At 30.2% G+C, this 133,380-nt stretch overlaps 12 protein-coding genes and 2 non-coding genes across 15 annotated transcripts; 8 read left to right on the top strand and 6 right to left on the bottom strand.

Annotated features, from left to right (window-relative positions):
* Positions 1-607: 607 nt before the first annotated feature.
* Positions 608-3,087, bottom strand: LOC113847536 (photosystem II 22 kDa protein, chloroplastic-like). Its single transcript, XM_027476704.1, has 4 exons — positions 2,786-3,087; positions 2,582-2,701; positions 1,134-1,377; positions 608-942 (listed from the first exon to the last, which is right to left on the bottom strand). Exons 1-4 carry the CDS (start codon positions 3,005-3,007, stop codon positions 695-697), a joined length of 834 nt encoding a protein of 277 aa, XP_027332505.1. The 5' UTR covers positions 3,008-3,087; the 3' UTR covers positions 608-694.
* An 18,549-nt stretch (positions 3,088-21,636) lies between these two features.
* Positions 21,637-26,867, top strand: LOC113874309. The gene is made up of 7 exons (XM_027512544.1): positions 21,637-21,658; positions 22,206-23,248; positions 23,321-24,871; positions 24,983-25,272; positions 25,332-25,628; positions 25,884-26,329; positions 26,380-26,867. Exons 1-7 carry the CDS (start codon positions 21,637-21,639, stop codon positions 26,865-26,867), a joined length of 4,137 nt encoding a protein of 1,378 aa, XP_027368345.1.
* A 13,500-nt stretch (positions 26,868-40,367) lies between these two features.
* Positions 40,368-45,850, top strand: LOC113847186 (filament-like plant protein). The gene is made up of 5 exons (XM_027476114.1): positions 40,368-40,632; positions 41,321-41,480; positions 42,490-42,835; positions 43,270-45,158; positions 45,281-45,850. Exons 2-5 carry the CDS (start codon positions 41,325-41,327, stop codon positions 45,662-45,664), a joined length of 2,775 nt encoding a protein of 924 aa, XP_027331915.1. The 5' UTR covers positions 40,368-40,632; positions 41,321-41,324; the 3' UTR covers positions 45,665-45,850.
* Positions 45,851-47,083: 1,233 nt separating this feature from the next.
* TRNAQ-UUG lies at positions 47,084-47,155 on the top strand. Its single transcript has one exon. It is a non-coding gene; the product is annotated as a tRNA-Gln (tRNA).
* Positions 47,156-52,736: 5,581 nt separating this feature from the next.
* On the top strand, positions 52,737-52,808 carry TRNAQ-UUG. Its single transcript has one exon. It is a non-coding gene; the product is annotated as a tRNA-Gln (tRNA).
* Positions 52,809-55,033: 2,225 nt separating this feature from the next.
* Positions 55,034-55,460, bottom strand: LOC113848296. Its single transcript, XM_027477752.1, has one exon. The coding sequence runs from the start codon at positions 55,451-55,453 to the stop codon at positions 55,112-55,114; it is 342 nt and encodes a 113-aa protein (XP_027333553.1). The 5' UTR covers positions 55,454-55,460; the 3' UTR covers positions 55,034-55,111.
* Positions 55,461-63,848: 8,388 nt separating this feature from the next.
* On the bottom strand, positions 63,849-64,460 carry LOC113874308 (LOB domain-containing protein 22-like). The gene has a single exon (XM_027512543.1). The coding sequence runs from the start codon at positions 64,458-64,460 to the stop codon at positions 63,849-63,851; it is 612 nt and encodes a 203-aa protein (XP_027368344.1).
* A 13,845-nt stretch (positions 64,461-78,305) lies between these two features.
* Positions 78,306-78,938, bottom strand: LOC113874307 (LOB domain-containing protein 22-like). The gene has a single exon (XM_027512542.1). The coding sequence runs from the start codon at positions 78,936-78,938 to the stop codon at positions 78,306-78,308; it is 633 nt and encodes a 210-aa protein (XP_027368343.1).
* A 1,350-nt stretch (positions 78,939-80,288) lies between these two features.
* Positions 80,289-85,255, bottom strand: LOC113847418 (BTB/POZ domain-containing protein At1g21780-like). Its single transcript, XM_027476518.1, has 4 exons — positions 85,049-85,255; positions 84,826-84,971; positions 81,317-81,432; positions 80,289-81,064 (listed from the first exon to the last, which is right to left on the bottom strand). Exons 1-4 carry the CDS (start codon positions 85,159-85,161, stop codon positions 80,465-80,467), a joined length of 975 nt encoding a protein of 324 aa, XP_027332319.1. The 5' UTR covers positions 85,162-85,255; the 3' UTR covers positions 80,289-80,464.
* Positions 85,256-91,173: 5,918 nt separating this feature from the next.
* On the top strand, positions 91,174-94,651 carry LOC113846024 (V-type proton ATPase 16 kDa proteolipid subunit-like). Of its 2 annotated transcripts, XM_027473820.1 has the most exons (4): positions 91,195-91,390; positions 91,500-91,785; positions 92,600-92,655; positions 94,381-94,651. In XM_027473820.1, the coding sequence occupies exons 1-3, from the start codon at positions 91,315-91,317 to the stop codon at positions 92,625-92,627; spliced, it is 390 nt and encodes a 129-aa protein (XP_027329621.1). In that variant the 5' UTR covers positions 91,195-91,314; the 3' UTR covers positions 92,628-92,655; positions 94,381-94,651. The 2 variants fall into 2 exon arrangements, with proteins under 2 accessions (XP_027329620.1, XP_027329621.1); XM_027473819.1 differs by lacking the exon at positions 92,600-92,655 and having other exon boundaries at positions 91,174-91,390.
* Positions 94,652-104,701: 10,050 nt separating this feature from the next.
* On the top strand, positions 104,702-105,805 carry LOC113874306. The gene is made up of 2 exons (XM_027512541.1): positions 104,702-105,021; positions 105,127-105,805. Exons 1-2 carry the CDS (start codon positions 104,702-104,704, stop codon positions 105,803-105,805), a joined length of 999 nt encoding a protein of 332 aa, XP_027368342.1.
* A 28-nt stretch (positions 105,806-105,833) lies between these two features.
* On the top strand, positions 105,834-107,152 carry LOC113874305. Its single transcript, XM_027512540.1, has 4 exons — positions 105,834-106,139; positions 106,451-106,517; positions 106,612-106,732; positions 106,834-107,152. The coding sequence occupies exons 1-4, from the start codon at positions 105,834-105,836 to the stop codon at positions 107,150-107,152; spliced, it is 813 nt and encodes a 270-aa protein (XP_027368341.1).
* A 12,416-nt stretch (positions 107,153-119,568) lies between these two features.
* LOC113846639 (acetyltransferase At1g77540-like) lies at positions 119,569-121,941 on the top strand. The gene is made up of 2 exons (XM_027475129.1): positions 119,569-119,888; positions 120,249-121,941. Exons 1-2 carry the CDS (start codon positions 119,610-119,612, stop codon positions 120,318-120,320), a joined length of 351 nt encoding a protein of 116 aa, XP_027330930.1. The 5' UTR covers positions 119,569-119,609; the 3' UTR covers positions 120,321-121,941.
* Positions 120,643-126,724, bottom strand: LOC113874304 (putative wall-associated receptor kinase-like 16). The gene is made up of 3 exons (XM_027512539.1): positions 125,881-126,724; positions 123,244-123,414; positions 120,643-121,814 (listed from the first exon to the last, which is right to left on the bottom strand). The coding sequence occupies exons 1-3, from the start codon at positions 126,722-126,724 to the stop codon at positions 120,643-120,645; spliced, it is 2,187 nt and encodes a 728-aa protein (XP_027368340.1).
* Between the last annotated feature and the right edge of the window lie 6,656 nt (positions 126,725-133,380).

The raw sequence follows: 133,380 nt of genomic DNA, 5'->3' as shown, positions 1-133,380 counted from the left end.
TAGGCACGGTATTTTATCACATTAAAACGATAATAACTAAAGCTCGACACTTTATAATTAATAAAATTAGGTAGACAAGCCATTTTATGACATTTTAAAAAAATTAATGTTAATATGTACTGAAGATAAAAAAATTATAATAACAATATGTTTTTAAGTACGTTAAAATTTCAAATATCAAATATTTATTTAATAAATTTAAAATAAAAATATTATCAAATTAGTTTATCGAATAACATTAAAATAAATAATGTAACTAATCCATAATATTCAAAATAAATAATAGCAAAAAATTTAAAATAAATATTTTAACTAGTCTCTTAATTTTTAAAAAATTTTGGGATAAAGTTTTGCATCAACTACAACAACCTTCTCTTATCATCATCATTCTCATTATTTGAAAAAAAAAAAAAAAAAGAACTTTTAAGATGATAATTCAAGTTTTACTCTCAAAATTATATGAACATATCACTTTCCAATATAAGTTTTAAAAAGGTATAATTTTAATATGTATTAAAAGATAAAATATTTATCTAACAAATTATTTCATTCAACAAAATCAAATTAAATACTCGAAATAATTCTAAATATTTAAAACAAATATTCTAACTAGTCTCTCAATTATTTAATTTTTCTCTATAAAGCTTTATATCTCGGAATGAAGTATTCTTAATTACAACAAAGATGTTAATGTCTACACTTCCTCGCCCTCGTCTGTAACAAAATGACCAGTTCCAGGATTCAAAGCAGCAAAGAAGAAAAACACAATGCTGAACAACACTAGTGGTTCTATTTCGTTTATGGGCACCCCAGTCTCAATGTTGAGCTGAGCTAGAGCTCCTTTTCCAGTTATAATTTCGCCAATTAAGGAGAAAGCAAAACCCATTTGAGCCAACCTTCCAACAAAGAGCTCGTTCGCTTTGGTAAACCCAAATAAAGGACCTGATACACACAAAATAAACCATACCACAATACTCATCAAATTATAGTAAAATTAAAAATAAGTGGTTAAACCTGTTCTTATTATTATAATCTTTGTCTAATGAAAATTAGTCTATTTATACTAATGGTATGATACATTCATAATATACATCAATTTTATGCGGTATTAGAGCAGTGTGAAAGTTGGCTACCTCCTTCCCTGAGACCCAAAGCAGCTCTGAATCCTTTGCCTGGAGGAATGAATGGCTTATCCAATGGAGTGGGAGGGTCATCAACAAATTGACCACGGTCACCAAGTGCTCCAATGGCTCCTAATAATGTGAAAATGATGAAGAAAAGAAGAAGAGGCTCTGCTTCATAAATTGGAATTCCAGTTTCCAGATTAAGTTGTGCTAATATTCCTTTCCCAGTAATTGCTTCACCCAACAATGATGCCTGCAAGTGCATTGTAATGTTTCGATTTTGGAAATGGAATATAATAAAGTGGGGTGATTTATTATTATTATTATTTGAATTATTTAAAATGAGATGGAATGAAATATAATACGATGGAACCCATTCAATTTCATTTTATTCAATACCTTCGTTTCTATGTACTCTATCTAATTTGGGGGCATGATGTGGTTCAAGTCTTTTTTATTCCATTTCACTTGAAGGATATTCAAACAAAAAAGAGTAACTTTATTTTACAATTTTTATTTTATTCTATTTTTCACGTCATTAAATATTCGAACAAAAGCTTTGTAATTCTGGCACTTAGAAAAACAAACCTTAAATCAATTTAAAAATAGACAAAACTTATGTGTAATTTTTTGATGTATTTTTAGTGTTGTTTTTAATCAAAATTAAAATTTTATTTAATAAACTTTGATGATCTTAAACTTTTACCTAACAATGTGTTTGTATGAGGGGTAAATTAGAGAGGAAAGAAGTAGATGAAAAATAAAATAAAAAAGCTATATTATTTGGATGGATTGAAATAAAAAAAAATTCCACTTAATTTAGATTAATAGGAAAAAATAAAAAATTAGGTTGTATTTAAAATATATTTATAATAATAATAAATTAATTTAACGAAAAGTTAAATTTTTACCTTTTTATAGAATTTTTCTTAATAAAAATTTATTTTTTATTACTTATTTTATTATATAAAATTATTAAAACAAAAAAATAAGATGAAATTTTAAGAAGAGAAACACTTTTCCCCCTCCCCTCAATTTGGGGGAGCGGCGAGTTATTTTATGAGTCCCACCTGATTTTTTTTTTCTCACTTTTTATATCAATCTAAAGCAAAAGAGATTTCTAATATTCACTCTATTTTTCTTCTTATTTTCTTTCTTCTAAATTACACCAATTCAAATAAAGTGTAATTAAAACTTTAATTTTAATTAAAAAATAGTATCTAAAGTACTAAACATATAAACCATATCCTTGTTGAAATGAATGTTAAAAGAGGCTGTGTACTAGGATGTTCATACTCGAACATGAAGACAACTAATCAATCTAAGATGTAATTTTATTTTGTACAAACATAACATGATTGTGTGTGTGTGGATGAAACAATTGAAATGTTGAAAATAAGAAAAGATCACGTGACAGTGACGTTGAGACAGAGCCAAGAAAGGAAATTTCAACTCACAGCAAAACCGAGCATGGCAACACGACCCACAAAGAGCTCGTTCTGCTTAGTAAAGCCAAACCCTCCAGAAGTGCCAAAAATCCCATCTTCAACCTTTGACTTTGGCTTGGACTTCACAACCTGAATAGATCACGTGTCACCAAATTAAGAGTCCTGACAAAAATAAATAAACAGAAATTCTATTTAAAAAACATTGAAAATCACCTTGCTGGTGGGAGAGGCCTTGGTCTTTGTTTTGTAGATGGCTATTGTTGTGAATGTACTTGATGAAGAAGGAAAAGAAAAAGTTGAAGGAAGTGGGTTGAAAAAGTGACGAGAGAACTTAGGCCTTAATCTTTGACTTCGTAGTTGGAGCAAAGAGTTCCCCTTCAGATCCATGGAATTGCTAGCTGGGACACTAGACATGAGTACCATGGTTTGAGCCATTGCTTCAGTATAGTGATAATCTAGCTAATCTGTTAGCTCCTTTATTATGTGCTTAATTATATATCTGTTGTGTGTGACTTAAACCCCAATGTAGAAGGAAGAGTTAGCTAATAATACATGGTAGAGTGGCACTACCATCGTTAATAGGATGTGGATGTGGTGTAAAGATGATGATAGGAAACTAGAGTGCCCACGTCTCCTCCATCATATGTGGTTAATTATTATGGTGAAAATTTATTTTTGATCAATGAACATAATTTCTGGGGCTTTTCTTTGCCAATGGCTAATAGACTCACTCAATTGGTTTTCTTTGTTTTTCTACCCTGTTGGCCTCAATAAAATGTCAAGCTGGAATTGTGTTTTTTGCATGCGTTGGTGCAAAAAGAGTGTGGGTAGCTTATGACAAGGGACACGTGTTGGGTTGTCTGGATCAATTGGTCATGTCTCATTCAGTTCATAATCTAAATTCAGAAGATGCCACCCAGTTGTTGGGGTGATCTGGACAAGGATATCTGAACGTGACAAATCCTGATTTCACACATCCTCCAAGTACAGTGCTAATGGATATTGTTCGTGTTTTAGTTTCATTTTTTGTGTGTGTAATGTCTGTTATTGGAATTTCTTGGTAACAGAATTTTAAAATACAAAATATAGTTAATCCAACCCAATTTGATAGGTTTGATAATAATGGAAGGAAAAGCTTATTGGGTTAGATACTGGTTGGGCCTCAATCCAATTCCAAACCTAGCTAGCTCACACTCACGTATTCTAGCATTAAATGAACTTTTTTTGTGTGTCAACGCATTGTTTGCTACATGATTCAGAATCAAGCAATTTGTAACCAATCAAGCCCACAGGGGTTGTCCAAAAACAGCTCACAGAAGTTGCTTTTCTTACCACTTTTCAGAAATTTTAAAAAATGAATAACACCTTTCAATTTGGTTTTTCAAAAATATAAAAAAATAGAGTGCTTAAAAAAATGGAAACTGTAAAAAGTATTTATCTTAGTCCAAGCACAGTCATGATTTATGACAAATATTTAGAGTGCATTCAGCAAACTAATTTAGTAAGTATTTATTTTAAAAAAATTATTTGATTATTTATAATATAAATTTGCCCACAATTTTTTTTTAAATAAGCTAGAAAAAATTTATTTAATAAACTAAATTAAAAAGGTTGTCAAAAGAAGATGAAACATATAAAATAATCGTAAACATTATTTGTAAATTCTCTGTTAATTCTTCTAAGTTTTTGCTTCATAGTTTATGGACCTGCTCTGCTTTTATATTTGTTTTCTTTGAACCCGTAGTCTTGAAATCAATGTATCTCCCACATATGCGTTGCCGTCACGCTAATAAGAGAACATAGAAACACGTTAGGAATATAAATGCGAATGCAGTTCCTTAAAGTAGAAGACTATGTCTTGAGATTCTAGCATGTGGCCAACCCACATGAAAGCAAGCTTCATTTTTCGTTTTCTTTTTCAGGTTAAAGCAAGCTCAAATCGAAATGAATTTTATAATGGAGGATTTAGAAGAGTTTATAAGCATGCATGAATCTACTAAAGGTAGGCACTGTACAATATCCTAAGTACAAAATAAATGGAAATTTTAATTAAAAAAAAAACTATATATATCCCATGTGTCATGTATCTAATCACACTCCAATAAAACTATTATGGGATGATATATAACGTAATATGATTAGATACTCAAGATATTATTGCTAGGTCAATTTATACGGATTATTTAAAAAAAATTAAAATTTGTGAGGATTTATCAAAAAATAATATATATTTATAATAAAGACTAAAAAATATTTTATTTTATTTATTTATTTAAAGAGACAAGCAATTTAGTTTCATCAAGTATATTATTTTGAAGGCGGAATTTTTCAATAGGTTACAATAACAATATGCAGTACTGATATCCTCGTACTGCTTTACAAGAACCGCTACAAATCTTCAATTTATGTTATTTTATTTTGGATGATAAAGAGAGATATAAGTTTAAGGATCAAGGAACAGTGTATCATATATGACCGACAGGATTATATATGTAAATATCTAATTTATATATATATATAGAGAGAGAGAGATTTTTTTAGTAAGTCTAAAAATAAATTCTTACGTTGAATTTTAATTTTTTATTTAATTTATATTTAACGAATTATAATTTATTATTTCATTGTTAAATATAAATTAAATAAAAAGTTTAAATTAAATTTAAAAATTAGACTTATACGGATAGAAAATCTTCTTTATATATATATATATATATATATATATATATATATATATATGAGATAATTAATATCGGCGAATAATAGAAGGTCCCTCCACTCAAATACAGAGTGGGTCACACACAGGGCATTGATTTGTGGATCTTTTGAGTGTATGATAATGAAAGTTGTGGCTGCGTACAAAGTCATCTTTCACTGTTTTTGTTTGATTCCCCAACTTTGCAGCTTGACATTATTAGATGGTAAAGCTAAAAGGGTAATGCGGGTTATTCTTGTTGAAACCTTACCATCGTCCAAGTTAGGTCACGAACTAACATGATTATCATCATCATCACATTAACTATTTATGTGCAATAATACGGTGCTTGTGGTATGACCTAGATCTGGATTTTATCATGTTGATGCGAAAATATGGATGATTGCTAATCTGAAATAGTGTATTATATGATTTATAAACAAGATAATGAGATGACCTAGTTTTAAAAACTAGGCTTCCATTGGTTTCTTAAATATAAGTATATTTTGCAATAAATTTTTATAATTTTTTTTAAATTTAATTTCTAAAATGTTAATGAATTAAAATTAACATATTTTTCCTGTTAAATATTGAATTGACTGATTGAAAAAAAAAGTGAAAGAAAGAGTAGAGTTAGCAATTAATTTTTAAAATATATTTAAAGATTTATTATAAAGATTAATTTTAAATAATAAAATATTAAAAAATTAAATAATGTAACATGTTACATGAGAATACTAAATTAATTCAGTATTCAACAAAAGAAATTTGACAGTAGATAATTAAATTCTAACTTTTTAACATTTTAGTGATTAAATTTTAACAAAAAATTTAATAAAAATTTATTAAAAATTGTGTTATATTTATAAGAACAAATCACATATTTAAATCTAAAAGTTATAATATTTATGATTTAATACTTAATAATTATTGCAGATTAAGAATTTTTAAATATTATATATTTAAAATAGGTTCTTTAAAATTATTTTTTTTTAAAATAAATAATTTTAAAAAATATTTATAATAATTAAGAAAGTAAGTTTTCCTTTTCATTCATATAAAATTCAACCTAATTCTCTCAAATTCACTTTCTTTTATCTTTGTTTTTGAAGTTAGTGTAAGTATTTTTTTTATATTTCTAGCAACTAGTTCTATATATTCAACAACCGTAGCTGAATTTTAAGCTATAAAAGTTTAAAAGAGGTATTCAAGATTTGAGATCAAATAACCCCCACATGGAATAGTGTATTTGAAACTTTTTTAAATTCTTCCTTATTTTTCCTCCTAAATAGCATACAAACATATTTCCATAATCTAACAACCTAAATAACCATACTCTCTTTGTATTGTTATACTTGGAACTATGATCTTTGTAAATGAAATCACCTAAATTATTAAACATCTTATACTCATTATAATTCTCTTAAAAATAAACAACTTGACTAAATTATGAGTTTTATACGGAGAGTTTGCAGAGAATCTTAAAGATTTAAAATGACATTCAACATTCTATTAATACAAAATTTATTTTTAATTATAAATTGAAACGATATCAATACATGTAAAAGCAAATCTTTCTGAAATCACCACCTAAATGCGAGATATATACAAGATTTGTTTGAAAAATATAAAAAATGGTTATTTATCAATCATTTAAAGATACAAAATAATAGTTTTGAAGGTTCAAATAACAATTTTATAAATTTTTTATAGAAAATTAAATCATAAATACATAAAAATTAATATTATTAAGTTACATAACAAAAATCTGAATGGTTTACTTTTAAAAAAAATAAATCTATCAGTTTAAAAAAACTTACTCACTCATGCATTACTTACATACTAACTCATATCAGTTTGAACTGAAAATTATGACTCTATTTTTTTTATTTAAGCAAATTAAGAGAATTTTATCTTACACCATTATTTATGTTCACCATTTACATTTTCACTTAAGTAATTAAAAATAAACTAAACTGCTATATTCTTACATAAACAGCGAGATTCAAATCTAACTCACTTTTTGCAAAAGAATAATTTCTCAATCTTAAAAAATATATTATGATTTGGTTTGAATCAACTAATGAGACAATTTTTTTAATATAGTATTTTTTAAGAAATTACTTAAATATGATATTTTAATAATATTACCTGAATATGGTTTTTGTGAAAAAAAATGTTAGTAGTGATGTTTTAAGACTGAAAAATTATACATCCAAAAATTGTCATTAACAAGTTTTTTTCAAATACAACTTATACTCAAAATTACTAATAGCGAATTAAAAAAATACTCTTTTTTACAAGCAAAAGTTGCTGGTGACAGTTTTTCACCGATACACATTCATTATTCATGGCAGCAGACGATATTTTTGGAAAAAAGTCGCTAATGACAATTTTTAAAACATCTTATTTGTATAAATATATCATAAATTTCATATTAATGTAATTATATAATTTAAATCTCATGTTTAAATTAATTATCTTCAACTAGTTTCTAGTGTTACGTATAGAAAAGATTATATTTAACTTTAAACTAATCAGAAACATTATAACTTAAAAGATTTCATTATTTTTCATTTACATTAATACGAGACTCTCTTTGTCCGATGTTATGTAAGGATTTCTCTTGAGAAAGCCTTAAATATATGTTTTTGAGAAAAATTTCGACTATTGTGCCTTTTGTCTAGGTTATCATTTTAGAGTTTTCAACTAAAAATTTGCGCTATAAATTTTTAGGTGTTTTATCCTTATAATACTCATTTTTAAAATTAGAAATAAAATATTAAAACAAGGTAGTATTAGCATTGATCACGTTCTAGTCAAAAAATTAGAACAAATGTTGTAATGTATCAAGTCTTGGTATCATCAAGACATAAAATTGGTTATAAATTGCAAAACATAATCAAATGATTTCATTCCATGTTGACCTGCATGATCATCACTGTATACAAATCAGCAAATTCCAACAAGACATGGCAATGATGCTGCTATGGGTTTTTGTTCAATCTCTTTTAAGTCCCACTTGACTTTTGCTTCCTAAATTTTGCTTTTGCATATTCAACTTGTTCTACCTCCCCAATTAAGGTGACTTGAAATATATCTAATTATGCAGGCCCAAATTTTCAAATGTCTAGTTTTATCAAATGATATTGATAAAATTTTTTTTTTTCCTTTCAAATATTATCGGCATAAGAGATAGTAGTGTTTGAGCACTATATGAGAGAGATGCGGATTTGGATGAGTTTAACACATGATTTATTTACACTAAATCAATTTTCTCAAATAGTGATTACAGTGTTTCCTCCTTAAGATGTTTCGTTTGTGTTTATAGAGTATCGAAAAGTTATTTGGAAAGCCACTTGTTGAAACTTTTTAATTAATTGATTTTATATTTATTGACAGGTAAACTCTCAATTTCATTTAATTTAGTATGGTTTCATTAACATTAGAAACCTTAGATTTACATGATATTTGATTTTCGGTTCAAAATCCTTCTTGGCCATCAATTATGAACTTGCGTAAATGGTGATTTACATCAGTTAACACTTGAGTCGAGCATTATAAAGGTTTTAAACTATAAATTAGAAAAAAAAAAATTTCTATCGTGACAATTTAAACCCTTTATTATCATCTATTATGTCACCTTTAGTATCCCTACAAGACCAAGTTGGTGAATTTGTAAATCAATGTATTTCTCGTTGAGGCATCAAATTTTACAAAACCAAAAGTACAAAAGCGAAAACATATAATTAATTATTCAAACTGAAAGCTCAATAAAAATCAAATTCAAGAATAAAATGAAGGGTAAAATGGAGGACTAAATTTGAACTGTACAACTTAGTATTTGTTGAATAATATCATTTCAATAAAGTTGCAAACCCATTAGTCATTGAAGGTAAATAAATAATAATAATTAAAAGAAAAAAAACTCGCCACTTTGACTTTCAAACCTTTTGTCATGGCCTCACGGATAATTTTCAACAAAGGATCATTCAAAGTAACCATGACAAGTGATAAGTAAGATGGGCACAAATTAAAATGAAAAAACATTAAAAAAAAAAAAAAAAAAAGAGAGAGCAGAAGTATAAGAAAAAATTTCACCTCAAAAAAATTAAAATCTAAAAGAAAATGTTTCATTTTGTCAAACTTCTTTTACTAGCGTCCGGATCACCAAAAAATTTTCTTTCAAAGGATAGATCTACCATTTTATTTTATTTTATTTGTAATACAGACTGAAAAATTAGAAAAATTTATTTAATATTGCAAAATTATAACTTTAAAAAATGCCTATGATGAGTAGCTAACTTTGGGCGTCTACTTAAATATTAGAAATGGTAAAAATTTAACCACACAGTATCTCTAATATACCTGTTTAAGGCGATTATTCTAAATTAATTTTATAAATTAAAATAATCTCAAAACATTTTTTAATTCTTTTTTCAAAATAAAAAGAATAAAAACCAAAAGAATGAAAATAAAAATAAAATTATTAAAATTTAATTTCATCTTAACAAGTCTAGACTCATACATTTATATCTTCTAATATAATGAGAAAATTAAAGTTGTGCAGTTATTTCTAGAACATAATTATATAAGTTGGTGAATTTTATGTTATTATGTTATCAGTTTTATCTTTTATTTTGAATTTTTAAAAATTTTTAGTCGCCTAACATTATTTAAAAGAAAAGAGATCAAATTAAAATACATTTTATTCATAGCTTCATGTTTTCTTTACATTTTATACTTTAATCACTAATTCTATTTGTTTTAAACACACTCAAAGATAGATGACAATGGTACAAAGGTTGAGAATAAATAATAGAAAATAAAATGACAGTATATTGCTGCGGAAAAAAAATCGACAAAGGTCACAATGTTTAAAAGAAATTGTAGTAAATCAAAATGACAATGAGTTGCAATGCCCAAAAATGGATGACAAAGGCCATTGTGCTAAAATAAATTGTAGAAAATTCAAATGATAATGATTTGTAGTACCCAAAAATGAAAGACAAAGGTCAAATGCTAAAATTAAATTATAGAAAATTATAATGACAAGGGATTACGATGCTCAAAAATGAATGAGAAAGGTTAGTGCCTAAAATAAAGACAACGGTGGGGCTTAAACACCCAAAAATGAATGGCAAAAGCCACGGCGCTTAAATTTAATTGCAAAAACATTAAAACGATAATGGACTTAGTGTCCAAAAATAAATGGTAAAAGAATTTGTTTCAACCTTATTTTGCCTAAATATTTATTACTATCTTTTATGACAAAAAAATCTTTTATTTTTCTTGTATGCATTTTTTACTCTAGGTTATGAAAAATTCTTTTATTTTATATTTGTTTTCTAATTAGGAGACTGTCGTTAAATATTTTGTTCACTTTAATTGAATATTTATTTAATAGATAAGCATATATTCATAGGTGTTTCAAGATTGAAATTTTTTTTGAAGACTGATATACAATAGACATTTGCAAGATTTAAAAAAGGAAAAAACACACAAGGTAAGTTGGTAAAGGAAATACAAGGGCATTGCCTCATGACTAAATATTTTCACCCCCAATCCATTGGTCTCTGTTCATCACGTGGAAACAAAATTGATTTATGATGTTTTAAAGGAGTATCGTAAAATCATGCATGGTTAAAAACTGCCTCAATATTAATGAACTAAACAAAGAAAAGTTGCGTGTACAGCTAAGTTGAAAACAAAATTATTGGTTTAGACTTAAGATCTTATGTTTCTTTATACCCTAATTTTGACTTATACTTTTTTAATGGATAATGGTTTTTCTCTTTTTATTTGTATTTTCTTTCTTTCTTTTTTTTTCTATTTTAGAAAATGAACTAATGATGTAACAAGTGTGAACACTCTATCTTAAAATAAAAGTGAGTTTATTGATTATTTTGGTAGAGTAGTTAATGTTTGTCAAGAATGAGAAGAAATGAAATTTATATTTACTTCAGACAATCGATTATTTTTTCAAGCATCTAAAATTGTGTTATTCATGTCAATCATTGATTTTTATTTGATATTAAATCAACAAATAAAGAGTTAACACCAAGGACATTTGATGTCCATAAGTTCAAAAAATTCCGATGACAACATAACTTTAATTATATGAAAAAACATTATTGTAGTAAATTGAAACATAGTCGAGCAATAAATTTAGACGTTTGTAATAAAGTGTGATCTTTTGTACAATCTAAAGATTAAACTGCAGTTATATTATTTGAAGATCGTTTGAAGTTAATTTTTATTGACAAGGACACTAAATCAGTTTTAATTAAAAGTAAACATTTTTTATGATAGTATAACATAACGAGCACTTACACTACAAAAATACATTAAATAAGGAATTAAACGTGATTGACTCCTATGTCAAAGAATAAATCAAAAACAAAATATCTTAAACCTAGACTCGTATGCAAATAAAGCATTGTTTAACCCTAATAATTCAAGTAATGACATTATGAATTATAGATACAAAGGAATCATTTATGCTTACGAAGAAAAGATTATTCATATGCATCTTATGCATTGAAAAAACTTATAGGAAAATATTTTTTATGTACACATTGAGTCTCTGCACAATGCTTGAAAACACTTCATGCAATTTGACTATCTCCTTTATATACACTTCTGTTAATTTTCCTAACTTGTACTTCATGTTGATAAGAAGAAAATGTGTAATTTTGGTCAAACGATCCACAATCACCTACACTGCATCATGGTTACTCTTTGTTCTTGGCAGACCGGATACGAAATCCATGAAAATACTATCTCATTTTCATTTGAGAATCTCCAATGACAATTCTTTCAACATATGTTGATGCTCCGCATTCGATTTTCGGCAAGTTAGGCATTTCACAACATATTCTGCTACTTCTCTCTTCATTTCATACCACCAAAAGCTCTTTTGTAAATTTTGATACATCTTTGTTGTTCTTGGGTGAAAACACAATCTACTCTTATGTGCCTCCTCCAATATCACCTGCTTAAACTCTTTATCTTGAGAAACACACACAATCCTTAAATCTTATCAATCCACTTGCGTTATGACAAAACTCTAAGTTCTTTCCCTCATTCTTTTCTCTCATCACTTCTTGCACAAATAAATCTTTTTGTTGTATAGCTTTAACTTGGGTCAAGAAGTCTTTGGTGATCTTCAAAGTTTTGAGATATAAGCTTTTGGATCGTAGCTCCACCACCAAATTCAAATATTTGAACCTTTCAATCAGCTTCCACTCTTCCACTATCATAGCTGAAATATGTAGAGGCTTCCTACTTAGCACATTCGCAACCATATTCACCTTTCTAAGGTGGTAGGATAACATGAAATCATATTTTTTAGAATTTCCATCCACTGTCTTTGTCGCATATTCAACGCCTTTTGATCAAACAAAAACTTCAAATATCGCTCCAAAGAGATAATGCCTCCATATTTTAGTGCGAAAACCATTGCTGCTAGCTCCAAATCATGTGTAGGGTAGTTGACTTCATGAGGACGTAGCTGTCTAGAAGCATAAGCAACTACTTTCTTGGCTTGCATCAGAATACATTTGAGTCCTTATCTTGAAGCATCACAATACACGTTGAACTTTTGCTCTGGATTTGGCAAAATCAACACAGGTGCTGATGTCAACCTTTCTTTCAACTTCTAGAAGCTAACTTCACACTCTTTGACCAGTTGAAGTGTTTTCCTTTCCTTGTCAGCTTTGTTAAAGGTAGCGCTATTTTAGAAAATCCTTCAATGAGCTTTCTATAATAGTCTGCCAATAACTTCAAATCTCTATCAGAGTCATAAGCCTTGACCATTGAGCTACTGCCTCTACCTTCGCTGGATCAATCGTGATCCCTTTTTTTTTACACAACATGTCCTAAGAACTGTATCTATGAAAGCCAAAATTCACACTTTGAGAACTTTGTATACAACTATCTCTCACTCAATATCTGCAAAATGATCCTTCAGTGCTTAACGTGCTCTTCATAACTCTTGAAATAAATCAATATGTCGTCGATAAACACCATTACAAGCTGATCCAAAAATTCATAAAAGATCTAATTCATGTAATCTATGAATATCGCTAGAGCATTAGTCACACAAAATGACATAACTAAATACTTATAATGGTCACAACGAGTCCTAAAAGCTATTTTAGGGGTATCTTCACTTTTCACTCGAATCTAATGATAGTTCCCGACTGTAAATCAATATTCATAAACACATATACTCCTCGCAACTGATCATCAATTTTGGGAAGAAGATATTTGTTCTTAATTGTTACTTTATTCAGCTGGTGATAATCTACTCACATCTTCATACTCTCATCTTTCTTTTTCACCATGAGTATCAACGCTTCCTAAAGTGACACACTTCGTCTCACAAATTGTTGTTGCGGCAAATCTTCCAATTGCTTCTTCACCTCAGCCAATTCCACTGGCGACATCCGATATGGCGCAATCGAAACCATGTAATTCATGAATATCGCTAGAGCATTAATCACGCCAAATGACATAACTAAATACCCATAGTGTCCACAGTGAGTCCTAAAAGCTGTTTTAGAGATATCTTCATTCTTCACCTGAATCTGATGATAGTCTCCGACTATAAGTCAATCTTCGTAAACACATAAGCTCCACGTAACTGATCCATCAGATCATCAATTCTAGGAAGAAGATATTTGTTTTTTATCGTCACTTTATTCAGCTAGCAATAATCTACACACATCTTCATACTCCCATCGTTCTTTTTTATCATGAGTATCGACGCTCCCCAAGGTGACACAGTTGGTCTCACAAATTGTTTCTGCAGAAAATCTTCCAATTGCTCCTTGGTTATAGGTCACATTTCTCATTTCATCCACACTCAAAAGTGTAGAGTTTTTCGTGTATTAGCACCAAAGATCAAAGCTTTCTTTTTATAGTCTAATAGGACATGATTGGATGACAACCAATCCATTCCCAAAATAATATCAAGTTGAGAAAGCAAATCATTACAGAACAATTTAAACATACAAAGGAGGTTACAATAGACTTATCTATAGGAGTAGATACAACAACATCATATGATAAGGAAGATACAGGCAATTCACAGAAATAAAGGAATGTATAACACTAAAATCAAATAGAACATCAAAGAGTCTATCCTTAATGATGTATTTACCTTTGATGAGATTGTCTGACTTTGACGCCTTAGATACACTCATGGCAAACACTTTGCCTTACACATTTGGCTTTGACCTGCTACTTCCTCTAGATGTAGGCCTATTGCTCCCACTTACACTTCCACTTCTCTGAGGGCTCAATACTAGTCATCATCACCATGCCAACCTTCTATCTTAGTCAGCTTCTAAAGATTTAGGTCCTCATCTTCCAAGGAGATCGTGATCAAGAAAAATATAAACATAATTCATAGCTATTGAGGTTGTTATTGTCCCTCTATAAATATGGATACTAAGAGTGTGGTGGATCCTATTATTTACAGAATAATTAAAAGGAACATTATAGTCTAATGTCATTTTTAGGGTAAAAACGTTACCCAATTCATTATCACAGTCTACAACAAATTTAAAATAACACAACCATTGATATTTGATAAATCTACATTTTGTTAATATTTTAATTATCATTTCAATAGATTTTTTTATAGAAAAATGAAGTTAGAAAATGTAAATACCATAAAAAAATGTCATTTCTATTATTAATTTTAATTTTCTTAATTTAGTTCAATTTACATAGTTTTATAATTATCTTTTGTAAATATGCTGATTAGAATAAATGTGCAGAAAATTATGGGAAATGATCCATCGAATTTGAGCTTTCAAGAGAAAACTGTGTGAAAGTAATCACTTCCAGCACCCAAAGTAACTGTTCCAGCAAGCATTCCTCAAACGCTAGTTGAAAGTGAACATTTCCAGCATTCATAGTGAGTGTTATAAAGCCAGTCCAGGAAGCAAAGTTGCGCCTACTCACTTACAGCGTTCAAAGTGATTACGGGCTTATTCTGCTGATGAGGCTGTGTGTAGTTGCTCCTAACGTTCATAGTGATTACGTGCAGTGCACGTAATCACTCCCATCACTCAAAGTAAGCACTCTAGACAGGAGGCAATGCAATGGGACCTGCGTGTAATCACTTCCACCATTCAAAATGGTTACATTAGGAAAGCGTTGATTTTACTATAAATAGATTTCCAATTAGAAGATAAGGACTTTTTTGCCATTTTTATACTTTTTCATTTTACACACTTTTAGAGGATTGGGTTAGGAGCTTTGGGCGGCTGCCAAGAGCGTATTTTAGGTTCTTATTTTATTTTCTTCCCTTATTACTCTTTTTTTTTAATTTGGTTTGCTACACATTATTTTGCTTGTAATGTTGAATCCAATCTTTATGGAAGGCTAATCTTTGGAGGTTAATTCCTAGTAAGTTTATCATGGTTCTTGAAATTTGGTTTGAGTGCTTATACGAATTTCCTTCTTATGAATTTTATTTCCCTAATTTCTTAAGAGCTGAATTAGTAATTGAATAGATATTATTGCTTAATCAATCCAAGTTCTTTTCTTAACAAGAGTTTCATAGTTTAGTTTGTTTAATCCTGAGATAAGTTCTAAGTTTGCTTAATTCTAAGAACTAGAAGTTAGAGTTCATGTAATTTGCTTAATCCTGCATGAGAATTAAGGGTTAATTGAAATTTGTTTCAATTAATTCAATTCTGTGAGAGGATTAGTAACTAATTCTTAATTAATTAATGATTGAACCAATATGAATAAGCTAGGGATTAATCCACTTTATTAATTGATCTTCTCAAATTCGAATTTCCACTTGAATGATTGATGACCTAACAACTGAACAAACCCTATGTTTCCTAAACTTGATTTCATGTTTGATGTTAATCTCTTAACCAATGTTCTAAGAGGACAACCTAGGTTGACTTAACCTAGTATTACATTCATTTTACTCGTATTTTGATAAAGATAGCGACAGTCTTTCATCAATATTCAATAAATATATAATTTAACCTACAATTTACAAGATATTCAACTAGTTTAATTACTCTTCGAGATTCAGTCATCCTTGTTCCCTAAAATATTTAGTAAGGATGAACATCTTCCTTACCATTAAACATGATAAAATAAATTATTACACATCATAACATCAAACATATAAAAAGCATATTAGCAATCACTACTACAAAACATACAAATATAGACGAATTTATAGACAAACTTTTTAATTATTAGAGATGAATTGTCTATAATATTCACGCTGGTAAATAATTACAAACAAATTTTTAATTTGTCTGTAAATTATAGACAAATTTTATTTATAGACAAATTTTTTGGTCTATAACTTACAAACAAAAAAATCTATTTGCAATTGTTTGTAAAATTTCAAAATTTTTCCATTTTTTTTACAAACATAATTATTCCTCGTTGTTCTTAATCATCACAATTTATAAACATAATAAAAATTATTAAATTATATATTTAAAATAAAAAATTATTTATAAAATATAAAATTAAAATGTCATTACAAATGAATAAGTAAACATCTAAATAAATAATGTCAAAATAAAATAACAAGTATATCACGAATAATTGGTGTGATCGTCATCCGAAAGAGCATCAACATCAGTAGAAGAGAAGTCGAAGGAGGAATGACGCATGGAGTTGATGACTGGTGATGTTGGAGCTGGTGGAGGAGGAAGAAGAGGTATGAAGCTGCTTGCTCTCAAGAGCTCAAAGTATGCATGCATCTACTGCATCCGCATATGCTGCTGATACATTTGCTACTGCACCTCCCTTTGCATCCTCGACGCCACCTTCTTTTCTATCTTTTTCTCTATTTTCTTTGCCCACTTCTTCTTCCATGCACTTTTCTTGGTGTTCCACATCTCTTCATTCTGCTTTTGTAGTTCTTCATTGAGGGCATGGACCTGAGTGCAGACTATGTCCTCCACTTTCTCTAGTGTAAGAGAAGGGACATCTTCGGTGACATATGTAGGGGACGTGGAGTCTGCAAAGCAACTCTCCTTGTCATAAATGTGACCTTTATAAAGGTCACCCAACCATATAGTATCCTTATCAACTAACTCTGGATCTTGAGAAGATGCCTACTCAAGCCTTTGAACATAGTCATCGTAAAGTTAAATGGAGATGATTATATATTAGTCTCGAGAACTATTAAATAAATTATTAATAATAACATTAGTATCAATAAGGATGACTTACATATGTGGCATGAGATCGTATGTCAACCCACAAGGTTTTGTATCCTTTGCAAGTATGTGTCTCCTTGAACACCTCTCCATGCGTAGGTGGTTTCTTCAATAACTTTTCCTGCAATTTTAATTAAATCACCATCTCAAATATCAATTATAAATTGAATAAAATAAACTTTAAAATAAAATTAAAAATCACATACCAAGTTCGCCTTAGTGCCAAACAAAGTTGTAGAGCCACCAATATGTAGTAATCCCCCTTTATTGGACGCTCTATTTGTCTTGTTCTTTACGAAGAGATTTTTAAACTCAGTCATACCTCAATACTCCTGTAAAGCATGAAGGAATTTGGGTGTTATCCAATCAGTAGTTGATAAATCCTAACAAACCTTAGTGTACATTTGTCTTTGTGAATACCAATTTTTGCCTCTCCTAGATTACCTCCAAATTTTAAAAAAATAAAAATGAAATAATAAAATCATTTTACAAAAATAGAAATTTTTTGAAAAAAACAAGTTTGGCTCATGGAAATGGAAACCTGCAGTATACAAGCTTATACCCTAACATCAAAAATCAATTTAAGCATGAAAAAGGAAAAACTCAGATTTTTAGCATTTTGTATAAACCCTAAATGACCCACATAAATACACAAACAAAAAATCTGGGAAGAGGAGGCAACGTCCCTTTAAGAGAGGAGCAAATTTTTGCAAACAGCAAAAATAGAGTTTTCAAGAAAAAAAATCTAAAGAAAGGGGAGGCAGAAGAAGAACAAGAGTCTTGGAGGAGATAAAAATATTAAGAAGAAAGGGAGAAAGTTATACCGTTAAAACTGTCATTAACCACCACTGCAACTATTTTTTGGAAGTTAAACTTCATTACAGGTATGTTTTCTTTCTTTCTTCTTTTTGTATCTTCCCTTGCATTTTGAGCGATATGCTCCTTTTCACTGGTATTGTTTGTTTTAAAACTCATGATGAACAATGAAAAATAGTAGCTAATAAAAGTGAACCACCATGTGGAGCAACGAACAAATTCTTGGATGGTTATTTTATATATAATAATATTATTTTAGTATGTTATATATATATATATATATATATATATAATAAAAGGTGATGGGATGTGGGATCAAAGATTTTTCTTCTTCACATTCATTCAATAAAGTACTATGGCTGTTGACTTGATTAGGCTCAAGGCTCGTTGATCACGGTTTTTTATTTTATTTGAATTATGCTATTTAAAACTGCTAAATGGAAGAATAATTTATCCTGACTATATCTGAAATCATCTGATAAAAAAATAATATAAAATTTATTTGTTTTCTTTTTCTTTTTCTTTTCTAATAATATTCATTTTATTATCTTTTAACAAATTTTTTTGTGAAAATCTTGTATTTTTAGTTCTTTCTATCATAATAAGAAGAAGTTTTATATCAATTGAAATATAGTGTTAATTTTAATTTATATAATTATACTATATTTGACTTGTATTCTTATTTGTAAAAATTATTCCTTTTTATCAAGAATAATAAAAGATGAGTAGTGTAAATGTTAAAAAATGTCACATAATAATTCTCATGTCTTTGTTTATATTTAATTTGTTTATTTTATGATTTTTTTATGGTATTATATAATTTTTAATGGTAACGCAATTTTGTTTACATTCATTTATATGTAATCCCGCTACTATAATGAGTTAAGATTGTTAATGTCTATTTTATCCATGTTTTGTGTAATATAAATTTATAATATATTATTATTTTTAATTAGTTGGATAATTATCTTAATAACCGACTAAGAGAATCTTTTTATTATTAATATATTAATTGGTTAATTTAAGTTGAAATTATTTTTATCAATCCAACGATTTATAATGCTAATGTGTAGCGACTCTATCTTTATACATTATAAATTGTCAAAGTCTACGTGTACTTACGTTACCTAAACTTTAGGCAATATTAATTTATCATATGTTATTAAAAATTTAATTATCTTAATAATCAATCAAAATCTTTTCTCTATAATTACTATGTTACTAATCAATCAATTTAAATAGAATTTATTTTACCAACACAATAATTTATAATGCTAATGTGTAGTAACTCTACCTTTATGCATTATAAATTGTTAGGATCAATGTGTACAAACGTTACCTTGGGTTCTATACAACATAAATTTATCATTAAATATATTTACTCTATTCATTAAATAAAATTAATTTCATATTTTAAATTTTCTTAAGTCATACTTTTTTAATTCTAAATTTTTTTTAATAACTAAACATTTTCTCCTTTATTTATACAAACTTCTATAATATCAATGTGTAATTTATATTATCTTTGATTGTACAGTAAATTATAAGAGATTTATGTATAGCTTACGTTATCTTAAATTTTCTTTTAATATTAGTCATAATTAAAACTCAAATTCAAACGCTTTGTTTATGAATAAGATATTTTTAACTATTTGCAACATAGTTGTGTGATCTTCTTTCACCTTCTAGATTGTTTCTCATAGGGTACATATATAATCGCGTTATCTTGTATCCTAAACATTATAATTTTACGAAAATAATTTTAATCTCAAAATAAATCTCCTTTACTAAACTTATTTTAATTAACCAACTTCATAATTTTTTTAGATAGAACTACGTGGCTTTGAGTTCTCCATTGTATCTGGAGATACATAGGAGCGGGAACCATACACGTCAAGTGAAAATAATTTTCAAAATAAATTTTCTCTTTGTTAAGATACCCAAACAATATCTCAATAAATAATTTTTCTTCTTCTAAAGTAAAAGAAAATAAAATTGTTGTTTAGGGGTTAAATAAATATTTTTCAAAATTAAGATGAATTTGCACAATTAATTTAAGGTAACCATTTTTAAACAGACGTTGTAGGGTGCTAGTACCTTCCCTACATGTAAATAACTCCCGAACTCATTTTTGGTTTCAAAAATCGTATTATATTTAAGTTTTTCCAAGGTTTTTCTTAAAATAAACTTTGGTGGCAACTTCTCTGATATTTTTTACAACGTTTTTCGCTGTACCGTTGCGACAGATAGCGACTTCACTGGGGACATCTTTTAGAGAGTCAAGCCTTTGATAATTAATTGCGCAAATTTGTGTAATTTTGTTTCTATTTGCTTAATCCCTTTCTCTTTTCTTATTTATTATCTGAATTAATTGTATTATATTTCTTTTATTCGTGTATTTATTTCGTGCATGTATTTTTGTAACCTTGTTGTATATATTTTTCTTAATATTATTGTTTACCCTAAGATAGATGACTATTGATAATATGTGATATTCTCGTGTTGTTTAATTTTTGCAGCTTTTATTTTTGTTGAGTTGACAAGGTTTGTATGCTCCCTCACACACTACCACTTACACGTTCGTCACACACTTTGAGTGGGGCCCTATACCCAGGTCTAAGTATACCTAGGATTAAAGGGGTTATGTAGTAGTGTTATTTTGTATGCACGTCCTATTTGGCTATCATGAAAACCCTAGCTAGAGTTTGACCTTTTCTTGATGTCTCACATCTAGTAGACTCTCTACTGTTGTGGTCAACATCAAGGATTGGATCTTATCTCTAGTGACCTTTTAGGATTACAAGTCACCTTTGGTGAGTTTATACATGTAAAAGAAAGTCGTAAATCTTTAAGTTAGACCCTTTAAGTGACCCAAAATATGACACAAAGGGAGTATTTTTTTCCTTATCTACTCTTCTAGAAATCATATGAATTATTAGCACCTTAAAGTTTTAAATAAAAAAGAGATTTTATTACATTTTGGAATAATATAAAGGCTAGTGATTCACATTATTCTCTCAATTAATTTTTCTTACATCATCATCATTGCATTGTCACATGAAGCATTACCCTTTTAAGTATCAATTTAGATTTATCGAAAAAAAATAGTTCAAAAAGGACTTAAAAAGGTAATGATTCATATTGTTCTTGCATACATTATCACATATTTATTTCATTGATATAAGTGCCTTGCGAGTTATTGGTTCATTTAGAATCAACATTAATCTTTATTACCACTAGGACCTTGTGTCAATGAAACAGATAAAAGATTTTTCATCTATTTTTTTTTTTTGTATTTGTATGTTGAGGATCACAAAGTTTTTTAATATCTAAGGAAAATGGAAATTAATATGGGATCAAGTAGCAATGAGATGATATCACTTGAATTAAGAAAAATTTTATATTTTGATGTGGTTTATTTGATAATGATCCCACATTAATTATCGTTTAAAAGAAAAACTTAAAGATGTTCAACAACTGTGATGCTTTTTGACTGCATCATTTTTTTTATTGCATCACTCACAGAAAAAAAATTAAACAAATATAACGGGAAAATATTTTCTAAAGCATCCTTATAGAACTCACGCTCAAACAAGGATCATGGATGAGTTAGAGGAGCTTAATGAAGAACTGAGGAACAATGTCAATCAGCTGAAAGAACAGATGACACAGATCCTAGAGGCACTAAAGTCTTTAGAGAGAAGAACCATAGAGGGGACCCCTACTTAAGTACCTCCAGCACAACTCACTTCTACCTATCCACCAGGTTTTACCCTTACACAAGGACCATCTCAAGTTTTTCCTCCTCATGAAACAATGGTGCCTTTGACCTTGCATGTAGAAAGGCCTCCATAACAAGCTTTCAATCAACAAGATGTCCAATTTCCCCCATATGGCCTTCTCCAAGGTTATACGCCCCCGATAGCTGAGAACCCACCAAACATTGGCCAACCATCAAATCAACCCAATCCTGCACAACCTTCAGGTCCACAAATCCAACCAACCCAAACATCTATCCCATCATATGCTTACCCTAAAAATGCCCATCCCCAAGAAACTCATATACCCCACACTATACCTATCCCAAACCAACCGATCCACCACCAACCACAAATCACTAATCCTAGGCTTGATAGAAACCCAGCCATATCACCATTCCATTTCCATAAGACCTTAGAAGAATCTCAACCCAATTACTCAGAGGAGCACTTCCAATTTAGAGAAAAATTGCAAATATTGGAAGAAAGATTGAGAGCTATCGAGGGGAGCAGTTATGGCATTGGGGAAGCTGCGGATCTTTGCTTGGTCCCAGATGTGATAGTTCCTCCAAAATTGAAAGTGTCTGATTTTGATAAGTACAAAGGAATTACATGCCCAAAGAGTCATTTGATCATGTATTATAGGAAGATGGCATCACATGCTCATGATGATAAGCTACTAATTCACTTTTTTCAAGACAGTTTGATTGGAGGAGCTTTGAGTTGGTATATGCATCTTGAGCGTACTCGTATTCGCAGTTGGAAGGACTTGGCTAATGCTTTCCTAAAGCAATATAAGTACAACATTAATATGGCTCTTAATAGATTACAACTACAGAATATGTTAAAAAAGGAGGATGAGACTTTTAAAGAATACGCCCAGAGATGGAGAGAAGTTGTAGCTCAAGTGGAGCCCCCTTTGTCTGAAAAAGAAATGGTGGCTATGTTTATTGATACTCTCCAATCACCTTTCTATGATAAGATGATTGGAAGTGTTTCATCAAACTTCTCTAATATTGTGATTATCGGAGAAAGAGTGGAAGGAAGAATAAGGAGTGGTAAGATATTTCACAATTCTGGCGGACCCTCCAATTTGAAGAAATTTACAAATGGTCCACGAAGAAAAAAGGAGGGAGAGACTAATGTTATAACTTTTCACCCAAGAGAAGTTCCTTTCATCAGACCTAATCCTGTACCTTTTTAGTTCCAACCTACATTTCCTGCCCCTCAAATGTCTTACTCATATATCAATGTTGTTTCATAGAATCCAAGTCCCCAATCTTATCAGCCACGACCCTACCAACCCGCTCCGCCTACTTTTCCCATAGCACCACCCATGAGACCACCCCAACATTGGAACCAAAACCCAAATCTCAACCAAATAAGACCCCAAAACAATCAAGAAAGGAAGCAAGTTCAATGTGACCCAATCCCTATGTCTTACACTGAGTTAATACCTCACTTATTCCAAAGTTCATTAGTTGTACCATGTCCAATGAAACCTGTAGAACTGCCCTATCCAAGAGGGTATAACCCAAATGCTAAGTGCGAGTATCACGTTGGTAGCATTGGTCATTCGACAGAGAATTGTAGGGCATTAAAGTTCAAAGTGCAAGACTTAATTAATGCCAAATGGCTGAATTTCAAGGAGGATAATCCTAACATTAGGAGTAATCCCCTACTCAAGCATGGAAGACCATCAGTAAATGCCATCAGGGAAGAGTCTGCCCATGTTTTAAAGAGGAAAGTTGAAGACGTTACCACTCCTCTTAAGGTTATTTTTGTTGAGTTGTGCAAAGCTGACTTGATCAAGGGTTTTGTACATGAAGAAAATATGTGTCATTTGCACCCTAATGCATACCACTCCATTGAGGATTGTGAAGAATTCAAGCATGTTCTACAAACCCTAATGGAGAAGCATTTGGTCCAAATCGAGCACCCGAAAGAGAAAAATGAAGTTTTGACTGTTGATGAACAATCACTAACCTTCCCGAAACCTTTGGTCATTCATTACACCAAGTGTGTGGATACCCCAACTACCCATGGAACTAGACCCATCACTATACAAGTACCGGCTTCGTTCCCTTACAAGGACAACAAAGCAGTACCATGGAAGTATGATGTAAGGGTTTATGTCGACAATTTTAAGGAAAACCAAACACAAGGTGTCAATTCTAATACTCTCGTTGTCTTAAACATTGCTGGTGTTGGTGGGATGACCCGCAGTGGTCGTATTTATACACCTGAGGAGCTGAGAAAAGAGCGAACAAAAGAGATAGAAAGATCCTTAAAGGGGAAAGCCAAATTGGGCGAGTTTGAAGATGCTAACAAAGAGAAAATACCTGATATAAAAAAGACAGTGTCTGATGAAGAAGCTTGTGAGTTTTTAAAATTTATTCGGCAAAGTGAATATGAAGTTGTGGAACAGTTAAACAGAACTCCAACAGGGATATCTCTTTTATCGCTGTTGTTGAAATCTGAGCCACATAGGAGGACTCTTTTGAAAGTGTTGAATGAGGCTCATGTCAGCCATGATATCACTACCGACAAGTTTGGAGGCATTATTGGTAATATTGTTTCAAACAATTATCTCACTTTCGCTAATGATGAAGTACCTGCCGAAGGAATGGGGCACAATAAAGCACTGCATATTTCTGTGAAATGTCAAGATCACATTATTGCTAGAGTGTTTATTGACAATGGGTCTTCTTTGAACGTGATGCCAAAAGCAACATTGTCAAAATTACCTTGTGATGGGTTGCATATGAAACCCAGTGCCATAATAATAAGAGCTTTTGATGGAACAAGGAGAGAGGTCATTGGAGAAATTGAAATCCCAATCCAAATTAGTTCTTGCACTTTTCAAATTTTGTTTCAAGTAATGGATATTGCACCAGCTTATAGCTGCCTTTTTGGGAGGCCTTAGGTTCATTCTGTTGGAGTTGTACCATCCACATTATATCAGAAACTGAAGTTTATCATTGATAATAAGTTGGTGATTGTTTCTGGTGAAGAAGATGTGTTAGTGAATAAGCCTTCATCCACTCCTTACATTGAAGCTGCTGAAGAAGCTCTAGATACTTCTTTTCAAGCTTTAAAGATTACGAATGCTACATATGTTGGAGAGGGAGCCCTAATTGTAAAGCCTCAATTGTCTAATACATCCATAATGACAACTAAAGTCATGCTCGAGGAGGTTATCAATATGGATTTGGGGCAAGACAAACCACCACAAAAGCAGCAAAATGGTTACAACTCTATGAGAATAAGGATAGGTTTAGGTTAGGGTACATACCCACTAAGGCTGATAAGAAGAGAGTCATAGTGGAGAAGAAAGAAAGAAGATTAGTCAGGTTGGAGGGTAGAGAGCCTAAGACTGAAGGGGTCCCCATTTGTGATCTTCTGAAGAGCTTCTATAGTGCTGGATTTGAGTTTCAAGACTCAGTGGCTGCTGCTGATGTGGATATACCTGAAGAAGAGGTTGTGGACCTAGTTCGCACTTGTCCGCCGAACATAGAAGTTGGCAATTGGGAGATCATCGAGTTACCTGTGATTTTTAATGCTTATTCAAAGTAACCATTGAAACTAATCTTATTGTTTTGTCTGAAAGCTTTAGAATATTATTACTTTTTGAAAAGACTGGTATATGGTTTCTTTTTGTAATTTAAAATATCAGTTTGTTTTGTAAGTTGGGACACATGTTTCCTTTTAATTATATTTTTAAATGAAATGCAATTGAAATTCTCAGCAACCTTTTATGTCTTCTTTCTTTATTGCTTGAATCTTGTCGTTTATTTTCTTTTTGTCTCAACTCTCACACAATGCAGATCCGAAAGTGACATGTCTGAAAGTAATAGTGCTAATACTTCATCCACTAATTTTAATTGTCCCATTAATCAAGCTATCGAGGATGATAGTGATGTTGATTTATCCTCAGAATTTCTAAGATTGGTCGATCAAGAAGTGAAAGAGATCCAACCTCATGATGAACCTACTGAGACAATTAACTTAGGGACTGAAAATGATAAGAGAGAAATCAAAATAGGCATCCTCATGAAAAAACAAGAATGCGACAAGTTGATTAAACTCTTGCATGATTATAGTGATGTCTTTGCATGGTCTTATCAAGATATGTCAGGCCTAGATGTTGATATAGTCGAGCATAAATTGCCGCTGAAGCCAGAGTGTTTCCCAATTAAGCAGAAATTAAGGAGAATGAAACCTGAGATGTCATTAAAGATTAGGGAGGAGGTCAAGAAGCAATTTGATACAGGTTTTCTTGCTGTTGCCAAATACCCTCAATGGGTTGCTAACATTGTTCAGTTCCCAAGAAAGATGGAAAAGTTCAGATGTGTGTTGACTATCGGGATCTAAATAGAGCCAGCCCTAAAGAAGATTTTCCATTGCCTCATATTGATATGCTAGTAGATAATACAGCTCAACATTCATTTTTCTCTTTTATGGATGGTTACTCGAGTTATAATCAGATCAAAATAGCTAAAGAGGATATGGAGAAGACCACATTCATTACACCTTGGGGCACCTTTTGCTACAAGGTTATGCCTTTTGGTTCGAAAAATGCCGAGGCAACATATCAAAAGGCGATGATGACCTTATTTCATGATATGATACATAAGGAGGTTGAAGTCTATATGGATGATATGATTGCCAAATCAATGACTGAAGAAGACCATGTTGTAAATTTACATAAATTGTTTGAGCGATTGAGGAAATTCAAATTGCGGTTAAACCCTGCCAAATTTACCTTTGGGGTGAAATCAGGCAAGCTGTTGGGGTTCATAGTCAGTTAAAAGGGAATAAAGGTTGATCCTGATGAGGCAAAAACAATCATGGAAATGTCGCCTCCTCGCACTGAAAAGGAGGTTCGCGGATTTTTGGGGAGACTAAATTATATTGCTCGATTCATATGCCAACTAACTGCCACTTGTGAACCAATTTTTAAGTTGCAACAGAAAAATCAGTCGATGGAATGGAATAAAGATTGTCAAGAAGTTTTCGAGAAGATAAAGCAGTATTTACGAAATCCTCTGATACTAGTGCTGCCAGTGCCAGGGAGACTGCTTATTATGTATTTGTCAATGTAAGAAGGATCCATGGGATGTGTTTTAGGTCAGCATGATGAATCGGGTTGGAAAGAGTAGGTCATTTATTATTTGAGCAAGAAGTTCACTAATTATGAAGCTAGATACTCTTTGTTGGAATGAACCTGTTGTGCCTTGGCTTAGGCAGCTTGCAGGTTAAGGCAACATATGTTGAGTCACACGACTTGGTTGACATAAAAAATGGACCTAATCAAATACATCTTTGAGAAACCAGTCCTTACTGGAAGGATTGCTCGTTGGCAGGTCCTCTTGTCAGAATATGATATTGTGTATGTTACCTAAAAAGCAATCAAAGGCAGTGCTCTCGCGGATTTCCTAGTTCATCAATTGGTGAATGATTATTAGTCAATACAGTACAAATTTCCTGATGAAACTATAATGGCGTTGTTTAATGAGAAAGAATCTTCAGCAAAAGATGAATGGGTCATAATGTTTGATGGTGCTTCTAATGCACTCGGACACTGGATTGGGGCTATACTGATTTTCCCAGAGAAGCAATATATCCCGATCACAGCTAAATTATCATTCGATTGTACAAATAATATAGCTGAATATGAAGCATGTGTTGTGGGAATTCAAGCAACTATAAAGTCTAAGATCAAAATTCTCGAGGTGTATGGTGACTCAGCTTTGGTCATCCACCAGCTGAAAGGTGAATGGGAGACTTGCGATGCCAAATTGATCCCTTATCAAGCCTATATTAGAGAGTTGGTGGAGTATTTCAATGAAATTACTTTCCAGCATATGTCTCGTGAAGAGAATCAATTGGCTGATGCTTTAGCCACTTTATCTTCAATGTTTGTAGTGAGTCAAAAAGAAGACATATCATTTATAAAGATGCAACAACTTGATCATCCTGCCTATTGTCAAATGGTTAAAGAAGAATCTGATGGTAAACCTTGGTATCATGACATTAAAAATTTCCTAAAACACCAAAAATACCTATTAAATGATGTTGAAAATGACAAAAGGACATTGAGAAGGTTAGCAATGAGTTTCTTTTTGAATGGAGATATGCTCTACAAAAGGAATCATGATATGGTTCTTCTTAGATCTGTGGATGCCTTAGAAGCACGAAAGATCATGGAAGAGATTCATGAAGGTTCATTTGGGAGTCATGCGAATGGACATGCCATGGCAAAGAAGATTCTAAGGGCTGGATATTATTGGTTGACAATGGAGGCTGATTGCTTTCGTTACGTGAAGACATGTCATAAATGTCAGGCATATGCTGACAATATTAATGTTCTCCCAACAAATTTGAATGTCTTATTATCGCCCTGCCTTTTTCAATGTGGGGAATTGATGTTATTGGACCCATTGAATCTAAAGCCTCTAATGATCACCGCTTCATTCTAGTTGCTATTGACTATTTCACAAAATGGGTTGAGGTTGCTTCATATGCTAGTGTGACCCGAAATGTGGTGATGAGATTCATTAAAAAGGATTTGATCTGTCAGTATGGCCTCCCAAGCAAGTTGATAACAGACAATGGCACTAATTTGAACAACAAAATGATGAAAGAATTGTGTGACAATTTCAAGATTTGACATCATAATTCCTCTCCCTATCGCCCAAAGATGAATGGAGCAGTTGAAACAGCCAATAAAAATATTAAGAAGATCATCCAAAAGATGGTAGTGACATATAGAGATTGGCATGAAATGCTGCCATTTGCCTTGCATGGATACTGAACTTCAATTCGTACTTCAACTGGGACAACTCTATACTCTTTGGTATATAGAATGGAAGCAGTACTTCCTATTGAAGTCAAAATTTCCTCTTTAAGAGTAATAATGGAGACCAAATTGGAGGAAGCAGAATGGGTGCAATCTCGTTTTGATCAATTAAATCTCATTGATGGAAAACGGTTGAATGCGTTATGTCACGGTCAACTATACCAGAGAAGGATGAAGAAGGCTTTTGATAAAAAGGTTCGACTAAGAGAATTCAGTGAGGGGGATATGATGCTCAAAAAGATTTTGCCAATGCATAAAGATTATCGTGGCAAGTGGTCCCCGAATTATGAAGGACCATATGTGGTGAAAAAGGCTTTCTCAGGAGGAGCTCTAATCCTCACAAACATGGATGGACAAGATCTTCCAAACCTCATCAATTCTGATGCTGTAAAAAAAATACTATGCCTAAAAAAATAATTAAAAAAAAGAAAAAAAGAGAAAAAAGAAAAAAGAAAAAAGAAAACAACTCGCTAGGTTGAAAACCTAAAAGGGCGACCTAGGCAAAAGTTAGAGCGACCTGGTGAGTTAAAAATTTGAAAGAGCGGCTTAGGCAAAAATTAAGGTCAAATAAATACTACACTGAACTGAAAACCTAAAAGGGCAGTTCAGAAGGGGCACTGACTTCAGTCGCAAGAAAGGACTTCAAATCGAGAAATATGATTGACTAGAATACTAAACTGAGGCAATTTTGAGAGGTAGAAGTTGGATCAAATGGAAGATGAATTCAAAATACCATACTAGGTCAATTTTATTTGGCAGTTTTGTTAATGGATGATCAACTTACATGGGAGATTAGCATTGTTCATCTAGAAGACGTCACTTAATCAGCATAATACTTCGTTATTCTTGTAGTCATTCTGATCTTTTGTTTGATGTATTTGTTTTTCTATTATGTTGTAAGTCCTCTTTGTAAATTCACCATTTCTTTCAAAAATATTTATCCCTGACTTTTTGTCACCTTCCATTCAGCTTATATATACCACTTTATTTACTCAACTTCTTCAACAACATTAACCAACATTTTTATTGTCATTTCAATAATTATATACTAAAAGGAAACATCCAAACTATTAAAAGAGTAATAAGAAAATACGATTACAATAATAAGCTTTAAAAATCCATACAGTAAGTTTGATGAATCTCCTGATAAGTTCAGCGTGACAGAAGAAATTGACTCCTTATGACAATTAAAAAACAAATGGCAGTCCAATTTAATTGATGTCTTGCCCAGCTCATATTTCATGAAAGAATTGATCCTGGCCGAAGAACTTACTCATGCATGAACCTTGAGGTGCACGTTCTCATAAGGCTGAAAGTTAAAATTCCTTCCTAAAAAAAATAGTTTATTTTGATTTAATGTCTCATCACAACATTTGACTTCATCATGCAATAACTTTATTTTAAGTGTTAACAGTCATCTAGTTTGTGCAATCACATCATTACATTAGCATATATTTATTTTTATCCATTGTCACATTTTGAAGTTTAATTTAAATTCATTATTTGCCTCACAACCTTTATGTTCAATCCAAGTCTAGGATTTGACTTGGTACTTTACCTTTGATTGATCTCTTTATTTTTCTGTCTTACTTTTACTGTTAAAGTCCAGAGTCTGACTATCCTTTTATTTTCTTTTGCAATACAAAACTTGATCGACTTTCTTTACCTTTCTTGTCCAAGTCTCTTCACATTTTTGTCAAAGTCTAGAACCTGACTGGCATATTTTACTTTTCTGTCAAAGCTTAGAACCTGTCTAACACATTTCATTTCTCTGCCAAAGCCCAAAACCTGACTGACACATTTCACTTTTCTGTCAAAACCCAAAACCAAACTGGCACATTTTATTTTTCTGTCAAAGTCCAGATCCTAACTGGCACACTTCACTTTTCTGTTAAAGCTCAGAACCCGACTAACACATTTTACTTCTCTTTCATAGTCCAGAACCTGACTGACATTTTCCACCTTTTATCCAATTGTTTAAGCCCAGTATCTGCCTGGCAACCTTTGTTTTTAGTTAAAAGTCAATGTCGTCTCACCATTTCGTTTAACACAAATCGTCATAAATTATGACTTTGTCTAACAGTTGAGTGTTCATTATATTTGTCTTTGTATCCCTTGTACACCATGTTAGTTTCAGACAAAAATTGATTCACTTCTTTACTCAGTTCTCATCAACGCTAACTTCAAAATATCTCTGATTGATAGGAACTGAGTAAAGAGAGGCAACTGGGAATACCAATTTTTGCCTCTCCAGAATTACCTCCAAATTTTTAAAAAAAATAAAAATGAAATAATAAAATCGTTTTACAAATATAGAAATTTTTTGAAAAAAACAAGTTTGGCTCACGAAAACGGAAACCTGCAGTATACAAGCTTATACCCTAATATCAAAAATCGATTTAAGTATGAAAAAGGAAAAACTTAGATCTTTAGCATTTTGTATAAACCCTAAATGACCCACAAAAATACACAAATAAAAAATCTGGGAAGAGGAGGCAACGTCCCTTTGAGAGAGGAGCAATTTTTTGCAAATAGCAAAAATAGAGTTTTCAAGAAAAAAATATCTAAAGAAAAGGAGGAGGCGGAAGAAGAACAAGAGTCTTGGAGGAGATAAAAGTATTAAGAAAAAAGGGAAAAAGTTACATCGTTAAAGCTGTCGTTAACCACCATTGCAACTATTTTTTGGAAGTTAAACTTCATTACAGGTATGTTTTCTTTCTTTTTTCTTTTTGTATCTTCCCTTGCATTTTGAGCGATACGCTCCTTTTCACTGGTATTGTTTTTATTAAAACTGATGTGATTAACAACGAAAAGTAGTAGCCAATAAAAGTGAACCACCATGTGGAGCAACAAACAAATTCTTGGATGGTTATTTTATATATAATAATATTATTTTAGTATGTTATATATGTATATAATAAAAGGTGTTGGGATGTCGGATCAAAGATTTTTCTTCTTCATGTTCATTCAGTAAAGTATTATGGCTATTGACTTGATTAGGCTCAAGGCTCGGTGATCATAGTTTTTGTTTTTATTTGGATTATGCGATTTAAATTTGCTAAATGGAAGAATAATTTATCCTGACTATATCTAAAATCATCTGATAAAAAAAATAATATAAAATTTATTCTTTTTCTTTTTCTTTTTCTTTTTCTTTTCTAACAGTATTCATTTTATTATCTTTTAACAAATTTTTTTGTAAAAATCTTGTATTTTTAGTTCTTTTAATAATAATAAGAAGAAGTTTTATATCAATTGAAATATAGTGTTAATTTTAATTTATATAATTATATTATATTTGACTTGTATTCTTATTTGTAAAAGTTATTCCTTTTTATCAAGAATAATAAAAGATGAGTAGTGTAAATGTTAAAAAATGTCACATAATAATTCTCATGTCTTTATTTATATTTAATTTGTTTATTTTATGATTTTTTTATGGTATTATATAATTTTCAATAGTAATGCAATTTTGTTTACATTCATTTATATGTAATTTCGCTACTATAATGAGTTAAGATTGTTAATGTTTATTTTATCCATGTTTTGTGTAATATAAATTTATAATATATTATTATTTTTAATTAGTTGGATAATTATCTTAATAACCGACTAAGAGAATCTTTTTATTGTTAATATACTAATTGGTTAATTTAAGTTGAAGTTATTTTTATCAATACAACGATTTATAATGCTAATGTGTAGCAACTCTATCTTATGCATTATAAATTGTCAAAGTCTACGTGTACCTACGTTACCTAGACTTTAGGCAATATTAATTTATCATATGTTATTAAAAATTTAATTATCTTAATAATCAATCAAAATCTTTTCTCGATAATTACTATGTTACTAATCAACCAATTTAAATAGAATTTATTTTACCAACACAATAATTGATAATGCTAATATGTAGCGACTCTACCTTTATGCATTATAAATTGTTAAGATCAATGTGTACCAACGTTACCTTGGGTTCTATACAACATAAATTTATCATTAAATATATTTACTCTATTCATTAAATAAAATTAATTTCATATTTTAAATTTTCTTAAGTCATACTTTTTTAATTCTAAATTTTTTTAATAACTAAACATTTTCTCCTTTATTTATACAAATTTCTATAATATTGATGTGTAATTTACATTATCTTCGATTGTATAATAAATTATAAGAGATTTATGTATAGCTTAAGCTATCTTAAATTTTCTTTCAATATTAGTCATAATTAAAACTCAAATTCAAACGCTTTGTTTATGAATAAGATATTTTTAACGATTTGCAACATAGTTGTGTGATCTTCCTTCACCTTCTAAATTGTTTCTCGTAGGGTACATGTATAACCATATTATCTTGTATCCTAAATATTATAATTTTACGAAAATAATTTTAATCTCAAAATAAATCTCCTTTACTAAACTTATTTTAATTAACCAACTTCCTAATTTTTTTTAGATATAACTACGTGGCTTTGAGTTCTCCATTGCACCTGGAGATACGTAGGAGCAGGAACCATACCTGTTAAGTCAAAATAATTTTCAAAATAAATTTTCTCTTTTCTAAGACACTCAAACAATATCTCAATAACTAATTTTTCTTCTTTTAAAGTAAAAAAAAAAATTGTTGTTTAGGGGTTAAATAAATATTTTTTAAAATTAAAATGAATTTGCTCAATTAATTTAAGATAACTGTTTTTAAACGGACGTTGTAGGGTGTTAGTATCTTCCCTACACGTAAATGACTTTCGAACTCATTTTTGGTGATTGTATTATATTTAAGTTTTTCCAAGATTTTTCTTAAAATAAACTTTGGTGGCGACTCCTCTAATATTTTTGACAATGTTTTTCACCGTACCGTTGCGAGCGTCCGGTTGCGACAGTCTTAGTCACTTTAAAGTGAAACTCTTCCAGGCCTTGAAAATCATCTTTTCATCGTGGGGAGAATGAAGAACTTGCTCAATATAAATACAATTTCATTAGAAGAGATACAAGAAACAATATCTAATTACACTTAACTAAAATTAATTAACTGTTATTACCTTCTAATCTTTGACCCATTCCATCTTTGTATTCTTAGGCACATTCGCAAAACTTGTGTAAGGTGCATCAAACATCTTCTTAATGGTATCTGTCACTTGGTGGAGACCTTCCTGCAGTGGTATCCAACTTAACACACAATAAAAATAATATGATTATTATAACATTCATATCAAATAGAGTTATTAGCTATGTAGAAGGAGACTATGTGGCATATGTAGTCGGTAGTAAAGGAGACTGTGTGGTATGTGTAGTCGGTGGTGCAGACTGAGAAACTTGTTGTACTAAAGGGGAGGAGCAACATATTTAGGGTTGGACACCATGATAAACTGCTCTTGCCCCCTAGCCTGGGAGGTCTATACTGTAGTTAGTGTGAAGGTGGAAATCGGAGTGGTGGGTAAAAGAGTGTTGCCACGATTAGGACGCTAAGCAATACCTTTCTTACTTTTACCTGCCATATCTAAATTAAATATAATATATTTTTAGAGACTAAATACACAATGTTGTATCAACATTTTATTTTACATTACACAAATTTTTAATGTAAATTTTGGCAAAATCTTCCCTAATATATGAATATTTCCTTACATTTGTTTACACTTAATATAAAGATCTAAATTTCCTTCACACATAATCTATATATTATATAACAATCTATTAATCAATACATAAAAAACATACACATCATAATCCTAAACCGTCTAGAGCACATCCTCTTGTAACTTCACAAGATGCATATTCTATAATCTCCGCAAGTACAAACAATCCCACAACACACAGTAATCAGGTTCAGGGAATGACCTTTATGCCCATCCTTCAGTCATACAATCTCTAGTCCTATAACTCGATCTTAGAAATTTTAAGTCATTATTATACATCAAAAATTAAAACACTAAACTGATTAAAAATTAAAGTATTGTACTAGGAATAAAATAATGCAAATTATTTTCCAAATAAATGCTCCAACCACTCTCAAAGACCAAAAAACTAGTGATGCTGGAGAGAGAAAGAGAAAGAAGAAATAATGGAAACTAAGGAAGAAGAAAAAGGAGGCACGATTTTGATAAGTTTCGCACATTACAGAAAAAAATCCGTCTGTAAATTGTTTAATGAAACGGTGCATCTTACAAGTTCAATTATAGATGAATTTTTTCATTTGTAAATCCGTCAAAGACCATTACAAACGAAAAAATTTATCTGTAAATAGGCAAATAAAAAGTCAATAAAAATGGCCATATTTACAAACAAAAAAATTCATCTGTAACTCTCACTCCAAACTTCCTACTAATTTTCAAATTACAGACATAAAAATCTGTTTGTAATTCTGTCTATGATTTTTTGTGCCAAGTGGCAGGATGTATTACAGACAAAAAATACATATAGGTTTTATTTGTGTGTAATACAAATGGATTTACAAACAGATTTCTCTAAAAAAAAAATAATAGAATATCCATCTATAAATTTGTCTGTATTACAGACGGATAAAATTTGTCTATATTTTCTGTTTATATTCTAGTAGTGAATTTCCACAAATGCATATATACTCAAACATAATTTCATATAATTTTCTCCCTCAAATACACAATTTTCATGCACTGTTGTTCGGTGGACAAGTGTACCCATCAAAAAGTAATATAGGGTTCATAAATTAAGCTCTCGAAATTATCGTCCCACAAGGATTGTTTTCCAATTACTAAGAATTTTCTAATTCAATTGTTTGAACTTAAAGGATATGAGATTAATTAAAATAAGAATTTAATTATAAAATCAATTGTGAATAAAAACAAGTAACAACATACACGTCTTGGTTAAACTTATAGGAGAGGAACCTAGGGTATATGAGTTTTCTCATTCAATCCTTTATGTTACTTTTCTATTTAATTCTAAGTTCGATTTCCTTGTGATTACCAATAATTTATACAATTATTATAACTACCCAATGGTCATGAAATATTAACATGCTTTTCTCTAAACTAACATCCACAATGGTCATGCAAGACATTAATTCAAAAAAGCATAAAGCACCTATAAACTTGTTACTTTAATAAAAATTAGAAGAGAAAGATTGGTTTGATCTACCTAATCCTTTGTCTCATTTTATCCTATAGATCCACTAACTAATCAAGGTATGGTCGCCTAATGATATAATTAATTAGGATTATACAATTTTGTGCAATAAAATAAACACTAATCACAGACAAAAATCAAAGATAGATTCAAATTTTAAAATCTCATAAATTCATAAACAAGAATTCTCATGGCCCTAGCTATGAACTTAGTTACTCATACTAAAGAAAAGAACTGAAACATTCATGAACAAAACCATAATCCAAAGAAAATAGCAAACTGGAGATGAGATGAGTTTCTGGTCTTCAAGTATGGTCGCTCGAAGCTCGAAGTCCTGCTAAGAGTGTGTCAAAGGGTCGAGGGTAGGTTAGAGAGATCAGAGGTAAATCATAGAGCAAGGACAAAATATAGAATAGGATGCTTGAAGTCCCTTTATAATAGGGTTTGAAAATCCTAAAGGCTTTTCATTAATTGGGTTTACCGCAAATGAACATAGTCGTGCATAGGCTTAAAGTACTCCCATATTCGCTTCTAAGGTCTAGGCATATTAACTGTTGTGAAGCTCTATTTTATAATCAATTTGGGCCCAAAACGCGCTTAAACCCAACTATGGCCTTATACTAAACTACAAAATTAATATATAAATAAGTGCAAAACCCAAATAAAATAAAGGCTAAACATAAAATATATTAGATATAAAAACAGGCTTAAATACAGACTTATCAACTGTGATCACATATATTTAATGTCTCCAGCTCTTCATAAGCTCTTACACAGATAGGTAAATAGTCGTTTCTAATCACATGGACACGGATATAACTTATACAATAACAACCCTTTAGCAAAGGTATAGTCAAGAGTCTAATCAAGAAATAAGTGTGAATCCATGTGACACATTCACTCTCAGAGAAAAAGTTTATACACATACGTGAATGTCGTTCACCACCCTATATTTTTCTAAGATTTCTTAATCGTCTCCAAATTCTATACTTCCAATTTATCTTCGTAACTATTTATACTAATTCTTTTCATCACTTTGTACTATCATACACTTTCTTTCATCTTATTTTCACTATTTAGCTAAAAGAGATTGTGTTTTTAGTAAAACACTTCCAGATTAAGTCCATCTAATACACATATTATGAAATACAATACAATCATCTAAAACCAACCAAACATATATCATTAACCTTTCACAACAATTAAATATTATTCAATCATACATTTATTGGCAAAAAACAAATAATAGTATTCTCATGAGTACAAAATATACACTATGTTATAGTGACAAAATAAAGCTCTTCTTACCTTAAAATGAAGATTTAGGAAGGAGATTTGTGGAGAATATCATTCAAAGAATAAAGCTCTTCCTAAACATCACAAAATAGAGCACTTTTGAGGAAAACAATAGAAAATGAAGAGAAAGAACAGAGATTGAAAAACTAAGCTTTGAAATACTTACTTTGAGTCAATCAGATTAAACGTTCAAGTTCATATTCAAGAAATGATTGGGGTTTAAATGAGGTTTCTCTGAGGAAAGAAAATGAGAGTTCAAAGCGAAATAAGAGAAAAGGGTAACTTGGATTGTAATGCAAATTTTGAGTTGAAATCCCTTAAATACCCCTCAAATATGTGTGCTCTTGCTTGAGCAAGGTACCATCTTGTTTAGGCAAAAACATCAGACAATGATTTTTTAGGTTTCTTTTTTATATTTCGCCTAAGTAAGGGTCATTCTTGCCTGAGCGAGAAGGGGTATAGAGAACTATTCATTTTTTTGTGATTCCTCGTTTAAGTGAGCCCAATCTCGTCTGGACGAGAAGATAGTTGAGGCAACTTTATCATATCTCTCTTAGGTGAGGTTCATCTCACTTGAGCGAGAAAGCTCTAGAATCATTTGATTCAAAATGATTAGTCTCGCTTGAGTAAGACTCCTTGCAGCAAACTTCATTTAAGATTTTCAAATCAAAACACTATTCAATCATAATTAATAACAACAAACAATTAAAAAAAAAGAGAGAGTGTTACAATCTTCACTTTTTTTTTTTTTATCAAGCACTATCATTGCTCCATTATGTTATGTTGCCACCAATAGTCACCACCATAATTTTTATCTATGAATCATTGTCTCTATTGAGCATTTCATTTTGTAAAGATTAAAACTTGTCTTAAATCTTTTCTAAAAGTTTGTAAATCACTATGTTTCTTTTTTTTGAATGTAGAAAATAGAAAAATGAGAAGAAAGAAGAAGATAAAGAAGGAAAAAGAGTTAGAAAAATTAAGAGAAGTAGAGAAATAATAAGAGGAAGAAATTACGATACACGTAAACAAGAACATAAAGAAGATAACTAAATAATAATAATAGAAAATAACAAAAAAGAGTTACAACAACATTAAACTCAAATATTAATTATAACAACAATTCTAATAATGTTAATTACTATGATATTTTTATTTAGAATAAAATTAGTAATTTAATACATAAAATAAAAAATTATTAAACTAACTTTAATTTGGACGAAAAATACTCATAAAATACCTTACTTTTAATAATAGGATTATTATTTTAATATATAAAATCAATTTTAATTTAACTTTTTTTTCTAAATTACTTTACGTTAAATAATAAAATATGTATTATTTATCATATTTTATCAATGATATGGAATATAATTTGGGCTTTTTCATCATGATAAGACAATTTTAAAAAATAGTTATTCAAACAATTATTTAAAAACTAATTATTAAAATACCTAATTTAATTGTGTTTGAATAATATTTAACAAAATGAATAAGGACTATGCATAGAGACACATGACTCTAGTGTGTATCTCGTATTGGAAGGGTGTCAAATACTAGAAACACTACATGTTAAATCTTAGTGTATTGTTCTTTTTTATTTTATTCCACACATTAGAAATTTACTCATAATACATTTTAAATTCTACATTTTTGTATTGAAATTAAATTTATATTTTAAATCTTAATTTTTCTCTCATTTAGACCAAATTTTAAAATTTAAATTTAATTTCCCTCTCATTTTAACTAAAATTTGAAGTTAAAAGTTAAATTTCTCTCTGACTTCAACTAAAGTTTGAGATTAAAAAATTTGAAATTTAAATTTAAACATTAGTAAAATTAAGTTTTAAATTCAAATTTTAATTAATAAAAAAAATAAATTAAATTTGACTTTAAAATTTAAATCAATATAAAAAATTAAAGTAAAATAGAAGAAAAATTAAGATTTAAATTTCAACTATAGGACATATCTCAAGTCAGTTTCTAGTGAATAGAACAAATGAAAAAAGTCACACATGAGAATGTGACATATGTTATACTCTGATTTGTGGTGCATGTTCCTTTTGCTCAATATTATCTAAACATAGTTAAAAATCCACTCAACTTAGTAATTAATTCTTAAATAATACTATGATTTTATAATTATCTTATGATCGAAAATTCATGAGATTTAAGTAATTTAAATATTACTATTTGTTTCCTTCTTAGATTTATTTATTTATAGATAATAGATTTGACACCCACAATATCAAGACGAGACAGCTTTGTTGTATAGTGAAGTGAAGAGAGCAGGTAACATTTTCATTGGCTAGCTAAGTCTCAATTTGTTAAGGAAAATGACATGAACGCAATTAGCTGACCCTACATTTTCCTCTCAAAGTTCACACTCTACCTTTTAAATTTTGGAGTGAAATAGATACATTTCATCTGTTTCAAGGAGAAAAAGTTTTACCAAACTCTGTGATGAAGCAAACAAACAAGCACAAAATGCTACTAATAATTAAAATAATTTTAATAAATATCTTTAAGACATTAATTAAAATTTTTAAAATAATTTTTTAGGAAAACATCATTGACACACTCCATCATATATTTTATTTATAGATTACTTCTGAAAAGGTTTTAGTGGTGTTTTTCGTGAGGTAATTTATATTTTATATAAAATATGTATTATTTTAATATACCAACGAAAATTGAAATAAAAACAAAAAAAGAAAACAGAGTTGGCATTATAGGTTTGGTGGACAGAGAGAGACACAATAATAAGAAGGGAAACGGAATGGACAATGAATGACTACTAGGCTTGTCCTGATCCATGGGCGGGAACAAGAGAAGCTCAATTTCAAATTATTCAATTATAAATATAAATAACGTTTTCGTTATAAAGCTGAAAAAGTGTTTTTGTGGTCACACACCCCACAAACGCACCCTTGAATTTCACAACTCTGACACATTTACAATCACATGGCCCTCTAATTTATTTATATTTAAAAATGAAAATGAAAAAGAGAAGCAATAAAACAAGAAATGGAAGCCACTGTTTTTTCAATAACCCAAACCCAATCCATTCATTGTCTGTTACGGAGCTGTTGCTATGTGAATGCTCACTGTTACTGACATTCTACAGAGTTTTTGCTTCCCCTTTTTTTTGTTGTTTTCCTTTATTGGTCTCATTTAATACCTTTGTTCCTTTTCTTCTACTCTCTTTAATCTCTCTATTCTGTACTCCGAGCCCTTCTTTGGCCTCCATTTATTGTTTCCTTCCAGCTATTTTTCTAGTTGGTTTGTCTCACTTGGCCTATCTGGTTGAAGGTATTTGATCATTTTTTTTCCTTTCTCAGTTGAAGACTTCTCTGATTGTAAAGAAAATGTTTTTTTTTTTTTTAATGCTTTTGGGTTTTTTAGTATTTATTGGAGTGTTTTGGGAATGTTTGAGGTATTTTTAGTTGAATGGCTGAAATGGGTAGGTCATGTTTTAGGATCTTTTTCATTTGGGAATTGGGTGTGCTCCAGTTTTTATTTATTTTTGTAAACCTGTTTTCTGCAGCCAGCTACTGTTTTATTCCCTTGTCTGGGTCAGTGAATGTGCTGCAAAATGTTGTGTAGCGATTGGATTTTGAATTTCAACTTTGTGAAGGAAAAAGGGGTCTCAATGATGTTTCAAGAACTGTGGGACTTTGTCCATGATAATGGAGCGAAAAGGTTTCTTGTTTTAATTTTATAATCTGTGTGTTTATAAGCAAAGCTGGTGGGGAATGCTCAGCAAAGTTATCTTTTCTTTTCTTTATTTTTTAAATTTTTTTGAATCACTAAGTTGTTAAAAGAAGTGTGTTTTCTGGGTTAGGGCATGTAGGTTGGAGTGTCTGTTGTGTAACAAGCTGAAAACTTGGCTTCAACTTGTTCATGTTTTTCTCTTCATTATAGTATTGAACATCTTGAAGAGGATTTTGTTGTGGGTTTTGACTGAGGTTCTGAGCATTTTGGGTACTATTGTCTGCAGATGAATGCCCCTCAATTTTCAAGCTAATGTCAAATTGTTAGACCCAATGATGGATAAGAAGCGGTGGTTATGGAAGAGGAAGTCTTCTGAGAAGAGCCCTGGTGAAACTGAAAGTTCAGGATCTGTTTCTTCTCATTCTGAGAGGTTCTCAGATGAACAGGTATGACAAACAATCTGGAATCAATAGCAAAATGGGGTGCCTAATCTAATACTTGTTTAGCATTTGGCTGCTTAACTTTTTTGAACTTTTCTGATAGCTCATAAACACTGGTCACAAGATTTGGATTTACATTTGACTACTTTTTGTATGCTGAACATGAGATTCCTTACTTGTTAGCAGATAAAGTTAATCATTCACTTACTGTCAAACTAAGACTATTTTGTTTTTTGTTGTTGTATTCTTCCTTCTTTTCTGTTTTTCTGTAATTCAATATCCTAATGGGAGATGAGTATACACATAAGTGTGCTCATAAGTCTTTGCTAAGCTTTGTTTTGAATCTTGTATCATCATCACTCATTGGTATAATTTTTGGGAAAATGAGTGACAACTGACTAAGGACTGGAAGAGTTGTCATTAATTAATATGTTCTTTCAATAAAACCAGGTTCCTCAAATAAATTTTCTCCCTAGAATATTTCAGGTTGAAGTTATTTATTTAATGATGGCAACATGATAATAACTGAGGATGAAGCTTAAAGGGTATTTATCTCAGCTTCTTTTGGTTAGTCTTCCATGTGAAAAAAATATATAAATAGGTTTCTGTTTCTTTTTTGGCATACATTGTTTGAACAAATGATCTGAAGACATAGATAATTGATTATTCAAGTTTTATGTAGCCATTTTGAAATTCACACGTTGTACATCCTGTATTTAGTAGCTGTTCTAAAAGTGGATCCATAGTGGTGGAGTGGCCGAAGTTAAGTGCATGCAATAATACATTTTAACAACTTGTGTTGATCATTACTCATTGGTCTTAAGTCAACCATGAGTATCATATCTTTTATGCCTTCTCCTCCTGGAAATTGACTTGTGATCCTGCTAGATTCAGCATGTAATGATCCTGTTGCTGCACATTCCATGAACAGAACAAAGTTTACCGTCTGTTTTTATTCTTCTTTTTTGTCATATTGATAAGTCTAGAATTTTGGTGTTTTGAAACTTGAAAACAGGAGGCATTAAAGGATTCTCCTAACGGAAGCAATCAGTCACCTGATGTCACCTCAAAAGCTGTGGCCTATGCTGAAGATGGTAATCATAGTTCACTTATCAATGCACAATTGCCTGAAGAAGTCACCTCTACACCTGAACCTACTACAGACATCATAAATGATGGTTCATTAGACTTGGAGAATGATGAAAATGGAAAAAATGAAAATATAAAAAATGTACAAGAAAATGATATAAATGATGGGTTGAAGAATATGTCAGAGAAGCTGTCTGCTGCACTTGTGAATGTCAATGCCAAAGAAGACTTGGTTAAGCAGCATGCCAAAGTCGCTGAAGAAGCCATTGCAGGTACTAATGCTGTAACTAATAAGTACATTCCTCTATTGCTTTCCTTAATTTTCAGAAGAAGCCACTGATTATTCTTTATTGTTTATGATTCCATTCTTTCTTTGATTTACATTGATGTCGTGAGACTTGTTCATATCAAACAATGCATCAGCTGATACTGATTTTTGACCATCCAGTAAGTTCCTCCTCATAGAAGAGGGTTAGAAGTTAGGTAGGGTTTATAGAAATTAAAAGTCAAATTGCATATGAATTCTCTTAAGAGTCTCAGGTATATTCGATCAATGAGGCTTATATGAGATCTATCAGAACACTTACATGCTGACTCTGGCATAATAGTTATCTCCTTCATTGGTTTCTTGGTATATTTATGTTCCTTCTCTTTCTCTGACTCCCTCTTTAGACCGTCTCTTAATTGGGCATTTTCATTAACTTAGGCTGGGAAAAGGCTGAAAATGAAGTGGCAGTTTTAAAGAAGCAACTTGACGCAGTCATTCTCAGGAATTCAGCTCTGGAAGATCGAGTCACCCATCTAGATGGAGCACTTAAGGAGTGTGTTAGGCAGCTAAGACAGACAAGAGAAGAGCAGGAAGAGAATATCTATGATGCTGTTGCAAAAAAGACTCAAGAATTGGAATCAGCCAAAATGAAACTTGAGAGCAAGCTCATCGAGCTCCAGAACAAATTAGATGCTTCAGAAGCCAGATCTTCTGTTGACTTTGATTTGTATCAAAAGGTTGAATGCTTGGAGAAAGAGAACATGGCTCTCAGGCATGAGATCTTAGTGCAATCAGAAGAGCTGGAAATCAGAACAATTGAGAGGGATTTAAGCACACAAGCTGCTGAGACGGCCAGCAAGCAACATTTAGAAAGCATCAAGAAAGTAGCCAAACTTGAAGCTGAGTGTCGGAGACTGAAAACCATGGCTTCTAGAGCTTCAGTAGTTAATGATCACAAATCCATTGCTCCATCCTCATTTAGTGTCGAATCTCTAACAGATAGTCAATCAGACAGTGGAGAGCGGCTTAATGCCACGGAGATTGATACCCAGAAGATGAATGGCTCAGAACCCAACAAGTGTGAGCCAAGTTGTTCTGACTCATGGGCATCTGCACTAATTGCTGAACTTGATCAGTTCAAGAATGAAAAGTGCAGACAAACTCCATCCAGTTCTGTTAAAATTGATCTGATGGATGATTTTCTTGAAATGGAACGACTTGTTGCATTGCCCGAGACTAAAAACAAAAGCTTTGTTCAGGAGTCAGTCGTTGCCAATCAATGCATTGAGAGAGAAAGCTCTCTAAGAGTTGAGTTTGAGATCATGAATCAGCAAATGGATGAGTTAAAAGAAAAGTTAGAAAGGGTAGAAGCGGATAAAGCTGAACTAGAGATAGCTTTGATGAAAAGTGAAGAGTGTATTGAGGAGTCACAACTTCAGTTGAGGGAATCAGAAGAGAAACTGGAGGAGTTGCAAAGAGAGCTAGAAAATGCCTACAAATCAAAGCAAAGGGTAGAAAATCACCTAATGAGCATGGTGGCTGAGGCTCAAACACTATCTGCAAAGGTTGACTTATTAGAAGCTGAGGTCGATAAGGAGAGGGCTGTGTCAACTGAAATTGCAATCAAGTGTAATGACCTGGAGGAAGAGTTAGAAAGAAAATCTGCAAAGGTTAACTTATTAGAAGCAGAGCTTGATGAGAAGAGCCATGTGTCAAATGAAATTGCAATTAAGTATAATGACTTGGAGGAAGAGCTAGAAATCAAATCCACAAAGGTTGAGTTGTTAGAAGCAGAGGTTGCTAAGGAGAGGGCTGTCTTAGATAAAATTACAAAAATGTGTAAGGACCTGGAGGAAAAGCTAGAAAGCAAATCTGCAAAGGTTGAATTATTAGAAGCTGAGGTTGATAAGGAGAGGGCTGTGTCAGATGAAATTTCAATGAAGTGTAAGGGCATGGAGGAAAAGCTAGAAAGCAAATCTGCGAAGGTTGACTTGTTAGAAGAAGAGGTTCATAAGAAGACAGCTACTTCAGAAGAAATTGCAATGAAGTGCAAGGACCTGGAGGAAAAGCTAGAAATTAAATCTGCAAAGATTGACCTGTTAGAAGAAGAGGTTCATAAGGAGAGAGCTACTTCAGAAGAAATTGCAATGAAGTGCAAGGACCTGGAGGAAAATCTAGAAATTAAATCTGCAAAGATTGACCTGTTAGAAGAAGAGGTTCACAAAGAGAGGGCCACTTCAGAAGAAATTGCAATGAAGTGTAGGGAATTGGAGGAAGAATTACTCAGGTCAACAGCTTGTTCATATGGAGAAAAGAAGATCAAGCAGGTTGGTCATCATTGACATCTACATTAAAGATTTTATCATTTATCTGACTTACAAAATAGCAAGGAATTAGTTATATACTTCCTAAACAACTCATGTAATGCATATGATCTTTTGTGTGCCAGGAGGACCTAGAACTCGCAGCTGGAAAGCTTGCTGAGTGCCAGAAAACAATAGCATCTTTGGGAAACCAGTTAAAATCTCTGGCTACACTGGAAGATTTCCTTATTGACACTCCTAGCATTCCTGCAAGTCCATCACTCATTGCTCAAGCTGGGGGAGAGATGTGGAAATTGCATTCAAATGGCACATTTTCACCCAAAAGAGATTCCACTTCTTCAAGGTTGCCTGATGCTAACTTAAACAAAAATGAAGAAACCTCACCACCTTCATCATCTTCATCCACTTCCTCGACAGCCTTGCCAAATCATGTCAGTTCCGAGAGGAGTCGAAATGGCTTTGCAAAATTTTTCTCTAGAACCAAGAGTGGAATCCGGCTAGAAATTTAGCTAGGATATAGTGATTTAACCATTAGCAAAATTCATTCTTTTCTCAAGTTGTAGAACAGACTGGTCTTGTGTCATTCAAGGGGAAGGATTTGATATCACTCAATCGGCATCAGTTAAATCATTTTTTAGCTCTTGTGCAGGGTTTATGTCTTCTGACATTTGAATCAAAGATCAAATTTTGAATGCCTCTCGTTGTGTTTTGGTGTCTCTAATATGACTCACAAGTTGCAAAAAGTATTAGATTCTTCGCCACTACCCTGCCAATCCTAAAATCTAAAACTCAATTGAAAGGTTAATGTTAAGTAATAACAATGCCATTACTTCGCAATCTGCTCGGAACTGTCCCACATGATCTCATGGGTGTTGGATATGAAATGTGACATTTTAACTGCATAGCCTTACTATTTTCTTTTCCTTTTGACCTTTCTACCTGACCAAATACGCTGTAACATGAAAACTGGAATGTTTCTCGTATATTGTATGGTTATTACTAAATTTAAATAAATTTTTAAAATTTTATTTTATAAACATTATTAAATGTTATATATTTAAAACAAATAAATATTTTAACTATTAATAATAAATATGTTATTATGTTAAATAAGATTTAATTAAAGTGACTTAATTTTTCAAATTTTAAAATAAATTATAAAAAAACTAAAATACAAATTTGATTAAAAAAGAACGAGAAGAAAATTTGCAGTGTTTTCTCCTTTCTTTTATATATATTAACACATTTCGGGGGGAAAGAGGCTCGAACTCTCGACATGACTCAGAAGCTACGAGACCTACGCGCTAGCCAACTGCGCCACCACTCCTGTTTGAGTTCCAACATATCGTCCTATAAGTAAACACATAAATAGGCATAATTCGAATTTTAATATTTTTAGTTCACATTAAGTTTTTATAATTTTAAAAAAAAATTCTCAAAATTTTATTCAATAATTAATAAAAATAAATACTTTATTATATTATATTTACATATTAAACATATATAGATATTACACTTTTAATATACTTTTATTAATTATTACATGATATTTTAGGATAAAGTACTTAATTTAAACAATTAAAAATATAGAAAAACTGAAGTTAAGTTATTAAATTAAAAGAAACTAAAATTAGGAGTAGATTAAAATATAGAAACCAAAATTCAATAGAAAAGAAGTTAATACTGTTCTTTTTCACAAAATTGATTGGAGAATGTTGGGACGAAAGTATAAAGTTTGCCATTTTTTAAAGAATAAAGCTATGAATAGTGTTAAATATACAGATAAAGTCTACAAATAAACAGATCTTACAATTATTTATTTATTTATTTTTAATTTATGGATGAAGTTTTCATCACTTCATCCACCCTCCAAAATAATTCTGCTTTTCATTTTCCATTAGAATTTTATAGTCTATGCTCTCGACATTGGTTCCATGGTGTAGTGGTTAGCACTCTGGACTTTGAATCCAGCGACCTGGGTTCGACTCCCGGTGGGACCTTTACCCTAGTTTGAGGTAACATTAATGATACACGGTTGAGTAGTTTATATTTAAGCATTTTTTTATTTTTATTTTTTTTGCTTTTCAAGCACACAAAATGTCTTTAATTATATGTCAATTTATTATATATATAAAAATAAGATTTTCATCTTAAAATTTATAATGATTAATCTCAAATGCTATGAATTTGACATGGCAATGCATATCTATTCTTAACACCCATACTATGGTAAGAGGATTCCAATTTTTTTTTCCTATACATTTTTATGTTATGCATGGAAATGCTATTTCATTTGACCTAGATGGCAGGGGATAATAAGTTTTCGAAACCAATTCAGATCGGTAGATGTAGTCCTAGTCTTGTTTAAAATACTAATGACAAAAAAATAAGTGATTTTTTATTAACAACTTGTTAGAATGATTTCATAATAATATTTTTGTTAGAAAACCCTGACAAATTGGATATAATTGCAGTATGAATTTTGGCTTTGCTTTTGGAGGCTATTTGGAACAAAGAAATGGCTTTGTTTAGTTTGTTTCTAGTCTTTTAAGAATTTTTTGGAAGTTTAGAGAGAAAGAAAAAGAAAATGTTTGAAAGATAAGGAAGGAGAATGGAAGAAAAGAAAAAATTAATACAAAACTTCTACAAATTGAGAGAACTAAAAAAACATATAATTACAAGGGTTTATAAACCCTTCCTCACTTATATAAATTTGCATGACCCTTCTACTTCTCTCTTTTTTCTACTAAAAAATTATCTCCCAAATAAAGTTTAAAGTTTTGTTTAAGAAAGGAGGAAAGAGGAAGACAAAATTTGTATTTTAAAGAAATATATTTAAAAATAATATTTTTTATAATAAAAGGCATAAATTGATATATTGATATAATTTTAATGTATTTATCATAATAAATTATATATATTTTTAATATATCATCATCTCTCCTCTTTTCTAAAATTTTGTCCTCGGTATACTCTTTAAGCTTGGTTTGAGAGTTTGAAAGTAGAGAGAAAGAAATAATCTGAAAGGTAAGAAAGAAGAAGGAAAAAAAAAATTGGATTAATACAAAAATTCTTGTATTGAGGGAATTTAAAAATATGGATAGGAGAGTTTGGAAGGATTTATAAACTCTCTCTCTTATTTTTTTTGTCTCTAAAAACTAACTTTCAGACAAAGCTTTAAGCTCTTTTCAATCTTAGAAAATAAAAATATCTTTAGAATGTATTTTTTTTTTCAATAAATTCATTAATATTTTTTTTATGTGTACATTATTTTTATCAATTTATATAATCTATCTTAAAATTTCATATTTTCTTTTTTTCATTCTATTTTTTTAAAGATAAGTTTTATGTTGTGTTTAAATATCTTTATAACATTAATTCTATTTATTTATTTTCTTAAAAGTATTGTGTATATATATATATATATATATATATATGTATTATTGTTAATTTTATGAGATTAATTTTGATTTATTGTTAATATAACTTTCAATGACTTATGTAATTGATGATTTTTAAAATATTTATTTCAAAATTTAATATTATTATTTTCAAAATTGTTAAATGATAGAATAAATTATTTTTTACATTATTAATGTATTATAATTAAAATTTAACTAATTTAGTAGCATGTGCAATATATTGGGCTTTTTAATGTAAATAAAATCTATAAAATTGAATATTATGTATATGTTCTAAATTAAAAAGTTTCACGAAAATATCTTATTTTAAATTTTATGAAAGTTTATTATAATAAACTTTACTATGACTATTATACACAAAGCATAAGTCAATTATTCTTCAAATTTTAAAATTCATTTGTATGAAGTTGATTATAATCAATTTTTCTTTAATTTTTAAAATATTCTTATATCAAAATTAATTAAAATTAATTTTTTTTCAATTTTTAAAAAACTCTAATATAGAAGTTAATGATAATAAATTTTATTATAAAATAAAATAAATAAAAAGTATTATAAAATTAAAATAAATATAAAGAGTTTAATATATTTTTATCATTATTTTCTTAATTAATATTCTCAAGTTTTAATTAGTAAAGCTCTTTATTTATTTGTAATTTGTTTGGTAGAATAGGAGTAAGAGAAATGGAAATAAATAAATTTATTTTTTATATTTTTTCAATTTTTAATAAAAATTAATATTTTTTAATAAATATTCATTGTAGTCACTTAAATTAATTTGTTGATTTTTAATTTTATAAAAAAATTATTTTGATAATTAATTTAAAAATTATTTATTTTATTTTTATATAAAATAAAATCAAATTATAATAAATAAATATATTTTTAAATTAAATAATAAAATAAAATTTTTGAAAAATTAAAAATTACAAAGGCAACATTTACAATTAAAATAAAAATTAAATAGTTTTTTTTTATTGTGTTTAATTTTTCAATACTTGTAATCAATTTAAATAAATAAAATTAAATGTTCAAAGTATATAACATATACATAATAAAAATTAATTATAAGTCATTTTTAAAATGCATCAAAATATACTGAAATCTATTATAATTAATTTTTATGTAATTTTTTTAAAAATTGAAAGAAATTTGATTATAATAAAGTTATGTGTAAGAATATTTTAAATATTAAAGGAAAGTCTATTATAATTGACTTTTATATAATTCAAAATAGAATATTTCTGTAAAAATTTTAATTTAAGACATATGCATAAGATTCAATTTAAAATTTGTATTTACTTAAAAAAGTTCAATGCATTGATTATTTTATTTTAGAATAAATATACATATAATTAATAATTACAAAATAAAATTTTATATATTATAACTAATTATATATGATAAAATTATCTTAAATAATTTTCTAAAAATTATTTTAACCTAACTTTATAATTATAAATAGTTTGTATTAAAATAATAAAATTAAATAATATTTTATCGTATAATGTAAAAAAATTTAATTAAATGTCAACAATAATATATATATATATATATATACATATATATTAAAAATTTAAATATAAGAAATAAAACTTTTAAAGTAAAATATATATTTTTAAAAAATAAAAATAATTTTTAAAAATATAAAAATAGATATTTATAAAAAATATTAAAAATTATAGAAAATTTGTTACACATCTTGATGGACAGTTGGATATTTTTTAACCTTTCATTTTTCAATTAGCTGGTTTTCAATGTTGAGATTGTTTAAATGGTTGATTTTCAATTTTAATAAGTTGAACTTTCTCCTGTATTTCCTTTGAAACATTTTATTTGGTACAGTTAGTTGGAATATGAAATTTGTAAAAGAATAACAATTCTTCTACTTTTAGAATAATCCTTTAAATAATCAAATTTTGTTAAGTAAAATATTCTACAATATTGATTACTTTTTTTTTTTTGTTGCAAGAAGAATATGAGAAATGCTCCACTTTTTTTTTTTGTTGCAAGAGGAATATGAGAAATGCTCCTAATACTTGGGGGCGTGCAAAGGTAGGTACAATGATAACCTTCTCTAGTTAGGCAATTAAAAATCAATATAGATGATGTTGTATTTTAATCCTTGGGTCTAGCTAACTATGGAGGATTAATTCATGATAATCTTGGAAGATTCATAGCTGATTTCTTCAAATATTTGGATCTTTACTCTCTTTAGCTGTTGAACTATAGTGTATTTATTAGGAGATACAACTAGTTTTTTTTTTAAAATATCCAACTTATTTAGATTGAAAGTGACTTAAAGGAAGTTATTTCTTTAGTTCTTAATGTATAGATTAATAGCCATTTTTTTTCTATACTATCAATGAAATTAGAAAGTTACTTAAATGTATAAAATTTGTCAGATTTAATCATGTTCTTATGAAGGCCAATCAAAATGCTAATTGGTTGGAATAAGATAAGATCCAAACTTGGGCTGTTTTACTGTATTTTTTAGGAAAATTCTACTTCTTTGATTTCTTTTTTGAAGTTAGATTCTTTAGGAACTGCTTAATGTAGGCGGAATACTTAGTCTCATTCAATTACAAAATAAATAAATAAATAAATTTAAACAATAACTTTAATATTTAAAATTAAATTAACGTAAATATGAGTAAAAAGTAAAATTATTATGGTATAATAGAATATAATTCATATGTTATTATTGGTTAATTTTAAATTTTAAAATATTAACGTGACAAACTTTAAAAGATAATAATTCTACTAATGTTTTATTTTTCAAATAATAAACTCTCGTTTAGAATATATAAGTTAATTTTATATTTTAAAATTTTCTATTTTTTCCATATTTTATCTTTTTCTTCTATTATGTTTATTATTTTTTATTAACATTATTTTAATACTTCTAGTCTTTAAAATTATCCAATAATTTTTTTAAAAAAAATATTTCATAGTAAATCTATAATAGGCAAGCATAATCTTTAACTTCCACGATAAAAGTTGTAATAGAATATTTTTTTTAGTCTCATTAAATTAAATATTACCACAATTTTTCTAATTTTTTAATTTTATTAAATTTCATTAAAAAATTATTAAATAGAGATTATACTTTATTAAATATGAAACCAATAGAATCAATAATTAAAAAATTAAACTTTACAGTGACCCATTATCAATATATATTCAAAAATTAATAATTGACCTTTAATCAATTGAAAATTTATAATCTAACACACCTGGTTCTGTACTTCTGTAAATAAAAATTTGATAAGTAAATTTAAAATATAAATTATAAAAAAATATTGAATCAAGAATTTTTTAAAAAATATAAAATAATCATAAAAAAATTCATATAATAATTTCTCTACTATGAAATATATATTCTTATGTAATTTAAAGATCCATATAATTAACATCAATAAAACCTTTTAAATATATTATCATAAATACATATTGACATTCATTTATTGTTAGCATAATATTGTATTGAATTTTTAACTAAATTTGATTCTGACATTTTAAGCATTGAATTATATCAAATATTGAATATACCAACCGCAATAAATGCTACAATTGTCACTTTTTAAGATATAATTTTGCTATAGTTTATAAAATTCAATCCAAAATTACACTCATATTGTCAAATTAAGTCTTACACATAATTTCTCTTTTGAAACAATCCGTTAATAATTAAATTTTTATTTATACTTATTTTATCATGATTTATAATTAGAAAGTATCACACAATTAAGATAAAATTTTATTTTAATGATCTATCATAAAATATAAAAAAATATATATGATATACTCTAGGAAATATTAATGATGGTATTGCATATGATAAAATTAGATATATAACTCACTTAAAAATTCCAAAATAAAAAAATATCTATTTTACGATTTAAGTTTTATATTTTATTCAATTTTTATTTTATTTTATAACTTTTCCCTTTGTCATTTCGACTTTCGTGGTTCTTTTGTTTAGGTAAGTTTTTATCTTTTGTGCATTTTTTATAGATGAATTTCGTTTAAGACAACTTTATAAGTGAATTATAATTCAAATTTTCCTCCAAAAATAAGTTATATAATATTTCTCAATTTTACTACATATAATCCAAATTAGTATCACGAAATTAACTTTGCTGATTATGATCAAACAGGTTCCATGGTGTAGTGGTTAGCACTCTGGACTTTGAATCCAGCGACCTGGGTTCGACTCCCGGTGGGACCTTTTTGTAATTTATTAAGTGTAAATAAATTTTAATTATCAGACTAATTCAATAGATTCTTACTCATTTCTTTTTCACAACTGTATGAATCTTGATTTTTGAAAATTATAATTTTGCCACTAACGATTGAGAAATGCCGTTTAGTACAAATTCAAATTAACATTGATTGTTTTGTTTGAATATCGTTGATTCCCGTATTTTAATTTGAATAATATTAAAATAAACTATTTTTCTGATTGATTATTGATTACTAAATTTATAATTTTTATATCAAAATCATTCATATAAAATAACATTGTTCCTTATAATGGTTGAAAATGTACGATATTTTTAAATAATAGTCGTTTTAGTATTGTATTATGTTAAATATTATTCATGTTAGACATTAAATAGATATTTTCAAAATTTTTAATTATATTTTATAAATATTAAATAAATTGTAACATTTTATGAAATTTATAATAATTTATATTAGTTTTTTCAAAATAAAATGTTTTCATATAATTTAAATTTAAAGTAAATTTATTTATTATTTTAAATAATATAAATATTAATATTTAGGAAAATATAAATATAAAATTAATTGTAATGAGATTAACAACTCATGAAAAAATTTATTTAAGACTCATTATGAGGTAGAAAATGTCACCCCAAAGTAGTAGAAAATCTATAAGATTAAGGATGAGAGTGAGTCAAGTTTTAAGGATATCCATTAATTAAATAAAGCTTATCTCATGAAATTATGTTGGAAATTAATCACCTTTCCTAATAATCTCTGGGTTTAGGATCTTAGAATGAAGTATAGGTTCAGTGTTGGGCAGGATTTAAGTGCTAAAAATACCCAAAAAGATGCTCATCTTTGAAAGAGTCTTTTAATTCTTTTTGGCCTCTGTTTTTCAAAGGCCTGAGTTAGGGTATTGAAAATAGCTTATCCACAAGATTTTGGACAAACATTTGGATCCCTACTATAACAAACTTGACTAATTATTTTGTCTCCCCTATTTCAAATGAGGAATTGGATTTCCTTGTTATCTTTTATTCTGTTGAAGAAAGGTGAGATTGAGAGAATTTTGCAAGAATTAACTAAACTAGATACAAAGTAATTAAGGTATAAATGAATAATATTATGTTACTATCCCGCAGCACTTCTGTGTGACAAGTCAAAAACAAATTTTGAGGAATTAAATTTCAAAATAAGAAGAAATGATCAAATGAAAAAATTACAAATTTTCAAATAAATTAAACCTGATTAAAAAAAAGAGTCAATTATCATTTTTTTAAAAATAGAGAAACATATATTTTAATAATATGACTTAATTATACATAATTATTTAAAATTAATTGAATCAATTTAAAATCAAATAAGTATATATGACTTAGAATTATGTTAATGATGTAAAATCAGCATCACTGAATACGTTAAGAATTTGTTTGTACCAGGGTTAGAGAAACTTTTGTTTAATTTTTTTTTTTTTTTGTGCTTTGATGAAATATTTGCATTAGCAATCATAAAATTTCAATTGTCTATCAAAATAGGCTCTAAAGTATTTGATTTAAGATTTATCATGACTCAACATTAATTTAGCAAGTATTATTTTTCTATTTACTGAATAAAACATAATTATTAAAGTAAAACTAATAGTTAAAAGTCATTATAACCCGAATTACAAAGCATATTAAATTACATAAATATTTTTCAGGTTCAAATTGATTGTGGTACTTTTACAAATGGAGTCTCAGGCAGATTTGATATGGGGAGTAGTTTTCATAATGACTGGTGTTGGAACTTTGAGGACACCCTAATGATACCTTACTGTGCTTTTAATTTTTTTGTTTAAATGTTTGTATTTTTAACTTTAATGTAATTAAGAACTCTGATCAGGACGTTTAATCTAACTTTAGTGCATAAGTTTCATTCTTAACTACTAGATCGTCTTCATGCTTCTTATATGTACTGTAGCCAAAATAATGTGAATGTTGTTTTGTAAATCACTTCTTGATATGTAACTCAATGAATAGCAATAGATCAATACTCTCTATTCTAATTACTTTTAGCCTTTTATGCTGAGTGAACCATAATAACAGGTATAATGTTAATTAGACTATAGTAATTTAATTCTAAGTGAAAGAACGAAAATGTGACACGAAATTCACATATTTCATTCATATATAGGCTCTGAAATTATAATCTAATTTCAGTTGTACATAGCGAAACAAATTACCTTTAACATTATTAATCCCACAAAACCTAACTTTCTGTTTTTGTTATACATATAGATTCTCAAAACCCTTCACATTCTGTTCTTTACAATTCGGAGCCGCAAAAGGGGCAGAATCGGAAATCGGCCTCCACCGCGCGGTCGCAGAAGCGGCAGCGCAAGGCATCGGGAAGCGCCGGTGGCGGCGGAGATCCGTTGGTGGCGGTGGGTGGAAGGGAATAAGAGTGAGGAAAGAAGAACTTGCAATTGGGACAGTATAAGAGAGGGTCTTTACCAGGCCAGCGCCACACGGGAACGAAGAAGAGTTTGAGAACCTTGTCGTAGTCGACGAGATCGGCGCGTGAGCCGCAGATGATGCACCTGCCCGCACCGGATTTCAGCACCTGTCGCACTTGTTGCTCTAATCCTCCAACAAAGAAGAAGAACATGGCTTAAGCCTCTGTTAATCTTCTCCTATGCCTTTCTGGTCTTTTTATTAGAGTTAGACTCTGTTTAGCTGATGTTTGAAGCTTACACAAGATTCCTTTTCTGTTTCGTTTCTCTGGAGCTTTCCTGCGATTTCTTCAGGCCTGGGCTTCTATTATATGGGCTTCTATGATATGGGCCTGATCAATTCTCACAGCAATAGTTCGTAAAAATAAATAAATGATGATTTACTCTTAAGAAGCCACACGTACACGCATATATTTTTTCAATCCTGTAAGTTATAATTTTTGTGTTAAAACAAAATTTTTATTAAGCTTTCAAAGTTCATTGATTTCTTAAATAATGTCCTTGGGATGTCATTAATTAGTAAGACACTTTAAAAATATACGTGATCCCTTAATTTAAAATTTGAAAGTAAAATATTATAATTTAACCCTATAATATGAATATAGCGAGATGTTGCTAAATTTAGAACATAAAAAAGAAAATCATATTTCTAACTAAATTAAAGTTATTTTTATTGTAAATAATTTAATAAATTATTTTTTTTATTTTTCATTTGATTTAATTCAGATTCGATTCATATCATGCACTTGTATGAAGTGAGTGAGTTTATCATAAATTTTTTTTTTTGTTTACACAAAAACTCAAATGAGTTATTATGTTGATGTAGTTGATGAGTCTATCACGAAGAGATTTTTTGCTTCCATAAAAACTTGAACAAGTTATTATGTTTTTAGTTATTCTACGTGACTTTTCTTTCGTTCAGTATTTATTTTTTTAAATTTAATATTAATTTCTATTTTGAATTTTAAATTTTTCATAATTTCATTCTTAAATTTTATTTTTAATTTAGTATTATTTAATATTTAAAATGATTAATAATATTACTATTTACTAATGTTTATTTATAAAGTTGTTAATTTAAAAAAGGTGGTGCATTTACTTTAATTTATTTTAAAAAATAATTTGAATTTATTAATATTTTTGTAACGTATAAAAATTCATTAACGGAGAGTCTTAAATATATATACAATCTTGAGATAAGATCCGTTTATATTAGTATCAAATTTGAATACTTATTTTACTTAATAATTTTTTATAAAATAAAATATTGATTAATTAAACTATTGAATCATATTATGTTGATCATATAAAATCAAGTTTCACATAATTTTAAAATTTGTTAATATATTATTCAGAATTTAATATTTATTTATATTTTAAAATTATATTACATATTATTCAAGCATATTACATAGATCATAACTCTATTATCTTAAATGATCCTGTTTTAATTATTTATTCTAGTTTTTATTATATCATTTGAATTTTTCTATAGTTAATATTTGATTAATAATTTAATATAAATTAAACTATAACTAATTTCTATAATTTCAAATATAAATTTATTAAATTTAATATCAATTAATGTAGTAAAATATTTTTTTAATTTATAAAATGTATTAAATTTAAAATAGTAATATAATATATGATTAAATTTTTATTTTAATTTAAAAATACCTGTTCAGTGCATTAGTAACTAGTTGAAATTAATCATCTAAAACATTTTTGTAAATGATATGCTAATATAGTTAGTTGACATTATGATTTAAATTTGATTATCCAAATCTTTATCGTAACTTTGAAATTTTAATCTTGTTTTGTTAGTTTTGATTAACAAATTTTTTCGGAGAGTGTTTGACTCAATTAAAAAGGGTGAAGTCAAGTTTGTCTCCCTAAAGATTATGCCTCTATATGTTGAGAAAAATCTCTATAAATAACATGAACTTTCTCTCTATAAAAGCAGGTTAGAAACACTTACTCAATCATCATCATTCATCCATGGAGTCCACTTATCAACTCTCTTTGAACCCTCACAATCGAACAACCCTATCCGTGCAAAGTTCATGTAGCGATGTCTTTCGCATTAGTTTTTATTATATCAATCACGTAATCCGTCCCTTTCGCTCTACCGATTCTATAGACAGAAACTATTGCATAATGATGATTCCTCGTGAAGTTTTATGCGATTGTAACGAAGACACGATCTTAGATGGGAACAACACACGTCTTCTGCAAAACACATTCTCCTCCATGCTTATTCCCCATCACATATTGAATGAAATTCTACCCCAAATTGGTGCATGCGCTAGGAACATGGTCGCGGCAAATCAAGGAAGCAAAATGTGGGAAATAGAGGTGGAACTTCGTGTTACAACACGACCTTGTGAAAGTAATATTCACATTGTTAAGGATCGACGTGCGTTATTGGCATCCCATAAAATTGTGGATTCGTTGAAGAAAGTAAGTGTAACCGATCTTCATTCTTATTCTTCGGAACAATGTGCAATTTGTTTGGAGAAGTTTTGCAGTCGATCAAAATCAGAACTTGTTTCTACCGAATGTGTTCATGTTTTCCATAAAGAGTGTGTTGTTCAATGGCTCCAAAGTTGCATGCGCAGTCAATTATCATCTTACCGCTGTCCATTGTGCCGTTGCCAAATACATTAGGGTAGATAGTTTTATAACTAATGTAAAGTGAGTTATATGTATCTATTTGATTCTAGATTGACTTTGTTTCAATTAATTATATTTTAATATTATTTAATTTTAATTACGATTGGATATATAATTTAAATAAATGCTTGTTTAATATTTTAGTGTTTATGTCTTTAATTTGATCATAATACTTATTGAAGTAAGTTTAAGAAAGATATTTTCATCTTTAATTATATGAAGAAAGTTGTTAAAATATATTTGAAAGATCCACTAGTGAAAAAAAGACTTTTCACATCCTTTAAAATAGACTTTTTACATTGGTTCCACATCTAATGTAAAAAGTCGTTCATATAAATATTATTAATATATTTTCTTAGGATTTAAAATAGTCTTTAAGTTGAATTAAAATTTATAACATCAATGTTCATCATGTTCATTATTGTTTATCTTTGTTTGAATATGAAACATAAAAAATATGCAATGTTCATTAAATTATTTAATGAATAAGAAATAACAGAAAGTGAAATAACAAAAAATGAAAGAAACTAAAACTATTGATGTACCTAAAAAATTATTGCATGTTCGTTGTCTATCTAACTAAAAGAAAAGATGGCCAAAATTTTGATTATTTTGCTAGCACGTATATAAAAATTTTATATTTTAATTGACTCTACATCAGTTGTTTATTGAACCAATGTAATAATTCTGTAATTTTAAAATGTTTAAAAGGCTATATCTTTCGATACAAAACTTTGACTTTTACAAATTATATACATACTTTTGGATATGATAAAAAAAAAACAGTAAAAGAAATAAAAAAAAGAAAAAAACATTGAAATTTTAGATAACAGTGGTACAAATGGAAATAAGATTTGAAAATAAAGAATGTGTTTATACTTATGAGTTAGACCTCATTTGGACAACAAGAGTTGAATATATTACCACAAGGACTTCTTAACAAGATTTTACTTCTCACATATATGGATGATGGAGACCCTTTTTAAAAAGACTAATGAAGGCAAAAGTTAGGAAAAAATGATTACCAGATTTGAAAAAATGAAAAAGGAGAAAGAAAAAGAAAAATGTTTCTACTGGGTTAAAAACTCAAAAAAGCAACTTAGGCAAAAGTTAGGAAAAAAATGACTACCAAATTTGAAAAAAAAAAAGGAGAAAGAAAAAAAAAAGTGTCTGCTAAGTTAAAAACTCAAAAGAACAACCTAGGCAAAAGTTAAAGAAAAAAAAAGATTTAATTGCTACATTTGAAAAATAAAAAAAAAGGAAAAGAAAGAAGAGAAAAGTTTAACAAAATGAAAAATATACAACAAAAAAATTGTCAAAAGGAATCATAAAAATTGGTGAAAAGCATAATAAGATCTCAAGTTTGGTCAATTGGTGAGTGAAAATTCTTCAATTCAGGCAAATGGCATGACATAGATTCAGATAGGGGCAATTGATATAGACCCTAAATTAGAGTAAAGGGTGTTCCAAGTGTTCAGAGAGTAAGTGTATCTATCGAGAAGTAATAGAAGATTTTAAAATAAGTTTTTGAAATATCGTCCTATAAAGATTAATTTTCAATTACTAAGAATTTCTTAATTCAATTGTTTGAGACTAAAAGATGTGAAATTAAATAAGAACCGAAATTTAATTATAAAATCAATTATGAATAAAAGCAAATGACACAATATACATCTTGGTTGAACTTATAGGAGAAAAACCTAAGGCATATGAGTTTTCTCATTCAATTCTTTGTTATTTTTTTAACTCTAAATTTACTTTTCTTATGATCACAAATCATTCATACAAATATTATTAATACCCAATGATTATGCGATACTAATATTCTTTTCTCTAAATTAATATTCTCAATGATCATGCAAAACATCAATTAAAGAAAGCATAAAGCACTTATGAACATGTTAATTTAATAACGATTGAAAGAGAGATTGATTTAGTCCACATAATCCTTTATCTCATTTTATCCTATAAATCCATTAACTAATTAAGGTATAGTCACTTGACAATATAATTAATTAAGATTATAATTATGCGTAATAGGATAAAAACTAACACGAATGGAAATCAAATGTAGATTCAAACTTCAAAATTCCATAAATTCATGAACAATAGTTCTCATAACCCTAGCTATAGACTTAATTACTCATGCTAAAGAAAAGAACTAAAGCAATCGTAAACAAAGCCATAAAGAAAAGCAAACTAGAAAGAGATGATTTCCTAGTCTTCAAGTACAGTCGCTCGAAGCTAAATTTCACTAAGAGTATGCCAACGATTCTGTGCAAGAGAGACAAGATGAAAGGTGTATCAAAAAACAAAAGATAAGATGTAAATGGTCTTTCCAACAAGATGCCTGATGTCTCTCTTTTAAAGGATTTAAAAACTCTAAACGCTCTTCATAATTAAGCTTTCCGCATACGAACACGGTTGTGCAAGGCCTTTAGTATGTGCATTGGCTTGAAGCATCCCCATGCTTGCTGAAAGGGTTTGGGTGTGTTGACTGTTATGAAGCTCTGATTTTCCATTAGTTTGGCCCAAAACACACTTAAAATCCATTTGTGACTTCTTTATACTAAGCTGTATAACTAATATATAAATTAGTGAAAAACTCAATTAAAATAAAGGTCAAATATAAGTGTATGGATCGTAAAAGAGAGTCTAATTATAGACTTATCACCAAGCTTTCAAGCTAGGGTAATTGATAAATTTAAGTTGGGAAAAATGAAGTGGCAAGATTGTAAACTGGGGCAAAATGTTTCACGGAATGAATTTTTTTTTTTTTTGCCAAAAATAATCATAAATGTTTATGAAAAGTAAGAAGGGAGCTTAAGTTGGGGCAATTTATGTGTTGAATTTCTTAAACCAAGGCTAATGACATGACAATAATTCAAACAGGGGTTATCGATAAGTTTTACATCCTAAATTAGAGTAAATGATGTTTCAAGGTTTCAAATTGGGGCAATTGATGAATTTAAGTTGGCATGAATGCAAGCTGGGCAAAAGAAAGACAATCAATATGCCTAAGATTACTAAGATAATCAACATGTACAATACTTTAAACTGGGATAACTGATGTATCTAAGATTTCAAACTTGGTCAATTTACTCTCTATGAAGCATGTTAATGAGTGGTCAAGATTATTGACATGTGCTACTAGCATTGTTGAAAAAAAGAAAACATTACTTTAGTATTTTTGTAATCATCCATGTTACATTTTGATTTCATCCATTCCAAACTATATACATTTCATTCTCGTTCACCATACATTAGTCCTTTTTGCAATGTGTTTCATCTCTCTCTTAAATAAATTATTGATTTTATTTGTTTGACCATTAATTCATTTTGCATTTTGATAGACATATATTGAAAGGAAACATATGTTCACAAAAAAAAAAGGAGAACAATGCAATTATTTTGATTTGTCTTAAGAGTCATCGTAAGATCATTGAGTTCTCGATAAATACAACATAGCAAAACAAAGATATCATCATTTCAGCTCACAAAATGTTAGCAGAAGCTAATTTGAGGGAATACTAGCCAAGTGTTTAATCACAAGTCAACCAAAGAAACCACGAGTTCTTGTTCATATTTAATTCATAAGGTGCATGAGTTTGTAAGGATGATAAGCTTAAAACTATTTGAATATAAATTTTTTTTTTCGCATCCTTTTTTCACATCATCTTGATTGGTCATATTTGATTAATAAGGTGCATGACCTTGTAAAGATGATAGGTTTCAAATTATTTCAAAATAAAAATAATTTGTTAATATTTATTTTGCATCATCTTGACTCTTGCACCATTGACATCATCATGCATCAATTAATTCAACTAGGACTAGGATTGCTTTTCATAGTACTTGGATGATCTTGATCTCTCAGCCACCCATTGTTCTAGCTTTATACATCATTGTGCTTGTTGCATATGATAAACATTCATATCAATTTCATTTCATAAACACACTTGTTGCATATCATAAGATTTTATGTCATTCAAGTCCTTGTACTTAATTCCTATCGAGGACACTGATGACTCTAGATTCAAATATCGTCCTACTAGTCGTATCTCATAAGCCTTTGTTCATGTCGTTCAAGTCCTTTTGCCCACTTTCTATCGAGGACACCGTTGACTCCTGGTTTAAAGATCGTCATATTAGTTCCATCTTATAACTCCTTTTTTAACCGTTGAAAGGTCTTTGTGCCTACTTCATTCCATAGCACCTTGTGCTTATTACATCTTAATGGCTTATGCGTTTGCCACACCTCAAGTCTCTCACCTATCATCTCATAGGCCTTTATACATGTTATCTTTTATAGGTTTTCATGCTTTCTTAATCTTATTTGCACAAATCCTAGTCCTGTGCTAAAAGTTATGCCCATTCAAAGTCTACAGCTATAAACATGAAACTTTATAGAATTGCAATACTTTTTACATCGGTTGTTTTTATAACTGATGTAGAAAAGTTTGTATAAATTTAAAAAATGTCACCGTGTTTTTTCTAAAAGTAATTTTTACATAAATTTTTTTAACAACCAACGTAAAAAAACTCACGTAAATTTCAAAAATGTCATTGCGTCTCTTTCTACATTGTTTCACAAAAATTGATATAAAATCCTGTTATAGAAAGTGTATTTTGTACTAGTGATCTTATAAAAATTAATTTTTTAAATTTATTTATAAACTCTTTCAAAGATCTTATGATTTATGTCTATTAATTAATTAGCAATGATTTATTTTTTTAAACATATTTTCTATTATTTAAAAATAAAAAATATAAAACTTTTTTTGTCAATATAAGTTTTAAAAATAAACTTTTTATTTTTATTTTTCAAGTTAAAAATCAGAATTACTTCTAAAGTGTTTTTTTTTTCTTTCTATTTCTCTTCTCAAAACTAATGAAAATTCAATGAAAAACAGTTTTAAAAACTAAACTACTAAATAATATTTATTTTTATTTTCTTCTTAATTTTTTTAGATTTTCACAATTATTATTAATTTTTTAAATAAAATCACAAACGTTTATTATATCAATTTTTAAATTTGAATTTTTTATAAATTAAAACGGTTAATATTTTATCATCAATGATAACTAATTTTTTTTTTATCAAATATAAAGAAATAAAGTTCTTAATTAAAAAGAAAAGAGTACGGAAGTTTCAAAATTTGAATCGAAAGATTAAATAAAAAAAAATATTTTATTTGTTATTAATACAGTGTGTTAAGATTTAAAAATCCAATTTCAATTAAGATTTATTTAGATTATAATGATTTCAAATTTTAGTTAACCTTTATAGATAATTTGTGAATATTATTTTTTTACAAAAAAGTTTATAAAATTATTTTTAAACCAAAGTGTTTTTAAAATTTTTTTCAAATGGAAGTGTTTTGTATTAGTTTTTTTCATGGGAAGTAATTTTTTAAAAAGTACGTATTTATTTTTATAATTTAATGTTAATTTAAATTTGAATTTTTTATAATTTACTTATAATATTACTTGTCCTAACAGAATATTTACCATTAATAATTATAATATTTATCATATTTTTGAACTTATAAAATTTTTAATTTGAAAATAGTCATATCATATTTTTAAATTATTTATTTTAAAATAATTTTATGATACTCGTGTAATGCACAAAAAAAAATTAGGTTATATTAAAAAAGAAAATGTGTCTAATTTAACATAGTATATCAAAATTAAAAAATTTAAAAATAAATTTAAAATTAAAAGAATGGAATGACATTTAAAAAATGGAGAAACATAGACATGAATAAGGAAGATGGAGCATAGAATGAGATTGAAGCGTCTTCCGGAGAAGGAGCTGGGGAAGGAGGTAGCACTATCACTCCTAACTTAAGGCAATAGCCAAGAGCACAGAAATCAAACATCCGAATTTATTTTGTTCATGAAGTCAAGAACAGGCTTTTGATCATCGTACCCAGAATCGACAACAGGTTCTTGGTTATCCTCTATAGACAAATGGGACAAAGGAATGGAGTTCTGTAAAGCCCACGTGTTGATGTCTTCTTGTGAAGGATTATAACTGACGTATTGTTGTTGTTGTTGTTGTAGTTCTAGTGGCATTGATTCAAGATAAGATTGAGGGGTGCCATTGATGATGTTACCAGAGCTAGCCTGAGCCTTGAAAGAAGCAAGATGTTGAAGAACAAGGTGAAGTTCGGCTTCGGTGGACTCAATCTGTGACTGCAAGTGATGAATTAGGCTGTAACAACCGCCAACAGGATCTATGGCGCGCATGTCAGATTGGTAAATAATGGTACTCGCAGCTATATCTCTGTTTTGAGGATCAAGAGTCTTCAACATATTGGTGATTCTACCAACACCAAATAATCTGTGTGCGTTGAGAAATTGGTTTTGACGATCGTGAGGAAAATAAGGTGCGAGAACGCAGTTTGAGCCACACCTTCTGCGTTGAAATCTACATGCCGCGCAAGCCTGTGTGTTATTGCTTGTTGATAAGTTGCTTTCCATGAATAAAACTTCTTCTTCTCCGTGGAAACTTTGCCTTTTGTGTGTTAATTAAAGCATATTTTTTAGGTTACAGTGAATATATATAAAAAAAGAGATGGATAAAATCACATCTATTAGGATAGAGATCTTAACTGATTCAGTTGTGTATAATATCCAAAAGCTATTAAGTAAATAACTTTTAAAATGATTTTTTATTTCATTTAGAAATTTTAAATTTATTATTTTATTTAATTTATTTTGTTACATTTTTATTTATCTGATGAATTTAACTTCTATTTTTTTATATTTTCATCCTTTAAAATTTATTTATTTTTTATTTACAAACCTGTCAATTTTTTATATCACGAAAACAACTATACGGAGAGCCGAAATATTGTAGGTAAAATAAAAAATTATAAATAAACGAAGATATTAAAAGTATATATATATATATATATATATATACTATTACATTCGATGTTTAACAAAAAATATAATTACTTTCAATAAAAGAGAATTTTTAAAAATTTGAGGTAATTTTAATTTTATTTATTTTCAATTATTTAAAAAAAGTAACTTACAAAGCTTTAAAAGAATTAAAAAAATCAAGAAACAAATATAAATAATTAACAATTTGAGAAAGTAAAATTATGTGAAGAATTTAAAACACGTTAAACGTTAAATTTAATGTAGTTTTAAATTTTATTTATTTTGGAGTTTTGAAAAACGTGACTTCAATAAGATTCAAAAATTAATTTGAATTTAATATGGAATAAAGAAATGCCACTGTGTATTTTTCTGCAATAGTCTTGGATATTTTTCAAGGATGATTTAATTCCCGTAAAAAAATAATTCAAAAAATCGAGAAACATAGGCATGAATAATTGATAATAAAGGAAAATTAAAGGCAACAAGTTCAAGATTTAATTATCGAGTTGGATAATAAATTATCTAAATAACTAAAATAAATACTCAGTATTAATAGGCATAAAAACATATGACATTTTTATTAAATAAGATAAAGGAATACGTCATGTAATTAATTTAGCAGTCAACTTTTAATTTTTAATTTAATATTCATTTAAACTTAATTTTTAATTTAATCCTATTTAATAAAATAAATCATTTATTATTAATAGTAAATATTTATTTTTAATTTAAAAATAATATAATATATGATTAATATTTTATTAAAAAATTATTTTAATTAAAAAAATATTTGTTCAGTGCCTGAGTATTATGCTAATTGATAATAAGTATCTAAAATATATAATTTTTTAAAGATATACTAATATATTTAGTTTCTATTATCATTTAATATATATTTATCATATCTTTGAAAACTTTATCTCATATATTTTGTTAGTTTTAATTGATAATTTTTTTGGAGAGTATTTGACTTGAACTCAAAAACTAATATAATTATTTTTTCTTCCCTCTCAATTTTTAATCACATACACATTGCAAAAATTTAACATTAATAAGAAATAAAATTTAAACTCTTTTACATATTAAACTTAAGATTAGATAATGGTAAATTTAAGTTTCTTTCTCTAAATATGACTTGAACTTTTACTTATAAAAATACTCATAAGGCAAAAATTATATTAATTCTTTACTCCCCTAAGACTAATTAGACTAAATTTTGGTTATTTTGATTTGAAAAGGAATATTGACCTAGGAAGCTCTCATCATAAACAAAACCTAACTAACCTTTACAATCTTAAGCTTACTTAAGGAGCTTATTACCTGAGCTAAGCCTAAAGTGCTTCAGGTGGTTGATAAGACAAGAGACGTGCAAACACTCAACACTCAAACACCCGTTAAATACATAAAGACACCTATACACCTGCACAATAGGTATTAGTTTATCTTGATATGGGCAATGTTATTTGAAAATAACAGCGACATTTGTATATTGTTCAGCCTTCTAAGTGAAATATCCACTTCCTTTGTCACAACTTGATTGAATTCAATTCAGCAATGTCGAAGTTACATGTTACCATAATCTTAATTTAACTTTAAGATGTAACAAAAGCATGGAAAGACCTAGGAAGCCTGGCCTAAGAAGAAATAGCAATAATCTCAACCTCGAGGTTCCTTTGTTGCAATACTATCTATCAAATGCTCGCCTATACACAAAATTCTTAAGATGTTGTTATAGAGGGAACAAAATAATTTCTTGGCATCATCTTAGTCCTACATCAACCATTACTACCAAGCAGCAAGAGGCTGTACCTACTATAGAAGCCACACGTTGAGATGCTAAGCCCAAGGATCAAAGGACAATGATGGATTGATTAAGAAAATATGATAAAATTCATAATGAGCATCGTATAATTCCTACATAAACAAGAGAACAATGCATCAACATTCTTCTTGGAAAACCTAGATTATCATGTAGACAGTGCAGAAACTGTTAAAACATTAAAAGACTTAAATGTTCAAAATTCAAGTGGGGAAGGCTAAAAAGGAATATGGAACATGGAGAGACTATCTAATAAAATATGGATAAATTATAAAACAAGAGGCATGTTGAGTTGTTTTTCCAAAATTACAAAACGTGAAAGGGAAAAGTCAAAAAACAAAAACACATAAAAGACATAGAAATCTAGAATGAAAAATAGAAAAATACAATTCCAACATTAAGATTTATGAATATGAAGAAGTAAGTTGCAGGTACACCAACATTACCATGAAATATATTAAGGAAAGCATACAAGTTGGAGAAAAGTAGAGTTAGATTGTAACATCCTCTTTTCATTTTTTGGTAATTTATGTTTTCTTTAATATTAAGTAGTATTTGAGTGTATTTAGAAGGGAGTATAGAGGATTTTTGTAAGGATTGTGATGTAGTAGATCTCGCTCAGGCACGATAAATCTTACCTAGGCGAGATTGAACGCGCAGGAATATCTTGTAGTAGGGCTATCTCGTTCAAGCGAGACTATTCTTGCTCAAGTGAGATAAGATAAGTGTTGCCTAACTGTCACCTCGCCCAGGCGAGATGGGTCGCTTAGGCGAGGACCCACAGGAAAAATGACATACCCTTTGGACACTATCTTGCTCAGGCGAGATGGAGCTCGCTCAAGCGAGCATATGGAGCTCGCTCAAGCGAGCATATAAAGCTTGCTTGTCTAGGCCAAATGACTGATATATGCTTACTTGCATTGTATGATGAATACGTGATATGGAACCTTCTGTGTAATTTTGTATGATGTTATGAAATATATGTGAGTATAATAATATAAAGTAATAATGTTGATATCAAAGATTTTATGATTGAAATTGTATCAATGAATGTATGCGTGGAATGGACTTAGTTTGGAAGTGATTTACTAAGCACGATCTTATGAGTGGGACAGAAGAGAATAACTCTAGAAATGACCTAAGAGTCAGATATGGATTTGATCTAGTGTAAATAGTTACAAAGATACACTGGGGGTATAGAGTCTGGAGACGATGAAAATTTGGGAGAAACGTAGGATGGTGAGCGACATTCGTGTATGTGTACACACTCTTTCTGAGAGCAAATGCATCACATGGTCTCACACTCGTTTCCTGACTAGATGTTTGGAGGGCAAGTGTACCATCGAGAAGTAATAATAGGTTCTTAAATTAAGTTCCCAAAATATCGTCCTACAAGAATTGATTTTCAATTACTAAGAATTTCCTAATTCAATTGTTTAAGCTTCAAAGATACAAAATAAATTAAAAATAAGAATTTATAAAATCAATTATAAAACTAAGAGCAAGGAATACAATACACGTCTTGGTTAAACTTATCGGAGAGGAACTTAGGGCATATGGGTTTTCTCATTCAATCCTTTATATTATTTTTCTATTTAACTCTAAATTTGATTTCCTTGTGATTACCAATCATTCATATAAATACTATTAATATCCAATGGTCGTGCAATATTAATATTCTTTTCTCTAAATTAACATCCCCAATGGTCATGCAAAACATTAATTTAAGAAAGCTTAAGGAACCTATGAACTTGTTACTTTAATAATGATTAGAAGAGAAAGATTGGTTTGATCCACCTAATCCTTTGTCTCGTTTTACCTTATAGATTTATTAATTAACTGAGGTACGGTTACCTGACGATATAATTAATTAGGATTAAGAAAGAAGCGCAATAGGATAAAATCTAATCACAAAGCGGAAATCAAATTTAGATTCAAACATCAAAATTCCATAAATTCATGAACGATAGTTCCCATAGCCCTAGCTATGGACTTAGTTACTCATGCTAAAGAAAAGAACTAAAACAATCATAAACAAAGCCATAAAGAAAAGAAATAGCAAAACTAGAGTGTGATGAGTTCCCAGTCTTCAAGTACGGTCGCTTGAAGTTCCAAGTCTCGCCATGCATGTGCCAAGGATCTCGTGCAAGAGAAAAGAGACGAGAGGTGTATCCGAAAGCCAAAGACTAGATGTAAAAATATTTCCTTTATGATGTCTGAGATCTTCCCTTTTATAGGATTTGAAAACCCTAAAAACTCTTTATTAATGGGCTTCCCGCAGATGAGCACGGCCGTGCAAGGCCTTAAGCACGACCGTGCATGGGCTTAAAGCACCCCCGTGCTTATTGAATGGGTCTGGGCGTACTGACTGCTCCAAAGCTCTAATCTTCCATCAATTTGGGACTAGAATGCACCCAAAATCCACTTGCGGCCTCTTTATACCAAATTGCACAATTAATATATAAATTAGTGTAAAACCTAAATAAAATAAAGGTCAAATATGAATATATGGACTGTAAAAGAGGGCCTAATTACAGACTTATCAACTCTCTCATACTTATCTGTTTGCTTGTCCTCAAGCAAAGTGTTGGTTAAGAGTAACATAATAATTAATCATATACAATGATCCACCTTTGAGTGATCTCCTAGCGTTATAATTAATGAGCTAAATTGTTCACTCTTTATGTTACCATATAACATCAAATAATTTTGAACAATTTACAACACATAATTAAATGCTTAAACAAACTTTTAAAGTCAGGCCACTTTGGTGACTAACAAGCTACCCATACATTAAGCATTAAATTGTGAAGTTCTCACTATGATCATATAATTCAGAATTAATTAATTTGAGAATTTTAATCACTCTGATGAGTAAAATATAATTTGATGTAATTCTAAAATTATCTATTAGTTTTATGAATTCTATTTTTTATTTTGCCGTGAAGTCACTATGCACTGTCATGCTTTTACTTTATGTATGGTCATGCTTTGTTGAAGTATAGCCATGCTTATTTCTAATGCATGGTCGTGCTTCCTGATGCATGGTTGTGTTTCATTGAAGCATAGTCGTGCTTGTTCTTGATGCGTGACCCTTTTCCTTGATGCATGGCCTTGCTCTCTGACCAGACTTCACAAATGTGTGCTTACATTACAGATTCAAAACCTAACATTTCTAGCTTCCAAAATCTTATGATTTTTAATTATTGAATCCTAAATAATCATTCAACATCAAAATAATGGCAATCCATCATATAGTCATAATTATTGGCTGTGTTTTGTTGAAGCATGGACATGCTTGATCCTAATGTGTGGCTCTTCTCCCTAATGCATGACCCTGCTCCTTGATAAAATGCCCTTCTCCCTGACCAAATTTCACAAATGTGTGCTTACATTAAAGATTCAAAACCTAACATTTCCAACTTCCAAAACCTTAGGGTTTTTAATTATTGAATCCTAAACAATCATTCAACATAAAAATAATGGCAATCCATCATATAATCATAATTATTGGCTAACCTTAATTATCAAAATTCTTAGGATTCATTTAATTTAGGAAAAAACTTTAACAGAGAACCAATCTTTCACATGGAATCACAAAATTCATAACCAAAGGCTCTGATACCAACTGTTAGATTTTAATTTATTATGTAATTTCTATCTTTGATGTAACTATTATGAAATTACTATTCTCATTGATCTTGAATTACATGGTTCTCATAACAATATATAGTTTTTACACAATCAAGAGTTTAGAGAGCATTAACTTAAATCCATTGTTCTTTGATGTTGTTGAGCCCTTGGTATTTTCTCTAACTTTTCCTGCCTCTTTTAGCTCCTTTTCAATGGTTGAGAGAAAGTTTCTTTCTTGCGATTACCATGACCGTGAAAGTAATAGTCCCAGTAATAGTGAATCCTTTAACCTCTAGTTGGTAACCGCTTTGTATATTTTATATTTAACCACCATTACATTGAATTATTAATTAGAGTCATGCTATAAGTTACATAGGTCATTATAATAAGATTATTAAAATAATCTAACATATATAGTCCTGGTCAAACCATAACAAGGAGACCAAGTTTGTGATAAAGGTTGAGAAATGATTCAATGCTTGCAATACCCTCAAATACAAGCTTTCCTAGTTCTAGTTCATGTAGATTCCAAGTACCATATGTTTGAATGGTGTTCAAGCCCAACGCCTTGGCTTTTAATAGTCTATCTTCCCAGTATTGTAAATTAGAAGTAATAACCATATTGCCATAATGAAGCATGTAACTTACACAAAATAAATATCTCATGATGTCTCAAAGAATAATGGGCCAAACTTCATTTATCAGTCTGTGTTGTTCTTATGAGAAAGATAACAAGAAGTGGTGATAGGTCACTCCATTTTCTTGTTCTACTATGTGCATAAAATGGCAACATAAAAGAAACTAAAACCTATTTAAAGATGAAAGAAACCTATCTTAAAATTGAAGACATAAGCTAAATTCAGGAAGTGGAGAATGAAGATACCTTATTATGATGAGAATGAAGGGGAAAGTGAGTTGCAAAGAAGGAAAAAGAGCAAAAATAGGAAGAAAGGCACAAAAAAGCATGAAAGAGATGAAGATAAAGAAAAGATAGCTTTGTTTCTTAGCCATGGCTAATAGTTTGGAAGCTGTACAATTGCTCTTCACTCTGTTTCTCATTCACCCAACTACCCACATCACTATTCATGCGGGCTATATTGTACCAAAAATATTTTATTGCAGTTATTTAAGCAAAAGTTGCATGATATAAAAGAGTTAAAAATAATAATTCGTAAAAAATTATTTGATTGTAGGACTTTTTAACCCATAAGACTTATAATTTGATAGACTTTTTGGCCCTGACCCACATGAGCTAGGGTTAGAGTTGAACCAAATGGGCTTTTCACATGGAAAATGAAAACATTTCACATTAAAGCATGGAAAATTTTCACATGGAAGCAATGATCACCAAAGATTCAAAGCAGAGCAACAGTCTCAAAAATTAAATTTGAAGTTGAAATAAAATATTGTCATGAGGTGGCCACCAATCGTAAGCACATCTTAATATTTAGAGGCAGAACAAAACACTAGTAGCATTTTTGCAATTATAAATTCAAAATGTCAATGAAACACTATATAAGATAGGATTATACCAAAATATTAGATGTAAAAAAAATACCTTTACTATTGACCAGTTAAAGACTTCTCCATTTCTTCAAGTCTTATCATACAAACTTGCAATGAGAACAAAAAAAGAATCAAAACACAATCATAGTAAAATTTGAGAGAGATACTAACTAGCAAGTGCATTAGGTAGTTGTAGTAAGTAATAAATTTTGAAAATCAATATGAGCCCCAAGTATCGTCCACAAGATTTGATTTTCAATTACCACTTCACAATTTAACAATTAGTTGAGCAAAACAATTCATTTGAAAGGTTTGTAACATGTAAAAGTAAGAAATAAGAACAATAAAAGGTAATAAACTTGCTGTAAAAACAATGTATGAATTTTGTATTAAGAATGCTATATGGAAAATAGTTACATTTGAACTCTTGAGAATTTTAATTGATTGATAATCAATTTCATTTCTTTAACCAAAGGACAATTTCTTGCCTCATTGATCCTAATACCTAATTAAACCTCCCTAATCCCTTAGGTGAAATTTAATCAAATATTGCATTAAGTTCTGAAAATTATAGGATTACTAGATCACAATACTTATTCCTAAGGTCTCAATAACCTAGGCATATGATTCAGATATGAGAAATAAACTCAATTTTCATTGATGAAAATTCCTCTAAATTCAATTGAATGAAGGATTAGTTCACAACTGCATTTAGAACAGAATCATATACTCAATTCAATTAAAATCTCAAGATCCAATCCACAATTACATCACAACATCAAATCTGGATCCATAGATCCCTAACCAAAAAGGCTTAGAACAACATTACAATGGAAGAAGGAGAAAAAAGAGAAGAAGACAAGAAGTAGAAGAACGTCTTCCAAGATTCAATCTTCACACTGATTCCTCTAGCAAGAAGCTTGAAAGTCACTCTCAATCTCTCTCTCTGACTTCCCTTGGAAGTTAAAATAATTACAAAGTGAAAAATAACAAAAATGACCCAAAGTCCCATTTTCTGAACTTCTAACTTCTATTTATAATGTTTTTTATGCCTTTTTCCTTTCCACACATTAATTTCTGAGAATTCTAGCATAAAAGGTCTTCTAGAAGCTTCTATAACTGAATTAGGAACTCAAATCGTCCAAAGTTGACACGTAGAAGAGGTATTTAAAATTCTGTTATTTTTGTGTAGACACTTTAAGTGGTTAAAGTGTCTACGCGCAAGTGTTCTTCATGGGAGGATCCTCATGTGTAGCTACTTTCAGCGCTTGAAGTGGCTACGCTCTTACTGCGTAGCTACTCTGAACACTTGAAGTTGCTACTCTCTTGGTCTTCATGAATTTTCTTCTTCAAAGTGTTAACTTTATGTACTCAAAGTGATTACGCCTTACACATACCACTTGATTCTTCATCTTTTAATGATTCTTCATCTTTTAAGCTTAATTCCTCTACTTTTTTCACTTCAATCTTCAACTCAAATTCTCAGCTCAAGCTTCTGCACAAGGATTAAGTCATTTTAAGTCAAATTGTTCAGAATTGGACTAAAAATCTAAAAGTCAAAACTATTTACATAATTATGAATATTGATGTAATTTTTATGATATTTCCAAGTTTACTTAGCACTTTACTACTTATTTATTAACAAAACTATACTAAAAATTATGGTAAAATGTAGATTTATCACACCCTCAATTTTGTGGCCCTTGTATGGAAAAATAGGAGTTTTGGTGCAGGGTCTGTCACTGGAGCGAGAAAGAGTGTCCAGAATGAGGCATTTTGATGCTCTCTCCTTGTAGCAAGGATTCTCTTACTGTAGCGAGGATGCTTTCGCTGTAGCTAGAATGACAGATAGTAAAGGAAAATTTTGTCTAGTTTTTTCGCTACAGCAAGAGGAGGGCTCAATGTAGCGAGAATTTCTCGTTGTAGTGAGAATATTGTGAATTAAGGGGTATTTAAGGGCCTTCAACCTAGAAAAGTTTACAATCCAAAATCTCAACCTCCCCTCTGTTCTCTCTGATCTCTCACCTTCCCTTCTAAAAAATCCTCCTTTAAACTTCAATCTTCCTTCAAATCCGGGCTTAGGAGCTCAATCATTCAGATCCAAGTAAGTTTCTTGAAATTTGATTTTCTAACTCCATTCTTATTTCTTAGTTTTTGATATAAAGTTGTATGTTTGCAATACTCAAGGGAACCTTAACCTTCAAGGCGATATCCTCTCTCGAAACGTCGTGTCTCTCCCTTGGATCTCTAGAAAAACTCGATATAAGAGACTCATTTACAGGTAAAGGGAGTTAATCTCAAACCCTAAGTCTTATTTATACAATTTAACATAGAAAACTCAACTATTTGATTCTAAGTAGCAAAACTATAAGGTTTTCAGTAAAATCATAGTGTAGAAAACAAATTTCCTGTGTGAAAACCCCCTTTTGAACCCTAACTTTGGTATTTCATTGTGGGTAATAGAACTCCAATGATTCTCTATATTGTATTATTAAAATTGAAATTTTGGGTACGAGGAACCAACAATTTAATCCAAAGATCATTTAAATAGAATTTTATATTAAAAAGATGAGTAACTAAGCTTCTGAGGAATTTTTAAGATTTTTCCATTATTTATGTATGAATAAGTGATATTAAACTTTAGGATAGGTGATCTTATTAATGCTGAGAAAGTGTGTATGTTGGATTGTACAATTGGGCTGAGTTTGGAGGTGTCTGGTCTTCGACACATTGTATTGATCTGTGTGGTGTGAAATTGTTTAAGGACCTTTTATGTTAGATGGATATGATACTATAAATATTAATGTTTGTTGATAATTGATGCATGTTGGAATAGGTGAAATTATGTTGTTAATGAAAAGTGTTATACTATTCTCAAATGAAGAAAGAGTTTTGTGTATAAAAGTAAATGATATGACATGATGAAGGAATTATGAGAGATGTAATCGCAATATGTGAGTTAGATAGATTGATGAATGTTATTAGGATACAGGTGTTGTGGTACATTGAAAGGTGTACTCCTAATACATATATTGTACTACTAAAAAATATTTTCAATATTATATTTGTATGTATATACACCTTTCTTCTGTCCAATAAGAGATTTAATGGGGCGCGAGATACTCACCCTTACTAATATTTTCAGGTAATGAAAGTGAAGAAATAAAGATGATTGATTCGTTCTAGGACCATAGTCCAGTGAGATTTGAAGGATGATTGCTCGGTAGAAACTAGAATATCTTGAGAAATTGTAGTATTTTTACTCAGAGTATATTTTATGTTGACCAAGTTCTGTAAATATTTTTAAATGACAAATTTTATAATTTATAATACTTGGGTAAATTTTGTTATAATGAATAATTTGAAAATGTTCTTAGTAGTATTCTAAACTTATATGTATTTAATGTGAACCAAATAATTTATTGGATGTAAATTTAAGTTTTATTTATTAATTTAAAGTCTTGAAATTATTCCTTTGGAAGTTTTAAATATTGTGGAATTTTATAAAATTTTCATAGAAAGAATATAAGTTTTGTTTTTATTCAATTCTTAAATCCATGAAATAGAACAAAATTATCTTATTTTTCTCCTTTATTATAAAAATTTATTCATTTATTTACTTCTATACGAAATTGAGGATGTTACAACCTATGCATTAGGAACTTTGTAAACACAATCAACTTTTGCATGTAATCAAAACTATAAATTAGGGATTCGATAAACAAATTATCAAAGAGTAAAAATCTCACCTTTTCTTAGGACCTACTTTACCTTGTAGCTTTGCAATAATAACAAATCAAAACTATAAATTAGGTATTCAATAAACAAATTATCAAAGAGTAAAAATCTCATCTTTTCTTAGCACCTACTTTCCCTTATAGCTTTGCAATAATAACGAATCAAAACAATATTAGAGTTCAAATATATTATGTGAAAATGAGATTGAGGTTCAAATAGTAGATGAAAAAATGTAAAAATGAAATTGGGGTTCAAACAAAGAATGATAAAATGTGAAAATGAGATTAAGATTTAAACAGTAGATGAGAAAATGAGATTGAGATTCAAAAAAATCTTCTAGCAGCGGAGATGTTTTGCCTCTGCCGAGCCATTTAAAAGAGAGGTGCCGACGCCACTTTCAAAACTTACTTATTATATGAATATACACTAACCTAACATAGCTATTGTTAGGGCAGGGATGACTGTCTGTTTCACATTTCACATATTCTAAAGACCTGAAACACTACCGTTGGAGCATCACACCTCTAATAACTACAACAAAAATAATTTTTAACAATAATTTTTATAATTTTTAGTAACAATAAAAATAACTATTTAAAATTTTATTGATAAAAATTATTTACTGTCATATCTAACATCAATAAAAGTGCTACGGACCATTACCATGTTGATAAAAGCTTACTTTATTGTTACTAAAAATTTTAATTTATTAAAAATGTTAATGACAATTTAAATAGTTACTAAAATTAATTTTAAAATTTATTATTTTGTTTATTTACTAGCTTTTATTATTGTTAATTAATTGGTTTTGATGAACGTGAGGAAAATAAAGTTCAAAAATGCAGTTAGAGCCACACTTTATGCGTGCAAACCTATGTGTTATTGATTCTTGATACGTTGCTTTCCATGAATAAAACAACGTCTTTCTTATTTAAAGCTTTGTCTTTTATTTCTTTCCTTTATTTGTTAATTAAAGCATATTTTCTAGGTTATAGGGTTTTTTTAATATAAAATAAAAAGACAAATGAATAAAATCTATCTATGAGAGAAATCTTAACTGATTCAGTTGTGTATAATTTGGTTCTTAAAATCTCACTAACTTTTGTTTTATCTTAATTAAACAATTTGGTGAGCATTTACTTTGTTTGTTATCATTCTATATTTTTAAAATTTTTAATTTTATATATTTTTATATGTCATGGCAATGATAATAATGGTATATAAGTTAATTCTATTATATTTTATTCTGAATATGTTTTATTTTAAAATTTATAATCAATTTTATTTTAGTTGAATATGTTCTATTTTAAATTTTATATTTAAAAATTAAAAGCTTACAACTACCTCAAAGAAATCTAATTTAAGACAAATGTCGCCCTCAGAAAAAGCCTAATTTAAGGTAAATATTTTTTTATGTTTTTGAATGACACTAATGTCATGTGTCATTTCTGACGTCAGATATTGTTTTTGCAAAACCTTATCTCAGTAATTTTTTTAAAAATTAATCAGGCAACAAAAATCTCAACTTATAACCAAATAATATAATGAATTTTTATTGTTTTATATCTAAATATTATCATACATGTACTTGATGAGATGGCCTTGAACAGTTTGGACTCTTGGGATTGCTTGATTATGTCAAAGAATTTTGAGTTGGTCATTTCCGAACAATGTGTTAAAAAGTTAATGATATCTTCAGATGACATATCTAAATCTTTTCACATGGGTGTAATTTTAAAAAAATTTATACTTTTGATTTAAATATTTTTATTTAACTTACATTAGTAAAATAATAAATTATAATCCTTACATGTGAATTAAATAAAGGCTTCAAATAACTATAAGAGTTTTTAATTAGTATTACATTCTCTTAATTAAATTTTGGAAGACATATTATTATAAACAATGAGTTAGGTGTGTTGCATAGGTTATAATTAATATTCTCTTAAATTTTGGTATACTAATGAAATGAGGTAGCACAATTGTGCCTATCGAAACGGAATATTTTTCTTTAGTGTTATATACTTAATTAAGGGGGAAAAAATGAAAGAATAGATTAAAAAAAACCAGACAAAGGAAGTGCGATGAAAATATCAATTGTTCTTCCACTCTCTTGATGGTAAAGAAATGGAGGAGATGGATTCTCGTGATTCCAAGTGAGTAGTGAAGTGAAGGATATGGAAAGAGAAACAGCATTAATGGGATTCACATGGAGGGTGGCTGAAACAGAAGAGAAAGTGAAGAAAAAATGGCGCATGAGATTCCAATGCTTAGGGCTGAATTGGAAAATGGAGTTGCAGATAGAGAGACCGTAAACCACCACCTTTCTAATACTTCATAACATGTGCTTCGTATGTGCATATTTGCAAAGATCAGGAAAATATAAAAAAAAGAAAAGCTTTAAAAGATTGTTATACTCACAAACAAATCCTAATCAATGCAAAAATGATAATTTGATATTTATGTTTTATGCTCAGAAACATTGGCAGGTGACACGTTTACGTAACATTGTCATCATATCATATCCACCGAGCATAACTGCTATTTAAAATAACATGCATTCGCGGGTGATTATTAGATACTATACGTTGCATTAAAAACTACACATTCTCTAAAAACACTGAATACTATAATAAAAAACCAAAGTTTAAATCTTTGAACTACAACTAAACTTAATTATTTTAAAAAATAAAAATCCGTTGTGTACGGGGCGATAACACTAATTACTTGCATTATTTTCTTTAGTTTTCCTTTTGGTTAGCCTGATGATGAGATCCAGCATCCGAATTCATTTCGTTCATGGAGTCAAGAGCAGGCTCTTGATCATCGTGCCAAGAGTCGACAACAGATTCTTGGTTATCCTCTAAAGACAAATGGGACAAAGGAATGGAGTTCAGTAAAGCCCACATGTTGATGTCTTCTTGTGAAGGATTATAACTGACGTGTTGTTGTTGTTGTAGTTCTTGTGGCATTGATTCAAGATTAGGTTGAGGGGCGGCATTGATGATGTTACCAGAGCTACCCTGAGCCTTGAAAAAAGCAAGATTTTGACGAACAAGGTGAAGTTCGGCTTCGGTGGACTCAATCTGTGACTGCAACTGTTGAATTACTCTGTGACAACCGCCAACAGGATCTATGGCGCGCATGTCAGATTCGTAAATAATGGCGCTCGCAGCTGCATCTCTATTTTGAGGATCAAGAGTCTTCAACATATTGGTGATTCTACCAACACCAAATAATCTGTGTGCGTTGATAAATTGGTCCTGACGATCGTTAGGAAAATAACTTGAGAGAATGCAGTGAGTGCCACACCTTCTGCGTTGAAATCTGCACGCCGCGCAAGCGTCTTTGACTCTTGGTATGTGGCTTTCCATGAATAAAACAACGTTTTCTCCGGCTAAAGTTTTGCCTTTTATTTCTTGCCTTTGTTTATTAATTAAAATCTATATATGAGAGAGATTTTAACTGATTCGGTTGTGTATAACTGATTGTTTGGAGATGCTTTGTAACAGTTAGAGTCCGTTTTAAGGCTTCTTCGCAAGGCATGCAGGTTTTTTTTTTTTTCAGTGGCTGAATCATTGCAACATTAGTAGTCAATCTCGTTCCTGCTGACTCTGTCGTGAAATTCAATGATTTAATTTTTAAATTCAAAATTGCTTTTTAGTACAAATTTGTGTATACAAAATTGTATATATAATAACCATTGATGATTTCAGTCAATGATTTTGTTATTAATTTTTTTGAAGTTAATATTTTTATAATAACTTATTAATTCGTTAATATTTTTATGATAATATTTTATTAATATTTTTATAATGTTTGAATGGTTGGAGAACTAATGAATCCTAAATGTTTATACAACTTTTTCTAAAAGCGAGAAAGAAAATATATTAAAATGAAACATCAGATAAACTCTTGAAAATACACATTAAGTTTAAAATTAAGCACCCTCACTTAATAATGTCAAATTCATCCCAAATTTATAGTTTATTGTGAATTCCCTTTCTTTGTCTATGCTTCTTAGTCAAGGGAGTAAATTTGAGATACCAAAAGTCTAGTTCAGTTGAATCCTAAATAAAACATGATGTTTTATTAACCCTCTCCTAAGACACATACAAGTTGATAACCTCCACCGCGCCTGCTCTATTAGAAATAAATCATTGTGTATCAATTGAACCTTATCTTCTAAATGTCACTACCCATTTTGAAGAATTCATCATCTTAGATTTTAGCTTCATTTAACGAGTTCCAGTAGTTTCAGCTAAAGGTTCTAGGGAAAGATGATGTCATATGCAAACACAAATTACTCACAATATTCGAAATAATTAATTTTCATGCCCCAATTTTAATGTTGTAGATTTATGTATATGTATGTCTTGTCTTCACAAGTTCAAAATATTTAGATCCGTCACTCCATAGTTTTATCAATATCTTGCCATCGACTCTAAATTATAACCAAAACGAGGGAAATATATAATTGTAAATAAAAGAAGCAACGAAGCAAGAGTAATTGGTTAATTTAAAATTCTTATCTTTTGGTATATCCCCCCTTTCTTACAAACCATTTGTCCATTACTCTTCTTTCTAAACATGTTCCTTGATATCACCAGCATCTAACTTTTTTTTTGGTCAAGAGCAGCATCTAGCTTCCTAAACATGTATTCCCTCTTTTAGCATAGTTTGGTCCTCCTCCTTTTAGGATAACAAGTGATATTGGGGCCAATATATACAGAATAACGCACACCCTCATTTGGCATTTTAACTGCAAGGTTGTTGAAGAGGGGGGCACATTAGTATTACTATACATCATAATATAATATACTACTAAAAAGTAAAAACATGATTATTCAAAAGGATCCATGATTTGCCAGACAAAATGGTGCCAAGAGTTTCACACAACCTATTTCCAAATTGTAAGCACTTCCTGAAACATCTCCCGCATTAGCTCCCTGTCAGCATGACGGAAAAAGGTATTTATTTCATCTCTAACATCATGTATCTTACCAAAATCAAATAAGAATGTGAAACATCCTTTCTTTAACTTGTGCAACTGGTAAAGCCAAGCCTCGTTTAGCCTCTCCAGAACATTTCCTGAGTTAAGATCTTCCAGTAGGCTTTCTTCACAGGCATCTTTCAGATCACCAATCTCATATTTATTGGCTGCTCCAAGCAACGCAAGCCTGTGGTTCCAGAAATCTTCTTGTTTTATAGTGCCGTACAAGTAACTCAGAAGGGACATGCACGATTCTTGTGACATATCTTCCATGTGGACCATAGATGTCTCTTTCTCATCTCCATCATGATCACACAAGCCCTGGAACACAGGAGAACTTGCAGACAAAACTGCTTTATGAGCTCTCAGGGTCCCATCCGTAGTGATAATGGCGAGGTCAGCATGTATAGCATCATCAAGCATGCGAGAGAGGCATCGAAGAGTGCTTTGAGCTGCAACAGATTGCAGTTTTCCATCAGATGGCCATATAGATCTAGCTTCTCCACCCTGATTTTCAGAAGAAACAATCAAAGTTTAAGAAGAAACAATGTAATACTAACTCAGAGGTTCCCTGGACAGAATGCAATTGATCAGATAAAGAACATGATGCACTGCTTGGTGCTTAGCAAGTAACTTATACTGACATTTTATAAACAGATGGATATCTAGAGTAAAAACAAGCACCATTATATTTATGTATAAATTATATAATTGTTTACTTACATTAATATCATACAAATATAAATATTAGGAACTCACATTCAGAGGGCAGATCTTCAGGTCAAGAAATTCAACATCGATAACAATACGCCCAATTAGTGTAGTATCCACAGGCCAGACAAAATCATCACATGTCCTAAGCACCCTCTCATGAACTGAGCATTACAAGCACATATAAGTGAAGGCACAACCTGTGTCAGCATTTCATCATACAATCTTGAAGTTGCTACAGGTAAATGCAATTTTAATCTTCATGGTTGCAGTTTGAGGTGGCAATGCAAATATAGCCTTTTTTCTTGTCAGTAAACAGAAGATGCAGCAGATTCCAAAATCAGAACACTAGAATTCAGGTATAAAAGAAAACCTTGATGATCAGAGACTCAAAAATGTTGGAAGTAAACTTCAAGCTTGTGTTGCTAACATGGATTTAGGGGGCAAGACAAACAAAAACACTTGAAAGCATTTGAGAATAAATTTTGAGTTTTATGAATTGCTTGAGTGTTTTGCACTCAACATACTGATGCTTATATATACAGAAATAAATAAAACTTAGTCTTAAGGTGTGTCTAGATACACAGTTTAAGCCTTATTTAATGAACTCTTTTTATATGATAACTAATGTCACAAATTTAATCATGAAAATTATTGGAATAAACTGAAAATAATTTATTTTGATAAGTTATACCATAAATTTTATTAAAATAAGCTAAACAAGCTTATAGGAGTTATACATTATTTTCATAAGCTCTTCCAAACATGTCATTAGACAAGGAAAAGTTTGTTTTACCCTCCTATATGTTTGGTCATATATAATTTAGACTCTGACTTTTGAAAGTGTGCAACGGGATACTCTATTACATGTGTGAAAAAACCCTTTCGTTGGTCAGACGTCCAATTCTTCTATTTCTTGGACAAAAATATCTCCAAATCCCTAATTCCCCCTCGCAGTGGCAAACACATTAGCAATCTTCTTTTTCGTGACAAAGAACAACAAAACCCTCTTGCTTCATAGGTAACCACAGTTACACAACCTTTAAACGCTCCACATTCTCCTGGAGCCCAGCAATATCTCCAATGACGACAACGACTTTAACTTCATTGACATCTTTGACAGCCTCTCTCTGCCCTCTCCTCCACCACAACTTGTTTACAACTCAAGAAAATAACAGATGATTGCTAGAAGGTTACAAAGAAAAGATGAGGAAAGACAACAGAGGAATGCTCATAAAGGGATGGGCCCCACAACCTAAAATCTTGCTTCATCTTACCATGGGAGGGTTCCTAACGCACTATGGATGGAACACAGTGGTAAAAGCCATCAGTGCTGGGGTTCCCATAATCTTCATGCCTAGGTTCAACAACCAATACTATAATGAGAAGCTAAAAATTGAGGTACACCACTTCGGGGTGGAGTTAAGCATAGTAGAGTGGTGCATTTCACCATGTCAGGGTAAGAAGAAAGAGATTGTTGAGGAATGTGTAGAGAAAGTTGTGAAGAGGTTGATAGATGGTGATGGTGAGGAAGAGAGTAAGCAACTAAGAAGCAAAGCCAAAGAGATGCAAGAGAAAGTTGTTCAAGAAGGTTGATTTTCCATCTCACGACCCTATGAGTCTATTGTATGCCGAAGCTTGCCGCCATAGAGAGGAGAGTTTAGGGATTTAGGAGTATTTTTGTCCAAGAACAGAGAAATGGGGCGTCTCATTAACAAAAGGACTTTTTTGCACATGTTGGTAAATATAAGGTGTCGTGTTGCACACTTTCAAAAGAGAAGATATAAATTACGCATGACCAAACACATAAGGGGGTAAAGTGAACTTTTTCCTTAAAATTACATATAGTTATAGTCCCAGTAAATATGTCTTCATTTGAGTCTGGTCCTTTCAAATTTTTATGTTAAATTTGACCTAACAATTTTTTTTAAAAAAATGATCCATGTCATGTGATGATATATGAGAGAATATTAGAGTAACATTTATAGTGGAAAAGATGACTAGAAATCGTCTAAAATGATTTGGTCATGTGTAGAGAAGGCCTTTAGAGATGCCAATAAGAAGAGTGGAATGCATGACTCTTAGTTGGATAAAGAGAGGTTGAGGGAGATCCAAAAAAATCTTAGATGAAGTTAAAGAGACCTTTTGATTAATTAAATTTCTGAAAATTTGATTTTTGACTGAGTTCAATAGCATTGTGTAATGCATGTAACTGACCTCACTTAGTAAGATAAGAGTTGGTTGTTGTTGTTTGTTTAAAAATGATCCATGTCACCGCTTAGTGGCAAAGTGGGATGCATCTAATGTCACATTAGCAATCTTTTTGAGGTGGCATCCACATTATTACTATGTGATTGGAAGGACTATTTTAAAATTTATAAGAACCAAAACTAACAATTTTCAAGCAATGAATAATTTCATGATTTTCAAGCCATTGATCTCGCTTGTTGGAATTGTTTACAATTTTGTCCAGAGCAGCTCACTCTCCATTACCAAAATAAGCCATGCCCCAATAAAAAGAGAATTATAGCAACTTATCTAGCACAAAATTAACCAGATTACCCTTCCAAACCTTTCTCACTCACTGTCCCATGTTGTAAACAATATCAAACTAATATACCCAGCAGAACAAGCTGGAAAAAGGAGAACAAGGCCTAAGTGCAAAAGGAAAGCCTAAAGATTCTGATGGCTATGTACAGTCTTGAAAAAAACAGATAGAATAAAGGAGAGGAAGCATAGCTAGGTCATGTGTGGCAGGATGCATTACATGAGCACTGAGATGATGCAGTAGTTTATTAAAAGGTAGTTAGTTATATTTATACAGCAGCAGAGTATTTTCACCTTTCACTTCATTTCTCTCTCTTTCTCTGTCTTCTGATCACATTACATTACTTTTCATATCATTCACTTTTCTCTCTTCTCTTCTTATCTCTTACTAGGTGAATACACCCAGCGAGTGTACGAATATCATCTTTCATTCAAGAATACCAACATCACCTAGAATACTCCGTAAAGCTGATACAGTATAAAAATCGAAATTTTCAGCACCTCTTTTCTCTTGGTGGTTCTCCTTACTTCAAACTAAGGAATCCATTCTAACCCCCCACTCCCTACCAGTCTCTTTTGAAGACCCTTCCTTGATAATAGCCACACAGTAATCTCTAATCACTAATGAAAATCATAATCCAAAATCTCATCCTATAATTAGACTCCAACAGATGTTATATCATATCATCATGCAAACAATATCCACAGGCTCCATCTCTTTCAATCACAAACACACTTGGATCAATCCAAAGAACTTGAAATCACACAACTTTACAAGATCAATCAGAGTCTCAATATTAAGATTTATACCCAAAAAATAAAATAAAATAAAAATCTTTACAATTGATCTTCTAAAAGCTCATTTCTTCAATATTTTAAATCGAAGTCCACAACAGAAATCGCAACCGCAATATCATCTACAACCTTAATCTTCCGCAATTATGATGTTAAAAAAAAAAAAAAAAAAAAACAGAGAGAGAGAGAGAGAGAAGGGGGTAAAAAGAACATACCAGGGGAAATGTAAAATCTGCGGGTAGAGCCAGTGTTAGAGACACGTAGAATGAAACGTGCAACAGGTGGCTGCTCCTTAGAAACTCTTGAAGGTTCTGGAAAGAGGTGAATATAGAGATACCTATTCCGCTCGATGGACAAGTACCTGCGAAATCAAGAAACATTTCAAGCACAATCATAATGCACTACCAGTGTAGAGGCACGTGATTTGCGCATGCTTACCAGTTCCAAATTCCGAGCCTGAAAGGGTCGGATTTTTTGTAGGAACAGGGTCCGAAGTTGTCGATTTTCCATTGGGCTAATCTGGCAATTGTTTCCACTCTGGAATCGGCCATGTTGGTGAGTGGTTATGGCTGCGTTGAAATTGCTAAGACCGAAGAAGGAGAAGCGCATAGAAGGAGCAAGCAAGGTTGGACTCTGTCTAAAAGCATCGTTAGTTGAAAAGCAATGAGTTTCTAATGGTTGATTGAAGACTAATCTATGATTGGATTTAGTTTACTATTTTCTAAAGAAATACAAATTACCTGTGGACGCTGGTTAGTGTCACTGTTCAGTGTTGATTAATTATGTATTTCTGGATTGTATCAGTAAATTTTCATTGTAAATTTAATAAAAAATATATATTTTATTTATTAAATAAAAATAAATAAAAAGGATCAGATTTTTAATATTGAAAAAAATATCAAAATAAATTAAATAAATCAAGATAATTTTTCTATTGATATGGTGAGTCAGAAAATAAAAATTAAAAATTACATTTATATTTCAATCATAATAATTTTAAGTTTTTAAATTTATCTAAAAAAAGGAAGATATCTTTAATTTAATATAACAAATTAAGATTTTAAAATTAAAATCAAAATTTAAAAAATAACAAGAAAGGTCACATGATTTTATATAGAATAAAAAATACAAAAAAATATTCTTGTTCAAAAATTAAGAATAAAATTTATATTATAAGGATGAATTTATTAATTAAAATAATGTTAATGAATTTATTGTATAATTAAATTTTGAGGTTTTGCTTTATTAACAAAAAAGGATTTTATAATATATATATATATATATATATATATATATATCTTTGGTATTAAAAAATAAATATGAGATTATTTTAAAATTATGTGAAAAAAAAAACTAAATTTATGAGATGAAAATAATATTTGTATCTAAGTTTCAATTCTAAAATATTTAACACTAATGTAATAATTAGAGAATAGTATAAAGTAAAAATACTCATGAATTAGAAAGAAAACTTAGATAGAAGTTAATTAAAAAAATTACATTTTTAATGTTTTAAATTTTTTATTAAAATTTTTTACATAACTATAAAAAATTCAATGAATTTTTAAGCTTCTTAAAAAATTGAGAAACATTATTAAATTTTTTAATATTTTAATTAGAAAAAAGTCAAATAAGTGTTTAACATTATCACAAGCACGTAAATCAATTAGTAATGAGTTGTTTCAATTTAACTTATAATTTCGAATTCAAGTTTAGCAAATATAATGTTAAATTTTTAAAGGTAAAGTTTTATCACTCATAATAATTCTATCTTACTCAAATAAAATTAGCTCTAGTAAAAAATAATTGTAATTTGAAAATAAAAAAAAGAAGGTATTTAACATTGTTTTAACAAAAGATTTAAAATGGATTAACTTATAGTATTTTTAATTTTTTTTAGAGAAGAGAATTATATAATTTTAAAATAAAAAAGAGGTAATGTAATATATGTATTTTTAAGAAATGGAATGTAATTTACTCTAAGTTTTATCTCATAAAAGGTACGATATGATCATTTTATTGCAATTTAAACTCTTAATTAACTTGCCTTTTTTATAATTTTTTATTAATTTAACTTTTAATATATCAATTCAATAATTATTGAACCATTTTACCATGAACCAATATTTTTACCAGTTCTAAAATAAAATTATTATTTTTGTTGAATGATAATAAAGTAAAATAATATTAAAAATAAAATATATTATTGCCATTAGTGGTTGAACTTATGTTATTTATGGTTAAATTATGCTTATAATTATTTAAGTAATTTAATAATGTGATAAAATAATTTTGATCATGCTTAAATTATAAGGAAATTTAGAAAAAAAAAGAATTGTTATATTTATAAATTAGTATCATTTAAATTAAGTTTAATTATATTTTTGTGATTAGTCCCTACAAATATTTTTGTTAAGACGTAGCCCCTCTAAAGTTGATAATTTTAGAATTGGTCCCTGTCATTAATCCTTCTCTGTTAAGTATTGAACTGACTAATGAAGAGTAAGCCTAGCACTCCCGTGGTGTCACGTGGCCATTTTAAAACACAGTCACAGCCTATATAGCATGTCACATCATTTATTATTTATTATTTTTATTTAAAATTAAAATTTATAAATAAACTTCTGAACCCATTTTATATATTTATAAATAAACCCTTCTTCTTCCTTAATCAACTCCTCTCCGGCAGCCCCACCTTCCCCACTACCCTCACCCATCATCTATTAACACTCCCTTGAAAAAGATACACCAGTGCACCAAAAAAATTTGGAATTATAGCTAAACTTTATATTAAATTAAAACATTTAACATTGCCCTTCCACCAAACGAACCCTAATGTTATGGCCCTCCACCATTATAGGGAAACCCAAACCCGATCTCCCTATTCCAAAGTCCATGTCTTCAAACCCATGTCCAAGCCTAAGGGGTGTTTGACGTCACCGTCAACTCCACCCTTGAACCCTTGCGTTGCCGCCATGGGGGCCATTGTCGGCAAGGGGTGCTCCTGTGTCGATGTCACAGCACAGGAGGATGGAGAGGCAGCAGCGTGGTGGGTGCGGGAGCACTTTGCGTTCTTCCAGCTAATGCGAAAGGGGAGAAGGATAGCTTGGTCATTTAGGAAGAGGAAGGTGGAAGCGTAGTGAATGGCGTGGAAGTTTGAGAAGGTGGAAGCAAACTTGGTGAGGACGAGAGGGTTGTTTTGGACACCAAGTTTGAGAATGAGTGCGTAGATTTGGGTGAGAGTGGTGAAAGTGTTGCAGGAGCGAAGAAGAGCCAAGCATATTTCTTCTGCGACCCATGTTTCGTGGTGTCTAGAGGAAGTTGGAGCCATGGAATAATGATTGCAAATGATAGCTTGGTTAATGGTTTTGGAGTGAGGGTGGAAGAGGGGTTGGAGTGTTGGGTTCCATAGTGAGTGGGCTGAGGGTGATGGTAGAGGTTAGGGGAGGAGGAGGTGAAGCTGCGGGAGAGGAGTTGATTGATAAAAAAGAAAAGTTTATTTATAAATATATAAAATAGGTTCAAGAGTTTATTTATAAATTTTAATTTTAAAATAAAAATAATAAATAATGTGACATACCACCTAAGCTTAGATTGGATTTCAAAATGGCCATGTGGTGTAACGTGGAGTGCTGAGCTGGTTAGAGCTAGCTCAGCATTTAATAGAGTGGGATTAACGGTAAGAACTAATTTCAAAATTACTAATTTTAGAAGAACTACTTCCTAATAAACATATTTATAGGGACTAATTACAAAAAGTCTTATATTTATAAGGATTAAAAATATAATTAAGCCTTTAAATTATATAGATAAAATAAAATTTTTGTCGCCAATAGTTATCTTATCTACCTCAAATATGTTGCTTACAATGAAAGATATATGTAATCTAAAAATGTATATATATTAATTTTAATCAAAAATAAAAATTGATTAAACAAACTAAGAATTTGGTAGTTTAAGCAAATATTTTTTTAGCATGAATAAAGGAGACTTTAATGCTAATTAAATTTAATGATTAAATTTAACTATTTAAGAATTTAAATTTAGTCTTTTGTTTTTAGAAATTTTAAATAAGAAAAGGTTAGTATATTGGCTTAACCTACTCATTACATATGTTATGTTAAGTTAAAAAAATTTATGAATTGCAAGACTTTCAATTGTTTGTTCATATTTAGATTGTGTAATGAAGTCACCTTTATTTTTATTTAATTAAATGTTTGAATCCTAAGTTGTAATAAGGTAAAGCATCCAAATATTTAAATTTCTTAATAAGCTTGTCTACAAATTTTTTTTGTGATAACATAATGCCATTACACTTTTTTATTATTTTAACATCCAAAATTATATTGCTTCACCTTTATTTTTTATATTAAATTTAGAAATAATAAATTGTTTGACATTTATTACCACATCATTGCAAGTACAAAAAAGTGAACTTATTATTCACATACGAGCATATGATCACAAATTCACCATTTACTAATTTGGTATACACAAATTATTACTAGTCAATATTTAATAAAAAAATAAATAAAATTTATTCCATCCTTTTAGTACATGCTTTAAATCGTATAAAATTTGTTAAGTTTATACACTTTATTTTGTTTGTTTAAAAAATCTCTTAGCATAAAATATTTATTTTAAAAAGATTTTTTTTAATCTATTTGATAAATTACTAATTTTAAATTGAAGCTAATGTTATCAAAATTTGATGTTAGTGTCACATAACACGCTAGGTTACATACAAAATTTTTGTCATATTCATCTAAGTTAATTGTGACTCGTACTTCCATAAAGTGGTTAAATTAGGAAAGCATTGAAATGTGATTGATTTTTTAAATTTTATATGATTAAAATTAAGTTAATTGTATGCTCAAGATGACAATATGATATTTTAATAAAAGTCTTACTTATATTGCTATTAACTTTCTTATCACTTAATTTTAATTGTATCCTGTTAATTTTAATTTATATAATTAGACTCCAAAACAAATATAGTTATGAAGTTACGTCTCAAGATATGCAAATATGTTTGCATTCTTAGGATGAGAAATATTAGTATCATACTATTTAACACATCTCTCACTATTGAATAAAATTTATTAAAAATTTTTAAAAATAAAATAAAAATATTAATTTAGAAGTGAGAAAGAGTGAGATCCATATAACTTTTGTAGTTTTTAATAAGGATTGAACAAAACATAGTAAACAAATACACCATGAGAAAAGTAAGTAGAGAATCAAAGAATTTTCTTAATCATTAGAGTAGTATTACAAGAACTTGGCCCATCATGACTAAGGGATCATAAAATTAGTGACTATCCTGTCCTTACATGAAAAAGATGAGTGTAATTTTATAAGCCAAAATATCAAAGTCCTAGAATTTAAATTTATTCCAAGTTCAAGAGGATATCTTGTATCATCGTATATGTAATTGTATTCTCTTTAGTAATGTTTAGTTCAAAGATAGAGACACTATAACAGAGACATATAGGCACACTTATCATGTTTGACTAGTATCTCGCTGGAGAGACAGAGACACAAAGGACACATAGGATACAAATTTGAAGGACACTAGTATACCTCTTAAAAAAAAGGAATACTAGTGTCCCAGCTTTAGAGACACGGAGGGTAGACTTTTGAAAACAAAAATACCTCTCATAATTTTTAAAAATTGCATAAATTACCTTCATAACTTTTATATCCAAACACAATACAAGATGTAATACACCACATTCTGTTCTTACTTTCAAACACAATATACAGACACAAATATTAGTGTATGTTCTTCATTGTTTCAGTATTTCTATCTCCAGTGTCTAGGAACAGTATCTAAATATTACCTTTTATTTTCTAATTACAATACTATTTATTGAAAATCAAGTTTTTGTATTAATTAATTACACAAATTCATACTATTCAATGACATATTTTAAATTATAAAATCTTGTTTACTACATTCATGATTCTTCTCAACTATTGAAAAGATGGTTAATGCTTGATATTTTTTATAAAAAAATATAAAAATAATTTAATACAAATGTGAGAGGATACAAGTTATTAATTTAAGAAACTATATTATTTTATTAAACCTCTGATGATTAAAAAAAGGGTATGATTCATTGTTTATAGAATATAATATAATTTTTTAAATTTGAAACAATGGTACATTTTAAATTTCTCCCATAAAAAAGTAAATTATTATTTACTTTGTTTAATGCTATAAGGAGAGCCCAAAGAAAAAATGGGGCCAAGCCCACCCTATGAAAAGCATTACCTCGATGGTGGCCCCAAGAAAATTTGAAAACACAAAACAAATAAATATTTATTTTAATCTTTTGAACTGTTAGCATCAATTAGATTAATTTGTTATTTTGCCAAAGTTTTGCTTTAACAATTGATTTTATAAAATAATAATTATTTAAAATAAGGTTTTTCTAAGTGACTAAAATAATTACGCGTATAATATGAAAAACTGAAAAGGGCACTATGGTAAAGTGGGTGAACACGATTCTTCTGGCTCACTCCAACAACCTGTCTCCACCTGTGACAATCAGAATAATAAATAATTATTTTCCCCAAGTCATCGAATTTCTATATTGCACGATTCACATTGATCCGATCTATCGTCTATCTATTTTATCACATCAATTCCATTCATCTTGCAGAGAAGAGTTGCAATAGTTAGCGTAACAAAGCAAACGATGGCAGGCTTCAGCGGCGACGAAACCGCTCCTTTCTTCGGCTTCCTGGGTGCCGCTGCGGCTCTCGTCTTCTCGTGTTCGTCACACTCTCTTTTGTAATTTTGAATTTGAATTATTTTGATTTTGAATTATTGTAATAAAATGATAATTGAAATTATTATGTTTTTTATTTTATTTTATGTCAGGTATGGGAGCAGCGTATGGAACAGCGAAGAGTGGGGTGGGAGTGGCATCGATGGGTGTGATGAGGCCAGAGCTAGTGATGAAGTCGATTGTGCCAGTGGTTATGGCTGGTGTGTTGGGTATTTATGGGTTGATTATAGCGGTTATCATTAGTACTGGAATAAACCCAAAGGCTAAGTCTTACTATCTCTTTGATGGCTATGCTCACTTGTCTTCTGGCCTTGCTTGTGGCCTCGCTGGTCTCTCTGCTGGAATGGCCATTGGAATTGTTGGTGATGCTGGTGTCAGGTATTTTCCCCTTATCTCTCCAATTCAAATCAGAGTTCTGTCTTAGGAATTCACTCAATGAAAGTCGTCATTAAAGATTGACACATGTTATTGAGACAACTCCAATTTTAATTAAATAACAACACCAAAAGTATGTATGAAACTGCACTGAAGTTTTGTCCTGTAAGTAATTACACATTATAAATTAAAATGTGTAATATAGTAAAGGACAAAACTTAGGTAGAATTTTTTAGGTGCTGTTTTTAAATTGAAGATGATGTTAACTTATTATATTTTAATGAAAAAGAAAGTATTTGTTGCATTTTTGTATCTCAAATGTAATGAATAATTTATTTTTCAATAAAAACTTTATTTTGGATCCTTAAACTTAGCCTTATTTACAAAACTGATAAAAATTAGAGGTTTACCATGTAAAAGGTAAACATCTAGTGTTATCATAGATTACTAAGGTAGAAATCTAGTTTTAATTGAAAAGCAGTAAAAAATTGTAACTAAGAACCTGCATTCAAGTTTTGTCTCAGTACTAAATTGGTTCTTAAAATTATAAGTATGAGTCAATTTACGTTTTGAAATTACAAAAAATTATCATTTTAGTCCTTGATATTATCAAATATAAGTTGTTTTAATTCTTATTATTGTAATTTTAGAAATGAAAATGATTTCTGCTTTGTAATTTTAGGGACTAAAATGACCATTATTTAATAATTTCAATGACTAAAATGACATCTTTGTAATTTTATAAACTAAATTGACCTGTATTCATAATTTTAGGGATTAATTTGATGAATTACTCAAACTAGATTTTGCTTGTAAGGTGTAAAGGATGTGAAGGGCAATGTTAAACTGCTTTGGTTTTTGCCATAACTCCAAGTAATGAATATCTTCTCTTCCAATGAGCTGAAATTTATTATATTTTAAGTCTCGTAAAATGTACAGTGTTTAAAATAGAGTTTTAAACGTCACATACTTCTTATTGGTAGTCATTGTTATCCAATAGGTAAGTATAATTTCATATTGATGTTGGTCCAATTCATTGAAATGTTTACATTTGCAATTTTGTCTCATGTTAATTTAGTTGTATGCTTTTTGTCCTGCATTATTCAAGCTCATTTCCTGTTCGTCCTGAAGAATGTTAGCAAAAGGAATATGAATTGAGTTTGTATAATTTCGGTGTTGAATCATAAACTTTACTAAAATCAGGACTAAATTGTGAGTGAGAAACATTTTCAAAAACCAGTTTGCTATTTTGAAAAATATAAACTTTTCCTCACCACTAAGGTTAAGTACATACATTACATTTTTCTGTTATTCATTATGGATTTGAACAGTCATTTCTCTACATGCATACAATGGAGCATTCTTTTTGGTGATGTGGAAATTTATAATTACTAATACTGGCTAGATAAGCATATTTGACTCTGTCAAATTGTTTGCGTTTGGAAATTGATGCTCACTTTAATTCCTGCTATCCATGTTGTGTATTTGGGTGTTCATTAACCATTATATATTGCTGGAGTGTAATATGTTTTAAAGTATGTTGTCTTTGTTAATTTATGGACATGCAAATTTTTATGCATGTTGCCTGTGTGGTTAATGTGGAATGAGCTAATGAGATTTATTCTTACGATGCTTTTAGTTCTGTTGTAGTAGTTTATTTATTTAATAAACCTGCTGCGTCTCTTTCTAGTCTACATTTTTTTCGGCAGAAAGGGTGAAGTACTACTGTCAATCTAATCAGGAGGGATGACTAGATTGACCTTTTTTATATCACCTGTGTTATGTGAATGAGGACTTGCTTTCTCCTTGCAATTTCATAACAGTTTTACCTTTGGATATAATTATCTGTTTTAGAATTCCAATTATGGAACTTTCACTTTATTTCATATTGTTTTTGTTTAAGAGAAAGGCAAATGCTTAAGGTGCTTGTCAAGGAATCAGTAGTGAAAAATAATTGGGAAGTGTAGTTATTCACTCCCCCTGTAATGTCCAATACGCTCTTAACGTAATTTCAATTATGGAACTTTCACTTTTAGAATTTCAATTATGGAACTTTCACTTTATTTCATATTGTTTTTGTTTAAGAGAAAGGCAAATGCTTAAGGTGCTTGTCAAGGAATCAGTAGTGAAAAATAATTATTGGGAAGTGTAGTAATTCACTCCCCCTGTAATGTCCAATACACTCTTAACGTAATTTCCAGTACAGACTTTTATTTAATGATTCCTTAACTTAATAGGACAGTAAAAGAAATATTCACTGCAAACATTTTCAGCTGCTGCCCCCTCATTCTCCCCCTTAAAATAACTGTTGACAATGCAAGGATGGTGTAGAGAACTATGCAACCATTTTCAGATGCTTAATGCTTATTTGGTTCTTGGGGTTTCTCTATTTGATGCTTAATTTATTCCCTTTTGGCTGTTTTGCATGCTGTTTTTTTCGTTTTATGCCATGCCATCTTGACTTTTCGCCTTCAATTTGTGTGCATGTGTGTGAGAGCTCACAGCTAAAATTATAATCTCTTTCATGAATCTATGCAATACATATGCCATTGTTAACTAAATGCCTGGACACTGAGTAAGGTGATACCTTTTTGTCAGGGCCAATGCCCAGCAGCCGAAGCTGTTTGTTGGTATGATTCTTATCTTGATTTTTGCTGAAGCTCTTGCTCTCTATGGCCTCATTGTGGGTATCATTCTCTCATCCCGGGCAGGCCAATCTCGTGCAGATTAAAACAAAGTCAATTCAGTGATAGCTGGTAACAAGTAAATTTTAATATCAGGCTTGTATTTGAAATGGGAGATATTTGACTTTAGTATATTACTATTATTGCTATTATTTAATTTATTTTCGTACACAAACATGTATCCGGACAATGTTAGTTTTGTGAGGTATTTTCGTTTGGATTTTTGGATGCCTGCATAATGATATGATACTTGTTTGTCGTGCAGACACACTGCAAATTATTGACTCCCATCTTAGAATTTAAAACCATTGGTGACCCACCAATATGATCTTCTAACGCATGCATCATTGGAATCAGCATTATCGTGAAAAGGAAAACAATAGTTTAGGTAAAGGATTCAAAGGAAAGCTATCACATCCCGTTCCAATACGAAAAATCTCAGATGCCTCATAAATCGATATTTATATATTGCCCCCTCAGGAAAGCTTTCAAACATGATGCTTTGATTCTTGTTAACTGTGGTTCGATTCTTATTAGCTAAACCAACTTGGTTGGCCTTTGTGGTCGTCATGCCGATGAGTGCATGTATTCACTTACATATCAGCTATGTACTCTAGATATAATATAAAATACTTAGTAGAGATGTAAAACTAGTATTATTTTTCCAAGCCTAAAGCCCAAGTGATGCAAATAGAGAGTAAAGAAATCAAATTATTGACACATTTGTGAGCTCAGAAAGGAACATCAATTAAAAGTAAAGTGGCATGCGTCGACTATGTTTGAGATATGGAAAGGGTGAAGGGGTGGTGTAAGGGGAGCAGGGGACTTGGTAAGTGACCCAATTTTTGAGATTATTTCAATGAATGAAATTGAATGCAATATGAATTTCGTTGCATTATGAATGACGTTGGGTCAGTAAGCTTTTTTCTGCGATGACCAAAATCAATTTTATTTCGACTCTTAACAATTTAGCTAATTTGTACAGCTGAGAGAATCGATTCGATTGGAATTGAAAAGGAAAATCATTACCATCTAACAGCCCTTGAGTTTCTACGATCTATTTTATGCTTATCAATGCAGAAATAAAAGTTCTAGAGTGTATTTAGATATTAATCAATTTCATATTATATATAACTTGCAGCGTTTGAATAGATTTACATGTAAATGAATTCGATATTAATTCATATACATAATTATACTTTGGCTTTTTTACATAAATAAAAAAAATTTAAAAAATTTATTATGTAAATATCCTCTATTAGAAAAGTTTACAATTGTGTCGTGAAAATATAATAATGAAAATCGACTTTGGTTACAATTTTTAATCAAGTTAAAATAGATATTGATTTAAATTGACTTTTAATTATTTATTTTTTTGCAAAGAAGTCAATTGTAGTCGAGTGGAATTGTTTTTACTTTCTTTTAAAAATCAATTTAAATTAACTTTCACTAAATTGTTACACTAAAATTAATTTAAATAGAATTTTGTTTAAAAAAGAAGTCAATTCAAGTAGATTTTAATACTCATCCCTTTGCTCGTTCCTTATAAATAAACATACAGCTTTCTAACTTTGCATTAATTCTTTTGAAACTTTGACACATTGAGTGTGAAAATTTTATTAAAATGACAGAGAATGATGTTCATATGCTTATATATATAATGGTGAGACTGTAAACACAGTAGAGGGAGAGACATTTTGTTGCGACAATTAGGCTTGGTTAGTTGTCCGTCCACCAATTACTTTGCTACAGTTGGAGAGTCAAATACTGGAGGAGTATGACGGAAACAACATACAAGTATCAAAATATTCTACAAGATGTAGTTAATATTGGGCCAAATGGTTTTTGATATAAAAGGTGTCGAATTCAAAAATATGAGCACATTGATCACATATTTAGTTATTTTAACTCATTTGCTGAAGCTCGTACAATAGAGCTTTTTGTTGAACTACAAGGTGATCATTTTAGCTCTAAAGGTTCAGCCCTAGATCTATCAGCTTCTCCATTAAATCGAGGTTCACTAGTTGAGATGTCCCATTATAACGTGTACAATTCACATTATGAGGTAGGTTCTTTAAGTTTCGAGCACTTTGTTAGACAGATTGAAAAGCCATCACTAAATCCACAGGAAATGAGACAAGACAGCTTGGTTAGAAATTTTAATTTTATTGTGGCATAACAGGATGATGAAAATGATGAAGAGGAAGACCTTCATGATGAAGAAGATGAATAGTTATTTGATGTGCAGAATTTGGATGAACATTTGATGTCACATCTCAATTCTAATCTTAATCTCAATCTCAACAGCGTCCTAGTCACTACTGAAGAATTGGTTTAAATGCAATGCATTATAATATGAGTGGGTCTGGTTCAAGTTTGAGTATAGGGGAGAAAATGATTTGTCACTTGGTCAAGTATTTTGCACCAAAGATGAAGTGATGTTTGTTATTAAATATTACAACATTATAAGAATTACAACATTCGAAGAGATGTTCAGTATAAAGTTTATGAATATGACCACATAAAATTTCATTGCAAGTATGTGAAGTTTGACATTGACTATAATTAGAGTATACGTGTCACTTTCTGTCAGAAATTGTAGTTATGGGAAGTGCAAAAATTGACAGGACCACACATGTGTCTTTTCAAAGTCTATGAATCAACATGCTCAGATGGATTATAGTATTATCTGTGCCCACGTATACCATATGATACAAGCAGATTCGACGACAAAAATCAAATCTCTACAAGTATGAGTAAAGTCAGAGTTGATGTTCAAGATGACATATAGAAAAGTGTGGTTCATCAAATAGAAAGCTATTGTTATGATATATAGAGATTGGGAAGAATCGTATAATGAACTTCCAAGATGGTTGGGTGGCTTGCAGTCTTATATGCGAGATACTATTGTCCAAATGCAAACTAGACTATTCTATGTTGGTGATGTTGTAGATTATGGTTGCTTTATGTTCCATCATCTTTTCTGGACTTATCCACCATGCATAGAGACATTCAAATATTGCAAAAAAATGATTTCAATTGATGGAACACACTTGTATAGCAAGTATGGTGGAACATTGTTAATGGTAATTGCTCAAGATGGCAACTCAAATATCTTGCTAGTTGCATTTGCAGTAGTGGAGGGAGAGACAAAAGCATGGTCATTTTCTTTTAGAAATGTTTGTCAGCATATGACACCACAAGAGGGCATTCTTCTCATATCTGATAGGTATCATGCTATTAAAGTAGCTCTAAAAGTTACAGGGAGTGGGTGGCATTCCCTTCAACTTATCATGCATACTGTTTATGACAAATTGCGTCAAATTTTGCTGTAAAGTTCAAGAATAAAGATATAAAGCAATTGCTAATGAATGTAGCATATGCAAAGACTGAGCATAATTTTTTGTACTAGTTTAGAGCATTGGGCGATATGGACCTCACGATGTGTGCATGGGCTAACAACATACTGTGTGCAAACTGGGCTCAATATGTCGATAAGGGTTATCGCTTTAGGCACATGACTACTAATTTATCTAAGTGTATGAATGTGGTCATGAAAGGCACTTGCAATCTTACCATTACAGCCATAGTTAAGTCAACATATTATCATCTTATTGAGTTGTTCTTACAAAAGGGCACAGAGGCAAAGACACAACTTGCAAGTGGCAAAAATTTTCACAAACCTATTAAATGCAATTGAGGAGCATAGGCAACACTTTGGTAACATAAGTAGCACTCGAGTGACCTGCGTTGCTTTAGAATACTTGGTGTTTGAAAGAGACAACATAAGAAGTCATGGTCAATAGGAATTCATGGTGCATATAATAGAGCGATAGTGTGACTGTGGAAAATTTCAAAAGTTTCATTATCCATGTCGTCATGCACTCACTACATGCTCTAATGCTTGAAGAGATTGAATCTCTTTTGTTCACGAGATTTACACCATGGAGTCCATGTTTAATGTGTATAAAACACAATTCTTTTTTATTCCTAATGAAGATATGTGGCCACCATACAGTGGCATTCCTATACGGCCAAATCCTGCAATTAAGTGAATTCTTGAGGGTTGTCTGATTTTCACGAGGTTTTGCAATGAAATTGACACGACTTATTTGAGCCAAGAAAAATAATGTGGATTGTGTAGAGGTACCGGTCACACCAGATGGATATGCCAATATGCTCCATCCACTAGTTAACATAATTGATTCGTTGTGTTATGTAGTAAAAGTAATATTGTTAAGTTTAATTTGTTGCAATATATCTATTATTTATTGCCTTATTTCCTCATGTACGAAGAGTAATATTATTAAGTTTATGTAACTACTTTCTTAAGAAAAATTTGTTTTCTATCGCCTTATTGTCTACCATCTTTCGATGTATTTAATCAAGTTAAGCTAAACTAAAATACATAACTGATATATTTCAAAGTACATAAAATTTAAAGTTGATTAAAATTAAATGTCTCACACCACCATGTTTTAATAATAAAACCACCAAAGTCCATACATTTAAAAGAAAAGGTACATAAAATTAAAAGTCCTAAACTACCATGTTTTAACAATTAAAACTATTACATAAACTAAATTAAAAGTTTACCATACTAATCGATTTGAATCACTATGGGCCACGCCTATTGTGTCTGGGGCTAGCAATATGACTCTTTATTGCACAGCGATGACATACAATTTGTTGCACTGGTCTATGATGTATGTGCTCCTCTTGCTCATCCGCTTCTTCATCCTGGTCATCTAATTCATCCTCTTCCTCCTCTTGATGTGAGCCTTGAAAAGAGGGAGTATGAATATGTGTTGGTAATGGTCAATAGAAATGATCTGGTGGTTGAACCTCTTAGGTGCATGTGTACTAGATGAATATAGCCATGCTATAACCTCAACATCTGACATGAAAGGTGGAATGAAAGATATATGTTGTGCAATATCACTCTAGCCCAAACTTATGACAAAATGCTGCATTGAATTAGAGTGACAAAAGAATCTGACATGAAATAATGACTAGGGCCTGCCATAAATTGCTAGGTCAGAGTCATACATGGTTTGGCTAAGGCTTGGCACGAACTGGTGTTGAGAAGGGCTAACTATGTACTACTAGTGGGTGATAAATCCATATTTTACTACATTTTTAGTATAGTTTTTGTTAATAAATAAGTAGTAAAGTACCAAATAAACTTTGAAATACCATAAAAATGGCATTAATATTCATAATTGTGTAAATAGTTTAAAATTTTAGATTTTATTCCAATTCTGGACAATTTGACTCAAAAAGACTTAATTTTTGTGCAGAAGCTTGAGCTAAAACTTTGAAGTTGATATTGAAGTGGAAAAAGTAAAAAAGATTGCTTAAAGGGCAAGAATCAGATGATAAGTGCTGGGCGTAACCACTTTGAGTGCATAGAATTAACACTTTGAAGAAGAAAATCCATGAAGATCAAGTAAGTAGCAACTCCAAGTGTTGAAAGTGAACACTCCAGCAACAGAAATTCTGAAGAGTCTTACGCGTGTTCACTTTCATTATTGAGAGTAGCCATGCTCAAGACTAATTTACTCAGACACTTTGTGCGTGGACACTCTGGTCACAAAAAATAGCCACTCGAAGTTGCGCGTGTTCATTCTGCCTATTTAAAGTAGCCACACACAAGACTTATTTGCACAAAATACATGCGCGTGAACATTCTTACTCTTAAAAGTGTCCATGCCAAATAACAAAATTTTGAAAATCACTTTTAAGTGTTAAATTTGGATGATTTGAGTTCCTTCCTCAGCAATAGAAACTTCTACAACACCTTTCATGTTATAATTCTTAGAGAATTAAAGTGTATAAGTGAAAAAGGGGAAAAATATTATAAATAGAAGTGAAGAGCTCAGATTTGGGGACTTTGATCCTTTTTTCATTTTGTAACTGTTTTAACTTCCAAGAGAAGTCAGAGAGAGAGATTGAAAGTGACTTTCAAGCTTCATTGCTAGAGGAATTAGGGTGAAGATTAGGTCTTAGAAGATGTTCTTCTGCTCCTTGTCTTCTTCTTCTCTTACTTTTTCTTCTTCCATTGTAATGTTCTAAACCTTTTTTATTAGGGATCTATGGATCCAGATTTAATACTATGATATAATTTTGGATCTGGACCTTGAGATTTTAATTGAATTAAGTATGTGATTCTGTTCTTAATGTAGTTGGGAACTAATCCTTCATTCAATTGAGTTTAGAGGAATCTTCATCAATAGAAATTGAGTTTATTTCTCAGATCTGAATCATATGCCTAGGTTATTGAGATCTTAGGAATAAGTATCATACTCTAGTAATCCTATAATTTTTAAAACTTAATGTAGTATTTGATTGAATTTCACCTAAGGAATTAGGGAGGTTTATTTAGGTATTAAGATCATTAAGGCAAAGAATTGTCCTTTGGTTAAAGAAGTGAAATTGATTATCAATCAATTAGAATTTTTAAGAGTCCAGAACATGATTACATTGCAATTGAAAATTTGGTGAAGTGATTCATAACTATTTTCTACATAGCATTTTCAATATAAAATTCGTATTCTGTTTTACAATATTTTATTATCTTTTATTGTTCTTATTTCTCATCTTTTTACATGTTACAAATCTTTCAAATGAATTGTATGGTTCAACTAATTATCAATTTGTAAAGTGGTAATTGAAAATAAGATCCTTGTGGACGATACTTGGGACTCATATTAATTTCTAAAATTTTATTACTTACTACAACTACTTAGTACATTTGCTAGTTCATAATTTTACACAAAGAATATTGTTGTATTCTGAATTGTAACAGTGGGTATGTCATGACATCAAGTATTAGCTAAGTCTTGACATGAAGTGTTGGCTAGGTCCTGACAGGAAGTACTGGCTAGAGTACATGGTATTGGCTAGTATACATGATGTGACTAAGGCTTAGTTCAGTGGCTACACTGTGTTGGGATCTGCATCAGTTGTATATGGTCATCATCATCACGTGGCTCATCTGGGTTTTGGCGTCTACTAGCACTTGTACCAGCATGCAAACCACGCAATCAGTAGGGTGCCATTCAATCACAGCAAATTGGATAAGATTAATCACAAATGCCCATACATCAACCTTATTATAAATAAAACAATGTGTAACATTCTTCACCTCATTGTTGTTGTAAGGCATCCACCTAAACTAAAAGAATTGATAATAAATATTAGACTAATAAGTTTTATAATTGAATAAAAGACTTAGTACCATATGTCATATTTTTACTTACCTTATTAATGCCAATTAAATCAATGATCCTCGTATATTGCAACAACTTATCTGTGTGTAATCTTGTTGATGACTTAAAATTTCACCTAAAATGAATATAATTGAATTTCATACTTGTAAATTTAACATATATAAATAAAATATTATAAAAAAAATAAACATACCTCAATGCTAGTGGAAAAGTGAGTGGATGATGGTGTCTAGGGCTAATTGAGGTATTATGTACTATGCCTAAGATTGTAGAAGAGGTAAATAACCCGCAATCTCAGTGACACTATATTTCACTACACGATAAAGCTCACGATACAGGGATCCTAGAATAGCAGACCCCCAATTATAGTTTGAAGTCCCAATAAAATCAATAAAAAGAGTGAGCCACTTCATATAAACTCTAAATCCAAATTTATTTGGGAATAATACTTTACTTAATAGCACCATTATATACGCTTTGGTGTAACAAATAATCGTTTGCTTAATAGTATTGTAGGGTAATACTCCAAATGTATTTGTGAACCAGTGTAGATTTACAAAGAATCCTTTTATGTTTGCCTCATCTAGAACTACTCCAAGTAATCTCCACACAATGCCCATATATCTCGATCATAAAATTTCTCCCACGCTCCAATGCAACCACTGACAGGGAGCTCATTTACATACAAGCCTAACTGAAACACAACATCCTCCAAAGTTATCGTACATTCTCTGTATGGAATGTAACGCTCCAAATTTTGTAAATAATATTTTAATTACTAATATATATATATATATATACTCGTCTACATATTCAGACCACCATTCAATACACAACATCATCACATACATATGGCAATAGAAGAGGGTGCATTCTGGGTTGCAGCTTCGCTATAGTGAGATTCTGCAGAAACCAGAGTGCAATTTTCTTTGAAATTTTTGCTGTAGCGAGAGAGGTGTCGTTGCAGCGAGATAACATCGCGACTAGAGGAGTATTTTAGGTTTTTAGGGCTTGGGAAATTCATTTCCCATTCCTCTCCTTGAAATCTCTTGAATTCTCTCGATCCTAAACTCTTTTAACCAATTAAATTGCCTCTAAAGCCGTTTGAGAGTAAGATTAAAGGTTGGGATCACGTTTGGAGCATTTGGAGGTAAGTTTTAATGGCTAGGGATTCAGTTTTCATCCCTCTTCCTTATTCTTTCAATTTCTCATGGAGTTTTCATGTGTTTAGGACGAAATCCATTTAGAGAGCATGTTTATCGTTGATTTTGTGTTTGGGTCTTCGATTTCAAGTAAGGGAGGACTCTACCCTATCTGTTATACTTAAAATTTGTTTGTATGATTATGTTTGTGAATGATAATGATTGGAATATCAGAATATTAGTGTTTTAATGAAAGTGATTTGATTATACTGAGATTGTGGTGAAAAGATTGCGTGGATTATAGTGTGATGGATATTAAGCATAATGTGTGTGATGTAGAAATTGATTAAATGGAGTGTTAATGTTTAAGTGTAATGTGATTGAATGTTGGCATACGTGCCATGTGTGAAATTGAATGGTTAGAAATGTGTGTGAATGACATGTTGGTTATGTGTGAATATGTTGGAAACTATGAATGGTTCAGCGATATACTAGAGGTGTGGAAGATAGGGGCAGTAGAAAAACCATGGGGAAGAGAGAGTGGTGGTGACACCAACAAAGAGCGTGAGTGTACCACAGGCTACACACTCTCCTCCTGACTTGACCTCTGACTAAAACCTTTGCGGGGGGTTCAATACCGCAAACATTCGATTCGTGGAGCGGGAGCTATCCAACGATCATACATGCTGTGAAACTAAGTAAGTCCCTGAAGTTGAGAGCATCAAAAATCATTGATCACAGTGCCACAGTGAGCGTGGCTACGTGCAATGAGGGCACGTGTATGTGGATTATTTGTTGGTGCAGTGAGCGCACCTGTTTGTGAATTGAAATAGAAAAGTATTATTTGTGTTTGTTGATACTTGATTGAGTTATGTTAGAAAACATGTGTGAAACATGCAAGGTGAGTCTTTGTATTTGTGTGTGATAGTGTAGAGTACTCACCCTAACATTTATTTTTTTGGTGACCAAGACGATCAGTATCGAGTTTAGTGAAGGGATGAATGAGATTGCTATAGGACTTAGAAACTTTATTTTTAAAATTGTGATGTATTGATAGGTCCTATAGCAATGATTTGATTCAAATTTGTAATTCATCCTCATTTTGAAGTGTTTTTTTAAACTTATGCATTGTGAACTATTTGAAATGAAATCTTTATTTATTCCCACTTATATGAAATTTATTTATTTGAAAATTAAATTAAAGTGTTACAATTTTGGTATCGGAGCAGTTTATCCAAACTGGACTGGAGTATCGGGCTGAAATGTCTAAGTTGTGTGTTGATATATTTTGTTTACCTGAATTATAAATTTTGTTATTGATCTAATGAGTTAAAGTGTAGTTTGTTGAATTATTTGCTAGCTTAGATTAGAATGACTGATAGAGGTGGAGGAGCTGAAGTCACCAATGACCTAGAGTGAATGACCCAAGTTCTGGAGGCCTTAGTGCATAACCAAACTGTGGAGTTTGCTGAATATTGAGGGTTGTTTGCCTTCACTAGGCATAATCCTCCTAAGTTTGTGGGCAAGTTTGACCTTGACGGAGCCTAGAGGTGGTTAGCTGTTGTGGAGAAGATTTTGCATGCTATGGGGTACAAGGAAGAACACAAGGTGACTTATACCACCTATATGTTGTGTGGGGAGGCGAAAGACTGGTGGAGGTTTGCCAGTCAGACCTTGCCACAAAAAGGTGGTTATATTCAATAGGAGGCTTTTAAGGCGAGCTTCCTACGGAACTACTTTCTCTGAGACTTGAAGAAGTAGAAGGCTCGAGAGTTCCTTGAGTTAAAGTAAGGGAGTATGACGGTGAGAGAGTATGTTGTAAACTTTCAAGAACTAATGAAGTACTAGTCTCACTATCAACATGAGGAGGAGAGGAAGACCTTGCGCTCAGTTTGAGCACGAACTGAGGCTAGATATTCGAGTTGCAGTTAGCGTGTTTGAGCTGACTGACTTGCTCACTCTGATAAGCAAGTGTAGAATATTTGAAGCCAATGCCAAGGGCAAGACTGTAGACACTAAGGGGAGTGGTTCAATGAAGCAAGACAGAAGACCCCCTAGATTTTTAAAGGGGCCGTATTCGGGCTCAAGTAATTCTCAGTACAGAGGAAGTTTATCTCAAGAGAGGAGCAATGAGAGTGCCTCTGGTTCCGACTCTTTCAAAGGGCCGATCAAATGCTTTAGGTGTGGAGGACCACACATGCTAAGAGATTTCCCATAGCCACGGATTAATTATGGTAATTGCGGAAAGTTGGGAAACACTGTTAATGTGTGCTGGGATGCTAAGAGGAGGAGCAGTGCGAGCACGAATCAATGGCCTGAGTCGAGAGGGAGTACGGGGTTGAGCGCGAGGCCATGTATAGGGCCAAAGCCGTGCATTCCTATGAGGGTCTTTGCTATGAGTGGGGTAGAGGCTTCCCAATCTGAGGAGTTAATTGAAGGTAAATGTGTAATTAAAGGCAGATTGCTTGATGTGTTGTATGACTTGGGTGCTATGCATTCCTTTGTTTCTGTGAAATGTGTGAAGAGTCTTGGTTTGTATGTGATAGAATTGCTGTGCAATGTTGTGGTGACTACTCCTAGGAGTAAACCGGTTGCAACGTCGTGGGTGTGTTTGGGATGCTTTATAATGGTGCATGGTAGGGAATTCGAGATGGATTTAATTTGTTTGTCTCTCTCCCAATTGGACGTAATCTTGGGGATGGATTGGTTAGCCGCCAACCACGTGCTGTTGGACTGTAGAGAGAAGACATTGATTTTTAATGCGTTAATGACTGAAATTCCAAGGCTTTTGAGTCAAGGTGCGTGGGAGAACACGGTGAGTACTAAGGCCTTCATGGTCATGTTCTCGCTAGAGGCTGAAAGTGGAATGGAGCCGGAGTATATCCCAGTGGTGAGAGATTTCTTAGAAGTCTTACTTAAAGATGTTTCAGAGTTACTGCCAAAGAGAGATAGAATTCGCCATTGACCTCATTTTGAGAGCAAGCCCAATTTCTATGGCACCAAATAGGATGTCATTAGGGGAGTTGGCAGAGGTCAAAAAGCAAGTGGAAGATTTGTTGCAGAAACAGTTCGTGAGATCGAGTGTATCACCATGGGGAGCATCAGTGCTCTTGGTGGAGCAGAAAGATGGAACTATAAGGATATGTGTGGATTACTGGCAGCTAAACAAGGTGATAATTAAGAACAAGTACCCTCTTTTGAAGATTGATGATTTGATGGATCAGCTGAGGGGAGCTATAGTGTTTTCAAAGATTGGCTTGAGGTCGGGGTACCATCAGATCAGGGTGAAGAATGAGAATGTACCTAAGACGGCAATCAGGATGTGATATGGTCACTACGAGTACTTGGTGATGCCGTTTGGAGTGACCAATGATGCGCCTACTGTGTTCATGGACTACATGAACCGAATCTTCCATGAGTTTTTGGATAAATTTTAGTGGTATTCATTAACGACATCCTAATTTATTTGAAGACTACGGAAGAACATGCTGAGCACTTGAGGATAGTTTTGCAAAATTTTGAGGGAGAGATAGTTGTATGCAAAGTTCTCCAAGTATGAGTTCTGGTTGTCTCAAATTCAATTTTTGGGACATGTGGTGTCTAAGGATAGGATTACGGTAGACTCTACAAAGGTGGAAGCAGTGACTCGATGGCTGAGGCCGAAGAATGTGATAGGGGTCCGCAGTTTTCTGGGACTAGCAGATTATTATAGAAAGTTCATTTAAGGATTTTCTAAGAAAGTTCATTGAAGTTAGTTTCCTAAAGCTGAAGGTGAAGTTGACTTAGTTCTGCTTGACCCAGAGCGAAAGTTTGATGTGTATTGTGATGCGTTTGGGCATGGACTTAGGTGCGTTTTGATGCAAGATGGGCGAGTGGTTGCCTATGTCTCAAGGCAATTGTGTCCTCATGAAGTCAACTATCCAACTCATGATTTGGAGTTGCCATAGTGGTTTTTGCACTCAAGGTGTGAAGGTATTATCTTTATGGAGTTAGGTTTGAGGTGTTTACTGATCACAAGAGCTTGAAGTATCTGTTTGATCAGAAAAAGTTGAACATGCGGCAAAGGAGATGGATGAAATTCCTCAAGGACTACAACTTCACATTGTCTTACCATCCTGGCAAGGAAAATGTGGTAGCCGACACTTTGAGCAAAAAATCATTGCACGTGACAGCAATGATGGTGGAGAAGATGGAGCTGATTAAGGAGTTTCGAGACATGAACTTGGCTATGGAGGTAAGGCCAAAGAGTTTGTATCTCGTAGTGACGACGATTCACAATGACTTCTTGGTATATGTCCGAGATGCTCAGTAGAGAGATGCTTTCCTGTAAGACATGATGAGGCAGAAGAGTGAGGTAAAGGACTTAGAGTTTCACTATGATGAGAATGGGGTAATCAAGTTCCAGAACCGAGTGTGTATTCTCTAAGTGGATGAGTTGAAGCAAATGATGCTTGAGGAAGCACATAAGAGCAAGATGAATTTTCACTCCGATGCGACCAAGATATACCAGAACCTTCGAAAGAGCTTTTGGTGGAATGGGATAAAGAGGGATATTGCAGAATATGTGGCTGGATGCCTAACTTGTTAGAAGGCGAAGGTAGAGCACCGACGTCCACTTAAGTTGTAGCAACATCTGGAAATCCCGGAGTGGAAGTGGGACATTATTTCTATAGACTCTGTTTCTGGTTTGCCAAGAACTAGGAACAACAATTATGCTATTTAGGTGATAGTGGATCAATCAATATGAAGTACAAATTAGAGCAATTGATAGACTTGTATGTGAGGAAGATAATCAGGCTGCATGAATTGCCGACTAGTGTGGTATCCGATAGAGACCCGAGGTTTACCTTGAGGTTTTGGGAGAGCCTGCAGAGGGTGTTGAGCACTAAGTTGAGGCTTAGTTCGACTTATTACCCACAGACTAACAGTCAGACGAAGAGGACTATCCAATTCCTAGAGGATCTGTTGAGAGCCTATGTGATTAAGCAGCAGGGAACTTGGGAAGAATGCTCATCATTTGTAGAGTTCATATACAACAACAACTTTCATGTTAGCATTGGGATGACACCATTTAAGGCCTTGTATGGACGGAGGTGTAGAACCCCTTTGTGTTGGTATAAGACTGGAGAGGCTACTCTATGTGCACTAGACATGGTTCAGAAGCAAAATAAGCAGATTAAGATGATCAAAGAAAAGATGAAGGCTGCATAAGATCGACAAAAGAACTACTATGATAAGAGGAGAAAACCCTTGGAGTTCCAGGTGGGTGACCATGTGTTTTTGAATGTCTCACCTGTGACCAGAGTTGGAAGAGCTCTGAAATCTAAGAAGCTATCTCCTAAGTTCATTGGGCCATTTGAAGTGTTGAGTATAATTGGTCCTGTAGCGTATCAGATAACACTACCTCCGAATCTCTCGAACCTACATCCGGTGTTCTATGTCGGTTCAAGTAAGAAAGGACTTGTCCTATGATGTATACTCAGTGAGGATTGCGGACCACCGTGTTAAGCAGTTGAGGGGCAAGGAAATCTTATTGGTAAATGTGATATGGAGCTCAAATGATGAGGGAGACGCCACATGGAAACAGATAGTAGAATGAGATAGTTGTATCCAGAATTGTTTGTGTAGTTTGTATGTTTGGTTGAATTTCGTGAACGAAATTTCCTAAAGGAGGGGAGAGTTGTAACACCTCGAATTTTGTAAATAACATTTTAATTACATATATATATATATATATATATATATATATATATATATATATATAAGATTGGATTTGGTTGGATTAATTGAAATTATTGTCTAAGCGTGTGCAGCAGGGTGTTCTCGTTGTAGCGAGAAGGCCTTGGGCGAAGGGAATAAAACTATTGCGTTCTTGCTATAGCAAGTTGGGTTGCAGCCTCGCTGTAGCAAGAGAGTCTTGCTGTAGTGAAATTCTACAAAAATCAGAGTACAATTTTTTCTGAGATTTATGTTGTAGTGAGAGGGGTGCCACTGCAGGAAGGATCGCAATCAGAGGGGTATTTGAGGGGTTTAGGGTTTAGAAAATTCATTTCCCATTCCTCTCCTTGAAATCTCTTGGATTCTCTCGACCCCCAAACCCTTTTTCACTAATTAAATTACCTTCAAAACTGTTTAGGAGTAAGATTGAAGGTTGGGATTGTGTTTGGAGCATTTGGAGGTAAGTTTTAATGGCTAGAGTTTCAATTTTCATCCCTCTTCCTTATTCTTTCAATTTCTCATGGAGTTTTTCATGTGTTTAGGATGAAATCCATTTGGGGAGCATGTTTATCATTGATTTTGTGTTTGGGTCTTCGATTTCAGGTAGAGGGGGATTCTACCCTATCTCTTATGCTTATAATTCATTTATATGATTATGTTTGTGAATGAGAATGATTGGAATATCGGAATATGAGTGTTTTAATAAAAGTGAATTGATTGTAGTGAGATTGCAGTGAAAAGATTGCGTGGATTATAGTGTGATGGATATTGAGCATAATGTGTGTGATGTAGAAATTGATTTGATGGAGTGTTAATGTTTAGGTGTAATGTGATTGAATGTGGACATACGTGCTATGTGTGAAATTAAATGGTTAGAAATGTGTATGAATGACATGTTGGTTATATGTGAATATGTTGGAAACTATGAATAATGCAGCGATACGCTGAAGGTGTGGAAGATGGAGGCGATAGAAATACCTTGGAGAAGAGAGGGTGGTGGTAACACCAATAATGAACATGGGTGCACCACAGGCCACACACTCTCCTCCTGACTTGGCTTCTTACTAACACTTTTGCTTGGGGGGCTCAATACCGCATACATTGTATCCGTGGAGCGGGAGCTATCTGGCCACTATACATGGCGTGAAACTGAGTAAGTCCCTGAGGTTAAGGGCATCAGGAATCTGTGATCACAGTGCCATAAAAAGCACATATGTATGTGGATTATTTATTGGTGTAGTGAGCGCACCTGTTTGTGAAGTGAAATAGAAAAGAATTATATATGTTTGTTGATACTTGATTGAGTTATGTTAGAAAACATGGGTGATACGTGTAAGGTGAGTCTCTGTACTTGTGCTTGATAGTGTAGAGTACTCACCCTTATATTTATTTTTCAGGTGACCAAGACGATCAGCACTAGGCTCCGTGAAGGGATAGATGAGACTGCTATACGACTTAGAAAATTTATTTTTAAAATTGTGATGTATTGATAGGTCTTGTAGCAATGATTTAATTCAAATTTGTAGTTCATCCTCATTTTGAAGTGTTTTTCTAAACTTATGTATTGGGAACTATTTGAAATGAAATCTTTATTTATTCCCACTTATATGAAATTTATTTATTTGGAAATTAAATTAAGGTATTACATGGAAGATGGAATATGTGCGACTTAGGCTTCCAACACTCTACAAGTGCACTAATGAGTGCCTTATCATAATCAAATATGGGCACCATTTGTGCAACATGTCAAAACTAGTCTGCCTAGGAAATGGTTCCATCATCGGATCTAGAGCAACCATTGTATCATAGCGTCTACTTTTTAAAACTCGAACTTCCTATAAGATAAAAAAAAAATTTATATATAAGGTATTGTTTACCAAAAATAAAAGTGAACATTATAACACCCTAAATTTCTCCATTTTAATAATGTCCATTTTCGTAAAATCTTAGAAAGAATAATCAACCTTTCTGTATGATTATTAATCAAATTTACAAAATAAGACCTTTCATAACAGTTAATATATATACAAAACCACTCTAATAAAATCTACTGCATGTTATATATTACAAATTAATATTTACATATCATTATCCAAAATAAATCAAAGTTTACATATATTCATACTCCTTTCCACATACTGAGAAACTAAAACTAGTCATCTATATCACGCCAGCCTTTAATTTTTGCCTAGTCTTCAGCCGTTAATTCATCATCCTCTCTAAGATAAGCGTCGCCAGAGTTCGCCACTAATTCTATACTAGAGAATCTTTTAAATGTATAGCTATTAGGTCTCCCTAGCAAATCATGATCATGATAAGTAAATATGTTATTCATGATCTTGGAAAGCCTTTCCATTCCCTGATGTAGATAAAAGCTGAGAGTTTGATGAATTTGACCATTGGTTGGAAAATTAAAAGGAATTGCATAATTATAGACTACTTCATTATAGGAAGGAATAAAGGCAAGTAATTAATATGTCAATAGTTTGCTATGTTTTTACGGCATATGCACAACCATTGACAATTTTTGGAGCTTTGGGAAACGTGTCTTGGGGCTCTTCTTCATTTGAGACTCTTAAATTTATGTTTACTCTTTGAATGATTATGAATTGACTTATTATTATTTTAATTTCTTATTATATTATGTCTAGATAAATGTATAGTTAGGAGTTAGCTAGGACTATAGTGGATTATTTGCATAACTTTGTATTCTTTGTGATCAATGATAATTTCAATTTCCTTTCTTAATAATAGAATTGCATACTTCCTATGCAAATAATTCATTAGATTTTGTAGTAGAGCCATTTATGAAGCTCAAGTTATATTTGCCTTCAATGTGTTTTTCATGTCCTTCGACTGATTGCTATAATGCTCTTCACCACGTAACAAAACATTCATCGATACAATCTTAGGATTGTCTGACGCATAGACATTAAACAAGAATAAGGATCAATGATTTTAGTGGTCTTGTCATTGTTTTATCTTTTGCCATGATGAGAATGAATTATAACAAATGGAATGAACCAATATGACAACATAAATGGTGGATGCTTCATGTGAAAGGGGTAAAACAAAATGGTTCACAGATCAAGCTTTTAATACCATAATAAAAGATAAAAGGAAAACTTGTATTATACCTTTACAAATTAAAACAACCTATAAAAAGGAATATAAGGGTCAACAGATCGAAATCAATGAAACCAAAGACTCAAAATTGGTTGTTGAGTAGGTTAGTACAAATGTCAATTAATTCAATCCCAACTTTCAGTTACATATAGGTTGGGTTGGTTGGTTATTGTTGACATTTTTCTTAACCAAGTTTATCTAACTCAACCAAATGACAAAACTATATCTTTTTTATTTTCAATAAGATTGGCTAGATCATAACAAAATTTGTTCAAGGCCTAACCCAAATACCCATACCAGCTTATGTTACCATGACAGAAAGGTAAAGAAACCTTAATTAGGATAATTTTTCTTTCTAGTTTGTTTCTTTATACTATTTTGATCTTGAACACCTGTGCTTTACAATTGTCATCGTCTTCCCTCTTTTCTATGGTCTTACATAGCTATGTTGTAACTAAGGTTAGTGTTTATGTATTCTTCTCTTTATGTCTATGACTGTGTAATAGTAATTTCATTCCTTTCCTTCTAAAATTCTATATTCCTTTTTCTTTGTTATGATTAGGGTTGGTCTCAATTAAGATTTTCCATTCTGTGAGTAATTGAATTTTGTGTTTCTTGGTCTTTGACTCTTTGTAATGGTGTCTTACTGTCTTTTTCCTTACATTGCAATTTTCTTGGTCTTTTTATGTAGCTAAGGTTAGTGTCTCCTCTTCGTTTTCTCTTGCTTTGGTCTTTTTGTTGTTAGATAAGCCATTAAGTTTATTGATTTTATGTTTATTTTCTTATTACTTATATAGTTAATTTTCTTTTGCTAACATTTCACTCCAAATGGTTTCATTTTGTGAATAAAATTTTTTCAGGATGTTTTCAAGCAAGGTAATATCGTTGTCACTCAATCTCTCTTACAAGTCTTTATTTACCTTATTTTTATTTGAAATTACTAAATATTTTATATTAATTGATGCTACAAGGAACATGATAGTTTTGAGGTCTACAAGTAGTAGAGCAGGAGATTAATATTGATGAGTCATTGACTCATGTAGTAAATTGAATGTTTATGGCATATTTCATTGAATTAATAATCTAAGTTAGTATAATTAATTGGAATTTTCAACGGAAAGATGTTGTTACATGGAATGCAATAAAGTATTCAATTATTAATAATCTGCAGTTTATTTTTGAAGGGTTTAAAGGAAAATCACAATTGTATTTAAAGAGAAAAAGTTGAATTGCTGCAGGACATATTTGTGGACACATGCATGACTGATTGTGGGGACACGAGCCTAACAGAGCATATAAAAACAAAATTTTCTGCTAAAGGCGACATCTTTTATTATACCTTTTAGACACATAATTCTAGGTTTTTCGTACAGTTTTACGTACGGATATTTTTCATTCTATTTTTTCTTTGCTTTTGTATAGGATTTTGATGGGAAGTAGGGCTATATCCCTCCATTTCCTTTGCTTTTTAATGGAACAATAATGTCCTATAGTTTATTTTCCTTGTAATTTCCTTGAAGTTGAACATGAAGTTTATTTCTGCAATATATTTCAGTTTCTTCTTCTTTATTTCTTTTATGTCTTGCTAATTTTACTGGGGTTAAGAAATTATGAACTTAATCTTTTACCCATTGTAATGAACTGAACAGTGATTATAACTCAAATACAAGCTGCAATGTAACATATTTAATTATGAGCTTAATGCTTCCCTGTTTTTTATATTCAGGGTTGATGAAAAGGAGTTTATAACTAGAAAGTTGTGACCTTTCTTGGATTGGAATTAAATTGCTTATTATGGATTATATAGGAATAGAAATTTATAGTGATGTGGTTTTGTTAATTTCTAAATTTAATGCTAATCATCTTCTTGGTTACCTAAGAAATTGGGGTTCTAGTTGATTTAGAACAATTAACCAATGAATTGTTATTGGGTGTTGTAGAAAATCTAGCCATTAGATTGGATTATATTCTGGGTTATATATTTTTTCATGCAATGATAAAGGATTAAGGGATTTTGAACTCAACTTACTTCTTAATCAATTTACAACTCATTTTTGTTCCCTTATTTAGTTACATTATGCAGTTTAGTTTCATTGATAGTAATACCTTACATTGAATTTTACTCTTATTGTTCATTGAATTTTTTAGCACTTACATTTTATTTTTACATTCTGCAAATTACCTAAAATTCTCGTTACATTCTCACTCTATTTTATAATCTAACTAGTGAAATTCTTATGGTTTGGTACTTAAAATTAATCTCAGTGGATGATAAAATATATTTTGTTACTACAAACAATTTGATACACTTGCCAATTTATTTATCAAATATGAACACGACATTGTTGTTTTTTCAGCGATCAGGAAATTAAGAAGTACACTATAGCAAAAGAGACTTTTATATGAATGTGACATGGACTTGCATGTGGAAACATTTATCTATTGTTGGATTTTATGGCTAAATTATAGGGGAGTGTGGTCATTCCTATGTTGTCTTAGGGTTTTTCTAATAAGGTAATTTTATTTTGTTAAGTGATTTTGTTGGTTGCATTTTTTGTTTGATTCTTTGATGGTATAAGTGTCAGGTTATGATTTTAAATATGATTTCCTAATGATTGTATTTTGAATCGATGATCTTTGTTGGATATCCTAATATTCTTACGTAACCATATCCTATATTCTTCTTGAACTTAGGTGTATCAAATTTAGATATGGTAAGCTATCCATTATCATGATTAAATATTAGTTTTTTTTTACTTTCACTATGTAAACAAGGATATTCCTAAGACCATCTCTAGCAATCATCGCATAACCTTCCTTAGCATAGGCTAGATAAGGAAGAAAAGGATTGATTGACTTAACAAAGGCAAAATGATATACACCCTATGGTATGTGATAAATCCATATTTTACTAGTATTTTACCTTAGTTTTTAATAGTTAATAAGTAGTAAAGTGATTAATAAAATTGAAAATCTCATAAAAAGTTGCATTTATGTTTAAAGTCCTTTAAATAGTTTAGTGTTTTAGATTTTATCCCAATTTTGATATAAGTCTACTAAATAGATTGAATTTATGCAGAATATTTGAACTGGAGGTTAAAAGGCTGAGAATTAAATGAAGAAAGTAGAAGAATTAGACTTAAAAGTGAAGAATCAATTTATGTAATATGAAAGTTATCACTCTGGGCGCATAAAGTGACAACTATAGAGTGTTTTCATAAAGAATGGAGTGCAAGTGTACATTTTAAGTGTTCGAAGTGAATACTTTAGAGGTGAAAATTCAGGAAGATCTTGTGCGTTAACACTTTGAGTGTTCAAAGTGAACACTCCAGCAAAAAAAATACAAGGAAGGTTGCGTGTTAATACTTCAAGTGCTCAGAGTCATTACGCGCAAGCTTAAATAATAAGAGAAGGCTGCGTGTTAACACTTCAAACACTCAAAGTTAACACGCACACCATAAACAGTTGGGTGTTACCACTTTCAGCATTCAAAGTGTTCACTTCAGAGAGTTCTAGCTAAAGGAAGCTTGCGCATTATCACTTCAAACGTTCAAAGTGTTAACGCATATGACAAAGTTTTGCAGAATCACTTCAAGCTTTTAAAGTGCTTACCTCAATCCAGAAGATTCTAGAAGACCTTTTACGTATACATTTTAACCATTTAAAGTGTTAACGTCAAAAAGGGCAGAAAAATATAAATACATGTGCAGATAAGAGATTAGGAATCTTTTGTCATTTTTTCTTTTCCATTCCATTTTCACTTCTTAGGAGAATTAGAGAGACAGAGAGATTGGGGGTAACTTCCAAGCTTCAATTCTTGAGGAATCAGATGGAGGATTGAATTGTGAAAATGTTCTTATGCTTTTCTTCTTTTTCTCTTTCTTTCTCTCCTCTATCTGTAATGTTGTTCTAGATTTTTTGGGTTAGAAATTTATAAATCCAAATTTGAGTTTGTGATTTGATTGTGGATTTGGACCTTGAGATTTTAATTGAATTGAGCATTTGATTATATTCTTAATGCAATTATTAGACTGATCATTCAATTGAATTGAATTTAGAGGAATTTTCATCAATGGAAGTTGAGTTAGTTTCTCATATCTGAATCAATTGTCAAGGTTAATGATATCTTAGGGATAAGCATTCATAATCTTGTAATCTTATAATTTCTAATGCTTAATGCATTGTTTAATTGAATTACACATAATGAATTAGGGTAGTTAAGTTGAACATTAGGATTATTGAGTTAAGAAATTGTCCTTTGATTAAAAAAAAAAAGTGAAATTGATTATAAACAGTTGAAACACTTAAGAGTTCAGAAAATGATTAAGTTGCAATTGATAATTTGGTGAAGTGATTCCTAACTCCATTCTATATATCATTTCAATACAAAATTTGTGGTTTTGTTTTACTTCAAGTTTACATTTGTCTATACTTGTTATTTTTTATTTTTACATAATACAAACTCTCCAATCAATTGTATGGCTCAACTAAATGTTGATTTGTGAAGTGATAATTGAGAAAACCAATCCCTGAGGACGATACTTGAGACTTAACTTAATCCCAAAAATTTTATTACTTGTTACAACTACCTAGTACACTTGCTAGTTAGTATTCTTTGAGCTTTGTGACAGTATGTATGTTTTTTTATCTGTTATCACTACTCTAGAGTAAGTAATATCATGGTAATGTTGAGTTTAACATGTTAGACTACTATAGCATGCAAGAATTGAGTGTGACATTGTATTGTATTCAAGGTTAGGGCCCTTTTGAATTACTAATGTTGTGTTTCTTTTCTTCTCTACTTTTCTATGAGTGTAGGAGCTGCTATGCTTGTGAATTTGATTTTCTAATATGTGCTTGTCTTTTTCACTAATTCTTGTACACCGAGAAAAGAAAACTTACTTTATATACATTATATAACCATTAATGACAAACATTTTTAATGTTAATAAATTTGGTTTCTCTAATTTTTAAGTTCTCTTTCATTTTTGTATTACAATATAGATTATAGTGTTTAAAATTTAGTTGTGTTGCACATGGATAAGATAAAAACTAGTGATCATGTATTACTTTTCCTTGCATTTAGTGTATGTTTATTTTTTCATTTGAAAAACTCTAAACTTTTTCTTATGTTGTATTGATTTTGGAGTATTATTGTGCATATAAATATTACAATAATGCGTCTTTTCTTATCGTTAACAGTTTTATATTTTGAATCTTATTAGTCAATTAATGGTTGATATTATAATGAATTTGTGACTAGCAAAAGAAAAAACAGTCAAGAAAAAGGAAGAATTGAATATCGGTTGGCATATGAATAATTGCATATATAAGACTAAGGTTCAATTTTATTAATAATATTTTTTATAATATTTATTATGAATGGTAAGTAGTAACATTAATACGGTTTTTTTTGTCTTTTTAATTAGGTTATAATTTTAAAAAAAATACTCTTAGTTAATAAATACACACATACTTTACCTTTGAATTGTTTTATAATTTGTGAAAATATTTAGATAAGATTAAATATATTTATAATTTTTATGAATATATTAAATTTAATCTTGGTCTTTATGCTGATAATCTTATCTACATTAACTTACACTATCTTTCTTCTATGTTATTCTCTTAAAAATTTATTCAAATAAATAAAATATAAATAATTTTAGTAAAACTAGTCATATATTAAAATATTAAAAAGTTTTAATAGAATTAAAAAATATTAATATTAATATCTTTCAAATATTTTGTTTTAATGTCTATTTTTTTTTAAATGTAACTTATTTGTATGCTAATTTGTTAGTCATGTTCCTTTAATAACTACTGTATCTGTTGAAGTAATTAATAATATTGAAATTTCTACCTATATTGGTAGGACAAATGCATTTAGGCAACATTTAAAGAAAAAAAGAAGTTGGTTGATAAAAAATAAGAATAAGTTAAAAACTTATTTGAAACTTTTGTTGATAGAGACAACAATTTGACTTATTATTATGGTGGAAACGTAATTCGTTAAGGTTCCTTATACTGTCTTGCATGGTGAAGGATGTCTTAGCTACTCCAATTTCAACAGTGGCATCAATTTTTTTAAGGGGGAAAAAGGGAGGGTCTTAGACATGTATTGAAGCTCTCTAAATTTGGATATGGATGAGACTCTTATTTATAAACAAAATTGGTTAAAATCTAAACTAACCTAATTTAAATAACTCAATGTGAGTGATGAACTACATATGCTTAAAAACATTGTTGCATATATGTCATTTTTACTCTCATTTTATTTAATCTATTTCCTTAATTCTTACTTTTCGTTATATTACTAATTCAGTCGTATATATATATATTTTTATCTATTTAAATCTTACCAAGAACTAAGGGGGAGAAAATCAGAAATAAAACAAATTATGGGACAATAATTATAACTATACTACCAACTACATTTATAGCTGCACCACTAGTTGCATCATAAACATAACATATAAATTGTACTAATCTCAATAAGTTGTTTAAGTAGTTTTATAACGTAATTATTAATTAATGATAATACGTTAAGTTATTTTTCTTTTTATTTTGTATTTCATATATTTTTTTAGGGATCATTTGTGAACAAATGACCTTTTTTAGGTAATTTTTTTTTTACATATCATTAATTTAACATTGTTTTTTAATCATATGATATATTTTTAATTAAAGGCTTAAGACAAGTTAAACAATATTGTGAGCATATGTTGAAAATATTATTATTATTATTTAGCCTTTTCTAAAAAAATTACTTGAATTTCAAAATATTTGTTTAGCCCAACAATGGTTTTAATTCAAATTAACTTATATGCAAATCACATTATCTATATTATCCAAACTTGGTCAAACCGAACTTTAGTGAAATTGTGGTTGCTTTTGATTGAGTTTTTTTGCTTTAAATTTGGCTATTGATCAATTTAATATACATGATAGAGGCTCTTTGATAGAGTAATTGTAATAGATATTATGGCTATAAATTGCTAATTATACTATATTAATACAAATATTATAGCTACAAATCATGTTTAAAATAAATATTACTAATAGATTGGCTAAAATATTATTATTAAATAAAAATATCAACGTTTAATAAAATCAATAATTGATAAACACAATTAAGTAAATTTTCTTATACTTCCAAAATTAATATAAAAATTTACTCTTTTATTAATTATAACATAAGTGGTCGAGCCACTTTATCTTTTGATTTTTAATATCTTTTTAATTTATTAGTGTAATTCTACAAAGTGAATTCATCAATTTAGTTGAATTGTTTGACTTAAAATTATTTATTATATATATTATTTGAAACAGGTAAGAACATTTTGAGTTACAAAACTCTTTACATAAATATTTAATATAAAAATTATTTTATTATATTGCTTTCACTTTTAGAATATACAAAAAAATATTTATTGATAATAAAAAATGTTTAATCATTTATATTTCATGAAAATTATATTTAATATTTTATATATGATATATTTTATATTGTAAAGAGGTTTAGCAAAAACTTATTTATTTTTATTTATTTAATTATTAATTCAAGACAACTTAAAAAAGTTATTCATAAATATTAATGTTCCAAATTTACATTACTAAATAACTACTTTAAAATATTAAATTAATAGTTAATAATTTTTTTAGAGATCTTTTCTTAAAAAAGTCATATTTACCAAAAAGTACATTAACAAATATAATAAATAATATCATATAATAAAAAATAAGATGAGAAAATGATGATGATGATGATTTACAACTTATATATTTTTGTATTTATTTATTTATTATCATTTCATATATTGCGTTTCTTAATATTTGTTTTTTTTATCATTACATATCTTATTTTATTCCTCCACTTCTTTCAGACTTAAAGAACAAGGCGACGAGGCAGTGGAGAGAAGGAAATGGCGACGAAGGGGAAATCAGAAGCAGATGGTGATGGCGGCAGTGGCAACAGTATAAACGTAGCGTGGAACGAAGCGCAGCAGAGATTCGAGACAGAGGACAAAGAAGCATACGTTGAGTACGTTATTAGACTAAACGGCAAAGTTATGGATTTGGTACACACTTTCGTTCCCCCTTCTAAGAGAGGCCTCGGCTTGGCTTCCCTCCTCTGCGTCGCTGCTTTTCAACACGCCCAATCCCATTCCTTATCCATCATCCCCACCTGTTCTTACGTCTCCGTAAGCCCTCTCCCCCCTATTCCACCGCCTTAAACAGAATCTTTTAGATTTAATTTCCAAAATATTGTTTTTAATTTTGAGTGATTGTTAAAATTATAAGGTTAGGGTTTTTGAATTTGAGATGCCAGAATACAAAGGAGATGAAGGCTTGGAGGTCGTTTGGTTTTATGAAATGTTCTCAGTTCTCGTTTTATGTTTCTTTCTTATTCCTGTTTTCAAAGATTTGTACCTGAAACACTGAAAATGATTTTTTAAAGAAAACATTTCCAGAAACCGAACAGACCCTTAGATACTACATTTTCATTGATATTTATATGAACCAAGTCCGATGACTGTTCTAACAGTTTCTGCTGTTGGCAGGATACGTTTCTTCCTCGGAACCCGTCTTGGAAATCTGTTGTGCACACGGAGGGTGCCAAGTCCAATATATGAGCTTACCAAGCTTCAAGCTGTGCTTCTTCTATGTATGGTAATGTCTGTCTGGTCACGTTTCGTTAATTGGCTCTGTTACTAAATAATAGTACTTTGCTTGCAGTAGTGTTTTCTGCCTGTAACAAACAAATAACCAACCATTTATTGAAAAACTTGCGATTATTGGTTTCCTCAGTGCATTCCTTCTCACTCATGATATTTGGCAAATGATGGAAAGCAAATTAATCATAAAGCAACTGAATTAATGATAAAATAAGTACTGGGAAAAAGAAACACTAAACTTCATTAGGTTTATTTAATTTTATGACATGTTATTTCATAATCAGCGTGCAACATCTAGGACAATTCGTACATAGTCCTTCATGCTGTCATACCAAGAACTTCCGTAGCTATTGCTATTGCTGTGCAAGTATTGTGACTCCTGGAGGTCTAGATTTTTATTGTTCCATGGGTACTTCTCTATTACGATTATCCCCTCAAGCTCCATTGACACTTCCTTCATGCTAGGCCTCTCTTCCCCTTTAAGACTCAAGCACTTGCTTGCAAGAACAGCAACTTTCCTGATCTCGTCTTTGTTTTCTTCAGTTAGAAGACCAGATTCTAGAATTTTAAAGAAATTATCGTTTTCCAAGCTAGAGAGAAAAAGCATAGCAATGCTTCTTTCCTCCTCTGACCTTTGAAATGAGAGTGCTTTCTGCCCTGTTAGTAGCTCTACAAGTACTACACCAAAGCTATAGACATCACTCTTTTCGGTTAATCGACTTGTTTGCATGTACTCTGGGTCTAAGTAACCAAAAGTACCTTGCACCAATGTGGCTAATTCTGCTTGATCAACTGGAACCAATCTTGAAGCTCCAAAATCAGACACTTTGGCAGTGTAATTATCATCCAAAAGAATGTTGGCACTCTTGACATCTCTGTGGATAATAGTTGTGGAGGCATCTGAGTGCAAATATGATAGTGCTCTTGCTGCTTCTATGGCTATTCTTAAACGGGTCTTCCAAGGTACATTACTTGTCTTATTTCCATTGTGCAAATGATGAAAAAGGGTACCATTGTTAACAAATTCATAGACCAATAATGGGACTTCAGTATCTAAACAACATCCCAAGAGCTTTACCACATTCCTGTGATTGATTTGGGACAAGATAACTACTTCATTGATGAATTGCTCAACTTGGCTCTGATCCACTACTTTGGACTTTTTGATAGCCACAACCTTGTTATTTGCAAGGATTCCTTTGAAAACTGTACCGTAACCTCCGTTGCCTATGATCAATTTTTCATCATAGTTGTTGGTGGCCTTCTTTAGTTCTTCTGCTGTGAAAATTTGTGCAATTTGGGAGGAGTCTTGTTTTGTAGAGAGTCGTTGTTGCAAAATGAAACCCCCATTTTGCAGAAAGAATTTGTTTCTTTGATTAATAAGTTTCCTTTTATGATATATTAGGTATAACCAGGAAATAATCAGCAGAGCTATAAATGCTATACACGCACCTGCATATTTAATTAAAGATCCACCATATCAAAAGACTGTACTACTCAATGGTTTACACATATCTACCTGAATTGAGTCATCATTCTTGAAAACATGATTGCAACTATATGTACTTTTCTTTTAATGCATTCACTTGCTCTTCATTTGTGAAACGTCTTGGAGGCTCCTATATTATCTTAAATCATTATTTGTTTCTCTTTAATTTTTAGTTCCATAATTAATTTAATCAATATTCATATTTCTTCAATCAACATTAAAGGTAATGATGTATTTGTAAATTATCATTAAAATAATATTTCATTTATTAAACTATTTTAATTTTTTTAAGAACTAAAAGTAAACGTGTTATAATGATTTTAAATTTATATACTTTTCACATTTCACATATACTTAGAAATATACTTGCTTGGATAATTTCAAGTCCTTGTTCTTGAATGACATAACCTCTATATATACTCTCTATGGGGTATTTATGGAACATGTTACAACGGATTTATTTTAATCCCTATCTGATTCGAAAATTTTACAGGATCATGTATTATGACCTGAACCTAACTTAATCAATCAACCTAATAATATATGGGTTAAGATCTAGTCAAACTGATTTGTTGACATAATATATTAATCTTGATATTATATATATTACTAGATAATAATATTAAAGAGAAGAAAGACTAAAATTAAGATATATTTTATAATGCATAATATCCATTTAACTATAATATCAGGTTTTGCAAATATTATTCATAAAGTTTAAAAAAAGTCTTATTATTATTATTCAGCTGAGGTTCTTGGTGCACAGAAAAGAGGTCATCTTATTATTAATACATAATAAATGTTTAAAAAGTAAAATTTTAAAAGAATGTAAGACATTGAGCTGAGTTGGAATGACTCAGTCTAAGCTAAACTTGTCCTCTAAACGATCTAAATTTCCAAATCTAAACTTCCCAAAATCAACTAAGACTCAGCTGGGTTAGTAGGCCAAGACGAGTCATTAAATATTCTGCTCACATAACTATGTATCTTTCTCATTTCGTGACGTGTTATCATGAAATTTTATATTAAATCAAATAAAATTTCAATCAATATTAAGTGTAATAAGATATTTGTAAATTACTTTTAAAAAATCCATTAATCGAACTGCATTAACTTTTTCAAAGTTGGAAGTTTTGAATGTTTGTATTTTATTTCTTATTTAAAATTTTTAATTACTATTAAAATAAGCTTTCAACAATATAATCTATCTTTTTTCTATATATTTTAAAAATAGTTTTTTTTTTTTTGGCATTTCACGTATTTATATACTTGTGTAATGCATACGATTTCAATGTTGTTTTTTACATAGTAAATAGAAGTCAATGCATGAAACGGCATGATTAAGAGAAAAAACAAAGGATACTGATTACTATTACATGCTTAATTGCTTACCTACAGCATACTTATTTACAGGGCTTTCCTGTTGGATGGGCTTGCATCCTTCTTCGATGTTTCCCTTTCCAACTTGTCCAGGAGGACAAAAACATTCATAATGTCCATCAGTGTTGCGACAATAGTTTTCACTTATGCACGTATGACTTTTTGTCTTACATTCATCAATGTCTACATGTTAAATGGTCATGAAATTAATCAAATAAATATTAATAAAGACCATATTGCTCTGAAGCAATTTACTAAATAAGAACTCACCAATTTGTTCCATTTCAACGGCAGAAAAATGGTATTTGTTTAAAATGGGAGTAATAGAGAAATAATACAACCATTTACTTGTTTTTACCTAAACAGCATAATGTCCTTAGAGTTTGTTGGATCATGGTGTAGTATGAGGGACGAGCTTTTGCTTGATTAGGCATGCTAAAATGTAAGATTTACTTTAATGAATTTTTAACTTTTTTGGCTAAACCTATTCAAGCTTTTCTTTCATTAGATTTGGCTTGGTCTGTTATTATTTTATCAAAGGTTGGTCTGGTTTATCTGTGTGTTAGTTTAGATCGGCATTACGACGAATAAAACATAATAAACAGGCGTAAAATTAGTAAAAGCGACTTTTCTATATTTGTAACATACGTTAGTTTGAATTCCACGCTGAATGCACAAGCAATCTGTCTATTTTATGGTTCCAATAAAAACAGGTTTTTTAAACTTGGTTCAAAGCCCGAAGCCTAAACTGATGTTGCTCAAAATAAGTTGAGTAGTCCATTTTCTCCGTTTTCAAAAAATTATATTTTAAATATAAAAGTTGTTTTAAAACTAAAATTATCATTTATTCAATTATATTAAAAATTTATCATAAAAATATATCAAATATAATTTACATTGAAGAATATATAAAATAAAATATAATTTAGCTTTTGCATTTGTTTAATTTTTAAGTTTGATATAATATGTCAATAATTTATATTTTAATTAAAAATTAATAATTATTTTTTAACTATACATTAATTAAATGATAAAATGATATTTTATAAAATAAGTTATTAAAATAACAATAATTAATTTAAATAAAAGTAAATAGAACGGTTAAATGTTAACTTTTTTTATTAAATTCAATCAATTTTAGTATTTTTTTTAATTTTTTTATGAGTTTTAATAATTATGAATTCATTATAATTTAGGTTTATAAATGCTATAATTATTTTTAATATAATTATAAATATCTAGAACCTTAAATAATTATTTTTAATAAATTTTACATAGATATAGGTAGATTATTTTTTAAAAAAAATATAGTTATTAATATATATTTAAAATTTAATAATTAATAAATATTTATATAAATAGATAAATAAAAGTATAAATTGAAAACTAAATCATTATTTAATTTATTAATTTATTTGTAGTATATAATTATGTGTTTTAATTTATCATTTCTTTTAAATGTCATGTTAATGCTATAGTGTAGTTAATTTTATATATATTTGTTGGTTTTAAAAATAATAAATTAATAAAGAAAATAAAATTAAATATTTTTTAATTTTTTAATTTAATTATTATTGTTATTATTATATACCTATTGCATTTGTTTAAAATTTTATATTAAGTTTTATGATATGATAAAAATTTAGAAAGACAAAGTTAAATTTGTAAACTTTTATTAATTTTTACAACGATCACAAGTTTCTTTTTTTTTTTTTACATTAATAAATTTTAAAATATAAAATATTTTATGTCTATAATTTTTATAATAATAATATTTATTTAATTTTTTAAACATATTAAATTTTATTTAGTTGACTCAACTAATTTTGCTAGTATTGCGTTTTTTGTCGTCAACTTTATATTTATTGTGAATTTATTTACTAAACATGAGACGTTGATACACAAACTAAACATGATTCTCACAAAAAAGAAAAATAATTTTTTTAATATTTTTAATAATTCTATAAAAATAAATAATAATATAAAAATTTAGAACATGAAAATTTTTATAGTTAATATTTAAATAATATTCTAAAATGTGATAAAATTTATTTATAAAATTATTTAAAAATATTACAATTATTTAATAATTATCAATAATATAATTAAAAATTAGAGCAGTAATTTAATTTGATAATAAATTATTATATTTTTTTATTATTTAATAACAACAGTCATTATAAATATTTAATATTATAAATATTTAATTTCTTTTATTTATTTTTAAGCAATTTATTTATTTACAAGTTTATAATAAAAATATGTTATATAAAATAAATATTTTTAATAAGATAGTACATGATTATTTTATAAAAAGGTGACTTAAAATAATTTTTTGAAAAAGTAGGTGGCTTATGAATTAACTCTAATCTATTGAGTTTTTTTTAACTCTATAGACTTTTCATATAATAAGTTTTTTAGTCCTGCAAATTTTTTGGCCGTAATTCATCTAAATTAATGTTAAATTAGTCAAGATTGATTCATTTAATAACTCTAATAAAGATATTTCTAACTAAAATTAAATTTAGTCATGTTTATAGTTCTATTCATTCATTTATTTTACCGATGAAATTGTTAGCTTATAAAACTCGATAGATAGAGATGAACAAATAGTCTGTGATCATTAAAATGTTTGATAAAATTCATTACCTTGGCAACCATTTGGATGGTAAGGGTTTCCATCATAGCCTGGATTGCATGTGCACCGGTATCCATAACTAATGTCAAAGTCATCACAATAACTATTGTTCATGCATGCACTCTTGAGTGATCCATTCTGAAAAGCTTCACATCCTTCGTTTCCAACAGTCCAATCAACAACTATAGGGAGCATAGTGAAGGGCATATTCTCTAAGTGACTAACATTAAATTTATAGGAGTCATGTTTGGCAATAAAAGAATGGCTACAGCTTCGGACACTTGGAGTGCGAAATCTATGTGCTTTTATAGTTATATTCATCATGTTCGGAGGTATATCCACTTGGCAACACCCTATCCCCGAACAGTGTCCATAAGGTACAATATTAGCAGCTGGGAACTTGGTACATCCTGTTGAGCACCCTGTTGAATATCCTATACCATTGTAAAAGCTATTGAGAAAGCCATAACTCTCACAACCGACACTTATGAACTTGTTTTCTTCACTAGAAATTGTGAAACCAGGAGTGCTAAGATAGGGCTCATTGGCATCTCCATTTGATTTGTCAGAACAAAGTTGGGAGACATAAAAGAACATGTCCAAATGCCCTTCAAGGGTTATGTCTATAACTTGCATGTTACCTATAAGTAAAGTGTCATTTTCACACTTCAGATTCAATTTCTCTTCCAAAAAACAGTTCTCACCTGTTTCAGAATTGCCTACACCGAATGGATATGGAATTGAAACGTTTCCACATGTGTCTAGGCAACCAGGTAGGCCTATATTAGCTGCACTTGCTCCTATATTTACTAATGCAAGCCCGAACAATAGGTTTAGTTGCGTTTGCATTTGCATGGCCTTGGTTTCTCCAAAAAGGATGTTGATACTTTGCGAGATTCATTTGAATGACGAAAGATGCAAAGGCACTTTAAATATACAAATTTGATGTGAGGTAGAAGAAAACGTCAAGGTGTTAATTTTTATGTTGGGCCGGCAATCAAACATCTTTGTACAATAGTTAGCAAAAACTCTTCTCTGACAAAAATAATATTTTTAACATTGTAGTACGATGAAACTATCGCCTTGATGTTTTGCTTTTGGTTCATCAGATTTTTAATCATTTTAATGAAGTTTCTAATAAAATGTTATTGTTATAATGAAGTTGTAAATTGGCATTAGAGGGTCATATTGCAACTAAGAATTGCCTGTACTTAAACACACATATATGAACAATAAATACATTTGGGAACTAATATCACCGAGATCGAATCAGAAATATTGAAACATATATCTTTAATGTTATATAATATATATAATAACAGACTGAGATAAATTATAAGAAAATTAAAAAGAAAAAAATTATAATAAATAATTAAATAATAACTCTTCATATATAAACTTTATATCAATCTAATCTAGTTTTCAGGACAGTGGTTTTAACACTACCTATTCGCACTTTGTCAGATACCAGTAGTTGTCACGCTCCCGATCCGACACCTTATACGTGACCTGTCTTTGTTAATTGTTGATGACTTTTATTTTACAATATTTAATTTATAGATATGTTAAATTGTACGGTTAAGTATGCGTAGAATGCACATCTCTTTTAATAGTTAAGACAATCTTTGAAACATTTTTCATAGTTCAATGAATTTTTGAAAAAGCAAAATATTTTTTAAAAAACAAATAATTTATAAGAGAAAAAGTTTAATTTGTAAAAATATAATCAATTAAAAAATTATTTAAAAGAATATACTAATTAATTAGGATTTCTCGGGAAGGTAAAGGAATGACAAACAAAATGTTTGACTCGACGTGGACTTCCACGATCCATCATTACATTTGACGAACATAGTTGAAAAGGAAGGCGCTCTAATCAGTTTGGCGCCATGCTTTCTTATCCTTTACATTTAGATATTTTTATGAAGGCTTAAATATATATATTTTTTCTATAAACATAGTACATTTTGTCATAAATTTTATGATTAAAAAGTTAAGATTTCATCAATTCTCTTTGTATTAAATACTGAGTTAACGATGTTACATTATTTAGAATTAATATTTACAAATAAATTTTTAAATATATTTAAAAATTTTTAAATAAGTTCTTGCATCTTTTTTCTATAACTTTTTTCTGTCCATGACTATGACTTTGTCCTTTGTCTTTTACCTAAAACAAAATATATCTAAATTAAACTCATGAGCTAAACTTTGAAGAAAAATTTTCATAATAATTAAAGGCATATATGCATCTAGACATAAAGTATTGTCTACTAAGAGAATTAATGAAGACATGGAGTTACTCCTTTTAGTGCTAGAAGATAGCCAAAAAAGAAAAATAATGCAAAGGAAACAAAGACTAAAAATAACCTAATGATTTACCTCTTCATACTTGGTTGTGCCTCTACCATTTTTTTTTTTTTAAATTCTAGTCCTATGTAAACCTACAAGTGTATTCATTGGTTGTAACAACAGGATGCATTTTAAACTCTTCTAATATTATTTTCACATAGATGCATTTTAAACTCTTCTAATATTATTTTCACAAAGACTATGTTTATAAATACTAATTACTACTATTGTTTTTTAAACGTTAAGTGGATGCAGTAATTGAAAACATTTGAATTAAAAATAATAAATATTAAAATTAATTTATAAGAAAGCAAAACATGATAAAATCACAAAGTAAATTTATATGGATGAAAACATGAGGCTTTTGTTTTCTCTCATAACTACCTAGACATAACCCAATTCAATTCTAATATATTATGCTAGTATAATTATCAATAATCTTATCAATTATTATACTACCTAATGATTATAAAATAATGATAGTTTTATTAACTAGATATTATCCTAATGATCATTGATAAGCTTGTATTCTAACATACTTTTATAGCTTATTTATTTATGTATGACCATTATTTTAATTGAATTTTACGCTGATTTATATGTTAATTATGCAGTTTAACATAAAAAGATCACAATTAGATTTTTGAGTGTTTTGAGCCCAAATTGGTTAAAAAATAGGGTTTCGCTATAGTTAGCATGCCTAGATCCTAACAGCTAGCATAGGAGAGCTTCAACCACATGCATGGCCATTATTATGGCCTTGCATGGCTGTGCTCACCTGTGGCAAGCCCACTTACGAAGAGATTTTAGGATTTTCAAATCCTATTAATAAAAGACTGTAAGGGTAGCGATGAGGCATCTTATCTATTATCCTATTTATGTGCTGTTTTAACTTTATTTCCACCTCATCCATTCCATGCCTTTAAGTCATCTATTTCATGACATTCTTGGTAGAACTTAGAGCTTTAAGTGACCGTACTTGAAGATCAGGAACTCATCTCATCCCTAACCCTTAGGGACATTCTAGTTTGCTATTTTTTTTTTAACTATGACTTTATTTATGATTGTTTTAGTTCTTTTATTTACCATGAATAACTAAAGCTACATAGGAGGGATAAATCATCTCCACATCAATCACATCCTTTCATATGATCTTTACTATACCTAATTATCACCTTTATGATTACCTTGCTATAGATAACGATCATCACATTGAGAATTTTTTATAACATTATGTAACGATCTATGCAACATTCTTATGGTGCGTTAATCCAGCGACCACTATTCTTAATGTGCACCTATGTAAAGACTTGATTATCAGTCACTCACATACTAGCCTCAATGTATTATATTGTCCTAATATCAATACTTGACTAGGGACATTAAAGAATAGTACTTTATAGAATCTCATGATTAAGTCATCTACTTGATGTTATACAACACTAGATTTACTATTTAAGGACATTAATATATTATTCTAAAAGAAATATTAATTTGAAATACCTCTTTTATTAAATAGTAAACATAATATAAATATATGTTCAAAACATATAGGCTTCTAGTGCATACATTAACATTTATTTTGAAAGGAAACCAAAGCTAAAGTTCTTTTGATTAGTGGGTTGAACTAATAAGTGAGCTAAATCATAATCCTCACGTAATTCTATTTTTTTTTTATCAACCTAAAATATTAGTTTCTAACTTGGGTTGAAGGAAATAAAGTTTGACTATTGTTTAAAAGGTCGCATGCTCTATTATAAAAACAATATTGCATTGATGGAATGTAAGTTTTGTTAATAATGTAGCTTTAAACCCTAAGAAATGTGAAAATGAGAGGTATAAGGATGTCTATTAAAAAAGAATACGCTACTTGCATGTAATCCCAAGACTCAAGACACTTTATGCATCAATGAACTTGACTTCTCGTATGAGGTGGTACAATGAAAATCAAAGGTTTAATATTGTGTTGACACATCCATCACATAGTGAGATGTGGAAAAATTTTAATTAACAATACCTTGCATTTTCCTTAGACCTTTGAAATGTTAGATTGAGACTTTATTCACATGAATTCACTCTAAATAACCAATGTAGAAAATCTTATTCTTATTTTCCCATAGTTGTTAGGCCATACAAAATTCTTTCTAAAATGTGCATGAAAGATCTTAACTATTCTTAACATGTATAATTCTTGGCTATGATAATCTAAAAGCTAAGATTGATGTGTATCTTCAACTCTTAGTTGATGAATTAGATGAGTTATGGTGTCAGCGTGTTCTTACAACATTTCAACAAAGCAAAATTTCATAACGAGGGCTTTCTTGAATACTATCTGAATGGATAACCTAAGGCAAATTAGCATGCCCCATTCTCATGGAGGTTACTAAGGTATCAACTTTGAAATATAGAGTAAATAATAACTCTTAATTTGATTGTCACAAGAAGTTCTTAGATGTTGAACATCCATATAGGTGAAATAGATATGACTTTAGTTAGACAATGTGACTGCCAAATATGGGTTCAAATTAATGATTTCTCAAAAATAATAGAAGTCAAAAAGGTAGCGTGAATGTTAGGCTATGAGGTATACCATAATTAGACCAAAGAAAGTATTTTTTGAGAGTTACCATATTGAAAGGACAATTTAGTGTATAGTTGTTTAGATGTCACATATATTGAGAAAAATATTTTCAATAACATTATCAATACTGTAATGGATATAGATTGAACTAAAGATAATGACAAGGCAAGACAGACTTTAGTTGGCTATTGAACACAACTTGATTTACATTTACAAGAAATAAGAGATGGTTGTTTCTATAAACCAAAGGCTAAAGGCCAAATAAGCTTTGAATTCTACACGGAAGAAGTTTTTTTGTCAATGATTGAAGGAGTTAAGAATGCTAGATGGTTATGCCTCTAATTTAAATAGGTGTGTTAATGTTGCATAACAAAAACTTGTTGGCATGAAAAGTCATGATTGCCACGTCTTCATGCAGTGTTTGCTTCCAATTACATTTAGAGAGCTATTTGATGTTGTTTCAAAGCCCCTAATTGATTTGTGCAAATTAGAGACATTTTTTCCTCCTAGCAGTTGTCCATACATTTAGCACATGAAGCACAAATCTTTGGACTAGTTCATTATAGATGAATGTATCCATTTCAAAGGAAAATAGGAGAATTTAAAAGAACTATAAAGAATAAGTCTCATGTAAAATGATCAATATATGTCAAGCTTATGTAGCAAAAGAGACTTTAAGTTTTTGCTTATTTTATTTTTCAACCACATGTTCAATTTAGAAGACTCGAGTTAGTCATAATAATGATGGAAGGGAATGTTCTATTCAACCAACATAGTCTGTATTCAATCAACCTAGTTGAGATGTTAGAAAAAGTGAGCCTCGATGGTTGACTTTCAAGGAGTGAATTTTGCGCACTTTACATATTTTGATAAATTATGGTGAGGTGCAACATTCAAATTGTAAGTCAATAACCCTTGTTTAGTTTAGATGTTATGCATCCTTAAAATAAGCTAAAATATTTTTTCAACAATAAATACTTTGAGTAATTTCATAGTGAAGATTTTCTTCAACAATTTTTGGATTGGTTTAGATTACATGTAAGTTCATTTATTAAATTATTATTCTCAATATAAAGTTGTTTATTAATTTTGTTTTATACAACTCAGTTTGACATTTTAAAACTTTATTTATTTAGGTTCTTAACAAAATTAAATAATGATGTAACATGTCCCCATTTGTTAAACTTAGGAGCTCAAAAATAAAGTTATAAGTTAATCGATACATTGTGTTAATGGGTACAAGATTTACACATCTATTGGGATATTAGAGAAAAAAATCAACAATATTGGTGTTTTTGTTAAAATAATGTTGAGGGCGGAGAATATGTTTGGTATGGTGTTATTAAGGAAATCATTGAGTTTGAGTACATTGATGAGGCTACAAAAACAAATCATGCTATTTAAATATGATTGGTATTATCCTACCTAACTTACTAGGTCACGATAATACAACAATTACAAAATCATTGAAATCAATCACACCAAAAGATATGAAAGTTATAATCCATTTATCTTATATCAAAATGCTAGACAAGTATATTATATGTCTTATCTTAGGAAAAGTAGGTCACATTAGAGGGTTGTGAACATGACAAAACTAAGAAGTAGGATTGAAATAGAGGAAGATACTATTGAATATGCTTATCAAGTGCATGATGAAGCCGCTTCAAGGCAAGTAATTGATGCAAAAAATCTTGAAAATCTTCTTTTGTTGATTACTAAGAAAGTTGACATAATTAAATGCATAAGTAACCACACAATCAAAAATCATAAAGATGAAATAAATGATAATGATAAAACAAAACCAAACTGAAACCTTAACTTTTAGATTAAGTAAGGTGTTAAATATTACATACAATAGTATTTTGATATTACGTTAAATTTTCTAATGTAAGTAATGCTTTATGTAGACTATTTAATCATTTCAATATGCCTTGTAGAGGCAAAGGCTGACCTCATAAACTCAGTTCATCTACAACTTATCCTTCTACTACCTTCATAACCACCCTTTCCACCATTTCTCCCACCTCTCATTCCACTATCTTCAAGTCAATCCTTATGACCACCTTTTTGTTTAGGCTACTACCCCATTCTTGGGTGTGTTGGTCTTACATCTCATTAGATTTCTGCTTCATCAAAAGGGTCACAGACACGACACTCAAATGGAAGGTACTTGGCCTAGGTGGTAGGCAACTTGGGCCTATGGTACACCACTTCGCCAAATTAAGCTAAATGATAAAGATAGGTAAATTTAAACATATTTTCTATGATATTCTAATTTTGCATTGTGATTGATATTTAAAATTTTTTCATTGTTTTTAATTTTGTTCATCTATATAACAACTCTAATCCATTTGCTAAGGGTCATCATTAGATTACAGAGGAGTAGGTATTTACTTGTGACCCACTTTGACTAACATCCTAAGAGATGTTAAGGAGATGTCGTGGCAGAATTGGAAGGTAATTCTATAATTTATTTACTTTTATTAAAATAAAGTTTATATTATTTATATGTTTATGATTACTTATGTGTTGCAAGTTTTTTCTATTAAGAGAGCTTAGAGGATTAGGTTCTCTA

The sequence above is a fragment of the Abrus precatorius genome, unplaced genomic scaffold, assembly GCF_003935025.1.
Source record: "Abrus precatorius isolate BTA unplaced genomic scaffold, Abrus_2018 Scaffold8, whole genome shotgun sequence".
Lineage (NCBI taxonomy): Eukaryota > Viridiplantae > Streptophyta > Magnoliopsida > Fabales > Fabaceae > Abrus > Abrus precatorius.
The sequence above is the reverse complement of the archived record's forward strand: the minus strand, read 5'-3'. Positions and strand labels throughout refer to the sequence as shown.

What these genes read in the sequence shown, in the direction of transcription:
- LOC113847536 (XM_027476704.1), bottom strand. Translation starts at nt 3,007, where the DNA reads ATGGCTCAAACCATGGTACTCATGTCTAGTGTCCCAGCTAGCAATTCC. An exon ending in AGGCCTCTCCCACCAGCAAG is followed by an intron (nt 2,702 to 2,785) that starts GTGATTTTCAAT and finishes TGATCTATTCAG; the next exon opens with GTTGTGAAGTCCAAGCCAAA. An exon ending in TTGCCATGCTCGGTTTTGCT is followed by an intron (nt 1,378 to 2,581) that starts GTGAGTTGAAAT and finishes ATGCACTTGCAG; the next exon opens with GCATCATTGTTGGGTGAAGC.
- LOC113874309 (XM_027512544.1), top strand. Translation starts at nt 21,637, where the DNA reads ATGGAAATTAATATGGGATCAA. An exon ending in CTTTCATCAGACCTAATCCT is followed by an intron (nt 23,249 to 23,320) that starts GTACCTTTTTAG and finishes GTTGTTTCATAG; the next exon opens with AATCCAAGTCCCCAATCTTA. An exon ending in GTTATCAATATGGATTTGGG is followed by an intron (nt 25,273 to 25,331) that starts GCAAGACAAACC and finishes GAATAAGGATAG; the next exon opens with GTTTAGGTTAGGGTACATAC.
- LOC113847186 (XM_027476114.1), top strand. Translation starts at nt 41,325, where the DNA reads ATGCCCCTCAATTTTCAAGCTAATGTCAAATTGTTAGACCCAATGATG. An exon ending in CGCTGAAGAAGCCATTGCAG is followed by an intron (nt 42,836 to 43,269) that starts GTACTAATGCTG and finishes TCATTAACTTAG; the next exon opens with GCTGGGAAAAGGCTGAAAAT. An exon ending in GAGAAAAGAAGATCAAGCAG is followed by an intron (nt 45,159 to 45,280) that starts GTTGGTCATCAT and finishes TTTGTGTGCCAG; the next exon opens with GAGGACCTAGAACTCGCAGC.
- LOC113848296 (XM_027477752.1), bottom strand. Translation starts at nt 55,453, where the DNA reads ATGTTCTTCTTCTTTGTTGGAGGATTAGAGCAACAAGTGCGACAGGTG.
- LOC113874308 (XM_027512543.1), bottom strand. Translation starts at nt 64,460, where the DNA reads ATGGAAAGCAACTTATCAACAAGCAATAACACACAGGCTTGCGCGGCA.
- LOC113874307 (XM_027512542.1), bottom strand. Translation starts at nt 78,938, where the DNA reads ATGGAAAGCCACATACCAAGAGTCAAAGACGCTTGCGCGGCGTGCAGA.
- LOC113847418 (XM_027476518.1), bottom strand. Translation starts at nt 85,161, where the DNA reads ATGGCCGATTCCAGAGTGGAAACAATTGCCAGATTAGCCCAATGGAAA. An exon ending in CAGATTTTACATTTCCCCTG is followed by an intron (nt 81,433 to 84,825) that starts GTATGTTCTTTT and finishes TGTAATGCTCAG; the next exon opens with TTCATGAGAGGGTGCTTAGG. An exon ending in TGAAGATCTGCCCTCTGAAT is followed by an intron (nt 81,065 to 81,316) that starts GTGAGTTCCTAA and finishes TCTGAAAATCAG; the next exon opens with GGTGGAGAAGCTAGATCTAT.
- LOC113846024 (XM_027473819.1), top strand. Translation starts at nt 91,315, where the DNA reads ATGGCAGGCTTCAGCGGCGACGAAACCGCTCCTTTCTTCGGCTTCCTG. An exon ending in TGCGGCTCTCGTCTTCTCGT is followed by an intron (nt 91,391 to 91,499) that starts GTTCGTCACACT and finishes ATTTTATGTCAG; the next exon opens with GTATGGGAGCAGCGTATGGA. An exon ending in GTTGGTGATGCTGGTGTCAG is followed by an intron (nt 91,786 to 94,380) that starts GTATTTTCCCCT and finishes CCTTTTTGTCAG; the next exon opens with GGCCAATGCCCAGCAGCCGA.
- LOC113874306 (XM_027512541.1), top strand. Translation starts at nt 104,702, where the DNA reads ATGAGGAGGAGAGGAAGACCTTGCGCTCAGTTTGAGCACGAACTGAGG. An exon ending in GGGCCGATCAAATGCTTTAG is followed by an intron (nt 105,022 to 105,126) that starts GTGTGGAGGACC and finishes GGATGCTAAGAG; the next exon opens with GAGGAGCAGTGCGAGCACGA.
- LOC113874305 (XM_027512540.1), top strand. Translation starts at nt 105,834, where the DNA reads ATGGCACCAAATAGGATGTCATTAGGGGAGTTGGCAGAGGTCAAAAAG. An exon ending in TCAGGGTGAAGAATGAGAAT is followed by an intron (nt 106,140 to 106,450) that starts GTACCTAAGACG and finishes GTCTAAGGATAG; the next exon opens with GATTACGGTAGACTCTACAA. An exon ending in GGCCGAAGAATGTGATAGGG is followed by an intron (nt 106,518 to 106,611) that starts GTCCGCAGTTTT and finishes CTAAAGCTGAAG; the next exon opens with GTGAAGTTGACTTAGTTCTG.
- LOC113846639 (XM_027475129.1), top strand. Translation starts at nt 119,610, where the DNA reads ATGGCGACGAAGGGGAAATCAGAAGCAGATGGTGATGGCGGCAGTGGC. An exon ending in CCACCTGTTCTTACGTCTCC is followed by an intron (nt 119,889 to 120,248) that starts GTAAGCCCTCTC and finishes TGCTGTTGGCAG; the next exon opens with GATACGTTTCTTCCTCGGAA.
- LOC113874304 (XM_027512539.1), bottom strand. Translation starts at nt 126,724, where the DNA reads ATGCAAATGCAAACGCAACTAAACCTATTGTTCGGGCTTGCATTAGTA. An exon ending in CCATCCAAATGGTTGCCAAG is followed by an intron (nt 123,415 to 125,880) that starts GTAATGAATTTT and finishes TTTAACATGTAG; the next exon opens with ACATTGATGAATGTAAGACA. An exon ending in TGTAAATAAGTATGCTGTAG is followed by an intron (nt 121,815 to 123,243) that starts GTAAGCAATTAA and finishes TTAAATATGCAG; the next exon opens with GTGCGTGTATAGCATTTATA.